Below are 138,876 nucleotides of genomic sequence, written 5' to 3' on the forward strand. Positions count from 1 at the left end.
ATCCTATTTTACAAGAAGAAAGAGTCTAAAAAGATTGTATAAAGAAATAATATGTATACCGACTTGATTACTTTGAATTTATTTCAAGGGTTATTATCACTTTACCCCCTTCAACTATATCACTACTAGCAGTTTACCCTCTAACGTTATCTTTTAGTCACTTCACCCCTGTAAGTAATTTAACTCAACATGTTAAAAAATTTTGGACAAAAATACCCTTTTATTCTATAGCATTACTACATTGTTATTACTACTTTATTCATTTAAATTATAGTGATATAATCACTTTGATTCCTAACATTATTTTCTAAGCATTTTACTTCATCGTTAATCTAACTAGTATGATTAAAATTTTTTAAATATATTTACCCTTATATATATAATTAAAAATAAAAAAGTTGGATGATTATTCTTCTTTTTTTCACTTTAAGAGATCCAAAAATATAAAAATAAAAGAGTTTTCTCAAATTTCTTTTTTCACACTTATTAATACTAAGAAAAGAAAAAGAGATAGGAAGAAGAAGACAGAAAATTAGATTTTGCAAAGAAAAAAATATAAAAAAAAGTGTAATATTATCGTATTAATTTAAGGTTGTTGGGATTAGGATTGAAATCTGGTGGTAAACAATAAAGTAAAATAATAAAAGTATTTAATTCTTTTTTATTTGTATTTTTTAAAAAAAAAAAAATTGAGCTCTCTCTCTATCTCTCCCTCTCCCTCTCCCTCCCCCTCCCGATGTTTCTATTTTTTTTTAATATTAATAAGATTGCCAAGAAGAAAGAGATAATACTTTGACTTTTTTTCTTGATAATAAAGAGGAGAAGAATCATTCTAAATTGTTTATCATTTTTATTATACAAAAAGGAGGGTACTTTCTTCTAAAATTTTTTAACATGCTAAATTGGTTTAATAGTGGGATAAATTGTTTAAAAAATAACTCTATAGGGTAAACTGATAATGAGGCTATAATTTATGGGGGTAAAATAATAATAACTTTAAGGGCTAAATTTATCTTTTTACTTTAATTAATAAACTCCGTTAAGTTTGACCATTAGTCTTGGAAGTAAAGTGACTAAAAAATAACATTAAGGGAGAAATTAATAATGACACCGAACGTTAAGGGGGTAAAGTGATAATAACCCTTTATTTCAATAATTACAAAAGTCAGTTGTCCATTCTACTAGCATTCAGTTACACGTTGTTTATTCCCATCCCACAAATTTGGAGTCAAACAAGTATACTGAAGAGCGTAACATCTTACATCATCGAACGACAGGATTTCCGTGTGGGGTCTGGATTTCCGAGTGGGAAGTCGCGCCGCAGCAGCCGCTTCCGTATTGGACGTGGGGCCGCCACGGCCCAAGTTTTTTTTCGCAATAATAATAACATTTATATAAGGGAAAATGTTTAAAACGTGCCTCATATTTTATAAAATAATTTTTTGCATTCCTTACTTTTAAAAATATACTTTTACATCCCTTACAAATTTACATTAATTAAATTTGATCCCTATCTAGATTTTTCACTAGTTTTTTATTGAAATTTACCACGTTCCTTGCACATGATCATTTTTTAAGGGTAAAATTGTCAAATTAAAATTTACATAATCTGATCCATAGTCTCTTACATTTCACAAAATGATTTTTTGTATCCCTCATATTTCAAAAATAAATTGTTTCGTCTCTCACATTTCACAAAATGAATTTTTTCATCCCTCATTGATCATGTGTATGAATAACATTTTTTTTAATTCATGTATATATTTTTTTGATTTCACCTGAATAACACGAATAGCATATAACATATTTCGATTTGATTTCGTCTGAACATACTGTTCAGGTGAAATTAAAAAAGATGTATGCGAGAGTTTAAAAAAATTTGTCAGTTTTCACTCATGTTAATTTCCTTTTACTCAAAAATTAAAAACAAAGAAGATATTTAATTTTAAACATTATCAAGTGTTTATATCAAATTAAATTTGGACATAAACATGACAAAAAGAAGTAAGTAATTGACACTTTCAAATTTTAACATAATCAGAAGGTAAGAAATTCAACTATTGGTTTTAAAGTTGGCGAATAAAAATTTCAAATTTAAATTACAATTTGTTAGCATGACTATAGAATTTAAGTTAGAACCGATTAATTAGATGGCCTTATTACACAGCTCAATAAATGAATTATTACCAAAATAGAAAAAGTTACAAATATTGAATAGATTCACATGGTGAAATCAAATAGATATATATATATGGATTTAAAACAAAATTGTTAAATTTAAACTCATGTATATATCTATTGAATAGCATATATACAACCACAATTAGTCTATTTAGGTGAAATTAAATAGAGATATATTACATGCTACTCGTACTATTCAAGTGAAATCAAATAGATGCATACATAAATTTAAAAAAAAAACTATTCGTACACATGGTCAATGAGGGATGGAAAAATTTATTTTGTGAAATGTGAGGGAAGAAACAATTTATTTTGTGAGATGTAAAGGGCTATAGATGGTTTATATAAATTTTGATTTGATAATTTTGCCCCTAAAAATGATCCTATGCAAGATACGTGGTGAATTTCGGTTAAAAACTAGTCAGAAACATAGATAGGGACCAAATTTGATCAATATAAATTTGTAAGAGACTAAAATTAGAGTAACCAATGGAAAAACCCCATTAAAAAAGCCACTGAAAGTGACAGTTACAATTAAATGGCAAGTATATGGTGGGAGGCAAGGGTTAAACCATTAACCTCTCACCCTCATCAAGACTTTAACCAAGCAAGCTGTTGTGAATGTAGAGACTAACTACCCATCTATATCTATATGTATTCAGGAAGGGCTTTTTAGCAGAAACCCTCTCAACGCCTTCTAAATTTGTCATACTTTTTTCTAGATTTTTGTATTTATTTTAATACATAAAAAAGTAGTGGGTTATAACCCACCTTATCACCAATCAATATTCCCACTATCTCACTCCCACTATCCCACTATCTTAACTCATATTTTTGCATTTATTTTAATACATAAAAAAGTAGTGGATTATAACCCACCTTATCACCAATCAATATTCTCACTATCCCACTATCACCTTATCACCAATCAATATTCTCACTATCTCACTCCCACTATCTCACTATCTTAACTCATCCTACAATTACTCCTACAAATTCTTTTTTTACTGATCGACTTAATTAACTTATCGAGTTAATTCCCTCACCCTCTCTCTCAGTTTCTTATTTGTTTTGGGTTCTCTATTGATTTTGTAAATGTATTGATTTTGTTTCTTTTGTGAACAGTAGTGGAAGATATTATGTGCAGAGACTCCAGCAGAAATCAACCTTCTTGCGGCCGGTTTAATTTTTCAGGTCAGTCCCCTCTGCCTTTTAAGTATGTTTTGCTTTTGCTTTGTTTTTTGTCATGAATGATATTGAATTGATTTTCTGATCATCCATTATTTCTGAAAATTTTTTACAAAATCTTATGAACAGTTGTTTGCTTATTGTTACACTGTAAAGCAAAGATAAAAAGGTATTGTTTGCTTATATAATTGCGGATGGTATAGGTTCATTATTGAGGGTTCTACTATTTTTAACATAAATTATATATTATAAAAATTTATTTGTTTGTATTACTGAAATTTTTTTAATTATTTTTTATTGCACATTTATCACATAAAATAGGTGTTACGATAGTTATTTTCATAATTTTATTCCAAAAATGATCGTGCATGAAATAAAAAAAAGATTTTTTGATAATTAAAAAAAATAATTAAAAATGATTTATAATTGGAGAAAAACAATTCAGATACTACTAATAACTAAGGCACTATACGCCCATTATTAAAATTGGATTAATTTTTAATTTCGTCAGAAATTCTTTTGGCAAAATTGCATTCTAGCATTTCTTTTCTTTATCAACAATGACAATTACAACTACGTGATTCATCTATCTAGCAACAGCACAATTCAACTCATGGAATAAATAGTTCATTGCTTAAACAAAATGTTAGAGCCAAGTCCTACTTAACACCTGCAAGTAATATATTACAATTAGAAAAAAAAAATGATTCAATAGGAGCAAAAAACTCACCAAACCCCTGACATATGTGCAATCGTCAAGGCACTTTTGAGCATTTAAAACTGCATTCCTTAGTTTAGGTAACCACTTCTCTGTAATTGTTTTCATTTGATTACAATGCAATTCTATTAAATTCTATTGATGCTATTTCTATATTAATTATTGTATTTTTTTGGTTAACAGTTCTCATACAATGTATCACTATTTACACATAAAATAAATACATAAACTATTGATTTTTAATTTAATATATATTTTATTTCTAGATCAAAGAAATGAAAAATCTAACTGTCCTCAAGATCGCCAGGCATCCACATCACCAATGATTTTGCGTGATCATGGTAAATATACAGTTTCTTATATCGTCATACTCATCTTACATACACACTTTTTGGCTGCACTATCTTGCTAAATCAACTATAGATACAATACAATACAATTATATTACAATTGTTCGATTACAATACAATTGTATTACATTCTATTGATGCTATTTATAGACAACTTAGCAATTTTATAGATTAGCAATTTATTTTATTTTATAGATTACCAATTACTACATGTACCAAAATATTTTTATATAGGGATTACTTCATTAACTATGGGTGCTAATAACAATTCAATTGGTGAGTATTTTTCATTTGATTACAACACAATCGTATTAAATTCTATTGATGCTATTCTATATTAACTATTGTATTTTTTGTTATCAATTCTCATATAATGATAAAAAAAATTCTCATACAACCGAAAAAAGACGGTTCTTGAATGATATATATATTCTATTATATTTCAAACTATTGTTAAACAGATATTATATTTTAATTTTATTGGTAAAATTTTTTCACCTTTATTTGTTCACCATTTTATTTTTTTTCCAATAATGTCAGCACCGTGCATAGCACGGGTATTCCCACTAGTTTGGATTGTATTTTTTTAGAGGATTTTTAGAGAAATATTACTGTAACACCTTTTCAAAGATGCAATGTATGTAAAATAAAAGAATGATTGAAAAATACATAGAAGAATTATTCATGGTATGGTAGATTTGATTAGAGTGTAAATGTTTTAATTGTTTTAGGCACATATATCATTCAACAAAATTTCTCCAAGAGAGAAAAAAAAAAGAAAATTACTTATCGTACTCTTTTTTTATGAGCCATATATATCATTCAACTAAATTTTTCCTATAGAAAAAGAAAAAAGATAAATTCTTATCGTACAAATTTACCTTATATTATCTCTTTTACTTATGATTTGATTAGTTTTGAAACTTTATCTATTTATCTTGCATCTCTTTAAAAAAAAAAAAAAAAAAAAAGAGCTTGCATCTCACACGGAAGCTGCTGTAAGAATAAGAGGTCTACAATGTGATATTTCTAAACTTCCTTCCGCAGAAAGTTAAAAATTTTAACTTAAAATACATGATTTTTGTTTATCCATTTCTCCAAAAAAAGGAATAAAAAAATTCGTTAGTTAGTTAACATCTGGATTATCTAGGTATATGTTTCAATAAATGCACCTTGTTGGGAATCATGGAGGTGCCCCCAGATCATGAGGGACAGTAACAACAAATCCCAAAACAAAAACTCAAAATATTCCTCTTAAATTTATATCTATATAAATTTGAGAAGGGATTTTGAGGAACAAGCCTTCACACACCTCCAAATTCGTAATTCCTTTTTTCTAGCATTTTACATTTAATTTAGCTTATAAAATATAGTCCTTTCAGCTCCCGCATCTACTATTCATATTTGAAATTGTTAGTTACTTTTTAAAATCACTAGTATTTTGACCCATATTTCAAATTAAAATAATATTTATATATTTATATATTGTGGTACAGAATAATATATATATATATATATATAGACTAAAAATTTTAAAGAAGTGTATGTTTAACATGTTGAAAAAATTTTAATTTATAATGATTTACATGATAGAGAAATTGTTAATGCATTTAAGGAGAGGGTTAGGTTGTGTGGTAAGGTGAGAAGAGTTTTCTTAAAAAAAAAATCAATTTATCAGTACCCAACAAAACATATTATGTTATACCCATATATCAAAACTTATAATATAAAAATAATAATTTATAACCAATTTATTTTCTTCCATTTTTTGAAAAAAAATCTTTCTCCTGTCTTGTACCGCTAAAATTGTTGACTGCATTTAGATTAGCATTTTTTTATAAACTTTAACGTATATTTCAAAAAAATCTCTGTAATATATATTTTTAGATTTCTCAAAATTATTAAAAATCACTATCATTTTCCTCTTCTTTTATCAGCCAACTAGTCATGAGATGCTTCCTACAACTTTCGTATCTTCTATCATGGTACCACTCTCTTTTTTTTTTTTTTTTATCATCCCTGTCATATCCCTATAATCCCCTTCCTTTTTCTCTCCCTACTCCGCCCATCCTTGTAACCCACATTTTTTCTTCAACCTTTCTCGCCACTTTTTAACTCCTCACCATTTTCTTCCCTCCCTTCTCCCCCCATACCCAACTTCTAAATTCATATCCATGCACCCAATATATTTAACTTTACCTATCATAATGAAAATATAAAATTGAAAATTGATTACAATGGTTGCAATTATTAGTATCTAAAAATGGAAATGAAAAACTGATAATATCTATAATATCCTCAAGTACTACAATCAATATATATATATATATTTAACATAGCAAATACATACTTACATATGAAGACGGCAATAAGAATACATAAAATAATTAATGATATCAAAAGTTATCCTTAATGTTTGGGTTTTATACTCTTATTCAAATCTAATCAGGGTCAAATTTGGACCAGATATATACAAATTAAGTAGTATTTTAGGGTCGAATGTTCTATATTTTTCTCTTAAGCTATAATGTTACTTTTTTTAAATTTTTGGTAGAATTGGTGTTGTTATTATCATATTTATCAAAAAAAAAAAAAATTCCACGTTAAAAGGCCAGTAGTACTTTGTTTTTTATTTAGTGATTTCATAATTTAGATTTCATGAATGGTACCATTCTTGATTTTTTAAATCCACGACATTATTTCCTTTTTGTTTTCTGTTTAATTTTGCTCTTTTACTTAGGATTACTAAGTAAAAAGATAAAATATTATCATTTACTTTTTTACTTTTACTAAGTTTGGCAATGTTTTCTCTTTATTTACCCTCCCACTAATAAACTTCAAACCAAATTATTATATAAGTGGAGCCACTACTTACTTATTTAAATTAGAAAGGCATGGAAACCATTTCTTACTTAGGAAAATGTTATTTGCACTTCATTTTTTATTTTTTGCAATTCCACCATTTGTTTTATCATATAATCTAATTAATGAAAACTATATGATCAAAATGATTATTGAAATGTGAATAACAAAAATAGAGGGTAAATAATCTTACTTATTTAAATTAATAAGAAAGCATGAAATGATGTTATATTTGTTATCTCTTGTTATGGTCTTATAGCAGTTTTAATTGGAGTAGAATCATAAATAACGCGAAGCAATCGGAAACGTGATAGGTTGAAATTCAAATAAGATAACATGCACATTAACCAACAATTTGAAATGAAATGATTTTAAAAAGTAACCAACAATTTCAAATATGAAGAGTAGACGTGGAAGTTAAGAGAAATATATTTTATAAATTAAATTAAATGTGAAATGCTAGAAAAATAGAATTGGTAGTGGGAAGATGTGTGAAGGCTTGTTGCTAAAAATCCCTTTTCAAATTTATATAGATATAGATTTTATTTCAAATTGTTAGTTGCTGTGCACGTGCAAGTTATTCTTTACAATTGAAACACGATGTTAACTCTTTAGTGTGCATGTTCCATACCATTTGATTTGACTAGTGTGCATGTTTTGCACTTATTATTTGAATTCACTGCAACGTTTCTGTATTTCAACTTCTTATTTCCTAACTAAAGGGACAAAATTATATAAAAAACAAAAAGGAAATAATATTTATTGGTTGTGGATTTTAAAAAATCAAGAATGGTATCATTCTTGAAACCTAAATTATAAAATTACTAAATAAAAAATAAATTACTACTGGCCTTTTAATGTGGAAATTTCTATTTGAGCTATTCATTTTTTATGAAAAATAATAACAACAACAACAATAATAATAACAACACTAGTTCTAACAAAAATTTTAAAAAAAGTAACATTACAATTTAAGAGAAAGATATAGAATATTCGACTCTAAACTATTCAGTTACTTAATTTTTATATATCTAATTCAAATTTGACCCTGATTACGTTTGAATAAGAGTGCAAAATCTAAACACTAAGGATAGCTTTGGGTATCATTGATTATTTTATGTATTCTTATTGCTATCTTTATATGTAAATATGTAAATACTATGTTATATATATATATATATATATATATATATATATATATATATATATATATATATATATATATATGACAAGTATCGAGCTATATAATAATAAATACAAAATAAAAAAAATATAATTTTTGTATATAGTGGTGAGCAGGATCGAATCCACAGGAATTGAAAAAATTTGTTTCCTCTTGAGTTCAAAGTATGGGGGAATTTTGGAGATACTAGGAATTAACCAACTAAATTCAGCAAAATCAAAATAACACAAATAAAATAAAATTGAATCAATAATAGCAAAACTTTAGCCAGAGGAATAACTGTCAGACAAAGTTCATAAACCAATCATAGATGCAAGGATGAATTCAATTACTTATTGATAAATTAGTTCTAGGATAAAAGCCAACTCTTCCTTATTTTGTCGATAGTCAAGGTACGACCGTTGACTATTTTTCTAATCAGGAAACAACCCTAAGTACGACCATAGAAATTTAATTTTTCAATTGCATGAATAATTAGAAGAGCCTAATTCTAACCAATCAACACGCTACGAGGGTCTCTTTAAGTTAGATTATTCGTTCCCCTAACACAAATATAATTATGCCAGTTGTTACTGGGATTAAAGCAATCTAATAATTATGGATTAAATCATTTTGATTAGCAATCGACTATCAATTCAATTCAAATATCAGGCCCTTTGATATTCGAATAACGTAATAATCATAAATATTAAAACCAAAGAATGAATAAATATCAACAAATGAAAGAAATAGTGTAATTGATTCGATCTCACAGTTTGTAGAACAAAGTATTCAAACTATCCTCAAGCTAGAAAAAGAATTTAGCTACGTATCCTCGAGGGAAATCCGCAAGACTATTGATAACAATTGCATATCGTTTTTTCCTCTAAAACTAACGAAAGACTAGTAGGAAGGAAAAAAGTGACGGATCGTGTCTGATACTTTAAAGAGTCCTCCCAAAATTGTTGCTAGCCAACTCCTAATCAAATCGGAATCCTGCTTTCCTAATTCCTCTTGTTTCCTACTTAACCTCAATTACTAATAATAAGACATGTTCCCCAAAATAGAAAAAGGAAACTACTAAAGATAATATTCCAAATTTCCTAATCCAATACTAAGATTAATAATGACAATTAAAGTTTTCAAAATCTTCCTCAAAAACTTGCCTTGAGTTCGACTTAGATTTGGAAACCGGTCCCGAACACGTCACCATTAAAGTAGCTCTTAGAATGTTGAAAAATTGCTTCTTTTAATCACATATAAGTAGAATCTATCAACTAAAATAATATTTGGTTAAAATCAAGGAAAAATAATTATAAATTGAATAACAATTTTGCACCCTATCAATTCCCCGTACACCTAAATCATATTTGTCCTCAAGCATGAAAAATAACAAATCAAGCAATCAAATTCAAATAGTAACTATTACTCAGGTCTTCTATTGCCAACACACATTTAAAACACACATCAAACATTAGTGGTTAAGTTTCAAGAAATATCTCTGTAGTTAGTTTTTAAAACCAAGAACTCTTCAAATTTCGGGCTAATCAATCTAAGGATATAAAATATTCAACCAACATTCATTCAACAAATGGTTCAACTATTAAGCAAAATCTCAACATTAAACTCATGGATCAACAAGCTAACACAATTATTCACACACTTGCATATTTTTCACTATTAACTCATCTTTTTTTTTCTCTTTTTTTTTAGGGGAAAAAACTTAGTCCTTAGTCATTCAAATTTTTTGACGCGAATTCGGACATCTGCCAAATGGAGGAGTCCGGTTACTCAATTTTTATTGCTAAAGAACCCCATGCTCATAGTTATCATCATTTTTTGATGCGAGTCGACATTTGTGGTGAAAATTCCCGATTACTAAGTAACGATACTGGCAAAGTATAGCTAAACATTATTAACAAACAAGTACCCAAAATAAAATTAAAAACCACACAAACCTACTTTATTTTTCAAATATGAAGAATTAAAATTAATAGCTGAACCAATTTATATGAAAAATGCCAAAAAAATATTTACAATACCTAGAAAAGTTAATCAAAAATTGCAAAAAAGTCACAAAATCTTAAATATTCACCAGAGAGACACCCTTAAATTTAACTATGTCATACTTAACCCATTAGCATATGAAATCTTAGTAATAGTCAAATTTGAGAATTTAGCCATTGTTGATCAAGAATAATCACAAAAATATATAAGAAGTGGCAAAAATTAGATAAAATTCGACAAAGTCGAACAAAAAATTTCAACAAAAATGCTTACACTTGCACTTTTCCAATATACTACCCGCCCACACCTAAATCTTTCATTGTCCCTAATGTAAGAAATAAAGAATAAAATACGAAATAAAAAGGACAACGAAACTTTCTTGATAATTGAGGGGGTCATGGACAGTTATGGGTGAGGGGCAAAAGACATGTGAAACTCGACATTGGCCCATCAAATATCCATTTGATGAACTTGGCCACACAGGTGAGATGCCTCGTTGAGTAGTTTCCCAAGTTGACCGATGAATTGCTGTAACTTGTAAAGTTAATCACGAGCAGTGAGCAACGCGTGATGATGGCTGGCCGGTGAAGAAGAAAAAGGAAATGAGAGAAGGAAAGAAGAGGAAGAAAAGAAGAGAGAAAAAGAAGAAGAAAAAAAGAAAGGAAAAAGAAAGAAAAAGATAGAGAAAAGGGAAGAAAAAAGGAAAGAAAGAAAGAAAAAAAATCTTTTTGTCTCTTTTTTTTTTTTAACTTCCCCCTTATTGGAATAAGACGTGGGCACGTCTTGTTGGTCTGGAGTTTTTTGGTGGCGAGATAATTTCAAGTTAGAACGTGCTCTTAAGACGTGGGCACGTCTTGTTGCTTAGTCATCTGTCAGAATTTTTTAAATCGAAACATGAGCTTTCCAGTCAATTAGACGTGGGTACGTCATGTTGAGCAGTAGTCTTCTGATGGTGGAATTGGGTATTTGTCTGTTACCACGTGTCCTCAAGGCACGGTCACATCTTGTCGGGAGGAAGTCTTCTGACCCTTGAAACATCAAAAATGAAAATTAAACATACCAAATATGAAAAACTTAAGATAACATAAGGAAACTAATTATAAAAATGAACTAAAAAGTAAATTGGATTGCCTCCCAATAAGCGCCTTTCTTTAATGTTTTTGGCTAGACATTAACATTGTTATTCACGGAGGATAAAATCTTGTAACTCGTTTCAGTGCTTCATCCTCTATGCAATCCTGATAACTCTTATAAATAGAATGATCTTTAAGCACACTGGTTGTTATCTTCCATTGACTAATAGATGGTGCCAAATAGTTAAACAGTGACTTTAATTTTTCACTTGCTCCTCCATCACGAGCACTTACCGGTTCATGATATTTGGCCATCACAACTCCTAATTCATTCCTGCCATGAGACTCAAAAACTTCTAGTATAATAAAATCAATCTCACTAATAGAAATCACAGAATAAGAGTCAGGGTAATGTTAGTTAGAAAATGGAGAAGGTGTCACCATATTTGGGAATTGTTCACTGAATTCTTTTACTTGAACGATTAGATATTGGGGTCTTATTTCTTCATTTTCAACTGCATCTTTAGATTCTTCTTCTTGAAACTCTTACAGTTTCTCGTCACTTGTCAGATTAATTGCATTATTATCTTATTTAAGGTTGAAAATAGTTTGTGAGGGCCATGCTTCACAAATTTGAGAAGTCAATTGCATTATTCTAGATGCCAATAGACATATTTGATCCGTCAGGTCACGAATGCTCACTGTAGATGCAAACAAATGCGTTTGATCCTCCATCTTTCTAATTCTTTGAAAATGATATATCATTTCTTGAAGAGACATATCTGATGTAGATAATGGTTGTTGACGTATTCCATCCTCCGTCTCTCTACTTCTCATTTGTGTCTCCTATTTAAATCGATATGTATTAGCAGTTAGTAATTCCATCATTTCTTCAAAAGACATACCTGATTTAGATAATGGTTGTTGATGCATTCCATCCTCAGTCCCTCTACCTCTCATTTGTGTCTCCTGTTCAAATCGATATGTATTAGCAGTTAGTAATTCCATCATTTTTTCAAGAGACATACTGGATATGGATGATGGTTCTTGAGACTCTTACTGTTGATATTGATGTTAAAAATCGATTGGCTTTGTTGCATAATTAAAGTTGGAGTTGTCCCACCATCCTTGATCATATCCATTTGAATAAGGGCTATACCACGTTTGAGATTAGGGTGAAAAATCTCCAAAAAGTATTGATTGGGCCACTCAGTTCATTTTGAAATACGGGGCATATGTCGGTTGAATGATCTGAGGCATAACAAATTTCACAAGTTGCAATAACCAATTGATCATTAGAAAAAACACGAGCCTCATTACCTCTTCTTGGAATAAAATCCAGTTTATCACAAAAATATGAAATGTCAGTAGCCATAAACTATAAAAAACGAATAAGAGAAAAATAAAAAATAAAAAAAAGATGAACTAAAAAAGAAACAAATTAATCAGGCACCAGTCCTCGGCAACAGCGCCAAAAATTGACAGGTGTCGAGCCTATACAATAATAAATACCTACTCAAGAAAAAATATAATTTTTGTATATAGCGGTGAATAGGGTCGAATTTATATGGATTGGGAAAATTCGTTTCCTCTTGAGTTTATGGGGGGATTTTGGAGATACTAGAAATTAACCAACTAAATTTAGCAAAATCAAATAACACAAATAAAAAAAATTGAATCAATAATAGCAAAACTCTAGCCAGAGGAATAATTGTCAGACAAAGTTCATAAAAAGATCATAGATATAAGGATGAATTCAATTATTTATTGATAAATTAGTTCTAGCATAAAAGCCAACTCTTCCTTATTTTGTCGATAGTCATGGTACGATCGTTGACTATTTCTCTAATCAAGAAACAACCCTAGGTACGACTATAGAAATTTAATTTTCCAATTGTATGAATAATTAGAAGACCCTAATTTTAACCAATGAACACGCTACGAGGGTCTCGTTAAGTTAGATTATTTGTTTTCCTAACACAAACCTAATTATGCCAGTTGCTACCAGGATTAAAGCACTCTAACAATTGCGGATTAAATCGTTTCAATTAGCAATCGACTATCAAGTCGATTTAAATACCGGGCCCTTTGATAGTTAAATAACATAATAATCATAAATATTAAAACCGAAGAACGAATAAATACCAACAAATAAAAGAAACAGTGTAATTGATTCGATCTCACAATTTGTAGAACAAAATCTTCAAGCTATCTTGAGAATAGAAAAAGAATTTAGTTACGCATCCTCAAGGGAAATCCGCAAGACTCCATCGATAACAATTGCGTATAGTTTTTCCCTCCAAAACTAACAAAAGACCAGCAGGGAGGAAAAAAGTGGCGGCTGTGTCTGATACTTCAAAGAGTCCTCCCGAAATTGTTGCTGGCCAACTCCAAATCAAACGGGAATCCGGCTTTCCTAATTCCTCTTGTTTGGTACTTAATCTCAACTATTAATAATAAGACATATTCCCTAAAATAGAAAAAAGAAACTACTAAAGATAATATTCCAAGTTTCCTAATTCAATACTAAGACTAATAATGAAAATTAAAATTTTCAAAATCTTCCTTTAAAAACTGCCTTGATTTCGACTTGAACTTGGAAACCGGCCCCGAACGCGTCACCATCAAAGTAACTCTTAGAATGTTAAAAAATTGCTTCTTTTAATCACATCTCACATAATTCCCTACAATTAGCACAATTAACCAAATATAAGTAGAATCTATCAATTAAAATAATATTTGGCTAAAATCAAGAAAAAATAATTATAAATTGAATAACAATTTTGCACCCTATCAATATATATAAATATATATTTGTATGTGTGTGTGTGTATTGTAGAACTTGGGGGTATTATAAGATATTATGAATTTTTCATTTGCATGTTTAGATGCCAATAATTGCAACCATTGTAATCAATTGTTTATTTTATATGATTTTCATATTGTGGTAGGTAAAGTTAAATATATTTAGTAGCAGGGATTGGAAGCTAGAGGTGAGGGGAAGGGGATGGTAAGAAGTTAAACAGTAGTAGAAAGGTTGAAGAAGAAATATGGGTTACAAGGGTGGGCGGAGAAAAAGAAGAAGAAGAAAGGGAATTGCAAGGGTATGATAGATATGACAAAAAAAAAAAAAATAGGGAAAGTGGCACCATGGTAGAAAATACAAAAGTTGTAGGAAGCAGTTAATAGCCAGCCGATAGGTAAGAAAGAGATGAAGGAAAGGATGGTGGTTTTAATAATTTGAAAACTCTAAAAACAAATATTACAAAGATTTTTTTTTAAATCTATGTTAAAGTTTATGAAAATTACTAATCTAAATGCAGTCATCAATTTTAGGGTCACAAGATAGGAGAAAGAAATTTTTTCAAAAAAATTGAAGAAAATAAATTGGTTATAATTTATATTTTTATATTATAAGTTTTGATATATGAGTATAACATAATATCATTCATCAGATATTCATAAATAGTTTTTTTTTTAGAAATCCTTTTCACCTTAGCACTCAACCTAACCTCTCCTTAAATGGGTTAACAATTCCTCTATCGTGTAAATCATTATAAATTAAAGTATTTTATTCAAATTGTCTTCAGCTATTGACTGACAATAAGCAAGTTTTGGCTTCAACTTATTTAGGATATTAAAATTATGAAAGTTCATTTTGTGCTCATAAAATAATTTTTTTTCAATATGTTAAGCATATACTTCTTTGAAATTTTTGGTCCTTTTATATATTTATTTTATCCTGTACCACAATATATAAATATATATAATATTATTTTGTTTTGAAATATTAACTCGTACATCGCACGGGTCAAAATGCTAGTTATTTTGAACATGTCAAGCTCCCTATTAGAGACCTTAAACTCATACTACTTCATAAATGGCTTAAAATCCTTTATAGGTTAGTTCACTCGCCAGGGGAAAAATAAGAAGAAAGAAAAATTTATTTGATGTATCCTACAGATCTGAATCTTACAGTCTGATGTATCCTTTTTTTTTGTTGACAAAACCAGTATTGTCTTGGAAAAAAAGAAACAAAAAGGAAAATTAAGTATAGAGATACTGCCTTTAAAAATTTTAGAAGGAAAAGTTAAACACAAAGGTTGGATTACATTGTGTAGGCCAATTGAGTGCCCAATCTATATCTATATGTATTGCGGCTTTTTATTACAAGCATCCATATGTCTCCACAATCCCAATTCCTTTTGCCTAGAATTTTAGATTTATTTTAATTCATAAATATTTGGTCTCCCAATTTTTGCTACGGTCAATTCATTTGAAATTGTTAGTTACTAGCCACGTAACTTCTCATGATCTCACGATTTTAATTACTATGCATGTTTAGGTGACATTTATCCTTTTTCACTATTTCAAATTTACGTGACTCTTATCCACTAACCTGCCAAAAATCCACAACTGACGATTACCTATCATGTCTTCTCACTTTGTTTCCTTACCAATTTTATTCTCATTCGTCGTCCACCCAAATAAGAAAAAAAGGGAGAAAAAAACACTGGATATCATAGCCTGACCACGAAGGAAACCCATCTAAATGTCAATCAATTTACTATTATGAAATTCCTTATCACATATGTCATATAGAAAGCTCTCAGGTCCAGATAATCATGCAAAAAGCTAGTTCAGGTTTCCGGAGCTGTGGGGGAGATGGTTTGGTTTGGAAATAATTCATTGTATAGGTACCCTTCTATTTGTTATTCATAGGTAGTTAAAGAATATTTTAAAATTTTAAGGCCACAATAGAAAATGTAAGAGAGAATATTTATGTAAAATATCCAAAATGACAGGCTGCAATCTGGTCACAAACCAAGTTTGAGTTGAGAGTAGAGGGAATAGGTTGTGTGGAAAAAAGGAAGGGGAAAGAGATGAGGGGTTGTCTCTATGGTTGATGAAGAAAAGGGCATTTTGAGTATTTTGGCGTGTTTTCTTATGAATAGTATTCGAATATTTTTTTTAGTGTTTTTGGGAGGGTACTATAGATATGTTTCATTCAAAAACAACTTTAAATTAATTAACCATCATGCTAAATGAAACCTTCATTTGCACAGAATGCAAATTATCATAATAGAATAAGAGCAGTACATTTTTGCAAAATCAGTCACTAATTGTTGCATTTGAATTAAATTTGATTTATTTTTAATATTCTAAACCTTATTCTTTGGGTTTGACTTAAATATCTTTCATCGGTTATCGATACACAGGTCCAGGATTGCTTTTGTATATATTTTTTATGGATCGAATTATTTTATGCATAATATTATTGGATATTACCTATAATAAATGAATAAAATTTGACTTGAAATTACCCATATAATTAAACCTACATAAATTTTTCTTATGACCCCATACTACCTTTTTATTTTGGGGGACTGGAACATGCAACCTATGGTTAAAAATTAACCTGATGTTGAAAATAATTAACACATTCTACTGAACTAGTTTTTATATCTTTTCTTGGTATAAACTTTTTAGATTTTAATTTCATGTAACAAAAATAAATTTTTGTTATCATTATAGTTTAAAATGTAAACCCGTGCATAACACATTAGCACGAGTCAGAATACTAATTATGCACCTAATTAAGGATGGCCGATGGCAACTAATTTCACTGTATCTTCCTCGTCTTGTCGCCGCACACTTCCCTCCTCCACGGGCCCAAAAAAAAACTGTAGCCCAAGACCATGCACGATCCTTCTACACGTTTGGTGGTAGCGGTGCCTTCCTCGTCTATTAGAGACCTTAAACTCATACTACTTCATTTGTAGCAGCCATCTCTGTCTTATGGGAATTAACCACCAAACAAAGCATGCGGGGTAATCCCGGTTCCTTACATATGCAGTTAAATCCAGAGTGTATCTACTGCTCTTCCTCAACAAAAATTGTTTTAAATGCCAAAAATTTTACATTTCAAGCTCTTCTAGCTCGTCAAAACTTCAATGAAAGGAAGCGTCTTGAAAATGTGTACATAACATTAGCAGTATTTGGAATTATGGCCACATCTCTACCATTCAATAAACCAAGTTGTTTAAGAGAGTGCCCATACATTAGCAGTTGCTACTACCTCCTTACTATATCTTACAAGAGTTTAAGCATTTCAAAGTTTGAAAAGAATTTTCAACAAAAATTACTTGAGTACTTATGTGAGTGTTTTTTTAGCACAATTGGCATCCAAACTTAGAGAGAAGGTTGTACTTTTCTTGCTAAGATGGGGAACGTGCAACTTTGCAACAAGTGATCAATTACTCATTTACTCTGCAATTTATTCATCTTCTTTTGATTTCTGGTGTCATGTGTTCACATCAGTTGTAATAATCTTTAACTAATATAATATTTTCTTGTTACAAAAATTAACAACGAATATCCTAAACAAAGATTCCAAACATTTCTCTCCATCATGGAAACGTTGGACAGACACATTGAATTGACATTATACATAATGTCCTATAATTTCCAGTTTCCAGCAAAAGGGATATGAGATCAACAAGCAAGACACTGAGGATTATTGCATTCAGAGGTTAATCAATCATTGGTTTCAAGAAATGGATAGTCAGTGTAGCCAACAACAGGATCAGATGTATAGAAAGTGTCTCTATGGTACTTGTTCAGAGAAGCATTTAACTCGAATCTTCTGGGCAAATCTGGATTGGCCAAGAACAAGCGTCCATATGCAACAAGATCAGCCCCATTTTCGGCCACAGCTCTGTCGCCATCTTCCCTATTATAACCACCAGCAGCAATGAAAGTACCGTTGAATGCCTTTCTCATCGGCACAAGACTATCTGCAGATTCTGATTTTTCTCCAAGAGTTTTCATCCTCGGCTCAACCATGTGGCAATAAAGAATTTTGGGCTTGTTCAAGGCTTCTGCCATATAAAGGCCTAGAGCTTTTGGATTTGAATCGCCTGCTTCATAGTAATTTGCAAAAGGGGAAAGCCTTAATCCGACTCTATGAGATCCTATTGCATCTGAAACAGCTTCAACTATTTCTAAAGCAAATCTGCAACGGTTCTCCAAGGAGCCTCCATATTCGTCTGTTCGATCATTGATTTGGTCTTTCAAGAACTGGTCTATTAGAAAACCATGAGCACCATGGATCTCTACCCCATCAAAACCTGCAAATTTTAACACAACACATATATATAGTTAGGGAAACGAACCAGCTTCCTTTCTCTATCCCCAATTGTCCCTTTCTTTCTTCAGATCGAAATTAGATGCCGTACCTGCTTTTTTCTCACTAAAACTATGTACATGACTAACTTTACTAGAACAAGAAACAAAAATGTGCAAAGTTCGCATGAAAAGCAATAACGCTGGAGACAGTACTAAAGCAAAATCAAGTTTACCTCAACCGGAAAGATGCTTGGCAGAGAAGAACAAGCGTTTCAGGTTTGGTGTTCTTTGTCTCAAATGCTTGGTAAATTTCTGAACATCAAACTATTGCTTCTTTTCCCCCCAAAAAAACAAACTTCTATTTTTTTGGTATTCTTTTATTTTTTCTTCTTTCCAATTCCCTTTGGAGTTTAAACTAATTAATCACAAGCATACATTGAATTTACAGCATATATGATTAACAATTTGACATGAGTTGAGTATTGGACGTCACTAAGAAAGACTCAAATGCTGTAGATTTCATGAAGTTCTTTCTATCCTAACAAAAAACCGTACCTGCTTCAATGGCATTAATAGCAGCAAGCCTGAAATCGTTGACAATCCCAGGAATTTCTTCTGTCTTCAAACGTCTTGGGGGTGAATATTTTGGGGCATCAAAACCTTCGGGAGTTAATGGTTTGTCTGTCGACGAGATTGGGGCTTGTCCATTGGGTTGAGAGCCTGTAAATGGGAGCTTTACAGTGACTAATTTCCAATTTAAACACAGGACTAGAAACCGAAGAAAATTTTTGCTTCGTGGTGCACGATGATTATCAAGAAAAGTCGCAGTTAAATTTATCAATATTTTTTTCTCTCTGTTTGATGATTTTCCCTTTTCTAATTCCAACATGCAATAACATGAAACTAATTAGCTTGAAAAAGAATGAGAGAAGAAGTTACCAGAAACCCTTCCCACATGAGCAATTTGGCAAAAGATAATACCGCCTTTTGCATGAACTGCATCTACTATGGGTTTCCAAGCCTCAACTTGTTCCTTTGTCCATATGCCAGGTGCAAATGGAAACCTTCAAGCATAACATAATATTTGGAAAAATTTTAAACCAAAAAAAAAAAAAAAAGAAATGTCAGAATTCGACAGTTCTGCTACCTGAACTTCTTTATTGAGCGCTTTGGTACCTAAAATTTTTCTGTCTTGCTACTCCATTATTAATTTATTGCTAAATATGTATTCTTGAATTTAAATAAGAGTTTAGCATGCAAAATAACATTAATCTTTTGTGGCATAGACGTTAAGAGCAGGATCTTGCATAAGAATTGCTGCTAAAATTACCCTATGAGCGATGTGTCAGAAACTCCTGTGGCTTCAGTTATGAGAAGACCACCTTTGGAGGTTCTCTGAGAGTAATATAATACTGCATGTGGTTGTGGTAAATTGCCATAACTTCTTTGCCGTGTCATTGGTGCCAAAACAATTCTGTATATAATTGACAAAGATAGTGGATAAATATCATAAATTAGCCGTCAAATGGTACTAATATTTTCCAATGAAATCAAACTTCCGTAGAAAGAAGAGATTACAAGGAAAATTAATGAGTCCTTTATGAATAAATCCGCCAACTGGGGCACCTACACTACAAAGTTGCAATCGGGACAAAGAAAAATAAAAAGGAAGGACCAAGGAATGAATGCAGAGAAGAGGATTTACCTATGAAATAGCTGAAAATTGCCCAGCTTATACGGGGTCAGTAAACGGATTGGTTGCTGAGATTGTTCCTTCTCTTGCCCATGTTCCACCTTCTTTACCATTTCTAGGTTTTTTAATCAATGCAACTAATGAACGAAAACTTTTTTTAACTTATGCTGAGAAGTTATAAGAACTAGTGATACAGAGAAGTTTAATGCAGTATCATCTGGTTTCAGTTATTTATATAGTTGAAGCAAAGATTTGTACAATACGTAGGTCATGAGTGATGCAAAGATTTGCATATGATAGCCGCTATGAATTCTAGTTTGACCATTCTTGCATTTTATAGAGTTCAATTTCCTTCCTCTTTCGTGTGTAATAGTAATATTGAAAACTTGAACAAGTATAAAGTAACAATACACTAAGCCGGAAAGGTTAAAAAAAAGGCTTTGCTGAATGAAATTTGCATTTTTTGTTTGGTACCATGGTACTAAAACCTGAAAATTTTGGTTTGTTTACTGGGCATTTGAAACTTCTATTTACTTGATGAGCGTGATATGTGATAGTAAATTATTCATATCTGCTCAATGATTTATTGAAATAAATACTTTTTTCATTTTTTGAGTATTGACATCTCATCTGTGTTTTTCTAATTTCTTTTTCAAAATTGCAGCACCAAAAACCAGACCAAGAAAAAAAAAAGAAAGAATGAAAGAAAGAAGGGGAAAAAATATTAAGTGATAAAATGACATGACCTGATCAGTGATTCCAAAAGTCTATAAAAGTTGTCCATTCTGCTAGTATTCAGCTACGCGTTGTTTATTCCCATCCCACAGATTTGGAGTCAAACAAAGCGTACCAAAGACCGTAACATCTTACATCATCGAACGACTGGCTGCGTGTGAGAAGTTGCGCCGCCGCAACAGCCTCCGTATTGGGTTTGGGGCCGCCACAGCCCAAAGGAGTTGTTGTGGCTGTAGGGACTAACTCCCAGTTTGTGTTGCAAGTATTTTTTTAGAGGATTTTTTGAAGGAGTATTGCTGTGACGTTTTTTTCAAGATTGATATACGTAAAATAAAAAAGAGATAAAAAATACGTAAAAATAATATTTATGGTAGAGTCGCTTAGAGTGTAAATGTTTTATTTTCTTTTAGTTACATATATCATTCAACAAAAATTTTTCAAGAGAAAAAGAATAAAGTTATTATACAAATTTACCATATATATATATATATATATGAGAAATCCTTTGGTTTAGAAGAGATGCACAAAAAATCAAAAAGGGCATAGAGCTTTCAAGAAATATGATGGCAAAGTAAATTCATTGTCGGAACCTAAGTAGCAATGGCTTATACTTGGATAAACGCAATTTTTAAAGATTTAATGATTTAAACTGTGCCATATAACTTGGTAAAATTGGTGTTCAGCAGCAAAAGTGGAAAATCATTGAACTCGCAATCGTTCAAATTTTGACTTCCATTTCTCTTTCATAGTTGCTTATTATCACGATGGAAAAGTCCAGGTTCATGCCATCCTTCCGGTCAAAACAACTTTGTAGGATTTTGGTCAAAACGCACTCATTCGTAGTTGCCAGTTGCAGTAAATAATTGGTCGAACAAATACTTTTACACATGTTAAACAGGATATGTTACTTTATAACCTATGTTGTTGTTAACCAAGCACATCTACGCATGAATATCTCGACCATAAAAGAAGTAAAATGTTCATGTTTTCCTTCTGTGTGCATATGTGGTTTTTATTTAATTTTGCAGTCATTCATTTCACAATTTTTTTTTTCGAATTCTAACCATCAATTCCTTCAAAAAAAAAAAAAAAAAAATTTGTAACCATCAATTCCTCATACCAATCATTGTCCTATCCACAATCCGTATTCCACATATCTTAATCCCTAATGATCTAATCCTACCCATAATCCTATTCTATAAATTTCACTTGCTAATTGGGTTTTAGTTTCTAGTTTCTATAGAACTAACTGAGCATTAAATAAGAGAACAAACAAGAATGCCAAGTCACGAAAAGAAAGGACCGCAACATATTGTTTTACTGCTGAATCAGCTAGCTGCTGCAAGAAATAAGAGGTCTACAATGTGATATTTCTAAACTTCCTTTCGCAGAAAGTTAAAATACATGATTTTTGTTTATCCTTTTCTCCCAAAAAAGAAGAAAAAAAATCGTAAGTTAGTTAACATCTGGATTATCTAAGTATATGTTTCAATTAGAGGTGGCAAAATGGACGGGATGAGCGGGATTTGCTTGGGTTTGTGATGGAACCGAGTCATATAGGTTTGGGTCCAACCTTACCCATATGTGTTTTGGGACTAATTTGGGCGGGATTACTTTGGGATGGGTTTAGATTGATCCCGCCCAATACCCAAATCTATTTTCTACATATTTTTTTTCCTTTAATTCATTTTTATTTTTTATATAATTTTAATATTTTTGATTTATTAAATTTTTTTTAGTTTTATTAAATAAACATGCAAGTGCTTTATACTCAGGATACCTATCAAAAATTGGATTAACAAATAAAGAAAAAAATAGATATACAGTCATATTCTAACATATATCAAGATGGCCAAGGTACTTAAGGTGTTGAATATTTATCCTTATCATTGTCCAAAGACGACAGGTCTAAATTGATTGAAATGTTGAAAATTCTTGTGGATAATGACTAGGAAAACTACTAGATTATATTCTCTAGTATAACTATAAAAATTGTTAAAGATAATTTTTGAATCTAAGACTCCGTTTGGATTGGCTATTTTTTCAAAAAATAAGTTTTTCAAATACAATGTTACAATAATATACAATAACTCAAAAAACATCCCATCCATATTACAAAGTTTGGATTACAATTTGTATATATGTATGTATTGCGGTTTTTTAGTACAAGCCTCCATATGCCTCCACTTTTGCCTAGAATTTTAGATTTATTTTAATTCATAAATATTTGGTTCCCCAATTTTTTGAAACAGTCAATTTATTTGAAATTGTCAGTTACTAGCCACGTAACTTCTCATGATCTCAACATTTTAATTGCTCTACACATTTCGGTGACCTTTATCCTTTTTCACTATTTCAAATTTAGGTGACTCTTAACCACTAACCTGCCAAAAATCCACAACTGATGATTACTTATCAAGTTTTTTCACTTTGTTCCCTTACCAGTTTTATTCTCAATCGTCATCCGCCCAAATCAAAAAAAAAAAAAAGAGAGAAAAAAAACACTGTGTATCAAAGCCTGACCATGAAGGAAATCCATGTAAATGTCAATCAATTTACTGTTATGAAATTCCTAATCACATATGTCATATAGAAAGCTCTCAAGTTCCCAGAGCAAAAAACCAGTTCAAGTTCCCAGAGCTGTGGCAAGATGGTTTGGTTTGGAAGCAATTCATTGCATAGGTACCGTTCTATTTGTTATTCATAGCTAGTTTAAGAATATTTTGAAATTTTAAGGTCACAATAGGAAATGTAAGAGAGGATATTTATATAAAATATCCAAAATGATTGAAAAAAATATCCAAAATGACAGACTGCAATCTGGTCGCAAACTAAATTTGGCTTGAGAGTAGAGGGAATAGGTTGTGTGGAAAAAAGGAAGGGGAAAGTGACGAAAGGTTGTGTGTATGGTTGATGAAGAAAAGAGTAGTGATCTGTTGGCATTTTGAGTACTTTGCTGTGTTTTCCTATGGATAGTATTTGCACAAAATGCAAATTATCATAATAGCATAAGAGTAGTACGTTTTTGCAAAATCAGTCACTAATTGTTGCATTTGAATTAAATTTGATTTTTTTTAATATTCTAAACTTTATGCTTCGGGTTTGACTTAAATATCTTTCATCGGTTATTAATACACGGGTCTAGGATTGCTTTTGTATATATTTTTTATGGATCGAATTATTTTTCTTACGACCCCGTAGTACCTTTTTATTTTGAGGGATTGGAACATGCAACCTATAGTTAAAAATTAACCTGATGTTGAAAATAATTAACACATTCTACTAAACCAAATTTTATATCTTTTCTTGGTATATAATTCATTTTCATAAATTTGGACAGAAAAAAATACTTCTTAAAAACTTTTTAGATTTTGATTTCATGTAACAAAAATAAATTTTTGTTATCATTATAGTTTAAAATGTAAACTCGTGCATAATATTAGTTGGGTACGTAATTAAGGACGGTTGATGGTAACTAATTTCACAATATATTCCTCGTCTTGTTGCCACTTCTGAAGTCACCTCCCTCCCCCATTAGCCCAAAGAAAAACTGTAGCCCAAGACACAGGTAACGGCTAGAAGTCCGAACCTAGGTTTTCAGGCCCAAACCATGTATCGACTCGGTCAAGCTCCGAGATCAAGAGTCAATGGGTTCGATCAGAGTCGAACTGATGATGTCAAAAATACAAATTACTTAAAAATTAAAATATTGTATGTAAAATATCTAAGAGCATGTTAATATCAATAAAGGTATATTTATATCTATTTGATATTTCAAATGTATTTAACAAGAAAATGTAAAGAAATTAGAACGATCAAGTAGCAATTTATATTATTCAATGAATATTAACAAATTTAGATTTACAATTATGGATTTGATTGAAAAATAAGACCAAATTTTAGGACAACATTTATAAAGTATGAAATATTTGAGATATATTAATAATTTTTAACAATTTAGGAGTCAAAACATAATATTGAAAATGCTTTGACCCCACATCACACTTTCCCATTTCTTCCTCTACTCCTGAATCCTGATGCATTCCATAGAGCACAACTACTCGATTTTCAACATTCTCTTCCTCCTAACGCATTCCATTCTGCAACTCCTGTCTTCTTCTTCTTCTCCTTCTTCTTTTTTAAATTTCATTTTCATTCTTATTTTGTTAGTTGTTTATTCTCAAACTCAAGAAATATCAAGTTTTCATCTGTTTTCTTCAAACTTTTCTCTTCTCCACTCCCTTTTTTGCATTTTTTGGGTATTTTCTTCTTTTGAATACGAGATCTAAGATTAGATTTTGTTTAAAGAAAGGTTAAAGCATTGATTTTTTATGGTAGAATTGAAATGAATGAGTGAAAATGGATTTGTAAAGGAGGGGAGAGCTCACAAGGATTTGGAGTTCGAGGAAAGGGAAAAAAATCAACAAAAAGGAAATATAAGAAAACCTAGTTTTTACCAATTCTTCCAGTTTCCGGTCAAATCCAATTTTTAACCAGATTTGACTGAGTTTTTATCAACCCAAGTTTTTAAGATAACTCAAATCGAACACTTGACCGGTTCTCGATTCGATCGGTGGACCGATGGATCCGGTACGAGTTTAAAAACATAGGTCCATGCACGATCCTTCTACACGTTTGGTGGTAGTGGTGGCTTATTTTTGGTCCAAGACCATTCATTTGTAGCAGCCATCTCGTCTTATGGGACTTAACCACCAAACAAAGCAAACGGTGTAATCTCGGTTCCTTGCACCTGCAGTTAAAATCCAAAGTGTATCTATACTTTTCTTGTTAAGATGGTGTACGTGCAACTTTGCAACTAGTGATGAATTACTCATTTACTCTGCAATTTATTCATCTTCTTTTGATTTCTGGTGTCATGTGCAACATCAGTTGTATTAATCCTTAACTAATAATGGGAGTGTTTGGATACCAAAATTATTTCAAATAATATTTCGTTTGCATCACAAACACATTTCCCAACATACCTTTTTATATTCCCAATCACCTTTTTATCTCACATACATCATATCACAAAAAGTGCTACAGTAATTATTCCAAATAATATTTCAAATAATACACTATCCAAAGAGGAGTATCATAATCAAAGATTCCAAACAATTCTCTGCATCATACAAACATTGGACCGATACATTGAATTGACATTATACATAATGTCCTATAATTTCCAGTTTCCAGCAAAAGGGATATAAGATCAACAAGCAAGACACTGAGGATTATTGCATTCAGAGGTTAATCAATCATTGGTTTCAAGAAATGGATAGTCAGTGTAGCCAACAACAGGATCAGATGTATAGAAAGTGTCTCTATGGTACTTGTTCAGAGAAGCATTTAACTCGAATCTTCTGGGCAAATCTGGATTGGCCAAGAACAAGCGTCCATATGCAACAAGATCAGCCTGATTTTCGGCCACAGCTCTGTCGCCATCTTCCCTATTATAACCGCCAGCAGCAATGAAAGTACCGTTGAATGCCTTTCTCATCGGCATAAGACTATCTGCAGTTTCCGATTTTTCTCCAAGAGTTTTCATCCTCGGCTCAACCATGTGGCAATAAAGAATTTTGTGCTTGTTCAAGGCTTCCGCCATGTAAAGGCCTAGAGCTTTTGCATTTGAATCGCCCGCTTCATTGTAATTTGCAAAAGGGGAAAGCCTTAATCCGACTCTATGAGATCCTATTGCATCTGAAACAGCTTCAACTATTTCTAAAGCAAATCTGCAACGGTTCTCCAAGGAACCTCCATATTCGTCTGTTCGATCATTGATTTGGTCTTTCAAGAACTGGTCTATTAGAAAACCATGAGCACCATGGATCTCTACCCCATCAAAACCTGCAAATTTTAACACAACACATGTAGTTAGGGAAATGAACCGGCTTCCTTTCTCTTTCTCCAATTGTCGCTTTCCTTCTTCAGATCGAAATCAAATGCTGTACCTGCTTTTTTCTCACTAGAACTATGTACTGATGTACATGACTAACTCTACTAGAACAAGAAACAAAAATATGCAAGTTCACATGAGAAGCAATAACGCTGGAGACAGTACTAAAGCAAAATCAAGTTTACCTCAACCGGAAAAATGCTTGGCAGAGAAGAACAAGTGTTTCGGGTTTGGTGTTCTTTGTCTCAACTCTCAAATGCTTGGTAAATTTCTGAACATCAAACTATTGCTTCTTTTCCCCCAAAGAAAACAAACTTTTATTTTTTCTTCTTTCCAACTCCCTTTAGAGTTTAAACTAATTAATCACAAGCATACATTGAATTTGCAGTGTATATGATTAACAATTTGACATGAGTTGAATATTGGACGTCACTAAGAAAGACTCAAATGCTGTAGATTTCATGAAGTTCTTTCTATCCTAACCAAAAACCGTACCTGCTTCAATGGCATTAATAGCAGCAAGCCTGAAATCGTTGACAATCCCAGGAATTTCTTCTGTCTTTAAACGTCTTGGGGGTGAATATTTTGGGGCATCAAAACCTTCGGGAGTTAATGGTTTGTCTGTCGACGAGATTGGAGCTTGTCCATTGGGCTGAGAGTCTGTAAATGGGAGCTTCACAGTGACTAGTTTCCAATTTTAAACAGTGGACAAGAAACCAAAGAAAATTTTTGTTTCCTGGTGCAGGATGATTATCAAGAAAGGTTGCAGTTAAACTTTTCTATATATATTTTTTCTCTCTGTTTGATGATTTTCCCTTTTATAATTCCAACATGCAATTACATGAAACTAATTAGCTTGAGAAAGAATGAGAGAAGAAGTTACCAGAACTAGAAACCCTTCCCACATGAAAAATTTGGCAAAAGATAATACCGCCTTTTGCATGAACTGCATCTACTATGGGTTTCCAAGCCTCAACTTGTTCCTTTGTCCATATGCCAGGTGAAAATGGAATCCTTCAAGCATAACATAATATTGGCAAAATTTTCAACCAAAAAAACAAAGAAATGTCAGAATTTGACAGTTTTGCTACCTGAACTTCTTTATTGAGCGCTTTGGTACCTAAAATTTTTCTTTCTTGCTACTCCATTATTAATTTATTGCTAAATATGTATTCTTGAATTTAAATAAGAGTTTAGGATGCAAAATAACATTAATCTTTTGTGGTATAGACGTTAAGAGCAGGGTCTTGCATAAGAATTGCTGCTAAAATTACCCTATGAGCGATGTGTCAGAAACTCCTGCGGCTTCAGTTATGATAAGACCACCTCTGGAGGTTCTCTGAGAGTAATATAATACTGCATGTGGTTGTGGTAAATTGCCATAACTTCTTTGCCTTGCCATTGGTGCCAAAACAATTCTGCATATAATTGACAAAGATAGTGGATAAATATCATAAATTAGCCTTCAAATTAGAAAATAGTACTAATACTTTCCAATGAAATCAAACTTGTATAAAAAAGAAGAGTTTACAAGGAAAATTAATGAGTACTTATGAATAAATCCGCCGAATGGGGCACCTACACTACAAAGTTTCAGTCGTGACAAAGAAAGATAAAAGGAAGGACCAAGGAATGAATGCGGAGAAGAGGATGTACCTATGAAATAGCTGAAAATTGCCCAGCTTATATGGGGTCAGTAAAGGGATTGGTTGCTGAGATTGTTCCTTCTCTTGCCCATCTTCCATCTTCTTTCCCATTTCTAGATTTGTTATTAATGCAACTAATGAACCAAAAAAATTTTTTCCCTTGTGCTCAAAAGTTAAAAGAACTAGTGATACAGAGATGTTTAACGCTGTATCATCTGGTTTCAGTTATTTATATAGTTGAAGCAAAGACTTGTACGATACATAGGTCATGAGTGATGCAAAGATTTGCATATGATAGCCAAAATGAAGTCTAGTTTGACCGTTCTTGCATTTTATAGAGTTCAATTTCCCTCCTCTTTTATGTGTAATAGTAAAATTGAAAAGGGCAAATTACACTTTACCCCCTTGTGGTTTAGTGTTTTATTACATATCCCCTCATATGGTTTCAAAAATTATACATAATCTCCTCATGATTTGGATTAAAGTATCAAAGTGACGGAATTTGCAATCATAACGGAGTCAACTAAAATATAAAAAAAATACTCCTATGTAAAGTTAAAAATTATTTATTAACCACAGGGGGGTTATGTATATATATTGAAAATCATAAAGGGGCTATTTGATAAAGTACTAAACCATAAAGGCATTATATGGTAAAATACAAAATCATACGGGATTAAAGTGTCATGCATATTATATTTATATATTTTGATTACTTAAGCCATTTTAGTTTATAAACAAGGATAATTTTGATATTTTTATAGGTTCCGTCATGGATGATCATTTCTAGGGATGGCAATGGGGGCGGGTGCCCGCGGGCAACCGCCCCGCGGGGGGCTCTCGGGGCGGGGGGTGGGGCGGGGGCGGGGGGGAATTTTTTCCCCCCGTTTAGAAACGGGGCGGGGGGCGGGGGAGTATACCCCTGCCCCATCCCCCGCCCCGCCACCCGCAAAAAAAAAAGTATATATATATAAATAAATATATATAATGTGTAATTTAATTAGTTATAAACTTATGATAATGATATTATTAGTTAGATGTATTATATAATGTATATTAGTGTATGTAATATAATTGATATTATCAATTATATGAATAATTAGACATGTCTACTAATAGAATTTATTAATTAGTTATACTAAATTTACTAATACATTTATACTAAATTTCTAATTACACTTAATAGAATAACACTTTTTTTTTAAAAAAAGCACAAACACAATAATGAATTAGTGATTAAAAAAAGCACAAACACAATAATGAATTAGTGATTGTATTTGTACCAAAAGTGAAAACTTGACTATTTTAGTTGTATTTATTTCATCATGTTGGATTGTATTCAAATAACTTTTGTTTGATTGTTTTTATGAGTTTCAATTGTAAAATTACAAAGAATAATAACTTGATGATGTGTTGATATTTTAGTACTTGATTATTTATTAAAATTTAACAATAATAAAATTTTATTAACCCCGCGAGGACAATTTTATTAACCCCGCGGGGGCACCCGCGGGGGAAGCGGGGCGGGGGGAGTGGGAGGCGGGGGACGGGGCGGGGGTCGGGGGGAATTAATAGGCAACGGGGCGGGGGGTGGGGGAGGGGTCCCCCGCCCCGTTGCCATCCCTAATCATTTCTGTCATTTTGACACTTTGATCCAAACTATTAGGGAGTTATATATAACTTTAAAACTAGATGGGAGTTATATGAAAATTAGCTATATCACAGGAGGATAACGTGTAATTTGCCCTATTGAAAACTTGAACAAGTATAAAGTTACAATACACTAAGCCAGAAAGGTTTTTAAAAAAATGGCTTTGCTTACTGAAATTTGCATTTTTGTTTGGTACTATGGTATTAAAACCTGAAAAAGGTGGGTCAATCCTCAACGTTGAATAATCATCTTCTGAAAACTTCTAAACATTACGAATGAGCAAGTGTAACAAAATTACTACAGCAGGATTAATTTTAATTAGTGTTATTCGATAAAATGTAATGTTGTTATACTCGGATTAGATAGCGATTCGGCTAAACTATTGGGTCAAAGATCAATTGGTTGGATTGGATGGACCATTCTCCAAAATTATATAAAAAGTGAATTCATGTCTAAAATATGTCAATTCTCCAAAATTACTTGAAAAACTAAATTAAAACAAATCATACTCAATTCGAGATCTTTTTGTTGAGAATATGGCTTTATAATGCAAGTTGGAATCATTGATGATAAATTGATAAGAGGATAGGGATGAAAACTTCTTGATTTATAGATTAATTAGCGAAGCGAGTGATTTTGATATTTACATCAAGTGGATGGTGTTTTTGTATTCCTATTAATAAATGAAAATTTTACAATTTAAATAACTTAAATTATGTTTCGAGAAAATAATAAAAAAAATTTGAGAATCGAGTTAAACAGTTGAATCAGGTTATTGATTTGACCCATTTTTTACGATTTTGACTGATTTTTACCAATATAATTTTGTGTTATTAACCAGTTAGGGAAGACGGTTGGTTTACAGTCCAACTGACCGATCCGATCCGGATGTAACAACACTGATAATAAGTGGATGTGTGATACTTGGTCAATGTTCAAAAATTATCTATGAGAAAGTAAAATAGCCCATTTCTATACGCCTTTTTGGACTCAAAACTTTAGAAAATCAAAAAAAGACACCACATGATACCCTGAATGTTTGACTTAATTTGATCTATAGAAAGTCAAAAAAAAAACCTCTTAATTTTTCTTTTTCCAAGAACTGAGGTGATAAATGACAAATCGATCTCGACGACCCAAAAACGACAAGCACTGACAGTTGATGCGTCATTGCTCTGCTCTGATTATTGGCGTTTTCAATTTGTGGGGACACACTAGTGCACCTGCCATTGACTGTATAATTCTGTATAGTTGACATTACAAGGCCGCTAACAAATACATCAATTGCAAATTTATACAAAGATTCAATATCGTGGCAATCATTCTAGCGGAAGTAATTAGAGAAGGATTTGTTTTTAAGTAGGAGGTTTAGAATCGAAATCTCTAACTCACACTCTCTTTCTATTCATATCGTTCAATCCAATCCTTTCATAGTAATTAAAGAAGGTTTAATTTCACTTTTTATCGTATGACAAGTTTATTCTTGAAAACAACGAAAAGGTCCTATAAAAAAATGAATTTCCCTTGTGGTAAAGGAACTCCATAGGGGTTGAAGAAAATGGAATAGAGGATTGGAACCGGCTATATTTGTGGTTGTATTTATAATTTGATAGAATTTTATCTTGTAATCAAATTTTTAATTTGATATGATTTTATCTTTTATAACATTTATTATGATGTAGAAACTTTTACATAAGCTCCGAGCAACGTAAATGAAAGTGGAACATAATGAGAAACAACATCCTTTCCAAAATTTAAGATAAATAGCAGTAACATCCCTTAACATTTGATCCCAAAACCACTTTGGTCCTAACCAAAAAAACTGCTGAAATTCTCCTCTGGCAACGAAGGAGGATCCGCAACCGGAATAAGTACTCCAAAAATTGCACAGCCTTAGAAGGATTGTTTCAGGCACGGATTTAAGGGGGGGCTGGTGGGGGCTTAAGCCCCCCCCAAGCCGCCGGAAAATCCCCTATATATAGGGGATTCCGGCGGCCAGCCCCCCCTTAAATCCGTGCCTGTCCATGTCCATGGCTCCATGCCTGATGCCTCCATGAATGCTGCAGAGGACCTCAAGAATAGCTGGGCCTGGAAAGCCGCTGCCAGCACTGCTGAGTCTGCTGACTGCTGAGGTCCGAGGAAGAAGATGACCCAATTTATGTTGAATTTTTTTTTTGCCCTCTAAATACAAAACGACGTCGTTTCACTTTTAGTGGAACGACGTCGTTTTGTATAATGAGGGAAAAAAAAAGCACGCCGCGTCGCCGCCAATGCCAAAGGCCAAAGGGCAAACAACTGAAACAAGACTCCAAGTCTCCAACTCCAAGAAGAAGACGCCACTCACGCCAGGCTCCAAGAACTCCAAGAAGCTTCAGTTGAGAACTTGAGATTCTACCATCCTGCTTCAAGCCTTCAATTCAAGGCTCCAAGACTCCAACTCTCCACCATTCCATTCACATAAATCTTTTAGGTTAGTTTTTTGGTTTAAATTACAATATTCATCTTTATATTTTTGTTAATTATATGTTTAAATTATTTTTGAATTTTGAGTATCTTGATATTAATTTGATTAAGATTAATTTTTATTTAGTTTATGTTAATGTAATTTAAGAATTTGAAAGATTACATTAAAAAATTTAATGATATTAAATTTAAATTAGAAATTAGTTTAGAAATTGTATAGATTTTAGGTTGTATTTAGTTTTTAAAATTTTGTTAGTTTTATATTTGAAATTTTAAGAATTAATTATGTGAATTAGAAATTTTGAATGTAAATATAAATTCAAAATTTTATGAGATTGAATTAGAAATTATATGGGTATTTAGATGTACCTTATTTTAACTTTTTGATAATTTTATATAATGAATTTTATAAATTGAGAAATATAAGTAATATGAATTTATTATTAAATTAAAGAATTATTTATATGAATTTTAAATTAATTGATTATTGAATTGCATAATTTTATTGAATTTAACCACAATTATTTAATTGTGACAGAAAATGGAGAGATTCTTTAAACCTAAACGAGTCCGTAGTGGTGAATCTTCAAATGAGCCTAATATTAGTGAACCAGTTCAAAATCAATCTTGTGTGGAATTGAATTTAAATGATATTGTTAGTGATCCGGGATTACGAAAATCAGTTGAGAAATTTGATATTTCTCTTCGAGACCATGTCCGAAGAGAGTATTTGACTAGGGGACCTTGCCAACCGATTGGCCATATGTATCCAAAAACATCATTTGGTCAACAACATAGAAGTTTCCAAGATATTTGGTATCAAAAGTTTGTATGGTTAGAGTATAGCATATCGAAAGATGCGGCGTTTTGCTTTTGGTGCTTTCTTTTCAAAACACAAAATAAGGGAGGTCGATATGCAGAGGATGCCTTTACAAAAACGGGATTCAATAATTGGAAAAAGGCAATGGAAAGATTTAATGAACATATTGGAGCTGTGAATAGTTGCCATAATGATGCTAGAATACAGTTTGAAAGTTTTCAAGATCAAAGGCATAGTGTGTCAAATGTGCTACGATCTTGTGGGCGCGAAATAGATATTGCATATCGCACCCGTTTAACTGCTGCTCTGGATGTGACCCGCTTTCTTTTGAAGCAAGGATTGGCTTTTCGTGGAAATGATGAGTCAACTAGTTCTTCAAATAGAGGCAATTTTCTTGAATTGTTTGATTGGTATAGCCAGCGAAATACTGAGATTTTTGAGGTTGTAAATCAAAATGCTCCTGCAAATAATCAACTAACTTCTCCAATGATTCAAAAAGATCTGGCACATGCTTGTGCCTCAGAGATCACAAGTGTTATAATCAATGATATTGGAGACAATTATTTTTCCCTAATAGTTGATGAGTCTCGAGACAGTTCAGTGAAAGAGCAAATGGGAGTTGTTTTGAGATATGTGAACAAAGAAGGGCGTGTGATTGAACGTTTCCTTGCAATTGTACATGTGTCTGACACCACATCTCTTTGTTTGAAAGATGCAATTGATTCTTTATTCGCGCAACACGGATTATCATTATCCAAATTGAGAGGTCAAGGATATGATGGAGCTTCAAATATGCGAGGTGAGTTCAATGGTTTGAAGGCCCTTATATTACAAGAAAATCCCTATGCGATGTATATTCACTGTTTTGCTCACCAACTCCAGTTAGTTATTGTTGCTGTTGCTAAGGGAAATATCATTATCAGTGAATTTTTTGTCTATGTCTCTATGATTGTCAATTTAACTGGAGTATCATGTAAAAGGAGAGATCAATTAAGACAAATAGAACATGATAAGATTGTTGCACTTTTAGACAGTGGAGATATTATTAGTGGAAAAGGCAAAAATCAAGAAACTAGTTTAGCAAGACCAGGGGATACTCGTTGGGGATCACACTATCTAACATTACTTCGTCTATCCTCTATGTGGGCTTCGGTGATTGGAATATTGGGAAATATACAAGATGATGCCTCCACTTCTGACAATAGAGGTATGGCCAGGGGTTTGATTGATAGAATGAATGATTATGAGTTTGTTTTTGCATTGCACCTGATGAAGTATTTATTGGGAATCACAAATGACTTGTCACTTGTTTTGCAACAAAGGGATCAAAATATTGTCCAAGCCATGAGTTTGATTGATACTATGAAATCTCAATTGCAAGACTTTAGGGAAGAGGGATGGCAAATAATTTTAGATGAAGTCAACAATTTTTGTGAGTTGAATATGATTCCCGTGATTGATATGGAAGACAGTATAGCAATCCGTGGCAATGCCAGGCGCAGTCGCAGAGGTCAAACCATCACTAATTTTCATCATTATCGCGTGGAAATTTTTTGTGAGGTATTATTTTTGAAATTATTATTTCATTACATTTGTTACTTGTTAGCAGATTTTCTTAGTTATTAATTTTATTATTGTTGTGATGTCAGGTTGTTGATTTAATTATACAAGAGATGAATAATCGTTTCTCGGAAGTTAGCACGGAATTGCTTAGTTGCATAGCATGTCTTGATCCAAAAAGTTCTTTCTCTCAATTCAATGTGCAGAAACTACTCCGTCTTGCTGATTTATATCCTGAAGACTTCTCAAGTAACGATTATTTATATCTTGAGTCTCAACTTCGAAATTATATTTATAATGTGCAACGCGATCCTCAATTTTCAGAAGTTGGAGATTTGGGAAGTCTTGCTCAACAAATGGTTAAAACTGGTAAAAATACAGTTTTTCCATTTGTTTATCGTCTGATCCAGTTGGCATTAGTTCTACCAGTTGCGACTGCTTCTGTTGAAAGAGTATTTTCTGCAATGAATATTGTCAAGACTGATTTGCGCAACAAAATGGGAGACGAGTGGATGAATGACTGTCTGGTTGTATAAATCGAGAAGGATATTTTTGCAACAATTGAAAATGAGCAAATATTGCAACGTTTTCAACGGATGAAAACTCGCAGAATGCAATTGCCTCCTCTTCGTTATTCGAGTGCAACAACTACCAATACTTCAAGTGTTAATCAATAACAAATTTTTGGGTATGTATAATTATATGTTTTTATTATTTTTATAATTATTGATTCTAAATTTTACTTATTAAATATATTTATTTCGTCACAAAAAAAATTTTTTAATACACTTCAGCCCCCCCAAAAATAAATTTCTGGCTCCGTCCCTGGATTGTTTTATGCATCACTAGAATCAAGAAATGGATAGTCTGTATAGCCAGCAACTGGATCAGGTGTGTAGAAAGTCTCTCTGCTATACTCGTTCAGAGGAACATTTAATTCAAATCTCTTGGGCAAATCTGGATTGGCCCAGAAAAAGCGCCCATACGCAATGAGATCAGCACGATTTTCAGCCACAGCTTCGTTACCATCTTCCCTATCATAACCTCCTCCAGCAATGAATGTACCCTTAAATGCCTTCCTCATTGGCAGAAGGCTTTCATCAGGGTAATCAGCTTTTTCCCAAAACCTTGGCTTTACCATGTGACAGTACAATATTCCATACTTATTCAAAGCTTCGGCCATATAAAGTCCCAGAGCATGGGGATTTGAGTCTCCTGATTCGTTGTAATCGTCGAAAGGGGAGAGTTTTATGCCAACTCTGTCAGGTCCTATTGCAGTGGAAACAGCTTCAACTATTTCCAGAGCAAACCTGCAGCGGTTCTCCAACTTGCCACCATATTCATCTGTTCTATCGTTGATTTGATCTTTCAAGAACTGGTCTATTATATAGCCATGTGCTCCATGTATCTCCACCCCATCAAAACCTGCATATTTAAGAAGACTAGGTCATCAAATCAACCTTTTTGTTCTGTTGGCTCCCTTTCCACTTGTTTCTCTCATCAAATATCCTCTCCATTATGCAATAATTAAAGGAAGAAAGATCTGATTTGGACTTCCTTAGCTGAAATTTAAATAGCAGAAGAAAAATTCGTATAAATATTAACATGCTCTTCCCTCTCTCACAAGATAGGTATTGCTGCCTAGTTAAGTTTAAGAGATTTATCAAGTCTTGACCAGACATGAAAAGCCTAACCAGCTTCAATAGCATTAATAGCAGCAAGCCTGAAATCGTCGACGATTTGAGGAATTTCTTCAATCTTTAACCGTCTGGGAGGTGAACATTCATGGACACTAACACCATCTGCTTGAATCTGGGAAGGTAACAGCTTGTCTGTGGATGAAATTGGAGCCTGTCCATTGGGCTGAAAATCTGTAAGTGGCAACAAACCAAAACTAGCTTTTAGAGTAAAATCAGAAAGGACCACTAACTAGGTCTAAATAAAGGAGAGACAATTTGAATTGTCTACAAGACAATAACACTGTTCAAACTTCTACACAGGCTTGGTAGCAATACAAAACTGGAAATCTGAAGGAGTGGTCTTGACAAGTGAATATTGGTTAGGATTTACATTCCAATTGTGCCTTTTGAATCTTCATGTAAAGCTGACATGAACCGAAAACCGAGCTTATGATATGTAATCAGAGGACAAATTACCATAATTTGATACCCTTCCTACATGCCAAATCTGGCAAAAGAATATACCACCTCTGGCATGAACCGCATCAACTATGGGTTTCCAGGCCTCAACTTGTTCCTTAGTCCATATTCCAGGTGTTGACTCATACCTTCATTCATCAGGAAATATTGAACTGAACACATGTAGCAATGACCACAAAAACTATAGAGTGAAATGTGTGCGCGCACTGATAATACATACTCTCCAATAAGAATTTGACAAAAAACTGATAGTAATATTACCCTCTTGCTGTTTCAGAAATAACTGTGGCTTCTGCTATTAGCAGACCACCTTTGGTCGTTCTCTGGGAGTAGTATAATTTAGCATGTGGCTGTGGAACATTGTCGTAAGATCTTTGCCTTGTCAGAGGTGCTAAAACAATTCTGCATGAATTGGCAAAAGAAGGTACCTAAATCAGCCTTGAATCATCTTGTGGGGTCTCACGTTAATCACCTCCAATGATGAAATTATTTGATGAGAAATGAAGATAGCTGGAAGGATCCACGAATAATATATTTCCAAATAGTTCAGACTGGGTGGATCACGAACATATAGGTTCAGAAAATTGTGTTATCATTTGAAAGATGAGAGCAGGTGAGATAGTAGCATTGAGATGGCAACCGATTTCTCTCATCTAAGTGCTCGTAAAAAGGCAGTAAGGAGTATGCAGACAAAGTTCGAAAAAATCTACTTGAACTCTGCGCAAAAGGCAGACAGCCATGAGCATACAGAAGGCAGAGCAAAGGATGAATCTGTTTCCAGTTTATGGGGAAAACTTGGGAGATTCTCTAGAAAAGTTATAGAAATCGTGTCATTATGGAACTTCCACTGAAGCAGATATGGTTCAAAACTTTTGATCAGAATAAAATGATACTGCTGTATATGGAAACAGCACAAAACAAAGCTATGAGCAGTAAGTCATTCAGATGACATATATCTATCAAAACTTCGGAACCAAGTGCCAGAGATTGCACTGCAATGTACAAATTTTCTTTTGATTACTTGAGAGATTCAAAATCAATCATCAGTCTTCCAAAGAGTTATAGAGTCTGTTTCACTTGAAAATTAGACCAAAACCTCTGAACTGAAGGAAAAGAAAATTTGAAAGTTCATGAGGTTGCTCATGAATAATCATTCAATCCTTTTTCTAAGCGAATAATCATTCAATTGGTTTATATGTTCTGTAAAATCGCAAGTTCTTTGAAGTTCTGATTTGCAAATTTATCAAACTAAAGATATAAAGAATTTCGACTGAATGCTGATGCTGAGTATATAAATTGTTATGCCAGTGGGCTAAAACTTTCATCAACAGCAACCGAAATTGTGTCAACTCCATCAGAACGCAGGACCATTTCCTCACTTAGATGTTCTGAACCTCAGCAGTGGACTGATACGTTATTTTATCCTCCAGCTGAGATACTATGGTGCAATCAACAGTTCCTGTAACAGACAGTATCCATGGAATCTCCCCCTTCATATTGGACTTTCAGGTGAAAAAATTTTACTCTCGTAGCCGAACCCGAAACGTTCAACCAAACATGGAAGCAAAGCTACATGATATACAAAGCCCAACTCGGCATCAAAAATAACTAAGAATCAATGCTGGTTAAGGGGACTGGATTAATGGGACTATGAAGCAACTTTTCATTAGCTTCTTCCATTTAGTTCCACATGAGACCAGACTCTACAGAGATTTCTGGCTCATTTATTCACCAAAGCATAGAAGCTTTCGCTATTTGACTTGGTTTGCTAACATACAGAATTTTAAATGGTAAAATTATTTGCCTCAACCAGCTGATTTATCCCGAAGTTACAAGAATTATAAAGTAGATACATGAGAGGTTTTCATAGAGAAACCACCCTAACAAAGAAAAATGACAAAAGATCTGCGTTTTCATCAAAAACTGATGAAGTTCCATTAAGAAGACACATAAGCAGCGTTTCTTGATTACAAATTACAGATACAGTACAGCATTTTCATTAGGAAACTAAAGGAAACAAATTGTAATAGTCAATAATCTGAGAGAGATGTACCTATGAGAGAGCTGGAAGTTTCCCAACTTATAAGGAGTTAGTAATGGGATTGGTTGCTGATGGTGGTACTGCGAATGTTGCTCCTCTTGCCCATATTCTAAAGCTTTTTCCATCTCTGGTTACTGTTACACCCAGCCTTCCGGCACTTTCCCAAAGCAATAATATACGATGAATCACATCACATAAAGAGGAGCAGTTACCCGGGCATGGACCACAATTAGCGTATATGATTTTTGCACCATCCCTGAGCAGTCCTCTCACAAAAGGAAATGAGAGGACTGCAACAAGCCACGTATAATGGAGGCAGCAACAAAGGAAACGACGCTGTTTTAGTAAGTGAGTAGAGAAAAAAATTAAAAAAAAAAAACATTTGAGAGGCTAACGGACTCCGTTAAAATACCTCAGCTGTCCGTTCCAAAAATTCCCGCTCAAATTAATGAGGCACGGCTCTTCATCTGAAATCTTTAAATGAAATAAAATTTTGGTCTCCCTCCAAAAACATATCTTGTAAACATTCATTCACAATTCCAGAGTATCAGCAAAATAATATCCCTACTCCAAATTGAAAATTTTCAAATGAGAGATTTTTGGAGAAAGTGTTGCAGAAATATAGTATCATCAATCAGTATACTGAGGGAACACAAGAAGTAACTATTGCAGGACAAAAATTTTTCATAAAGGCTGCAAAGAGGCAGAAGTTGGTGAGATCTGAAGCAGAAATAGACTCAATCGAATTGGACTAAACCCCAAAGGTAAGAATATTGCAAACTCATTGCACTATTTGGTTTGTTTTGCGACAGAAGGGGGATGAATTTACTTGCATGATTTTGTTCATACAACTTGTTTAAGACAATGTGACATGAGTAATGAAATTGGAACTCTAGTGAAAACTCCTAAGCAAGGAAATCATATGGGTAGCACAAATTAGATACATTGAGAGTCAACTTAAAGAACGTATGCACAGGGAACTTATGCATGCCAAGTGTTTGTAAATTTGACTCAATAGACGAATTAAATGACTTAGGATGCTTATAGATATATAAAATAACAGGGAGAGTGTGAAGGTAATTGTTCATTGCTTTTTTTTTTTATTCTTGTTGCAGGATAGCAGTGACACCATATAGTTTAAACTGTATTACCGACTGTGTATGAGCATTTACATCACAGTAGATTGACACATACAAAGATAAAAGATAAGTAAAGTGAGTTATTGTAAATTCCACGAATGAAATATAGAGTACAACACTGTAACGTCTGACTCACAATGCGTACATTTATGACTATAAACGGTAACTGTCATCTAACAACATGTATATTATCGGAAACCTATTGTGCACAACTGTGACACTATGCGACCATTACTCACATATATGATTTTGTCATAGGTTTTAGTATCCGAAAAGTCTACCTAAACAAGGATTAGGATGGCTTGACAACATCAAGAAGGTACACTTATTGAAAGGTATTCCATAACATGATTACAATGATATTTACCTACTCGTAATTGCTTTTAAAGTATGGTGTAACTTGTTGCAAGATATAAATTTTACTACTTGTAATTGCTTTTAAAGTATGTCGTAACTTTGAATAACTTGTAAGATTTTGTCTAGACAAGGTATGTGATGTACACCGTATTTATTGGAATGTATAGCATGTTAGTCATTAATAACATTTATATCAGATTTTTTACTAGATAGTTATTTGTTACAATCGTCTATGAAATTGACCATTAGTTCTTACGAGAGTGCATTAAATTAGATAAATAGTTTACTTCAATGAATGACAAGTACATATATACTTAGTGAATGTATAATCTGATTGAAATAATGTACACCGTGTAACCGACCAAATACAATGTGTACAAATTATTGAATATGCAGTTAGTTGTCCACATGCATATTGCAATTAGCTGTTGCAGTCACTTGTACTGATTTTTAGTAAATGTTTTTTACTTGTATCAGTAGTACTGACTTGTCTGTAAATACCTTATACAGTGTGATGTAAAAATACAATTAGTTTACTAAAATGTACGTCATTTTAGGTATTAGTTACTTGAATGTGCATATCTATAAAAGATAGTGTAATGGTATGCATACCTTTGAAAAAGTTATTGGTGCCTTGACCAACCTGGGCATCTCCTTACAAGCTGCAGTAGATGTGTAATATTACTTGTACGAGTAATACTAATTTGCCTATAAGCACCTTATACGGGGTGATTTATGAGGTACAATCAGTTTATAAAAATGTACATCATGTTAGGTATTAGTTACTTGACTGTCTATATCTGTAAAAGGTACTGCAATGGTATGTAACTTTGAAATGATTATTGACCTAGATAAGGTGTGTGATGTACACCATATTTATCAGAATGAACAATATGTTATTCATCAATACGATGCATAGAAATTGTTAAACATGCGGTTATTTACTCACATGCATATTGCAATTAGTGATCACAACAATATGCATAGTTTGCAATATGCATGGTGCAATGGCATGCATACATTTGGAATGATTATTGATGTTTTGGCCCACTTGTGCATCTCCTTGTAGGCTGCAGTGGGTTTATAATTTTATCTATATGAATAATACTAATTTATCTATAAGCATCTTACACGGAGTGATGTATGAGGTACAATTAGTTTATAAAAATATACATTATGTTAGATATTAGTTAGTTAACTGTGTATATCTATAAAAGATAGTATAATTGTACACATAAATTTGGAACAGTTATTTAGCCCTTTGATCAATTTATGCATCTCCCTATAGTAGATGTGTAATTTTACTTGTATGATCAGTCTTTGTTTGTCTGTGAGTATCTTACACAGGATGATCTATGAGGTACAATCAGTTTACAAAAATGTACATCATGTTAGCTGTTAGTTACTTGATATGTAAAAGAGAGATTAGATCATTGAACCCATCGTTACTTGACTATGTATATATGTTAGGTGTTAGTTACTTGAACGCTACATCGTTGAACCCCAGTTGTGAGTATGAAATTTGGATTGCATCTTGTAATGTGTTAAATTTTTTCAGCATCATATCTAAATTGGTATGACGAGCCAGTACACTATTACTGATATCTTATACTAGCCTATGTTATTGGTTGTAGGAAAAAATTTTAAAAATGAAAAAATTCGACAAGCAGTCTGATGCCAACTTATCTGCTAAGCTAAAAAAGCTATTCAAAATTCGCAATAACAATACAGGGGTTGACCCCGCGAATTGTGAGTGGGTATGCAATTAGCACCTTTAACTCAAGACTTTTTTATTAGATGTTGAATATCCAAAAATGTAGAATCAGGTTACATACCTTTTCCGTGTTATTTTTTTTAATACCTCATTCGTTTCAGATACTTGTTCCGGTATGCACAGAGGGGTATTGATTTGTTTACAGCTTTGATGTCTCACAGAGACAAATGTACCTGCTAGATCCTAATAGCGATCAAGCAAAGAGTAAAGACATAAGTGTACTTAATCGACTGATATGTTGGATTGTCACCTAAATGCATTACAAGAGAAGAGGACTATATTGTAGTGTTTCTAATCTGCTTGACAAAATCTTTGGTGCTATAGAAACGTGCCTTGGGGTTGATCGTGGCGACAAAGTTTGGTCTCGCTATTGACTTCTCCAGTTTCTCGTTTGCACTTGCCGATGTCTCTCATCACTCACCAAATAAAGTGTAAATAGTTTTACTTCTCACATGTTTAATTGTTACAACTGCAAATATTTTATTACAACATATAAACTCCAACCTCTCTAATGTGAAGTCAACATGAACAGTTGTGATAGTGGTATTTTCATCATGACATTCCTAGAGCATTGGAGCAGAAGATTAGTTGTTTGGCTTACAGAGGTATTATAATTTGCTTATATTTTTTTTCCTAATTTACATCTGGAATTGTGAAAAATAGTTGTTACCATGGACATGAAAAATTACTATTATGTTTAAATTGGATAGGAAAATGTTGGCAAGTATTGAGTGCTATACACAACTTGATTGTGTACCTCAGCAAAGAACTCTAAGCTTTTGGACAACTTTTCAAACCTGAAAGAAGCAAGACGGGCATGGTAGGATGTTGGTAATGCTTGAATTTTATTAAGTAAGATGTGACTGTAGTTTGACAAAATTGAATCTTCTCCCATTTGTACATTGTTATGTGTACCTTGTAGCTTTTGAATTGGTGTAGACTAGAATCAGGTCCGATGAGAAGGACTACGTTAACCTTGTTGTATGTTAATGGAACGTTTAAATTAACAGTTTTCATATGTACATAAGTGTACTTGTTGTTAAATTTGGACGACGAACACATCACAGTATGGGGTTCATACATTTCTCCCCAAAAATTGTGCTAAAGTTTGTAACTGATTTGCAACACGATGTAACATAAAACAAGACTCTTGGCACTACAAATTTCACGCTTTGTACATAAGTATTCTGATCCGACATGGTTCAGGCGCTGCATGTGACTCTATAGCTTCCACTTCCGTGATGTACTAGTTGGCCTTATATGCATTGGGGTCTGATATTTTACCATATTAAAAGGTATTACGGACTATAAAAGGCCTCCCTTGTAGGCGTATATCCCTTACACAGACTCCAGTTTGTTCGTCCCCCTTTCATTTTCGCCTGCATTGTTATTCAACTTCACACTTCCAATTTCTCTTTATATTAAAGCGGCAATGGACTCGTGTACTCGATTCATTTTTTTATTTTCAACCTCCCTATAACAGGGATTACAGTCTCATCAATACAGTGTTCAGTTTTAAATCAAGCTCTTGTGAGCCAATTAAAAGCATCTAGGTTTGCTTGATGTTTGGAAAAATCTCGCTATTTTAATGAGATACTCGAGAAGGTCTCGCTACATCAAATATTTTGGAGTTCGAAACGATCATCTCTGTATTCTCATTAGACACTTAATAAAGTGCCTAAGAAATTTAATGTATCGGAGGGAGGAATTATTGTTTGTGCCAATGGCAATTGCACAAGCAAGAGAAAAGGAAAGGTTCATCGGATATTAACTAGTTGTAGTATCACTAGTTGTAACATCGAGGAATATCACTAGTTGTATAATCACTAGTTATAATATCACTAGTTTTAACTAGAGAAGATGAAAAGCTGCCGATGGCAAATTCATTAGTTGTAATGAATTGTAACATACACCTAATTGGTTGTAACTCAATCTGTACATCTCGTTATGACTATTTGTTGCATTTTAAATATTAGTTATCCCACTTTCAAATTAGTTGTCCCAACGAAATATCATGTTCTTCTGTGAAACTGTTACTTGGCATGTGGTCGTGTGGAACCAATCCCAGATGCCAATTGTAACTTTCTTTTCGTACTAAAGGAGTGATACCTATTGAAGTTCTTATAATTCTATCTGTAATACTCATCATTAATACAATTGTAAATCACATATCTAAGTTTTAACATAAACGAACATGACAAGGTGTCTGTACAAGCACATCAAGAAGTTGTAACAGCTTATGAACTTCTTGTATTGTATATATGCGGCATTCCCTGGTAGGGACAACATGACTGCATAGTAAATGTTCATCCACAAACACCGTAAATCTGGTATTAGACATCTTCATGTCTGAAAAATCTGATGCTAGACATCTAATGTCTAAAAAATCTGGTACTAGACACCGCAAATCTGGTGCTAGACAATTAATGTCCGAAGTAATTTTAGAGTTACTATCAACAAGCACTAATTCATTGAGAGATTGTATATTAAAACAAGCTTACAATATGGAACCGATCGAAACTGAGCAATAGCTTCTCTGGACAAGTACAAACATTAGTAAATGAGGTGAACTTGGGAGACGGATATTTGGAACAACCAATTGTTTTGTATTCATAAAAATTGTAGGTACATATCGTTCATCAACCTGTAACTGAGGGGAGTTGATGTCAACAGTTAGTCGCAATCCCTAGGTGTTATTTCTTTCCTGAAACGCGTAACAATGGCAAATCAGTCAATACAGTTAATGGAACCTAATGATATATGCTGTCGAAGTATCCAATTAACAAGATACTATAAATATGTGATGTAATGATAAAAATTTATCACCTAAGATGATGGTGAAAATACATGATATGCATCCTTATCACAGTGTGTTGAAATTGCCGCACGCTCTACCTACATTGTATAATATAACTATTCAACTATCAACAACACACTAGCAATGCCTATACTACTCAGTTACAAAGTTAAATTGGACTAGACGTTATAATAAAAATGATATTTCAGATCATTAAGATATCTCTGACGGAGTTATACTTAAAAAATATAAAAAATTTGAGGTGCATCTATTCTGTAGGGACACTTCAATGAGGCCCCTGATCAGCCAATCGGTGGACTTTCGGATAATACAAAATAATATGCTATTAAAGCATTAAATGTTAACTACAAAATATGCATGCTTCGACAACATTCGGGTGCCCACCATTACAATTAAAAAAAAGTAGGTCTACAATACGAAAAAAGGACTTTATTTTATCTACTAAATGTATGCATATCATTGGACTTTCCTTGATTTCGAGAGCAACAGCGTTTGGAGAGCCATTTACTGACTGGCTCATTGAATGCATTTACGAGTTTTGTCTGGGCCAAATAATTGTATAAGACAGACAAAAAAGGTATATCAGGAGGGATGTCAGCCTTAACAAAATCATCACACAATATAACATCATCATAATTAATTGTGCTGTTAGAAACATCCAAATAAAAGTTAAAACCATACTCATTTTATACTAACCGAAACTAAGTCAGTTGATGAACTAATTTAATATCATTACATTAGTGAAATACTAATTTACAATACCATACCAGTTTTACTTCATGGTCACTATTTATTCAGATAAAATAATATTTCTCCAACATGATGTTAAGGAACATTGAATTGTAACCAATTTCTTTCATTAGGTAAGTCCAGCTAAACAATATGTACATAGCGTAACACATTTATCTACAATCTACACTCATATCAAATTTAAAAGAAATCCTCTTTAATTAATTCATTGCTATTGCATGAATAGGTACCAAATTTCTAACATAAGGTAGCAACTGACAATGTTTAATTAATAAAGTGTGCAGTTTCCTCCCCTTTTGTGTTCATTATTTCTTTTTTCATTTCTCGCTCCAATGTGATTCTTTACGTTTATAGATGCCAAATTATGTTAGAACCCACTTAATTAGAGATACATAAGAGTATTTCTTAACTACTAGTAGTTTATCTCAAAAAATATTTACTATCAAGAAGTATAATTAGCCACAATTACTCAGATATCTCATAATCCTAGAAGAATCCCTCTTTAGAGATCCATGAGTGTATTTCCCAATCATAAGTAGTTTATCTCAAAAAATATTTGTGATCAAGAAGTACCGCTAGCAACAATCACTCAGATACCTTGTAATCTCGAAGGAATCCCTCTTTGTTGTACTCCCTATTTCATTCGTGTAATTTACAATGATTCAATTTACTTATCTTTATCTTTGTATGTGTTAATCTACTATGATCAAGAAGTACAGCTAGCCACAATCACTCAGATACCTTGTAATCTTGAAAGAATCCCTCTTTATTGTACTTCCTATTTTATTTATGTAATTTACAATGACTCAATTTGGCTATCTTTATCTTTGTATGTGTCAGTCTACTGTGATTTGAGTACCCATACACAGTTGGTAATGCAGTCTAAATTGTACGGTGTCATTGCTATCTTGCAACAAGAAAAAAAAAAGCAACAATTACCTTCATATTCTCCCTATTATTTTATATATTTATAAACTTCCTAAGTCATTTAATTCGTCTGCTGAGTCAAATTTACAAACACTTGACGTGCATAAGTTTCCTCTGCATACCTCCCCCAAGTTGGCTCTTAGTGTATCTAACTTGTGTTATCCACAGTTTCCTCATTTAGGAGTTTCATCAGAATTTCAATTTCATTATTCATGTCACACCATCTTAAACAAGTTGTACAAAGAAAACCATACAAGTAAGTTTATTCTTCTTCAGTCACAAAACAAGCCAAATATTGTGATGAGTTTGCAATATTCTTACCTATGTGATTTAGTCCAATTTGATTGAGTGTATTTCTGTTTCAGATCTCACCAACTTTCACCATTTTGTAGCCTTTATGAAAAACTCTTGTCCTGCAGCAGTTATTTCTTGTGTTCTCTCAGTACATTGATTGATGACACTATATTTCTGCAACACTTCTTCCAAAAACCTCTTATCTGAAACCATTTTACAACACTATCACAATCTGAAACTATTGTTACTATTTATTCACATAAAATAATACTTCTCTAACATGATGTCAAGACACACTGAATCGCAACCAATTTCTTTTACAAGGTAAGTTTAGCAAAATAATATGTGCATAGTGTAACACATATATCGTACAATCTGCACTTATACTAACCAAGTTTAAAAGAAATTCTCTTTAATTAATTCACTACTATTGCACGAATAGATACCAAATTTCTAACATGAAGTAGCAACCAACAATGTTTAATTAATAAATTGTGCAGTTCCCTCCCCCTTGTACCCACTATTCTTTTTTTTTATTATTTTCCACTCAAATGCGATTCTCTATGTATATAGATGTCAAATCATATTAGAACCTACTTAATTAGAGACACAAGGGAGTATTTATTAACTATCGGATACGGGACAAGGACGGTTGCCAGTTTAATTGTTCTTGAACAATGTAACTTCTTTTGAATATTTTGTAGTTATATGTAAATTTCTTGCACATTCTTACAATAGAAGTGTGATATTGTGTTATTGTTCATGTGGATCTCATATATAATAATTCATCGCTGTTGTTAAATTTTACAAGTAGTTCATTTAAAGTTACACATTGTTCAAAAAATATTACATCATTCCGAACAGTTGTTACTCTCAACCGTCCAGACCCTGCATCCTTAACTATCAGCAGTTTATCTTAAAATATATTTGATATCAAGAAGTATAGTTAGCCATAATCACTCAAATATCTCATAATTTTGGAAGAGTCCTTCTTCAGAGATACATGAAAGTATTTCTCAACTATTAGTAATTTATCTAAAAAAAATGCTATTAAAAAGTATAACTAGCCACAATCACTTAGATACCTTGTAATCCTGGTAGAATTTTGTTGTACTCCTTATTTCATTCGTGTAATTTACAATGGCTCACTTTACTTACCTTTTATCTTTGTATGTGTCAGTTTACTATGATGTGAACGCCCATTCACAGTCAGTAATACATTCTAAACTGTATGGTATCACTACTATCCTACAACAAGAATGAAAAAAGCAAGTAATGATTACCTTCATACTCTTCTTATTATTTTATATGCTGATAAACTTCCCAAGTCATTTAATTCATCTACTAAGTCAAATTTACAAACACTTGGCACGCATAAGTTCCTTGTGCATACCTCCCCCAAGTTGGCTCTTACCTTAGGTGACAAATCATTAGATGTAGTTCAGGACATGGTTCAGTGACATTACCTTCGTCGAATTGGGGGATTATGTTTCACCAACGTCAGATGGCACAGTTGCTGTTACTTAGTTGTTCGACAAAAATGGAGACTGTTGTAAATGTATTTCCTCTATTCCCTTCTACTTTGCTGCCTGCGCTGGAAAGGATGCAGAGAAATTGTCCTAACAATTTTTAACCTCATTCAATTGTTGCATTTCCTCCCAGAGATGTCTACAAAGATAAATTGGTCCTTCCATCTTCACTCAAAGTGCCTCACGAGCTTGGCTTCCTCTTAATAGATTTGGCCTCCTTTCTTCTTCACATAAACATGCTCTAAATTTCTCCTCCCACTTCAATGTTTGTATTTTTATCTCTCAATTATTTTTGACAAATATCTGTAGAGATAGCAAGACTTATTTTGGTGTACAAAAGAATAAATCCATGCTTTCTCGACTTTTTCTTCTCATTTTATGCTGTTGATTCAAAATTTTGCATTTGATATTTGAATTTTGAATCAATCCGTTTGCCCCAAATGAATACCGTTAGGATTTCAATAAATTTTTTACTTTTTTATTCTGCCCACTTAATGAAACGATGTCATTTTTCTTTATTGCTGCCTCTATTATACGTGGCTTGTTGCAGTCCTCTCATTTCCTTTTATGAGAGGACTGCTCGGGGACGGTCGACCTGATGACCGTCCCTGCCCCGAATCCAATCCCCTGAGCTGTGTACAGAGTCTTGTCTCACTCACATGCTGAAATTGATCATGGGACCGGATCTGTTGGTAATTATTAGATTACAAAATCAGTCGAACTATCACGGAACACGATTAATGAATATGATGAATGATACTAATAGATTTGACTTTGTGATTTCTTCCAATTCCAGCCCCACCCCAATCCCCATCATTTTTTTGAATCAATCCCTATCATTCACTACCACCGAACTTATAAGAATCTAAATCACATAATGTCCTTTGTGTAAGATTGGACGATATAAGTCAAAGATGTTGCTTATACAATTGCAAGAAATGTAAAGCAAGCAATAGAATTTATAATATACATCTCTAGACAGCTAGGAGGAGACAGCTAGCAGGCGGTTTCTTGGCGATTCTCTCTTCTCTGTATGGATAGTTTGCTAGCCCAAAGATAAATCAACCATTATAAATGCACCTCTTTCCGAAGATTTTAATCTCTTGCCTGGTTGCGACAATTTTTTATTTTTGGTTTTGAATATCGTGGCCATGGATTTTGAACTAAATTGGCATTGTAAAACCGAAAATAATATCTCAATAATGAAATTTTTAATAAAAGGAAAATCAGTTGCCTTTAAAATATGGTTTCCAAACTATAAAGTGGAACACTTTAGTTTCTAAAATGGGCCTGTTTGGAAGCTAGTTTTTTGGACAAGTTTTTTACTTACAAGTTTTTTAACAACTTTTGCTACAAGAACCAAAAAAAATCTTTTCAAAATTTTTTACCTACACACTTCAAAATACGCAAAACACAAAAAAAAATTCCCTTCCCTTTTTTTCTTCTTCCACCCCAAAGCCAGTGTCGACCACTACCGCCGGGGAAAGGGCGGGGGGTTGCGCCTAGGTCGGGCTGGGGAAAGGGCTGGGGAAAGGGCGGGGAAGGACTGGGGAAAGGGCAGGGGATGGCAGGGGGGAAAGGGCAGAGGGTGGCGGGGAGAGGGGGTGGCGCTGGGGAAAGGGCGGGGCAGAGAGAGGTGGCGGGGGAGGGAGTGGGAGGGTAGAGGGGAGGAGAAGGGGAAAGGAAGGAGAGGGGTGGTGGGAGGTGAGTTGGTGCTGGGAGGTAACGGGGAGGAAAGAAAAAAAGAAGAAGAAGAAAAAGGAAGAAGAAGAGAAGAGAGAAAAGAAAAGAAAAAGGAAAGAAAGAAAAAGAAAAAGAAAAAGAACGAAAAAAAAGAAAAGGAAAAAAAAGTTTTTTACCTTACAAAAATTTCTACAAAATTTTTCACCTTACAAAAACTTCTACAAAAAATTTTTTCAAAAACTTTTACAGTTCACTACAGTAAAGTTTTAGACAAACTCTCAAAAAACTCAGGTTCCAAACAGATCTATCACACTTTAGTCTTCAAAGTTGAAAATCTATCCTACTTTAGTTCCTAAAGTATCAAATTTGTCCTATTTAAGTACAAATGTCAAACTTCTATCAATAGTTTTATTTAGGTGGGAAAGATTTATACTTTAGGGGCTCAAATATTTTATCTTAAAGTTTAGAATTAGAGTGATAATTTGATTATAGTTCAAGGATATAAAGTTGAATAAACCCTCAAAAATATAAAAAAAAAAAATAAAGGCTAACGTTAGTTTAAATTTCATACCGACATACATGTTAAATGACTTTCCCAATAACAAATAGGGATGCACTTCACAATTCAAATTTCATAAGTCCACTGAAAACACACTAATTTTTAGATGACCCCTATTCTTTGTTAATGTTTACATTGTCCCTCAAACTTTTATGTTGGATGCTTTACACCCCTAAAACTTATCCCAAGTAAATAAATAAATAAAGGTCTCAAATCACCTAAATTCTGAAAATGTTATTGAAAGTAGACAAATTGCTCGTAACAGCATATGCATTTTTTTTGGGGGTTAATTTCTTAAGTGTAATGCAATTTTCTACCTTTAAGAAGGAAGCACAAGATGGTGTGCAGTACATAAGTGTATTGTTCACTAACGTTATTTAAATGTATTGTAAATCCTCAAGATAAAAGTATGAGATCTACTGATATAAGACCAGAACTAGTGAAAACATTAAAGATGGATAATTGAGATAGTTTTGAGGTTCTCTTCTGAAGCATCTAAGAGAAGCAAAAAATAGACTTTACTTGAGACTTCCAAAAAGAGAATCACAAAAATGGCCAAGAAATTTAATATGCATGAAAATATCATACGTTAATAGGACTAGCTTTGAGCATCCTTGTACTATATAAGAATGAGTTGTGATCAAAGGAAGGTTTGAATTTCAACCGCAAGGATAGGGACTTTTTGAAAATGTGAAATACTATGTAGTTTTTTCAGAACTTTTGGCACAACTAAAGGTAGCATGTGTATAGATATATTTACCGAAATGCCCTCATTTGGTACATTTAAAGGTTTGATTTTATGAAGACATTTGGGTATTTCTAAAATATGGAATTATTTTGCAACCGTTTGTGCATCGAATACAACTCATATAAGCTTTTGTGCTGGTATAATTATTGAAATGGTGTTATAGACACATTTAATTGAAATGTGGCTTTTGTTGTGTAATTAACACAAAGACATATTAACATGTTGTGCAATTAACGCATTGCTGTAATTAGCCGTTGGAGGGTATTCTTTTGTCTGAAACAACTTATGTCTTCTCTTGGACAATTTTCAATTGACATCTATAAAGGCCTTTTGGGAATGGTAAAATTGTAAAAATATTGATAAAACAAAGTGTACAAGTGTGTGTTGCAATTAGGATGTACTATTATTAGCTTTGTTATATTTGATGACCATTTCTTTTCAAAATTAACTATTATTTGTTCAATAAAAAATCTTCTTTAATTACAGGCAACAAACACCAGCGCAATACGGCGGCTCTCTCTCCCTAGTAGTAACTATAGGAACAACATCAGACATGTTAAATATATGGCTAACATAAAGAAGGATATTATTCAAAGAATCCACCTTAGAAAGAGAGATTTTGAACATGCCAAAGGTCCAACCAGGCACGGATTTAAGGGGGGGCTGGTGGGGGCTTAAGCCCCCCCCAAGCCGCCGGAAAATCCCCTATATATAGGGGATTCCGGCGGCCAGCCCCCCCTTAAATCCGTGCCTGTCCATGTCCATGGCTCCATGCCTGATGCCTCCATGAATGCTGCAGAGGACCTCAAGAATAGCTGGGCCTGGAAAGCCGCTGCCAGCACTGCTGAGTCTGCTGACTGCTGAGGTCCGAGGAAGAAGATGACCCAATTTATGTTGAATTTTTTTTTTTGCCCTCTAAATACAAAACGACGTCGTTTCACTTTTAGTGGAACGACGTCGTTTTGTATAATGAGGGAAAAAAAAAGCACGCCGCGTCGCCGCCAATGCCAAAGGCCAAAGGGCAAACAACTGAAACAAGACTCCAAGTCTCCAACTCCAAGAAGAAGACGCCACTCACGCCAGGCTCCAAGAACTCCAAGAAGCTTCAGTTGAGAACTTGAGATTCTACCATCCTGCTTCAAGCCTTCAATTCAAGGCTCCAAGACTCCAACTCTCCACCATTCCATTCACATAAATCTTTTAGGTTAGTTTTTTGGTTTAAATTACAATATTCATCTTTATATTTTTGTTAATTATATGTTTAAATTATTTTTGAATTTTGAGTATCTTGATATTAATTTGATTAAGATTAATTTTTATTTAGTTTATGTCAATGTAATTTAAGAATTTGAAAGATTACATTAAAAAATTTAATGATATTAAATTTAAATTAGAAATTAGTTTAGAAATTGTATAGATTTTAGGTTGTATTTAGTTTTTAAAATTTTGTTAGTTTTATATTTGAAATTTTAAGAATTAATTATGTGAATTAGAAATTTTGAATGTAAATATAAATTCAAAATTTTATGAGATTGAATTAGAAATTATATGGGTATTTAGATGTACCTTATTTTAACTTTTTGATAATTTTATATAATGAATTTTATAAATTGAGAAATATAAGTAATATGAATTTATTATTAAATTAAAGAATTATTTATATGAATTTTAAATTAATTGATTATTGAATTGCATAATTTTATTGAATTTAACCACAATTATTTAATTGTGACAGAAAATGGAGAGATTCTTTAAACCTAAACGAGTCCGTAGTGGTGAATCTTCAAATGAGCCTAATATTAGTGAACCAGTTCAAAATCAATCTTGTGTGGAATTGAATTTAAATGATATTGTTAGTGATCCGGGATTACGAAAATCAGTTGAGAAATTTGATATTTCTCTTCGAGACCATGTCCGAAGAGAGTATTTGACTAGGGGACCTTGCCAACCGATTGGCCATATGTATCCAAAAACATCATTTGGTCAACAACATAGAAGTTTCCAAGATATTTGGTATCAAAAGTTTGTATGGTTAGAGTATAGCATATCGAAAGATGCGGCGTTTTGCTTTTGGTGCTTTCTTTTCAAAACACAAAATAAGGGAGGTCGATATGCAGAGGATGCCTTTACAAAAACGGGATTCAATAATTGGAAAAAGGCAATGGAAAGATTTAATGAACATATTGGAGCTGTGAATAGTTGCCATAATGATGCTAGAATACAGTTTGAAAGTTTTCAAGATCAAAGGCATAGTGTGTCAAATGTGCTACGATCTTGTGGGCGCGAAATAGATATTGCATATCGCACCCGTTTAACTGCTGCTCTGGATGTGACCCGCTTTCTTTTGAAGCAAGGATTGGCTTTTCGTGGAAATGATGAGTCAACTAGTTCTTCAAATAGAGGCAATTTTCTTGAATTGTTTGATTGGTATAGCCAGCGAAATACTGAGATTTTTGAGGTTGTAAATCAAAATGCTCCTGCAAATAATCAACTAACTTCTCCAATGATTCAAAAAGATCTGGCACATGCTTGTGCCTCAGAGATCACAAGTGTTATAATCAATGATATTGGAGACAATTATTTTTCCCTAATAGTTGATGAGTCTCGAGACAGTTCAGTGAAAGAGCAAATGGGAGTTGTTTTGAGATATGTGAACAAAGAAGGGCGTGTGATTGAACGTTTCCTTGCAATTGTACATGTGTCTGACACCACATCTCTTTGTTTGAAAGATGCAATTGATTCTTTATTCGCGCAACACGGATTATCATTATCCAAATTGAGAGGTCAAGGATATGATGGAGCTTCAAATATGCGAGGTGAGTTCAATGGTTTGAAGGCCCTTATATTACAAGAAAATCCCTATGCGATGTATATTCACTGTTTTGCTCACCAACTCCAGTTAGTTATTGTTGCTGTTGCTAAGGGAAATATCATTATCAGTGAATTTTTTGTCTATGTCTCTATGATTGTCAATTTAACTGGAGTATCATGTAAAAGGAGAGATCAATTAAGACAAATAGAACATGATAAGATTGTTGCACTTTTAGACAGTGGAGATATTATTAGTGGAAAAGGCAAAAATCAAGAAACTAGTTTAGCAAGACCAGGGGATACTCGTTGGGGATCACACTATCTAACATTACTTCGTCTATCCTCTATGTGGGCTTCGGTGATTGGAATATTGGGAAATATACAAGATGATGCCTCCACTTCTGACAATAGAGGTATGGCCAGGGGTTTGATTGATAGAATGAATGATTATGAGTTTGTTTTTGCATTGCACCTGATGAAGTATTTATTGGGAATCACAAATGACTTGTCACTTGTTTTGCAACAAAGGGATCAAAATATTGTCCAAGCCATGAGTTTGATTGATACTATGAAATCTCAATTGCAAGACTTTAGGGAAGAGGGATGGCAAATAATTTTAGATGAAGTCAACAATTTTTGTGAGTTGAATATGATTCCCGTGATTGATATGGAAGACAGTATAGCAATCCGTGGCAATGCCAGGCGCAGTCGCAGAGGTCAAACCATCACTAATTTTCATCATTATCGCGTGGAAATTTTTTGTGAGGTATTATTTTTGAAATTATTATTTCATTACATTTGTTACTTGTTAGCAGATTTTCTTAGTTATTAATTTTATTATTGTTGTGATGTCAGGTTGTTGATTTAATTATACAAGAGATGAATAATCGTTTCTCGGAAGTTAGCACGGAATTGCTTAGTTGCATAGCATGTCTTGATCCAAAAAGTTCTTTCTCTCAATTCAATGTGCAGAAACTACTCCGTCTTGCTGATTTATATCCTGAAGACTTCTCAAGTAACGATTATTTATATCTTGAGTCTCAACTTCGAAATTATATTTATAATGTGCAACGCGATCCTCAATTTTCAGAAGTTGGAGATTTGGGAAGTCTTGCTCAACAAATGGTTAAAACTGGTAAAAATACAGTTTTTCCATTTGTTTATCGTCTGATCCAGTTGGCATTAGTTCTACCAGTTGCGACTGCTTCTGTTGAAAGAGTATTTTCTGCAATGAATATTGTCAAGACTGATTTGCGCAACAAAATGGGAGACGAGTGGATGAATGACTGTCTGGTTGTATAAATCGAGAAGGATATTTTTGCAACAATTGAAAATGAGCAAATATTGCAACGTTTTCAACGGATGAAAACTCGCAGAATGCAATTGCCTCCTCTTCGTTATTCGAGTGCAACAACTACCAATACTTCAAGTGTTAATCAATAACAAATTTTTGGGTATGTATAATTATATGTTTTTATTATTTTTATAATTATTGATTCTAAATTTTACTTATTAAATATATTTATTTCGTCACAAAAAAAAATTTTTAATACACTTCAGCCCCCCCAAAAATAAATTTCTGGCTCCGTCCCTGGGTCCAACTATGCTATAAAGTCCAAGATGCGCAGTAAAAGTTGAAAAACTCGTAATCTTAGCTTATTGGGAACAAAATATTATACTCCACGAATATGTGTCGAATACGCATGCAAAGTAAAATTACAAGGAAACTTTTATTATTTGAAGCCATTAATGCAACATCCAAAATGGCCGTACATAGTCTGTATTACTGCTGACAAACCTCAAATTGGAGAACCCACATTCGGATTTGTCTTCAACTTAATCAGGGTGTAGTATAGAAATTACAACTGAGCAATAGTCCAAGAATACATCTGCAACTTGATTATGAAGATTGGAAACAGTAGTAATTGTATAGTAACTCTTAGGTGTATCCATCTCTGTAGGATCAGGCAGTCGTGGTCTCGAGAAATGGATAATCAGTGTAGCCAATAACAGGATCAGATATATAAAAAGTAGAGCTGTCATACTTGGTCAGAGGAGCATTTAACTCAAATCTTCTGGGCAAATCAGGATTGGACAAGAACCATCGTCCGTAAGCAATGAGATCAGCCCCATTTTCTGCTATAGCTTCATTGCCATCTTCCCTTAGATAACCACCAGCAGCCAAGAAAGTTCCCTTGAATGCCTTTCTCATCGGCAAAAGACTGCCATCATGGCGTTTAAAGTTTGGATTGAACCTGAGTTTTGGATCAACCATGTGCAAGTACAGAATCCCATATTTATTCAGGGCTTCAGCCATGTAAAGGCCTAAAGCATTTGGATTTGAATCGGCGCTATCATTGAAATATGTGAAGGGTGAAAGCCTTATCCCAACTCTAAGAGGTCCAATTGCATTGGAAACAGCTTCAACGATTTCCAGAGCAAATCTGCACCTGTTCTCCATGGAACCTCCGTATTCGTCCGTCCGATCATTTGCTTCGTCTTTCATGAATTGCTCTATTAGATAGCCATGCGCCCCATGGATCTCCACCCCATCAAATCCTGCAAATTAGAGCATTATAGTTGATATTGACTGCTTTGATCTTTTGCAAAAGGTTGAGTTGTTGCAGCAAAAATGCTTACCAGCTTCAATAGCATTAATTGCAGCGAGCCTAAAATCATTGACGATGTTAGGAATCTCTTCTTTCCTCAATCTTCGAGGAGGTGAATAATATTCTAAATCAAAACCAGTACTATTTGACTGAACGCGGGGAGTTAACGCTTTATCTGTAGATGAGATTGGAGCCTGTCCATTAGGCTGAGCATCTGCAAATGACAGTAAAATACACCAAGGCTCATTAATGAAGAGGCAAAGGATATTATGGGTTAAATACGTTAAATAAAGGTCGAAAGACTACCATATACTCAAGTTATAAACAAGATCCAGGTCAACTGGTAGAGACATCAACTAGATAATCATGCGGTTTAGTCACTACTGTAAAGCAGAAACTTTGAGCTGCTGAGGCTACTTCAAATTGAACAGTTTAAGATTGTAACACCGAGAGTAATTTATACACTAGGCTGTTTATCAAACAAGAAGACAAGGTAACAACATCAAGTTGTGGATATTGAGGTCCATCTTAGGAATTTTAACTCCTATGTACAGAAATTTCATGAATTTTGTGGCAAAGAAATGAAGCCAATACATAACAGGGGTCCCACAGGCTATCCTTTGGACTGTGGAACGACTAGAGAGGCAAAACATTTAAAGAGGTAATGTGTAGAAGAAGTTACCATAATTAGAAACTCTTCCCACATGCCAAAGCTGGCAAAAGATTATACCGCCTTTGGCATGGACAGCATCAACAATGGGTTTCCAGGCCTCAACATGTTCCTTCGTCCAGATACCAGGTGTATCTGTATACCTACAAACATTACAAAATTAATTGAGAGGTAAAGAAAGGGAACTACAGCATGAAACTTGTACTGGTATAATTTTTGCCATGTAAAAAATTACCCTTGGGCTGTATCAGAAACTCCTGTGGCTTCAGCTATCAGGAAACCGCCTTTGGTAGTTCTTTGAGAGTAGTACAATGCAGCATGGGGTTGTGGTACATTTCCATATGATCTTTGCCTTGTCAGAGGTGCCAAAACAACTCTGCAATGGGAGTTGCCAAAAACCCAAAAAGGGTAAACGAAATGCAGAAATTAGTCTCAGATTTGCTAATATTTTGTGAAACATTGGGTTTCGATTGCAGAAACAAGAATGTTAGTTAAAGAAATGTCAAGAAAGCTTAAACAATTCTTCTGAAACAGGGGAGGTCCAAATATAGTATTGCATTGCAGCTGCTATTTCCCAAATGGGATTTTAACAAGAAGGGCCGAAATCATTTTCTCATGAAAAATGTATAAAAAGAAGCTAGAGAAAGATGGTACCTATGAGAAAGCTGGAAAGGCCCCATTTTGTATGGAGTTAGTAAAGGAATTGGTTGCTCTTCTTCTCGACCATTATCAATCTTCTTCTCCATGATCTTTCTTGTTTGTACTATTTCTTCACTTTAATGACTTTCCCGTCTCAAAATTCAGAGAATAATGCAACTAAAGGTGCAAATGAAGCTAATGCATCCTCGTCCATTTATAGAGTTGAAAAGAAGGATCGCGATGCACTGATGGTGATAGGAAAACAGAACAAGGAACATTATTATTATTATTTTAAAAAGAGTCCTTTCCTGGTTAAAGCCGCCAGGGTAATAAAAAAAGGGGGCCGCCAGGGCCCACACTCCATAAAATCATTGTAGTCAAATATAATGTACCAAAAAATGACAAATTAAACTTAATCCCCTATAGTTTCTAGTATTATGATTTTACATCTCGATTTAGTTTCTAGACCTCTAAGGTCAAAACTCGAGAGTTCAAGTATTTTTTCTGCTTTCTCTTTCTTAAATTTCATCCTTTTTCTATTAAAAATTTAAAAAAACACTTTACTTTCTTTAAGTGTTTAATTGTACTTGTGCATGATTTAGGAAATTTACAAACAAAATTACCCCGGCAGGCCACCATTTTAGATTAGTTCTCATGTCATGTAAGCACCGTGTGCTCTTGGGATCTACCTTGACACATCCCACGTGGTAATGATTAGGGTCGAATCCAATAGAAGTTTTTTGCACTTAAAATTAAAAAACCAAAGCCCGCCTCTACTAAATCTAGAGCACTTCAAAAATGCCAACTCCATGATTTTGTCCAATCTATTAATCACGCCAATTCCACATTAATTAGCCAAGATCATCTAGACTAATTGCTACTGACCTTGGACTTCTCTGGCTATGCAAATTAATTTTGAAACGGAAGTTTAAGCTCATTAACACAGTTTATTTTTCATGATCCAAATATTTATATTGATTTCATAGAAATATGGAGTTGTAAAGTTTTATGATGACTTCTACTTCAAATGAACAAACATGACAAAATTCATGAGTATTATTACAAGGATAAAAAAAAAATTTTTGGCACTCTCAACATATACATGAGTGGATGTAGATACATGCCACATAATTCAGTTTCAAACTTTAAATTCACTATTTTATATATATGGCATACATCTATACTTGCTAGTATAAAAAATTCTCCACACTAACAATGCATAAAAACTTAATTCTTATTACAGTATTTATATAAAAAAAAAATTGGTATTATTATTGTAATAAGCATAAAACTATTGAATAATGTAGCATGACAAGGAAAACGATAGTTTGATCCCATTAATGTATATTTTAAGCCCTAGAACCTCCAAAGTTGTTTTAAACTACCATAAATTGTTAAATCACGTCAAAATCAATCGCTAGCCATTGGCATAAGAAGTAAATTTTGATTGAATTCAAAGTTTGATGAACCAAATTAAAAAAATCGCTATATTTCACACTAGATTTAAATTAAGTTCTTTGAAAAAGAATCGATGAAATCTTGGTCTAATGATTGAAGTTGAGCCTCTAGGATTTAAATGTCTTGGGTTCTAATCCTCTTTTCTTCTTTCCGCTTCTTAAATCCAACACCACCCCTATTAGAAAAAAGTTTTAAAAAAATATCTCTGCGGAAAAAAAAATATTTTTTTAACTTGGTCCTTTAAAATTTCAGGATTGTGTTAATTGATCCCCTAACAAAATACTTTGGCTATCTTATCATAAAATCACGTCAAACTTCCTTAGTATAAGCTATCCGTATAGGAACAGTAGCACTTAATTGCAGTTAAGGAGCTAAATCGAAAAGTTTGAAAACTTATAATCCAAGTCAAAAGTTATATATGTTTCAACTTCTACAGGTCAAAAGTTTCTTGTATTTAAGCTGGACCCGGTTTTGACCTTCGACTAATGAAGTATGGGCGTACGTCTGTGGATTTTTATTGACTAATACGCACTCGCTGACACATTTAAACGATACCTAACTACTCGCGTAAACACATACAATCCCAATTATTGCACTTTTGAAATTTAGACAATTTTTCAAATTAATTATATTTAAAAAAGAATAACATCTAATACCTCTTTAACATGATTATCCTTTAGGCATCCTTTAACCAAACTGCATGTTTATTACCAAAAAGAGAAGTATGACCATACGTTGCTATTAATTAATGTTTTTCCCACTTATTTAGGTTAGATTTATCAACTAAGGGACTGGAGGGTTTCGAACTTTCAGTTCATCTGAACAAAGAGTAAATTGTTTGTTCGATAATGTAAATTACTTTGAACAGTGTAAACCAAGAAATACTAGTGTAGTATTTTGCTTAATATTGATTACAATAATGTGTAATCTGTGTCTTATATTTTTGCGTTAAAAATTTTAGGGTTGTGTATTAATTGGTACCCCCAACAAGTTTTTTGGCTATTATAAAATCACGTCAAACGTTCTTAGCATACGGTAAAAGAAGAGTATCATTTAGTTGAATTTAAAGAACTAAACTGGGAGTGCCAACGGCTGAAAACATTTTAGGTTCTGCTTGCATTGCTAGTTTTTCAGGAGAATAATTTGAAATATTTTTTCAATATATTTTTCAATAATCTTTATATTTCATATATATATATATATATATATATATATATTACATCATTACAGTATATTTTTGTACAAAAACTCCCGAAAACTCCAATTCAAGCATGCTTTTAAAATGAAATTGAACCCATGATAAGGTTGGGGGTCAACTTGCACATTTCAACTTCTAGAGGTAAAAAGTAAAAACTTTCTTGTACTCAGACAGAATCCTATTTCGACACCTAGGAAGTCCTGTTTGGATTGCTAATTTTAGGACTTTTTATAAAAAAATATACTGTAATGATTTGATGTATATGAGGTAAAAAAGTGATTGAAAAATATATTCATGAAAATGTAAAAACTTTTCTTCAGAAAAATGCAACCCAAACAAGTTTACTACTCAAAATTATACTGATGCAATAGTTAAATGGTTATCCGTATATTTTGAGTCCTTAGTGGACTGATCATGGTACATTATTGCCCCCTCCATCCCACTGAAAGTATCCTACTTTTCACTTTGGAATGTTTCAAATTTTTGTCCTGTTAAAAAAGTCAAAACACATTTTAGTCGTTCTTTTTAATTAAACCATTCTCGCTAATCATATGCGTGTTATCATTTAAATTTAAAATTTGAATTTGTGAGACTAAAATTGAAAAGAGAAGTACAAACATCACAATCGATCCACTATCTTTAAAAAGTTTGATTTCCGAAATAGGACCAAATAATTATGACAGAGGAAGCATTTGATTCATCATTTATCTACATTTTGCTAGAGGGAGAGGAAAGAAGAAGACAGATTCAAACTTACCACGGATACCATGTTGTATGGGCATGCGTTTATTATCAAACTGGGAAAAAAAAATAGCATCATGCGTTGCTGCCGTTTTTGTCGCTTATCTAAGTCAAATTTATTGACTTAGGGCCTGGACGGTCTAATTTCATTGAACGAATTCTAAACTGTTTGTTTCATAATATAAATTATTTCGAGCACGATGTAAACTAAGGAACAAATAATGTTTGGATTAAATATTATTTAAAATAATTAGTATAGTATTATTTGTGATGTGATGTACATAAAATATAGAAATTATTAAAAATGTAATTGAGGTACAAATACAAATTTCAAATAATTACATATCCAACACCGTCTCACACAAAATGTTGAAATCAATTGCAATATTGTGTCATATGAGATTTTACACTTTTCAAAATTTGGTGGATTATAGCCGTGTGGCGGTTACAAGCACCGCCCCCCTCCTCTCTCCTCCTTCTCCCTCCCTTCCCCCTCTCTTTCTCCCCACGAAAAAACGTAACATCTTACGACAACGGCATTCCCACTCTTCTTCCTTGAGTAACGTAACATCTTGCGCCACCAAATTCATTTTGCCAAAAAGAAAAAGGTATTGAAAAATCATTTTCCCAAAAGGAAAAGGGAATAAAAATCCTGCACCACAAATCTTGCAGCCCATTAGCCAAATCAGTAAAAATCTGTGATGTATGTGAGATAAAAAGATGATTTGGAAAGACGAGTTTGACCGTGACTCCCTTTCATTATAATTACTCCCTCCGTCCCATTGTTATTGTCATAGTTCACCTTTTTTCATGTCCCAAAATTTGAGTCACACTACAATTTTTTTCTCTAACATTCCATTTGTAGCCTCAAAAGAGACATTGATAAAATAAAAAACAAGTATGATGGAACCCACAAAAGCAATAAATAGACATCCAAAAAAAAGGTGCGTGGACAGCACCAAAAATTTTGATGGCCATAAATAGGCACGTGCTTGGCAACAGCATGAAAAAGAGCTTACATTTTACATGGACCCACAAATTCTTTTCACATCACCATAGACAGCAATTAAGATTTGATATCGGTCAAAGGGGCACGATTGGAAAAAAATGTCTCACATTCAAATTGATTGAACTGTGCATAATAAGTTAGAATCCCCAAAAACGTCCCTTATTTTGGGACGGAGGGAGTAATAAACAAGTAGAAAGCTAGATTTCCCAGCTCAGGTACCTTCCCCAAGTTTAGATTTAATTTCCTATACACTTTTCTTATTTTAGCCAATTTTAAAAGGATTTATTCCATGTAGATTCCTTATATACATTGAAGGAGGTGGTTAATCAAAATGATAACATCAAGGAGCATTGTTATGATAAAATTTGGTTGTGCAAAAAAGCAATTGTGTGGAGGGAACAACATAGTAGTACTAAAGTACTGAAGATTAAAGGGGAAAAAAAAAACACTACTAATTTTGTCATATTTGGTTGCTTGGGAAGTCAACTTATCAAAATGACAAATTTAATCACCTACTTCGCAATCTTTACCCTTAGCATACAATTCAGATATTCAAAATTTTTTTTTTTCCTTCAGTGGGGTATCCAATTGCATTGGCAACCGACTAGTCCTCCACTGGGCCCAGATATTCAAAATTTCATCTTCAATTTTCTCATACAAAATAGTCGTGTGAGAATATAAGTGTTAAGTGAAAAAAGTGTGGTTTTACATTTTTTTTTTTTTAGAATGCTATACTACCCAATTGTCACCTTAGTAAAAAGCAAGAATTATTTTAGGCATTAATCTTCTAGATGCGTGCCAGTTAATTGCAATTTAAATTTAGGGTCTGTTTGATAACATAAAAAACATAAAAAAGTGCTGAATCTGAATTTTTTCAGACATTCAGATGTTTTGAGTGTTTGATAAATGAAAATCTATTTACTGAACTTGTTAAGCAGTGCTGAACCTGTGTGTATTTTTTTCAACACAAGAATCCTAACTGAATGGTTAATTCTGATAAGAATCAATAGAATTACTTCAACTACCTTGTCTTATCTACCAAATCTACCCTTGTTTGTTAATTATGTTCAAAATTCTTATCTAATTAAATAACATAATATTCTCTATCTAACAATTTTTAGTTTCTCTTTTCTCCCTTTTTAATGACTTTCACATCTTTTCCATACTTCTCATATAATATATTTCATCTTTTATATTAATTTAATTCAAAAATAAATATTGTCATTTTCATACCTAACAATTTTAAACTAATTAAATCATAGATTCTATTTCTTTTTTGAATGAAAGGATATAAGGGCAAAATTGTCAAATTAAATTTATTAAGCATTCAGTTATAAATATTTATCAAACAGTATAAATAGATTTAGCATTAAAATTCAGACATTCATATATTTTTTTCAGTGCTTAAAATTTAGCAAATTAATTGTTTCGGTATTCAGATTTCAGAATTCAGATTCAGTTTTATCAAACGGAACCTTAAACTTTATTTTTGATGCATGTAACATACATCTAGAGTTACTAGAGTATCTAACGGTACTCAGCATATACATGATTAATCTTTATTTTAAAATGCAAAATGCTATTCGTTTGGATTAGCTATTTTTTAGGATATTTTTGAAATATTTTACTGTAGCAATGTAGGTGAAAAACTTTTACTGTAAATGAGGTTATTTTTGAAGTTATTTTTGGTATTTTAAGGTTGTTTTTTTTGTGTTTTTTGTTTTTGTTATTTTTGTGATGATTTTTGTTTATATAGTATTATAACATTGTAAATAAAAATCTTATCTTTAAAAAAAGACCGATCCAAACGCAAATCGTCTCAAGAAGTCAAGGTATACTTTTCTTTTCTTTTTGTCGACGGAGTGGGTGTCCGGGTCAAGTCCGTAAAGACGGCCCGACTAATCCCACTCTGGCCCGATCCAGCGCCCCAACCAGACCTAGCACGGTATGTGCACGGAGAAGTCGATGTTGCTGCGGAGGTTCGACCTCAGGACCTGACGGTCCCGAGGAAGAGGCGCCAACCACCAGCCCATTCACGTGGGGCAAGAAGTCAAGGTATACAATCGTCTCCCTCTTTTCCTCTTTCTCGATAATCGCACAACAACATTACCAATGACGCTTTGTCCATCGAATAGTCAAATGTTGTACAGGGTTTTGATTATTTTACTTTCATTTTCAATTTTAGGTAGGTTAGTTATTTCAAATGAACCCCCGTAATACAAACTTGAGTTTTTTATCATGTAATGATGATAGAGTAATCCAAATATCTCCTTTTATTTAATGCCGTCTTTTCCTTTTTTCTTTTTTTTTCGACAGTCGGTAATAGTCTATTCTACACTACTCCTACTTCTACTCTAACCTATTTAGAAGGGGATTCAACTAGACCTATAAAAGGGCCGACGGGAACTGAGCCACAATCGGACCAAGCGGATGTACTACACACCCGTCTAAATTTGAAAAGCCACATACTGTGACAATTTGTGGGAAGCAAACTTTGACCTCACCAAGCCTTAATCGCTTGATGGTGGCCATCAACCCAAAGGCGGGTGATTTTTTCCTGTTTTCTTTTTCCCTTCAGCAAAATGTGGACAATTGATCAATGCTTACGTTGCATCATCAGCCCATCAAAGGGTCAAAAGGTATGAAAATCATTTGGCTCTTGCATTGGTATAATTTTCAGTAGTGAACTACTTCACCTTTCAGAGTTTCAGTTTCAGATCACCCATTAAACTAGGCCACAGTCCTTGGGGATTAGCTGGTTGAAGCCCTTCCATCCACCATCCCAATTAAGCTCTTCCTTCATCCAAGACGAATATATGGGGACCAAAATTCTCCAATGGCTCTCAAACTATTACGAAATTTAACTTTTGATCCTCAAATTATTAATTGATAAATTTTATTCCTTCAACTAATTAAAGCATATAATTTTAGCCCTTCCATCAATTTGAGTGTTATGTTTTTTTTTTTTAAAAAAAAATAGCACAACGTGAGTAGCAATGGCCCTCAAACTATTATAAAATTTAACTTTTGGCCCTCCAACTATTAATTAATAAAATTTACCCCTCCAACTAATTAAAATATATAATCCTAACATTTCCATCAATTTGAGTGGTTATGTCAAATAGAAACATCACCACGTGCGCGGTAAGGACATAACCAAGGGGCATTTTCATTTTCACAGGATATGTGCTAGGGTAAAATTATTTTTACTCCCATTTGTCTCTTAAACTAATTTACCAAATCTCCGATTGCTGAAATTGACCAAAATCAATTGAAAGCCCATAATCTAAAATCCTGAATAGAGAAATTTCAGCAAGGACAGGTTACTTGAAGAAATTGAGTTGTTTTCATTTGGAATTTAACTCATTTTTTCAGTGTTGTTTTAGATTCATTGGGTTCACGTGCTTCTCTTAATGACATTAACCTGGCATATAATACATTTTTTGGGAATATTCCAACAATTGTTGGTTCCGTTCCAAACTTAAACTTTCTCAAACTCTCAAATAATCAATTTTCTAGTGAAATTCCTCAGAACCTACATTTTTGCCTTCTTGATTTGTTAAACAATAGGTTGGTTGGGCACATCTCAGATTCTTTGTCAATTGATGTTTTTATTCGACATAATGACTCAAGTTGATGAAAGGACTAAGTTTATACATTTTAATTAGTTGGAGGATTAAAACTTATCAATTAATAGTTAGAGGGCCAAAAGTTGAACCATTTTGACCATCTCATGAATTCTGAAACTCTGTTAGACATAATGGTTGAAGTTTATGGAAGGGCTAGAATTATCTGTTTTAATTAGTTGGAGGACTAAAACTTTTTAATTAATAGTTGGAGGGCCCAAAATTAAATTTTGTACCAGTTTGAGAGCTACAAGGGCATTTTGCCCTTATATGGGCATAATACGAATGGCTGGAGTTGGGGGAAGGGCGGATCGGATTGGATTAGATGATAAAGGGGGAGAGATTGCAAGTAAGAGATTATGAGTTCAAAACTTCTTACTTACCAAAAGAAAAAAAAGTAGGGATAATTTCAGAAACCTCCCCTGAGGTTTCTGACAGTCTCAAGGACCTCCCCTGAAGTTCCGAAAATCCCTTATACCTCCCCTAAAACTAAGTAGATAGTTTCAGGTCCAACCCAATTGAGGTGGACAATGAATATAAAATGTGTTTCAGGAGAGAGAAAATAATCAAATTCCACCTCTGCCCTCAAGATTGTCATTAGTGAGGATGTTTATGTTAGGGGCTGCTTGGTTAAAGGGTTTGGGAATCACAAAATGGAATAAATCCCTTATTTGTTGCTTGGGTTAAGCCTATTGGAATGCTATTTTTGGAATCATTCCCGAGTAAATTGGGAGGTTTTGGACAAAACCCTCAACTCATTCCCTCAGACAATATTTATCAAACCAGAGTCTTCTTCTTCATCAGTTTTTCAATCTCTTCTTCTTCAATCAATCGCCACCCATCACCTTCATCGGACATCTTCTTTCTCATTTCAAAGTCCCAAATTCAGGTTCACAAATAGTAGCAATAGCTTTCCAAGATCTGAAAGTCTAAACGAGAAATTAGATCATGTAGTAGATGATTTGCTTGAAAAGGTTGAAGCTTCCAAGGTGGAAATTGGAGAAGAGAAGATTTTATTGATTGGGCAAAACATTCCTTAGAACCAAACAATGTCATGAGTGGTGAAGTTCTGGTGAAATTTTTTGATTGTGTTCTGGTAAATCTGAAGGATCTGCTTAAGTTTGAAAACAATTTGATTCTGTCTTTGAAGGAACAAATCTCAACCCTTGAAGTGAATTTACTATTCTTGAAAAACTTTGTCATCTTCACAAATAGGCTATGCAATGGGTATGCGAATATCGGACTGTTTTTTACTTCTATTGAAGATGCTGCAAATAATGGTATTTCGTTCTGGTGTTGGTTGGGATGGAAGAAATAGGGAGTCAAAAGTTGATAGTAATAGAGACAACGACATTTTAACCCTTCATTCTAAAGCCATAAAGAGCTGGTGTTTTATGGGAAAATAGGTACTCTGTTCTTATAAAGTAGGAAAGTCATAAAGAGCTGGTCTTTTATGAAAAAATATGACTATTGTGAAAGTGACCGCGATTTGGTTTATGAAATTATCCCAAAAAAATAGCAGAATGAATTTGTTTGTTTTGAAAGTTGTATAACGGTCGTTAAACTTCAAATATTCCTTCCTTAAACTTCAAAATCTACAAAATCTCATATTTTGAACCCATTGAATGCCGAAATTAAAATAAAATAAAATAAATTTATTGAATTAAAATAAAAATTTTTTCGGAAAAATCATGCCAAAATATGGAAGCATCATACGAAACAATGATGGGAAACTGAGGTACATGACCTTGCATTTGTTAAATGCAAGGTACATGATCTCGCATTGAAGGAAAATGGGTACTCTGTAAGTATAATAAACGAAAGCCATAAAGAGCTGGTCTTTTATTTAACAATGGGTTTAAATTTATTTTATCCGATAAATAAATTTCTAGAAAATTTTCTAGGCAATTTTCTAGGAATTCGTATTTATCGGATGCAAGATACAGTCCAACCAAAAAGCTTGCTAGTTTGATGCAATTTTTGGCGCCTTTTCTCTTAGCCCAAATTAGCAATTCATTTTATTATCAAATTCCAGTTAAGTTACTTAATCCTTTCTATTACTCATTTCACTAATTAATTCATGTTATTATCAGAATATATTACTTCAACAGCAGGGATATTTGTGTCAATTCAACGTTTTTCAAGTCATTTTGGGACCCAACAATCTGACAGGGGAGGTATAAGGGATTTTCGAAACTTCAGGGGAGGTCCTTGAGACTGTCAGAAACCTCAGGGGAGGTTTCTGAAATTATCCCAAAAAAGTAAATTGTCAAAAAGGGATCGTTAACCTCACGTATTTCGCTCCATTTCAAACTAAAGCCGCAAATTCAGTTCACAAGGGCTAGACGGATTGCTGGTGGCAGCCTTGGGTTGAGCGTTTGCCAAGAAAAAGAGCAGTGAAAAAGTTGGAGAAGATGGGAGTAGCGGGAGGGCTGGAGATGTTGGAGAAGCAGCAGTAGCGAAGGATGGAGCAACAAAGATAATCATTCTTTGCAGGATTGTCTCAGAGCAGTGAAAAAGTTGGCGGAGATGAGAGCATTGGAAGGGTTGGAGATGTTGCCAACCAGCAGTAGCGAAGGATAGAGCAAGAAAGATATTCATTCTTCGCAGGATGGTCTCGTCCGTTCTGTAGTATATTTCATGGTAATGCTATTCCTTTACACTACCAAGAGGCCCAAAAGGTACCAACCATGCCCTTAGAGCTAAATTTCCAATTTCATACCAGAAGACAATGGAGCAACAGCAAAGTTAATGACAAACTAATCCTCCACGAAGAAAGAAAGCAGCCAAATATATACGTTGGAGGCAGCATCACGAGACAAAGTAATTCATCCACCGCAAAGTGCGTTGATTCTGATGGACAGAATCAGTAATTGCGTTGATTGGATTTCTGTGAATCACAAAAAATCGAGAAAAGCAACATGCTAGTGTGAATCAACTTTAAAAACCACAAGAACCAGGCAACATACTTGCTAGTGTGAACCAACTTCAAAAACCACAGGAACCGGTTAAACTATCCTTTATAACTCACACATTAGCATTCAACCTTGAGTCTTATAAGACAAATTGCCAAAACATAATCTAGAAGCAGCACTACAATGAGACTGAGTTCTCTAAGGAGAATGATACTTGTTCTAGAAATGGAAGCAAAATAACTTAGGAATTGGGAGGCAAAAACGAAGGTAGACTATACGTCAAGATACAGTACTCGTTCCAAAAAACATTGAAATTTTATTTGAAGCACTTCGCATCCAACAGAGGCTCTCCCTCGAAAGGCTCATAATCTTCAATCATCTGGTTGACACGCTCTTTTTCGGCTTCATCACTGATGTCTACCTCCTTCTAGTTATGCAGCTCCATATCATAAATCTCATCCAGGACAAATTTGGGGATTTGTTTACTGCGGAAAAGCCACAACCCCTTGACCTTGGATGCGGGCTCTAAACCAATGGCCAACATTTTCCCAAATGCATACTTGCGTGCAAGATCCATTCTTGGCAGAAATCCACCAACCTTGTTCAAAGTAACAAAAGAAACTATGTTTTCATCATTGTACTTGTCATCGCAAAACCAGAGTGAGTATCCTTCAGGATCATACATGTCCCAAAATATTATAGTCCACGAATATGCATCGAGTATGCATGCAAAGCAAAATTACAAGGAAACTTTATTATTTGAAGCCAATGCAACATCCAAAATTGCCGTACATAGTCTTTATTACTACTGACGAAACTCGAATTGGAGAATCCACATTTGAGTTTCTCTTCTACTTAAACAGGGTGTAGTGTAGAAATTACAACTGAGCAATAGCCCAAGAATACATCTGCAACTTGATTATGAAGATTGGAAACACTAGTATTTGTATAGTAACTCCTAGGTATATCCATCTCTGGAGGATCAGGCAGTCGTGGTCTCCAGAAATGGATAATCAGTGTAGCCAATAACAGGATCGGATATATAAAAAGTAGCTCTGTCATACTTGGTCAGAGGAGCATTTAACTCAAACCTTTTGGGCAAATCAGGATTGGACAAGAACCAACGTCCGTAAACAATGAGATCGGCCCGATTTTCTGCTATAGCTTCATTGCCATCTTCCCTTAGATAACCACCAGCAGCCAAGAAAGTTCCTTTGAACGCCTTTCTCATGGGCAAAAGACTATCATCATGACGTTTAGAGTTTTCATTGACCCTGATTCTAGGCTCAACCATGTGCAAGTACAGAATCCCATATTTATTCAAGGCTTCAGCCATGTAAAGGCCTAAAGCTTTTGGATTTGAATCAGCACAATCCATGAAATCTGTGAAGGGTGACAGCCTTATCCCAACTCTATGAGGCCCTATTGCATTGGAAACAGCTTCAACTATTTCCAGAGCAAATCTGCACCTGTTCTCTATAGAAACTCCATATTCGTCCGTTCTGTCATTCGCTTTGTCTTTCAAGAATTGCTCTATTAGATAGCCATGAGCCCCATGGATCTCCACCCCATCAAAACCTGCAAATTAGAAAGTTATATACGATACTGACTGTTTAATCTTGCAGAAACTTCGAGTTGTTTTTGAAAGTAGACTGTAACATTATTAGAACATTTACCAAGGCGTTCATTTATTTAAGTTTCTTATAAATTTTGATTGCTGCAAAAAAGCTTACCAGCTTCAATAGCATTAAGTGCAGCAAGCCTAAAATTGTTGACAATATCAGGAATCTCTTCTTTCCTCAACCTTCGAGGAGGTGAAAATTTTATATCGTAACCAGTAGTACTTGTTGGAAGGTGGGGAGTTATTTCCTTTTCTGTAGATGAGATTGGAGCCTGTCCATTAGGCTGAGCACCTGCGAATGACAGTAAAATACAACAAGGCTCATTAATTAAGAGGCAAAGGATATTATGGGTTAAACTATGCTAAATAAGGTCGAAAGGCTGCTATATAAATGATGAACAAGATGCTCATGAGGTTTAGTCACTACTGTAAACCAGAAAATTTGAACTACTGAGGCTACTTGGCAATGAACAGTTTAAGATTGTAATACCTCAAGTATTTTATACACTAGGCTGTTTATCAAACAAGAAGTCAAAGGTAACAATGTAATAGGGCCTTATCAAATTGTGGATATTGAGGTCCATTTTAGGAATTTTAATTCCTATGTGCTCAGATTTTGTGAATTTTGAAGCAAAGAACAAATAAACGGACAAGAAGTTACCATAATTAGAAACTCTTCCCACATGCCAAAGCTGGCAAAAGATTATACCGCCTTTGGCATGGACCGCATCAACAATGGGTTTCCAGGCCTCAACTTGTTCCTTCGTCCAGATACCAGGTGTATCTGGATACCTACAAACATTAAAATCTTAATTGACATATAAAGAAAGTAAACTATAGCATGAAACTTGTACTGGTATAATTTTTGCCATGTAAAAATTACCCTTGGGCTGTGTCAGAAACTCCTGTGGCTTCAGTTATCAGGAAACCGCCTTCGGTAGTTCTTTGAGAGTAGTACAATGCAGCATGGGGCTGTGGTACATTTCCATATGATCGTTGCCTTGTCAGAGGTGCCAAAACAACTCTGCAATGGAAGTTGCCAAAAACCCAAGAACGGCAAAAGAAAATGCAGAAATCAGTCTTTTGATTTGCTAATATTTTCTGAAACAGGGGATTTAGGTAGCAGAACCAAGGATATTAGCAAAAGAAATGTCAAGAACGTTTAAAAAGTTTTTCTAAAACAGGGCAAGTCCAAGTACAGTATTGCATTGCAGCTGCTATTTCCCAAATGGGATTTTAACAAGAAGGGCCAAAATCATTTTCTCATGAAAACTACATTGTATTTAAAAAAAAAAAAAAAAAAAAAAGCGCTAGAGAAGAGCAGAAAGATGGTACCTATGAGAAAGCTGGAAAGGTCCCATTTTATATGGAGTTAGTAAAGGAATTGTTTGCTCTTCCTGCCCATTATCAATCTTCTTCACCATGATCTTTCTGGTTTATACTATTTCTTCACTTTAATGACTTTCCTGTCTCAAAAATCAGAGAATAATGCAACTAAAGGTACAAACGAAGCTAATGGAGCCTCTTTTATTTATAGAGTTGAAAAGAAGGATCTCCTTGCACTGGTTGTGACAGGGTAACAGAACAATAAACGTTACTACTAGAAGAGATTTGGGGAGGGGGGGGGTAGGGAGGGGGAGTGATCCTGCCTTGGTCATGGTTCAAAATTGTGGTCGCAGTTGTGGCCCAGATCGTTCCACATCAGTTTCAACATATTAGTCGCGGTTTTGATAAAACGTAAATTTTGAAACATTTAATATTCTAAAAATTGTGAATAATATAAAAAAAATATATGATAAACAAAAGTTATAATAATATTAGCAAAAATAATAAAAATTGAGTTGATTTAGGATGATTCGGAACGACTTGACTAGGGATGTAATCGAGCCAAGTCAAGCTCGAGTATTGCTATACTCGAGCTCGACTCGACTCATATATACCTAGGCTCGAGCTCGACTCGAGCTTGACCGAGTACAAAAAATCGATACTCGAAACTTGACTCGAGAAACTCGCTTTAAACTCGAGACTCGACTCGATCTTTAGTCAAGCCTTATCAAATCGAGCCTAATCAAGTTTTTTGACTCGACTCGACTCGACTGGACCAATCTCCCCTTTTTTAGACATTTTTTCTTTTTAGGTCTTTTTACAATTATGTTATTACTTTTTTGCCATTATGAAATTTTATTATAAAGAAGAGTTTATTGTAAATTCCGTAAAACTTATACCCATAATGGTCATTTTATAATTATAATACATATATATTATTTAAATTATAAATATATTATTTAAATACCCCTGACTCGACGAGTAGCTCGACAAGTCTCGAGCCTTAAAATATTGGCTTGAAACTCGACTCGAATGACAATCGAGTAGCTTGAGACTCGGCTCGAACTCGGGTTGCCCGAGTTCAAGCCAAACCATTGACCGAGCTACTCGATTATGACTCGACTCACTTATATCCCTAGACTTGACTGTTTCTATTCGTCTTAGAGACGTTTTGACCGAATTCTTAGTGACTCGATCGAATGCTCGATGATTCATTATCTTGAAATTATTTCATCCCAATATTATGCCAGAGAATTTCGTTCCGGTGACGACTCGGTAGAGTTTTTGAAACATGGTCTTGGTTGAAGCCGCCAGGGTTGGGGGATTGATCCTGCCTTGGTTGAAGCCGCCAGGGTCCACACTCCACAATGCACCCAATGACAATCAAATGAATGTAGTAGTCAGCAATGACGTACCAAAAAACACGGCAAATTACATTAAATCCCTCTACTTTTTGGTATCACGACGCACTTGCAGAGGAGGCTTTAGTTTAGTCTACTGATCAAGATTGAAAAAATTTTAAATTCAAATTCTTGTTCTCTCTTTGCTTGTTAAATTTCACTCTTCTCTTTAAGAAAAATAAAAATTTTATGTTGTTCAAGTCTTTTCTTATACATGATTTAGGAGATTTATGAACAACATTATCCCCGCATAACTTGTGCATCATTTAGAAAATTCACAAATAAAATTATCCCCGTGTTCTAAATTATTTCCATAGTCATGTAACGAAAATTTTTCCATAGGAAAGTTGTGCTCCTGGAGTCTACCCTAGTACACGGTGGTGGTGATCGGAGACGAATCCAACAAAACTTTTTCACACTAGAAAAAATTTTACCCTCGAAGCCTGCCTCTACCAGATCTAGGGTACTCCAAAATTGCCACTGTTCCTTAGCTAACTATACTCTTAACCTCATGATTTTGGCCAGCCTATTAAAAAATAAACAAACAAATAAATAAAAAGCTAATCCCACATTAACACACCAAGATCTTCTCTGGACTTCTCCACTCTCCTCCAGTTAATTTGTAGATGGAATCTCAAATTCATTAACACATCTTTTTTTCATGATTTAAATATTTAAGTTGATTTTACTGAAATATGGAGTTGCAAGTTTTATAATGACTTCTAGTTCTAATGAACAAACAAACACCACAAATTTGATGGGTCTTTTTTTTAAATAAAAAAAAAAAAAAGTTGAGTATTACTGCAGTAATATGTATAAAAACTACTGAATAATGTAGCATTACAAGGAAAACGGTGTTTTGATCCCGTAAAACAATCGTGTATATAGTTCGAGCCCTTGAACCTCCAAAGTTGTTTTAGACTAACATAAATTGCTAAATCACGTCAAAATCAATCCTCAGCCATTGGCATAAGAAATAAAATTTGATTCGATTTCAAAGTTTGAAGAACCAAATATATTTAAAAGGTCAATTTTTTAGCACCCAATTGAAATTGAGCTCTTTGGAAAAAATTTTTTTTTTCTTTGAACTTGGTCCTTTGAAATTTCAGGACTGCGTTAAACGCTTCCCCAACAATTATTTTGGCCACTCTATCATGAATTTGGTCAAACTTCTAAGTATAAGCTATCGGTGTCAGAACAGCAGCATTTAGTTGAAATTAAGGAGCCCAATCAAAAAGTTTGAAAACCTAAATGACAGTTCGGCGGTCAACTTATATGTTTCAACTTTTACAGCTTAAAATTTTGTCGTATTTAAGACATCCTGTTCCGCCTAATGAACTATGGGCATTAGCTTGTGGACTTTTTAAACCGGTGGACGCCTGTTAGTACACTTAAATTATATCTAACTTACTCCCTCTGTCCCATTTTGATAATTCTAATTTTTTTTTCACACAGTTTAAAAAAAATAGTTAATTTTATTGAAAAAACAAATTTAAATTGCTATTTTTCTAAAATACCCTTACATTAAATAAAGTTGGCTTTTCATACATCAATATGTTTTGGAAAATCGAAATGTATTAAATGGGGTAGGTTATATTCAATACTAACAATCTATATTAAATAAGGTAGTTTATAGTAATAACAACTTACATTAAATAAGGGTATTTTAGAGAAATTAAAAGATAACTACGCCCTCAGGGGCTTGGTCTGGTGGTTGAGGTTGCTGAAGATGGGGCTTCAGGTCCCTGGTTCGAACCTTGCTGCCAGCAAGTTGTTGAGGGTGGTGAATAGTCTGCGGGGTCCACTCCCTGCGGGACACACCTTAAAAAAAAAAAAAAAAAAAAAAAAAAAAAAAAGATAACTACATTTTTTAATTGGAAAGTGGACTACAGTTTGGGACAAACGAAAAAGAAAAACAGTACTATCAAAGTGGGACGGAGGAAGTATTATGTAAACACATATCACAGTCATCGCACCCCTACATTTAGATTCTTTTTTTCTATAAAACTAACACTTGATATCTCCTCTTATTGAATATCAGCTCTATTAGGCATCAGTTAGTCAAACCGTACATTCATTACAAAAAGAGAAGTATGGCCATACACTGCAAACGTTATGCTCACTTAGGTTAAATTTATCGACCAAGGGACCGGAGGGTTTCAGTTCATTTGAATGAATTGTAAACTGTTTGTTCTACAATGTAAATTACTTTGAACAATGTGAATCAAGAAACACTACTATTTTGCAGGTCTCACACAAATCATAAAATTGATTTCAACGTGTAATCTGAATCTTATATTTTTAGCCCAAAAAAAAATCTTGGATTGCGTATTGATTGGTACCCACAACAAGTTTTTTGGCTATTATTATAAGATCACGTAAAACATCCTTAGTAAACGGTGTAAGAAGAGTATCATTTAGTTGAATTTAAGGAGCCAAATCAGAAAATGCCATTGTTACGAAAAACTTAGGATTGCAAGTTTTTCAAGAAAAAAATTTGAAATATTTTTTTGATGTATATTTTAATTATATTTTTTACATTACATATATCACATTGTTACGGTATATTTTTATATAAAATCCAAACGGGCTATTGAAATGAAATCGAGACTGTGATAAGCTTGGCGGTCAACCTGCACATTTTCAACTTCCAGAGGTCAAAAGTTTCCTGTACTTGGACAGTTTACTAGTCAAAATTAAACTAATGCAATAGTTAAATGGTTATCCGTATATTTTGAGGCCTAGGTCGGCTAATCATGGTACATAAGCATTTGATTCATCAATTGACTAAGGGCAGGACGGTTTAAGTTCATTGAACAAATTCTGAACTGTTTGTCTAATAATGTCAATTATTTTAGGAATAATTTCAGAAACCTCCCCTGAGGTTCCTTATAGTTTCACTTTGGTCCCCTAAAGTTTCAAAAATTACACCTTCCTCCGTTGTCCATTTAAAATGACAATACTAACCTTAATATTTTTAATAAAACTGTCTTGTTGCCATGTTTAGGCAAAGGATGGATTTTATATTTTTTTTACCATTTTCCTTTTTATTCATTTCTCTTATATTTCATTAGAAGTATAAAAGAACTATCAATGTTGTTCCTAATATCTATTCAAATTACGTTAAACTAGTAATATTTTTTTGATAACTTTTAACATTCTCCAATTTTTTTGGTAGTTCTCTTTTTTAGTATCAAAATCAAGGATAAGTCAATAATAATTAAAAATAAATGGTCCAAAATCACTACCAAATTATGATAGTTCCACCATTAAACTAGTCCATAAATTTTCATTTTAAAAAAATAGTCCATAAACTTTAAAAGAAACAAAATAGCACTCTCTATCTTAAAAAGAATTTATATTCCCAATAAAACACTATGAAATATACCCTATTATAACAAAAGATTTATTGTTATGGTTGATTATTAAATAACAAATATTAGCATGAAAACTTGACACTCTTTTTGTTTAGAAGAACAAATTAAACTTTTGTAAGATAAGAGCATTTTAGGGTATTCATTAAATTTTTTACTCTATTTTAAAGTTTAGTTACCAAAGTGTCAAATCAAGGGAAGTAAGTGTAATTTTTAAAACATCATGATAACTAAGTGAAATAATAAGAAACCTCAAGGGAGGTTTCTGAAATTATCCCATTATATTATACACAGTGTTTCTCTTATGCAAGGGTTTATTTGATGAAATTGAAATCTAAAGAATAAATTTGAATCTATTAAGTTATTAAATTGTTAAATATTAAAATCTTTAAAAATTTAAAAAACATAAAGAAATCTTAACATTTGTGCGTATTATGTATTAACTGATTGGTGAATAACTTTTCACTTATCTTTTTCGAGTAAGTTGTGTCAATATAATTCGCATTCACTTCATTAATTAAATTGTTCTATTTTTTATTATCAAATATATCTAATCGTGTTAAAATTTGAATTTATTAAATTTAAGTATTGAATTAATTGATCAAATAGGCCCAATTCTCACGCAAACGTTGAAATCTATTACGTCACCAGCATATGAGTTTTACATCTTTTAAAATTTGGTGGATTATTGCGGGGGGCCCTTCGGCCATTCCCAAATCTAGTGCTTTGAGTGGTAACGTAACATCTTACGTCACCATCATAAATTCATTTTGCCAAAGGAAGAAAAGGATTAAAAAATTCATTTCTCCAAATGGAAAGGAGAATAGAGATCCTACCACTACAAACCTTGCAGCCCATTAGCCAAATCAGCAAAAATTATTCATCATTCTCTCACAAAAGTTGTTTGTTTAAATTCTATTTCTAATGTGAGAGTTGTATTCGTGGACGATTTGTAAGAACCCTTGTAAATGACCTTCTGTTGCCAATATAAATGTTATATTGATGGGCGATCAATAAGAACTCTTGTAAGTGACTTCCTGCTATCGATATGAGAGTTATATTGATGGGTGATTTGTAATAATTATTACAAGTGACGTGTGATTCCGAGGACATGTTATGTACCATAGTTGTAATTGGAGTTAAATCTATCCAAAAAAATTTTTACCAAAAAATCAATAAATAAATAAATAAAGTAAAAATTATTGTAATTAGAAAGACGAGTTTGACAATGATTCCCTTTCATTAATTAATACACAAGTACAAAGTTTTTTGCCTTATTAAAAGCAAAGAGTATAAAGCTAGATTTCCCAACTTAGGCAGCTTCCTCAAGTTTATATCTAATTGAAAAAGTCTTGATGGCCCTTGAACTTTGATTGATAATTTTCTGCAAGTATACAGGACCGATCGTAGTAATAGGATCACTTGAAGTATTCCAGGGTCGAACCCAAGAGATGAGTTAATTTCCTTCTTTAATTACTATGATAAAAAAAAATTGAAAGAGTGGAGAAATTAGAGAGTAACTTTGATGTAATGCGATAACAAAACAAATTAATTGAAAGGGAGAAAATCAACAAGTACGTGTATCCCATAATCCTGAATTAATTTCCCTAATTATTTTCTTACCAAGTTAGGAACGCATCACACGAATATATTTTAGACTACCTCTCGATGCATCTAAAGTATGTTTAATTAAATCTTACGCCTCTCTTGATGGTCATAATAGTTCAATTAAATCCATTAAAATTCTCAATGATTTAGGTGCGTCATACATACCCTTATCTACTCTCATAATTAGTCTATGTGTATTTATCTATCTAGTACACGGTTGTATCTCATTTCTCAATTTGACACAAACGTAACATTCATGTTCATGGTGATCAAGCATAAACAGTCATCAAGAACAAGATAAATAAATCGTAGCATAAGATAAGAATTTAACTGGAGGAATCAATCAAAATCCTTTCGTAAACCCTAACCCTAGAAAATATTTTGATTAAAAGCACAAATCCAAAGAGTTAATACAAAAGAGAGAATAGGAGCTAGGGAACTTCTCAATTGTTGCTCTGATTCACCGCTTGTACGCTCCTTGGTTTGATCTCCTACGCTTGACTTCTCTAAAGAATAAAAGTGTTTTTAGGCTAAGAGCTACGGTTGCTACCCCCCTCCCCCACCCCACAAAAAATGACCTAAAAAATCCCTATTTATATTTATCACCAATTGCCTTCGAATCCCCTTCAGAATAGGTTTCTTATCGTAGACGAAATACGCGCGTGAGACCAGTCTAATGAAGACCGGAGTGAAGTCCGGCACCGGTCTTCATACTGCAACTCGCAGTATTCAACTTCTGGTGATGCCCGGCATAAAGTTCGGGAACTTCTATTGATGTTTGACGTGAAGTCAGGCGCGCCGGTCTTTGAGCAATTTCCCAAATTTTGTTTTTTGGCCCTTGAATTTTGAATCTTTCATGCCTTTTCCACCTAATTTCTTCAATTCGCTCAATTATGTCCTTGTGATACCAAAATAACTTTGAATAAGCAGCTTTCTGTCCAATTTAAGCACATAAAGCATAAATATAACTCAAGAATACCTACAAGAAAATCTTATAATCTACTCCCTATCAAAATTTTAGCTGCGTAAAGTTTTAATTCTTGAATAATTATTAAAGAAATTTTAACCTCCTGATCTATCAAAAGTGCAAACCATTAATCATTTTATCAATTTCAACTTTTTTCTTTGACCGAAACACCATCACATGCGATGAACCAGGAAAAATCAAGGGTAATCTAGTCTGTCCAAAAGTACTTATTGACTAAAATCAAGGTCAATCTAGTCCTCTCTCTCTCTGAGTTGAATCTTGGAATGGAACCTAGCAATTGTTGCAAGACTATCCGAGGTATAGAAGAGAGGGGGAGGAAGTAGAGGAGGTGTAGGAAATTTTTGACAGAAACAGAATAAGTTAGCCCACTTGGGCTTCCATGTCCAGCCCATCCAAACGCCAACCAAGACTGCAATCCAAAGAGAAGCAAGAAACATCATCAGCCCCGTTATGGCATCCCAAATAGAGGAGACCCTTGATATATTTCCAACAAAACCGATGCATGCCAAAAGCGTCCTATAATGCTTTAATGATACCATAAATAATTCACCCCTTAAATCAGGAACTAAAGAATTCTTTTAGAAATGTCTAAATTAAAAGACCTTATACCTGAAAAGAAATAAGCCCTAGATTCAATAGCAGAAGGTGCAGCTTTTAAGCACAGCAACGAGTTCAAAGTTTTTCAAAAAAAGAAAGACAAAAAAGAAGATAAAAATTATCAAAAAGTTTAGAGAATAAGGGAAGAAAAAAAGATATGGGAAGAGGAGTGAGAAAGAGAGCTTAGGACAAAAAATCTCAATGACCCTTCATTTTTTGTTGTTATGTCGCACCTGATGGTGTTTCCGTCAAACATGACGACTCAAATTAAGAGAATGATCAATGATTTTCACTTTTGATGGATTGAGGGTCAAAAGTTTTTTAATAATGGCTCGAGAACTAAAACTTTACGCGAATAAAAACCCGAAAGCTAGCGAAACTTTCTACCATATTTAATTACTTATACACTTTTCCTAATTTAGACAATTTTAAACGGACTTATTCCATGGAGATTCCTTATGCTTCATCAAAATGATAACATCAAGGAGCATTGTTACGGTAAAATTCGGTTCTGCAAAACTCGTATTGTGAGAAGGGAACGACATACTAAGCTACGGAAGAGTGAAGAGTTTATCATATTTATTCACTTGGGAATTCAACCTTACCAAAATGACAAATTTAGTCACCTACTTCCCAATCTTTACCCTCAATATACAATTCAGATTTTCAAAATTTCATCTTCAACTTTCTCAAACAAAATAGTCATGTGAGGGTTAAGTGAAAAACGTGTTTTGCATTTTCATAATGCTATGCTACCCAATGCTACTTTAGTGAAAGTCAAGAATTATTTTAGGAATTATTCTTATACACACTGACAGTATACACACGAATACCTATAGATGTATGCCACTTAATTTCATTTTAAATTTAAACTTTATTTTTGACGCCTGTAGCATACATCTAAAGTTGCTGGTGTATATTCTATGAGTATATACAAGATTAATGTTTGATGCTAAACATTTTAAATGGTCTCATGAAGTCAAGGTATACAAGTGTCTTTCTCAATAATTGCTCAACGACATCATCAATTACGCTTTGTCTCACAGTCAAATGTTGCACATGGGTTTGATTATTTTACTTTCATTGTCAATGTTAGATAGGTTAATTATTCCAAATGAACCCCAGCAAAACAAACCGTCATTACTGTTTTGAGTCTTTTTCATGTAATGATGATAAGAGTAATCCAAATTATCTCCATTAATGCTGTCATTTCCTGTTTTCTTTTTCCATTCAGCAAAATTGAAGACAATTAATCAATCGAATGCTTACGTTACATGACCTGCCCATTGAAGGGTCAAAAAGGATGAACAATCATTTAGCTCTTGCATTAGTATAACACAAATGGATCGTTAACCTCACATATATATATATATATATCAGTTCACAGGCTGGCGGTGTGGTGGGCTGAGCGTTTGCCAAGAAAAAGAGCAGCGAAAAAGCCGGGGAGTACAGAGGAGAGTAAAAGATGCTGGAGCAGCAGCAGCAGCAGGTAAAGGATGGAGCAACAAAGGCGATCATTCTTTGCGGATTGTCTCGTCTGTTCTGCTGCGTATTTCATGGTAGTTACGTTCCGCTAGTCCACCAAGAGGTCAAAAGGCACCAACCAAGCATTTAAAGATAAATTACCAATTTCAAACCAGAAGAAAATGGAGCAACCGCAGAGTCAATGACAGATTAATCGTCCACCAAGAAAGAAAACAGCCAAATATGCATATACTGGAGGCAGCATCACGAGACAATGCAATTCATCCGCGACAAAGAATTTAACATCCCACAGGACAAAGTGCTGTAATCTGCTAGACAGAATCAGTAATTGCAGTAATCGGACCTCCACGAATCACAAAATATCCAGAAAAACAACATGCTAACGTGAATCAACTTTAGAAACCACAAGAACCGGTTAAACGATCCATTATAACTCATACATTAGCACTCAACCTTGAGTCTTCAAGTTTAACCCAAACTATAAGACACACAGCTAAAACATAATCTGGATGTAGCACTACAATAACACCGAGTTCTCTGAGAATGATACTTGTTCTAGAAATGGAAGCAAAATGACTTAGAAATTGGGAGGCAAAAATGATGGTAGACTATACGTCAAAATACAGTACCCTTTCCAAAAAACATTGAAATTTTATTTGAAACACTTTGCATCCAGCAGAGGCTCTCCCTCAAAAGGCTCATAATCTTCAATCATCTGGCTGACACGCTCTTTTTGGGCTTCATCACTGATGTCTACCTCCTTCCAGTCATACAGCTCCATATCATAAACCTCATCCAGGATAAATTTGGGGATTTCTTTACCGCGGAAAAGCCACAACCCCTTCACCTTGAATGGGGACTCTGAACCAATGACCAACATTTTCCCAAATGCATACTTGCGTGCAAGATCCATTCTTTGCAGAAATCCGCCAACCTTGTTCAAAGTAACAAAGGAAACTGTGTTTTCATCATTGTACTTGTAGTCGCAAAACCAGAGTGAGTATCCTTCAGGATCATACATTTCCCAAAATCCTGCAATACATGAATCACATGAATTATTATGGACATGGTAAGTACTAAGCCCAGCATTTGCCCTCTAGCTTGCCAAGATAAAGAACAAAACAAGTAAAATCCACATCAAATAGAAACTCAAACAACAAAAACACAATTGATCTAATAACCCAATCCAATTAACCCTTGTAGAGCACAATCAGCCTTCCACAAGAAAATTACGAGATACAAAGGCTTGTAAATGAAAATACAAAAAAATCATTGCAGCAAGACGACAAATTTCTAGCATGAAAACCATAGCATATCTATTCATAAAGGTAAGCTACTGCATGAACAATCTTCAAGCAATACAACAAAAACCGATTAAATGGCATCATGGCAGCATCAGTGACAGCAAAATCATGACCATTACTGCAGCAAATCATAACATGATTGGACTACACAGTCAGCAAACCCAGCAATAAAAGCAAATGATGTCACAGGAAGCACCATTAATCACATAACTACTATTAGAATAGCAATATCTGAATAAGAAATAACACGCCAGCAACTGCATAAATATTTCCAATTTTTATCCTAGTATCTCTTCCCAAAATTCTTCCATTTCACTAACAAAACTCCAATTTTGCAAAATTTACAAGTAACAAAACTAACAGGAATCAAATTGCTAGCAATATTTCCAATTTCTATCCTTGTAATCTCTTCCCAAAATTCTCCCATGAAACTACCCAAAAAGGATAACAAGCATCAGAAGCAAATGAAAGGACAAATTTTCTTTTGCCTCCCTACAACCTGAAAATACATATAGATAAACCCTCCCCAAAATAAACCCCAAAAACCAAAAACAACAATAAAATGTCAAATATTCTATCAAGATCATAAGACTGCAGCTTGAAGATTCAGTTTGTGGATTCTAATACTAAAAATCAACTACTGCTTGCCAAAATCTGACAGCTTGAAGATTCAGTTTGTGGATTCTAATACTAAAAATCAACTACTGCTTGCCAAAATCTGATCACTCACTAGCAAGTTTATATAGAAACATTTATGTGCTAATAACTGTTGCTTCATGCTGGCAAAAGACTAAGCCATCCAGAAAAAAATACATCACCTGCGCTATAAAGATTCAAACATAAATCAACTTTGGAAGCAGCCAACTATAAATGACTCAAACATGAATTAACTTTCAAAGTAGCCAATACGTAGAAGATCAGACCAGACACCTTCTTTACAAAAATATAAGACACCAATAACAAGATAGTTTTCATCCTCAAGTAAAGGAGCTATCGAAGTACAAGTTTAACAACGAAATGATATTTACAATTTGTAACAAAGTGTGACCACAAAAATAAAACTATACAGAATTAATACAAGCGTCAAGGACCATACTTGTTGGATATGATGCTCATTCTATACTTTCCAAAATTAAATACATCAATCATCATCATTCAATATTTAGATTAGTTCTAATTTATTATCCTCAATTCTGATGCAATAATAATTATTTGGGGTACCACATAGCTGTCAATCTACCTCCTGAGTGTAAACACTTTTATAGGAACATACTTCCTTCTGCAGAAGGATAGAACGCCTATCTATCACACAGTGTATAGTTCTCTTCAACATTTTCCATCACCGTATTCAAACAATCCATGTAAATGGAGAAAGAGTGGAGAAAGTTACCCTTAATTGCGACTTCACGGAAGTTAGTCTTGGTGTTTGAATAAAGCCTCTTCCATTCATCTAGTATCATCTTGCTAGGTGGCAAAAGATCTAGAGGATTTTTTGGTTTTGGCTTGGGTGCTTCTTCTTCATCAAGATCATCCTCTTTAGGCTTGGGGGCTTCTTTCTTTGCCTCTTTCTTGGCCTCCTTGGGTTCTTCCTTTGCCTTTGGTTTTGGTTCTTTTGGCTGTGCAGGTTTTTTGGATGGAACAGGTGGAACGGAATCTGTTTGATTCACGTCGCCCAAAATCTTGTGAAACTTTGGCTGATTCACCAAGGTCCAGAAGTATCTCTCAACATGGGGAAATTCTGAGGTAAAGCTCTTCGTCATGACAGTTTTATATCCCAGATACAGGTTGCATATTGTAATTATGTCTGCCAGAGTGACAAAATCTCCAACCAAGTAAGTGTTAGAGGCAAGATGAGCATTCAATGGTCCAAGAGCTCTCTTCAGAGAAGCAATTGCAGCTTCCTCAGCCTTCATTCCCAAAAAGTTTAACATGGAAAGTTACCACTCAAATATTCTAGAACCATTTTACAGATAGAAAATATATGCAGAGGTCTAAATGGAAAAAGTGAGAAAAAAAGAGACGAAGAGATAGATTAGAGATACCGGAGGGAGGTGAACCATAAAACCCAGTCGTGGGTACAACCAACGACCCAAATGGACATCAATCTCAGTGGTAGCAAAGTCGATCCATTGCTCAATGCGGGCCTAAGAACACAACTCAATTACGTAAAACACACAAAAGAAGCTTAATTTCAGATAGAGCACAAGGGATACATGATTGCTATTTTAAGACAATGTTGCTTACATATTCAATCAAAGATGAGCCAAAGAGTGGATTATTAGCCTTCAACTTTGTAACTGCCACAAGTAGGCGGGAGGATAAATGTTAAGTCAAATTCTCAGTGCAGTACGTCAAGATGAAAAACCAAAATTAAGTGAAGAAACCTACCATAACGGGCAATGGCATTACTCTCAAATAAAGGACCATCAGGAGTTTCAAGCACAGGAACCTGTTCAACAAACACATCCTTAGCTAAAACCACCCAGATAACAGAGCAACATGTAAAACACTAGACAGTTGCAAATTTCTTCCTCTGACACGCTGAAATAGGTTACCTTTCCAATTGGGTTCATCTTGAGGAACTCGGGAGTCTTATTGGATACTCCCATCTGAAAATCCTTAGTTAGTTCCACTTTAACATCACTGTATTCTGCCGCAATTAGTGCCTTGAGAGCATTCTTATTATTGCTCGTCGCATGCAGGATCTGAAAATCACAAATCAAGCAATAAATCAAGTCTTTTTTGCTAAACTGAAAATACATACCAAATCCAATGTTTAAAATCCACATAATAGAAAATAATGAAAACCCTATCAATCATCCCAAGCATCAAAGCCAACCAGAGATTCCACAAGGCAAAGAAATAAAAGAATAATTTGTTACTGAACTGAAAACCCAAAAGTCCCCACATGCACAATCCCAAATTGATCCTAGTTTATCAGCTTTCTTGACGCAATCATCACAAAGATATGGGCATGCATTGCTTAGACAGAACAATTAGAAAATTACACAGTAAAATTCACAAAAATTGACGAATCCATATTCAAAAGAAAATCAAAATTTTAACAGCGAGAATCCAGATCCATAACGAAACAGAAATTATAGAAAGAAAAAAAATGAGATCGGATCTCAACTTACCAGAGCCATGGCTGCACAAATGAATATACTTCTCCTTCAATACTTCAGAGAAGAAATGAAAAAAAAAAAAATCAAAACCCAATATTTTAAGAGAATTCCATGAAAAAGAAAAGTATAGTATCCACACCCAAGAATTTAAAAAGAAAGAGAAATTACATGGAGCGGAGAAATGGCCGTGAGCTCCGATCGGGAGACGCGTAGAAAAGAGCGAATATGCTTCTGGAGAGGTTTAGGGTTTCTTTTCTTTGCAAATTTATACAGTAGAGTAAAGTCAGAGCGGATATGTTTTCCTGAAATGAAGACATTGGGCTGGGCTGAAAGTGTCATGGGCTTCTTTTGTTGATTGGTGAAGCTTAGTCTAGACGGATGAAAGTTAGTTGATGGATCGGGCTTGGTAGATTCAACATGAGGCACACGAATATTTTCTTTTTTTTTTTTTCCCAAACGACGACAGACTTCATTGCAACGTAAGGATTACACTGTTGGAGCAACTGCTCCTACATCATTTTTGGCTAAACTAGTAAGCCAGATTGGAAAAGACTCCTTCCAACTAATTTCCTCAGACAAGCTAATGGCAATTTTTGCCAGCTTATGAGACACACTATTACCACCTCTTTTAACAAAAAGAGAAGTAACATTCACTAAAACCTTGACATAAAGTCATTACATCATTCAAGATGGTCCCTGCGACTGGATCATCCACATTCCTATCCTTGAGCTTATCCACCATTTGTTTGGAATCAGATTGTATTTCTACTTTGTGCCATCTGTACTGTCTAGCCTTGATGATAGCTTTCCTGATAGCTAAGGCCTCCTCTACTGCTGGGATTCCATTCCTTCTTTCACCTCCTGCCCAAGCTCCTACAACCCTGCCATCCTCTCTTCTGGCTACAACGCCCCAGCCTATTCTGCCATCTTTTACCTCCAAAGCTACATCAGTATTCAGTTTGATAAAACCCTGTGGGGGTGGAACCCATTTACTACTCTCAGCCACCTGTGTTTTCCCCTGCTCTGCAACTTTAACTTCCCCATATCTCACTTCTTGATACTCTGACAACTCATTCACAGCTTTACTTGCTGTTCTTCCTGGACAGTTCCTCACCTCATTAAACTGCACTTGGTTCCTGGATTTCCAAATCTGCCATAATATATTCACTGTCAAAGCAATGTGGCTCCTCCCTTCCTTCCTATTCTGTACCTTCATCATGCTATTCCGCCAGTGCCAGAAACTGTACCTATACTTCTTTAATCCATCCCAATCAATTGAAGTTGTATTCCATATAAACTCTGCATGACTACAAAAGAGGAACATGTGCTTCAATGTTTCTGTCATCTCCCCACAACACCTGCATCTATCCTCTCCTTTACCTATTCTCCTTCTGATCACCTCATTGACTGGTAGGACACCATGCAAGCACTTCCAGAGAAAGTGTTTCAATTTATGTTTTATTTCTAAGTTCCATAACACCTTCCAGACTTTAGAATAAGGTATATTCCTGCTATTGCTGGCTTCTTGCTATTCCTTGCTCCTCCATTTCCCTCTCATATCTCTAGCCAGCATGTAACCACTCTTAACTGAATACTGTCCAGTTTTAGTGAATGGCCACACCAGCTTATCTTTTCCTGCACATAGACTGATAGGGATTCCTTCTATCTTCCTGCAATCCTCCTTACTAAGAATAGTTTCCATCACTGCTGTGTTCCACTCTTCATTTTGGATCAGTTCATAAACTCTCTGGACAGAACAATTTGCTGGCTTTTGAGTGGCCACCATACCTGACCCTCCATCTGATAACCACCTATCCTTCCAGATATGAACTGTTCGACCATCCCCTACCTTCTTTCTAGCTCCTCTCTCCAGCACCTCTCTTGCACTCAAAAGACTCTTCCATATCCAAGAGTCTCATGCCCTCATCTGTGTCTGCCAAATGGACTCCCTTTTAAAGTATTTTTCCCTCAACACCTTGCTCATCAGCAGGTTTGGCTGTGTCAGAACCCTCCATAACATCTTAGCCAGCATGGCACTGTTGAAATCCTGCAAATCTCTAAAATCTAAGCCCCCTTTCCCTTTTACTGCAGCCAACTTCCCTCATTCCATCCAGTGAGTCTTTCTCCTCCCTTCACTCTTCCCCCACCAAAACCTTGCCATTTCACTACATATTTCCTGATATAAGCTCTTGGGTAACCTACAGCAATTCATAGCATATGCAGGCATAGCTACTATCACAGACTTCAACAGTACCTCCTTTCCAGTTTGGCTCAACAATTTTTCTTTCCAGCCTTTGAGCTTCTCCAACACCCTGACCTTGATATAGTTGAATACTTATCTTTTGGATTTGCCAATAACCATAGGTAACCCCAGATACCTACTATGATCCACTTATTTCATCCCTTCCAGTATTCTCAGAATTTATGCCTTTTTACACTCTTCTGTATTCTTACTAAAGAAAACAGAAGATTTATCAGTGTTGATCTTCTGTCCAGAAACTGCTTCATAAGTCTCCAAGATTCTCATCACCTGTCTAGCCTCTTCTAAACTGGCTCTACAAAATAGGAGAGTGTCATCTGCAAAAAACAGGTGTGAAATAGCAGGGCTAGCTTTAGCAATCTTTAAACCTGACAAGCAGTGGTTGTTGACTGCCTGTTTTAACAGGCAAGATAGCCCTTCAGAAACAAGCACAAAGAGGTATGGGGATAGTGGATTCCCTTGCCTTATCCCTCTAGATGGCCTAGCCAGACCATTTTTTTCACTATTTACATTAAAAGAGTACACAACATATGACATGTATTTGAAAATCCAATTTATCCAAAGCTGACAAAATCCTATTTTTTCTAGTATTTTGACCACAAAAGGCCACTCTACCCTTTAGCCATATTTAGTTTTAGAACCATAAACTCATTAGATCCTGTTCTTCTTTGATTTAAACAATGAATACTTTCATGAGCAACCACAATATTATCAATAATTTGCCTGTCAGGAATGAAAGCTGACTGATTACTACTGATGCAGTGCTTAAGAAAAGACTTTAACCTATTCACAAGAACCTTAGAAATAATCCTATAAACAACATTGTATAGGCTAATAGGTCTATATTGGGACACAGAAATGGGAGATCCAACTTTAGGAATCAGAGTGATGATAGTCTCATTAATAGCTTTCAATAAATGACCAGAATAGAAGAAGTTAGAAATAGCTGCTATAAGATCAGTTTTAATGATATCCCAGAAATGCTGAAAAAAAGAAAGGTGTCATACCATCAAGTCCAGGAGCTTTATTGGGATGCAAAAATAACACTGATTTCCTGACTTCCATCTCAGATACTGGTTTGGTGAGCTTGTTATTCATCTGTCCTGTGATCATCCGAGGAATACCACTGAGTATTGCATCAAACTGCCTTGGATTATTAGAAGTGAAGACTTTCCTGAAATACTCATTAATCTCCCCTTCAACCTCCCCCTCAGACTTACACCAAGTACCATCCCCTCTTTGTAGGATAGATATATTGTTCCTTCTCCTTTTCTCTTCTATCATAGCATGAAAATACTTAGTGTTCCTATCCTCCTCCTTCAACCATTGTACTTTAGTGTTTTGCCCCCAATAAGTTTCTTCCTTCTTGTAAGCCTCAGTCAGTTGTCTCTCAAGAGCACTCAATCTCCCTTTTTTATCAGCCTGCTGTCCCATATGAACCTTTGCTATTTCCTTCTTTATCCTACTAATCTGTGTTTTAGCATTGGCTTTACATTGCTTGTTCTACTGTAACAGGGCCATCCTACACTCTTTAATTCTCTGTTTTAACCTGAACCCCCTAGACCCCATCTGTTGTTTCTCCCAAGCTGTTGAGATAATATCCTTAACCTCCTTATGCTGCACCCAATTCTTATCAAAGTAGAATCTCTTTTTTCATTTCTTGTCTTTGGCTCAGTATCCAACAACAGCATACAGTGGTCAGAGGCCTCATTATGAATGTGCACACACTTAGCTTTACCATGATCTCTGCTCCAGTCCCTACTACACAGAATCCTATCAAGTCTTTCCTTAACCTCCCCCTCTTCATCCCAATTATTACACCAAGTTCAGGGAATCTCTTCAAAACCAATATCTATCAGTTGATTATCATTGACGAAGTTCCTAAAGACTTTAAAGCTTCTATCACTCCTCAGCTTCCCCCCCCCATTTTTCCCCACTGGACAGCAGATCATTCATGTCACCTGCCAAGATCCAATTCCTACCCCATATAGCAGTTCTATGTTCTATGGTTTTTCACTGTTGCTCTCTTATTTGATCATTACTACTAGCATATACCCCAACAAACCACCAATCTTTCTCAGTACCCTTTCTTTCCACATTCAATTCTATTGTAAACTCAGTGGAAAGAACCCTTTTAACTACCAAATCCTTTCTCCATACTACAGCCAGACCACCAGCTCTACCTATAGGGTCAACAACAAAAAGATTATCATATCTAAGTCTCATCCTAATCTTATTCATAACATATTTTTTATTTTTAGTTTCAGCCAAGAAAACTAACTCAGGGGAGTGGAGTCTCACAACCTCCTCAAGTTGGGAAACTGTCAAGGGGCTCCCAGCATCTCGAAAGTTCCACACCACAGCTCTCATTGAGGGCTGGGAGCCCCATTAAGGTTGGGCTCCACCACCTTCAGAAAACGCTCTCTGTTTCCCCCCTTCCATCCCCTTCAATTTTTTCTGATCTCCTTCCTCTGACTCCCCATAGTTCTCTTTTCCATGAGTATTCCCCTACTTCCTCTTCCCAGACTCCTCTACCTCTATTCTAGAATTTTTATCTTTCAATGGTACTCTTCTTCCCACTTCCTGAACCAACCTCTTCAGCCCCCTACTGCCCTTATATTTCCCAGACTGCTTATTCTTACCCAAGTTTCCAGCTTCCTGACCTTTCCCTATCCCTCTCCCCCTGCCCCTACTAATCTTTTCCTCAACTAGGCCCTCATCAATCCACATATTATCATCTTCCACTTTTCCAGTCTAATCTAGCCTCCCATCCCCATAATTCTGTTCCCCTTTCCCTTCTAAGTTGGATCCAGACTTCTCCCGAACCAGGTTCAGTTAGGCATCAGACCCCTTAACCTTCTCAACCATTCCTTCTTCCTCTATACTACCACTAGCCCTATGTCCCACATCTCTCCCTTTGGGAATGATTCCACTAGTTATTATATTACCAGCATTTCCTTTCCCCTTCTACCCATTCCAGCTGTTTTCATTTCTCCCCATGTCAAGAATAGGTTATTACCCTCATTCTCCTTTCCATTGTTCCTCTGTGCCTCCCCAGCTCTCTCATCATAATTCGAGTAAGTTTTATTCTGTTTTTTTGGGCTCCTAGAGGTACTAGCTCTCATCCAAGCTCCAAATTGTGTATCCTTGTCTAGATAGTTCCTTTTATTCTTACAGTTCTCTCATTATGCCCCAATAACCCAAAAAGTAGCATAAATCAAGACATTTCTCGTACCTAAACTCAATCCATTTCGTATTACCATTCATCCTGACCTTAGTCCCCCTCAATAGTGGTTTCTCAATATCCACTTCCACTAGGATCTTAATGTGTTTTCCTTCTTTCTCCCCACCATTAGGAATTATAACCTCCTTAACTGAGTCAAAGACTCCTCCAATCTTACGACCAATCTCTTTAGTTATCCAATGGATTGGGAGGTTCCAGATCTGCACCCAAATCCATGTTTTGTTAAAAGCCATACCATCCATCTCTATTCCTTCCCTTCAAGGAATGACAACCAAAGGTGAGTTATCATAAACCTATGGCCTCCCACTCAATACTCTATCCATATCATGTTGGTTCATGAAAATAAACTGAAACAGATTCACACCAATTTCTACAACCTTTACATTCTTAGCAAAAATCCAAATATTACTAGTAAAACTCTTAATACCTGTGATATTTGCCACCTTCTCACCAATCACTTTGCCAATAATGCTCATTTTGCATTCCGCCACTCCCTGGAAAATATCGTCCCCCGCAATTTGAATTCCAGCCTCCTCTTTTTCCGATAAGTCAAATTTCCTCATCACTTCCTCAAGCTCCTCAGCCATTGCTGCAATACTCAGGAACTCCTTGTCGACGACCACAGGATAATGAGCTTCAGCACACCAGCTCTGAGATGAAATCTGGAGAGCACAAGTGAGACAGTTAACAGACAAATTCTAGCAAAGATGCAAAAAGGAACCTACCACGAGATTCTAAAATCGAAGACAACAACAAGGAATATAGCTGGAATAGCTACGAACGAAGAAAAGAAGCTAAGAAGTAAACTACGAAGCTAGATCTAACACCAGCTTTATTAAGATTGGGCAGCTAGATCTATTCATCCGTCAAAAGGATCCAGCTGACCAATTCTTCAAAAAGAAAGGTACTTGAAAACTGTAAACCAAATCCAGATTCAATGTGTTAGCTCCAGAAATGCATTCATTGTTTATCAAAACTAGACGATCACTTGATTATATGGCTCATTATGCGAAGAAAATGAGATGAAAAAGTACGGAAAATTTGAATTTGGAGGCTTAATCTGTTTAAACCACCCACTAGGGGGAAAGGTCTCTACTAGAGAGAGAAAGGACCTCTCATAGAAAGAGACGCACACGAATATTTTCTTACGGACGGGTTAATTGCAACTCATCGCCTTAAAGTCTCGCTTTGTGTTGCACACGATCGCAAACTATGGGTGTAATTGGGTTTAAAGGTGCGTTTGATAAAATTAAAATTTAAAATTATTAAATTATTGAATTGTAAATATTAAACTCCTAACAGTTGAGCGCATTCTAAAAAGAGTGTGAAGCGTAGTTTATATAATTTCCTTCCAAGATCATACAGTTTCGTTTTAGGGCTTATCATGCAAATACTATCAAATCTATTTCTATGTGAGACAAAGCTAGCTTTTAGGAGTTAGAACACTCGTAGCCGTTAATGAAAATTAATATTGAGTGGGACAGTTTAAGGCATTGTTATTAAACCCAACTCGACGGTTCAATCGAACAATCCGGTGAACTGGCTATTGAGCTGGATTGGATCGTTGATTAGATCGTTTATGCAATTAAATTGTTGACTTGTTAACGAACCAGTGGTTCAACTGGTTAACTTGGTGAACCGTCCAATTTTGTAAGGAACCCGGGTTTACATGTTGTTGTGGAAAAAAATTTAAGAAGATGCTAAAGCAATGGTTCGAACTTGGGATCTCATGTGTATAAGTAAGTGCAATCACTACTGGACCAACAATTTAGTCTTTCTTATATTATTTATTAGACTTTTATTCTTATTTTATTTCTCCAAAACAAAATTTATTTGGAATCTTTTAATAAAATAAATTTTGTTATTCCCCAAACTCTATAAATTATGAAATGGATTTAAAAAATAACCTATCACACAATTCATTTTAAAGGCAAATATCGTTTCTAATAAGTTTTTGTACTTAAAATTCATAAATAAACTAGGTAATTATACATAGATAAAATTTTATACTTGAAATTTGGTGGATTACTAATTAAATTTAGGTTTTGATAATTCTTATAAGAATTAATGATTCTATAATATATTAGACTAATTGAGCATTTACTATGGCATAATTTATTGTAGTTTTAACTATATCAAAAATTATGAAACGTAATATTTAAATGTATTTAGTGACCCACCAGTTGGACCACTCACCCACTGGTTGAACCAGTGATCCATTGATCCACATCTTTCACTGAGTTCCTTCCTGGACCGAGTTTAATAACTATAGTTTAAGGAGTTACGCCTTTGTCACTTGAAAAGCTTGACTTAGGAAATTCCCTCTAAATATCCTCACCTCTCTTTTTATTTTTTGTGAGATAAATTAATGAAGTTATCATGAATTGCAATTCTCATCCTATTATTTTCTATCAAAACTATCAGCCTTTTTGTTTTGGTGGTACTTTCAATGCAAAATTTAACCGTCATTCTATCGTCAATACAATGGAAAAAAATGTTTATTTGAAGAGCATAATCTGATTATAGTCCAAATTCCACATAGATTTCAAATCCCTTGCATCTAATCATTATGAAAATAAAATAAAAAAAGAACAAAAGAGGGAAAATTTTCCTTTTTATAGAAATTTTATGTGGGAATAAAGGAACACATAACTGTGAACAAATAGTAGGTTAAAATGAATAGAAAATTTATCTCCAAAATATGGGATAGAGTGTTTTTTGTTTGAGGCACCAAAAAATTGGGATACACGACATAAACTTTAGCTTAAAATACTTAAACTTTTTTGAAAAGTCAAAATTTACAAGTAAATCACTCAAGAATAAAGCAATAATACCTAACAAATTTAACATCATCCATTTCACTCACAATCTCGCAAAACAAGCAAGAAAATTAATCAAATTCTGTTCTTCACTTTTCGTATCTAAACCATATTTTATTTCTGGGCTTCTTTTTTCTCTTAAACTCCTGGACTGACCTTTGGCTACCCTTTGTGAGGGGAAGGCAATTAACCCATTTTAAAAATATCAAGTGCTAAATATGAATTAGCTCCACAAGAAGTTAGAAGGATTAAATTGAAAGATGACAAAAGTAATATGGGTCTCAAGAAGAACAGGAGAATAATTAATGACTAATTTCGTAAATTTCCCGCATTAAAGAGCATGAAAAACGCTACTGCGACAGATGTTTGAAAAAAAACAAAAAAAGATAAAGAGGCACCGATGAAAGGACAAGAAGCAGCAGAGCAGAGTTGCAGTGAAATGGGTCTCCGGAGCTTTCTTCAGTTTTTCTTTATCTTATTTTTCTACCATTTACTTCAACTTCTTCCAGGTCTGTTTCTCTCATCTTTCTGCTTAAATTTTTATGATAGAATGATTGGTGAATTTTTTTCTTCTTCTTCTTTTTTTTTTTTGTGCTTTGACTTTTTACTTCTTGTTCTGTTGTGGGTTTTATGTTCTTGAGTTATAGAAGCATCTATTCAAGCAATTTTTTGTACAAATTCTTGAATGGGTTTTTGTTTGTACCATTATTGATCGGATTTGTTTCTTTACTCAAAGCCTCAGTAGTTGTATATGCCTTCAGCTAAAGAATTTGTTGATCATCTCTCTTTGAGCTTTTTCTTTTATGTAAATAAATATGAAATTCTCCTTAGAGAAGGGTGAAGAAGCGCTATTGGCAGACTTAATTTCAGAAAGGGTTGAAAAGTTGCAAACTTTTCTCGCTTTAGAATAGAAGATAATTACAGAGTAACCTTAGAGGTAACTAGAAATGATTATTGCTTAGCTAGTCTGGATTTATTTGAGTTGATGATTTCTAGTTGTGCTTTGTGGGTTGAAATTGACAAGTAAGAGATGCCTTTCTCGTTAGGGGAATAAGAGATAAACCTTTGTTAGTTTTTGTGTTGAATCACCAAGTACAGAAGTTAGCAAATTAATGCATGTTTTCGACTGTATGGAACCAGGATAGGTTAGTAAGATGTGTTGACTTTGATTTTTTGGTTCAATTTGTTCATATTTTCAGATAGGTTTTCTGGAGGTCAGATAACTGTTTTGAACAGGTTGCTAGAAAGAAAGACTGATTTGGTTATGAATTATGGTTTATTACTTGTGAAGTTAATACATGATTTGTTTCTTTTATGTGATAAATTTTAATCTGGCGTGCTGTTTACTGCAGCTGTGGCGGATGATTCATCATCATTAACTTTGAACAGTGATACAAATGCTGCAAATCACAAGTCATCCAAACACTCTGGGGGGCTAATAGTGCTCCTCTTGATCCTTGGGCTGCTGTCTGTTGCTGGATTTTCTGTGTTTCTGTTCAAGATATGGCAAAAGAAGAAGAGGGATGCGCAGCAAGCCCGTCTTCTAAAGCTCTTTGAGAATGATGAAGATCTTGAGGTTGAACTTGGTATTCAGGATTGATATGCATATTATTACTGAAGCGTGATTCCATTGGAGGTGCGCCCTAATAGCACACTCTTCTTTAGAGCGTTGAAGTTAGTTCATTGAAGGAGTTTCTAATGAACATAAATATCCTCTGAATTGAAGTGTGATATATGGAGCATGATTTGTATATTATGCAGTGTAGCCTTTGAAGTTGACAAATGGGCATTAGTATTTTCAATTTGATCTTGTGTTTTTACATGTTCTAACTTATTTTCTTTCCCTTTTCCTTGTCATTGTTGTGACTTCTGATATTTAGGATGAGGGTACTTGTGTAAAAGAATTTTTGTGACAGCAGCAACTTCTGTAATGTAGAATTGTCTTTAAAAAAAAAAGTTTTAAGCTTAGACTCAGTGCCCTCGTACTTTGTTATCAAGTTTATTGCTTACAGATGATTTATGTCGTCTTGGATTGTGGAATCCATTCTAAATAACTGCAGTGCCTGTCAAAATGTAACTTTAGTATCCACTGCAAGTGTTTTCATGCAATAATTGATCCTCTGTGTCATTTGGCCTTTGGCATCATTTAATGGAAGCTTATGTCCTCTGTGGATCTCTTTGACCAGTAAAATTGTCAAGGTGAAACTTTTGATGTAACAATATACAAATAAAAAAAGTGTTTCTAGTTTATTTGAACATGGTTCAAGGACTTTAGGAAGAACTGAGCCAATTTATGAATAATCATATGTCCAAGTCTGTGTTGTGGTTGCTGCACCATCTATATCTAATGTAGGAAATCTTGGAATTGATATTTATATAATTTGGTTCCATTAGCATCTAAAGAATTGCAGGGTTTGAAGAATACCCTGTTCCTGGTTCAACTCTCAAGTACTCCCTCCCCCAAAACTTTTACTGCTTAGAGTCTTCATTCCATTAGATTTTGAAATTCCACTTGACAAAATTAATGTGATTGAATTGTTACTTATCCTTTTCCTAGCATGGTATTGTGAATGTTGTGATCATGTTGTCAACCATATTGGCTGCTCTTTTGCAGAAAGCTTGATTGTCCTTTTCTAGCTTATATGTGGTAACATGCGGCCAGTTTACTTCAATATGTGAAAATCTTTGAGTGTATCTTGTGATTTGATCTGCAAAAGTGCATGTATGATCCATTTTTTATTAGTACAGTCATTGCTTGTTACAGCTATTGGCATTTCAGCCAGTCATTTTCATTTGTGTTGTTTTCCCTATGGAGGCATACATCTGGTATTGGTGAAACTTTTACATATTTCTTTGTCTGAAGTTCATTCAAATCTGTTGAACACAAATATTGGACTGAGTGTGTTTGATGCGAAGTAAAATGACGATTTGTTTAGGACAGGTTTCCTTACTGCTAATATAAGATGATAACGCAATGTCGAAATTTAACAGTGATACAATGATAATAATTTACATCTGGCAATTCGAGTAAGTGAGTTTTCCTATTCCAAGGGGATCAACTACGACTACTGCTATTGCAGAGGTTCTTCAGCTTATTCATTTTGTCTGGTTAATTGTTGCTCATCTGTGGAGGCAGGGAGATGAGAGTAGACCACTTCACACCATGAAACTGGTGATGAATATTTTTGTTTTGCTTATATGCTGATAATTCACATGGACCATGAAGGATTTAGGAAGAAAACTGTCAATATAAGATGATCCTTTAGAGTATTCTGTACAGTTGAAGGACCTCTTTGACAGCATGCCTGGACCAAGAAGATGGCCAATTCTAGGAAACATGACCAGTTCCATGCCCTATCAAACCACATGAGTTCATGCTTCATGATCTGGAAGAAGTGGTTTTAAGTTGCACTAAAGCTTTTTCGAGGGAATGTTCCTTGCTTTGTCACACTCTTTTTTTCCTTTTTATTTCAGAACAAGGAGCTAAAGGCTCAATATTTTGGAAGGAAAGGAAGCATTTTTAGCGAAACCAAAATTTTAATCCAAACATGATCTAGCAGATGGTCAGATGGTGTTGTAGCATGCGAGTAATGAGCTGTTGAATCTCATAGTGAATCATCATGTACATAGTCAAGATTATCTAAGCTCAATTTCTTTTAGGTGGTGGAGATTTATACACTTATTTCATTTTTTATCCTCAAATATATCAAAACATCGAATTGACTGAGCTTCAAAAATACAACCCCCTCAATTGAATTAATGGTTTGGAACAGCCTTCAGACAAATTATTTCAGCTTGGCATCCACTGACTCTGATTGAAGACACCCCAAAACAAGTGTATGGGCATCAAAGACACTTAGTAGTAGATATTGAGACAGACTTGACTCGTTTTTCTTCGAGTCAAGAAGATACTAATATTCAACATGGTGATTGATTTTGAACTTAAAGACAATATATCAACTGTCTCCACGAAATTATTATATTTCTATCAAGCGCTTGCTTTTCATTGAATGAAGTGAGCTGCAAAACTTCCTTGCAGGTACAAAACCGGAAGGTGGTCCTTATAACTTGAAATGCAAGTTCCATCTTTGACATGCACGCTTTAGAAAGCTGCTTGAGGCATGGCTGCCTAGCAAGACAAAGGCCAGCGTATATAAACTAGAAAAAAAGGGCTTCGAAAAGTTACAAATCTTGGAGTACCAATTCAAGAATCAGCCTATGACTTTGATCTTTCTAACTAATTCAAGTTTTTACAAAACAACTATCATTTCAAATGAGTAAGATAGTGACATAAACGCTTTTCTAGAATACTACTACTATAAGTTAAATGCATGTACCGCCTGCATGTCCTATAAAATTATAGGCCTTATTAAAGACATGCACATAAATGAAATAGTACTAAAATTTCACATCACTAGAAAAATCAGTGGCTTAAGACACCACATGAAGAGTATGAATGAACACAGCAACTGCCATTTGGTTGTTATTAGATCTTTTCGTGTTAGTTTCCTCCTTTAATGTCTAAATAACTTCAACAAGAACGTAAGCTGAATGTTTGAGTAAGTAGACAGACTTACAATTATTCGTGATGAGACTGGGAATGATACAGGGGGAAATGATAGGTTGGCTGGCACGAGAGGAAAATTGTAAGTGAGAGGTTCTGGATTCGATATTTTCCACTTATACTAAAAAAATTGTTAAAAAAAAGAGGCTGGGAATGCTACATTTTGAAGTTGGGTAGAACATTTCAAATGTAACACCAGCTATCCTCTTATTTTGAAGAATTATTTTCACTCAAAAGTCTAGAGGAAACCAAGTAGTAACAAACAGTCCTTCCCGGTCAGAAGGCATGTCAACAGGACCAATTTCCCGGCCAATTCTCCCCTCTCTTCTCATCCTCCTCCTCCTCCTTTATCTTCTCTCATTATCCACCTCAGATGATCTTCAAACTCTCCTAACCATAAAAAATCCTTAAAAAACTCAAAACATTTCTGTTTTTGATTCCTGGGGTGCCAAGGTTAATAATCCTATATGTAACTTCACAGGAATCACTTGTGACCATGCCACGAATCTTGTTAAAGAAATTGAACTCTCTGATCGGAGTCTCAGTGGCCAAGTTCCTTTCAATGCAGTATGCCTTCTGAAATCCTTGGAAAAGGTTTCTTTGGGGTTCAACTTTTTGTCTGGACCAGTCACAGAGGACTTGAACGAGTGTGCTAACTTGAGATTATACAAATCCTCTACAATTTACACCACGGAAATTATACAGATTGGGTCTATAGTGGGTCGTCTCACACAATTTTGGGCTACTCGTGAGCAGGCAATGAAGGGCACGAATTTTGTATGACCTCAATTCATCATGAATTTGCATATATGCATATACATTTGTAATAAACTTTTGGAGGGTGAACTCTAATTTTTACAAGGATATGGTTGGAATTTTTAAACTTTTTAACAGGAAATATAACAATTTCTAGATTTTTGTATGTATAATAAGGCAGAATCTTTTTTCCTTTTAATTTTTTTTTCTTCCTAGTACCCCAATCTACTCTGGAGGTGTACCAAGAATGGCCATATTCATAGTGAATGATTGGGACGGACGATCCGCCACATGGGTCATTGGTGATTTAGAACCCCACTGTTCCGAAGTTGAAACTTGAAAGCAACTTATACACACAAATCCATATATCTTTTTCCACTTTTCCTGTTTTTGGTAGTATGATTGCGCATGAATCACATCAATTAAAGTTCATTTGCCTACTGGCTACTACTTCATATGTTAAACAGTTTCTCCACAATGATGCATGAAAAGACCCTCTTTTCCTTCAACAATCAAAAGAAACTTTCCAAGTATTTTTCATCTTTATTCCATCTATATATAGTCAAAAGAACCCTAACCCCAGCGTTTTGCATTTTCTATGAGTAGTGTTCTACGATCTTGATTTTCTTTCACGAGATTGATGCAGGTGTGATTGAGGTTGGTGCGGTTATATATAGTTTTTGTATTATTTTCTTTTTCAAAATTTAGGGCCCATTTGAGGTTGCCATAGTTTTTTAGAAAGTACTTCTCTAATAGAGTTTTTAATCTAAAAGTACTTTGAAATACTTTTAGTATCTAGAAGTGCTTTTTTATTAAAAGGACGCAATTCCAAATGGGGCCTTAATGTACATTTATATGCATGATTGTATGCATTTACTAACTCGGTAGAAATAAATATAATTGATATGTACAACAAAGCTATATGAACATACAACAAATCATATAAGAAATAAAATAACAGTACAACCACAAAAAAAAAAAAAAATCAAAACTACACACGTCTCAAACCCATCTTTCACATTCCCAAAAAAATTCGCAATTCAGCTAACCTTGGCTTGGACCACAAGTTTTACCAACAATCAGAAAATACCAAAAAATAATTTTTTTCTGGGGTTCTGTTAAAGATCCATCCACAAGTTCTCGATGAGAAGAACAAAGTATTATTAGCACTTAGCAATAATGCAGGCCACGTCTCAGTTTTATCAGTCACATGCATTAGATTGTGGATTTGTTAGTGTTGCCTTTTTTTCTTTTAGAATGCATAACTTGTTACTGTTGCCAGGGGCAATGTGATGAGTTGAGTAGATTAATTCACTGTTATTACTATTTGTTTTGGGTGAATCATTATGTTACTCGATTGCTAGTAAGTTTTTTTTTTTTTTTTGTTGTAAAAAAAGACCATATTTCTATGTTGCTAGTATGAAGAAAATTTGAAGGTGATGTTAGATTATCAGCAGTCATTGATTCCAAAGCCAAAGAATGGCCTGCATCATTGACCCTATAATGGATTTATAGCTTAGCAGTTTGGCATTCCCCTAATGGGAAACTATTGGCGCCTTCTCCACAACGGGTTTTTCACTTAAAAGAAAGGTATCTCAATCTCATTTCTTCAACTGAATCATGTGGTCCGACTCTCTTCTGCAAGAGGTTGGTATAGATTGCAAGGGAAAGAAGCTTGCCATGTGCTTTGATTAATTGAATCTCTGGACGTAAATGTTGATTGGTAACCGCGTGGTTTAGTCAAGTGTTGAATGCTGGTCTGCCTATACAAAATTTGTAGTAATTTCTAGCTAGATATTTAAAATATAGTGTAAAGGCATGTATGTATACCGGGAGATTCTATGGTCCTTTTGAGGTATCATACCCTTGAAATCAATTAACTATTCGGTCATTGGATGGTGAAATAAGTATTTTAAAATTTTAAATTATAATGATATCAAATATTTTGAATACAAATCAATATCGTTTTCCTTTGAAAAAAAATCAGTGCCATTATTTAAAGATATACATTAAGGGAATGATTCCTTGAAGAGATCACATAATATTCCATCTCTATATACATGAACAAATGTATATAATGTATTGATGGTAGCTGGTACAAGATTATTGATCCGACTATTGTAGATTAGTTGTAAAAGCCTATTCGTTATTATTGACGTAAACATGTCTATTAAGCCATTTACATTAGGAAGAGTAAAGAGTTTCACCCTTAAACCATGCTTAAATCGATATAATTCGGCTTGGCTTTTAAGAAAGAAGAAACTAATTAAGTTCTTGATTTCATGTTCCTCTAATTTGTCTAGCACGTATTTGATTTAATTGCCGAAGGCCTGCATGCCTTTGATTAATTTGATTATTCTTTAGCAAAGTGTCAAAAAGATTAGTTCAGCAGCTGCAGGCTGATAGAATTTATGAATGCTAGCCTGGTTTAGCAATGGGGGATATTAATCTAACTTTCTAAGCTTCCCTGGAAATTGAGATTCCAAGATGGGAAGAAGACCGGTGGAAGATGCACGGAAAACAATCTTCAATTACTTCTTCTGTTGAGTTTGTTTTTGTATCCATATCGGGAGTTTTACAAAAAACTCTTCTCTTGGTGGTTATAACTTATAAGTACAAAGGCCTTTGGCCTGTTACGTATTTTGTACTATTTAAATTCTTTTATATTTTCAATTTTAGGTACCTTTGGGCATAGGAATTATTTCTTGGGATTTTGTACACTTTTTCTGTTATAGTAAATATGCTACAAATATGCTACCTCTTTGCCAGTGGATGTAGGTTAATTTGACCAAACCACGTAAAAATTAGTGTTTCTCTGTTTGTTATTGTTTTTATTAAGTTGTCAAGAACCCTATTATTCTCATTAGTCAATTTTTTGGAACAAGACCTAACAAACTGGTATCAGAACTTCAAGCTCTGGGTTCTTGATGACGACAACAAATTATTAATATCAATTCCAGGACATGATAACAAACTATTATTAATATCAATATAAAGAGCCAGTCTCGAAGTTGGCTATTATTAATATAAAGAGTCAGTTGAAGTTGGGTTTTTCATGAAAGAGAGCTATTTTGCCTGTTGGAGCTCGTTGAGGGTTTTGAGAAGCAAGTGGAACTAAATTACTATATTCGTGTTTTTAACCCGTTGGAATTTGTTGAACCTTTTGTAAATTTTGCCTTGTTGGGATCCATTGAATCTTTTGCATCTTAGTCTGTTGGTGGCTTGTTGGGATTCGTTGGGATCCATTGGAACTTTTATAGAGAAAGTGGAGCATGTTTGTTATTTATTTGCTATTTATCGATGTTTCGATGTTGGATACACGTCAAAATGGAGATTTGTTGAGTTTGTTTTTGTATCCCATGTCGGGAGTTTTACAAAGAAATTTTTCCTCTTGGTGATTATAAATACAGTGGACTTACTTAAGTTTAAGTGGGCTAAAAGCACTCATGCCCTTGTCTAAAAGAGGTTTTAATTAGGTATCAAATCAAAAGAGTAAGTTAGTGGGCCTTTAGGCCATCAAGTATTTTGTGTTTTGTAAATATGTTATTTCTTCATTTGTGGATGTAGGTCAATTTGACCAAACCACGTAAAATTTGGTGTTTCGTTGTTTATTTTTATTTGTTTGTTATTGTTTTTATTAAGTTGCCAATAACTGTATTATTCTCGTTAGTCAATTTCTTGGAACCAAACCTAAATCTTCAATCATCTTAAACTAATCAATTGTTTATTTCCCAGTTTATGCATCTCGTTTATATGTTGATTTTTATTCCTGTAGATTTGTAGGAGTGAGTTCTAAAATCACCAGTTGTAATGTTGTACAAGAAGTTCAAGTCAATATTTAATTTGGTAACAACTTAAATAATTAGCAAAAGCTGATGATTTCTTGTTCCGCTTTTGGTTTTTCCAGAAATTAATACCTAATTTATGAACAAAGAAAGAATATAAAATTTGCTAAAGTCCTTCAAACTTCTTTGGAAATTTTTGAAACTGCCAAATAAAAGCTAATCACCTGAAAAAGAAAAAAGTTGACTTGAGATTTAGAAACCATGTAGAGAAAGCATCGCGTTAGTCAACAAACTTAAAGGTATTAATTCTTCTTTCCGTGGTCGTTGCCATAATTACCAAAGCCCGTATTCTTTCTCGGATGGTGGAGACTTATCTACTTATGCACTTACCTTAATTTATCTATAAACCGATTTGTAGTTTGATTTGACTAACTCAAAAAAGAGTACCAGTTCAGCTATTGGAATTGAGAATGCGTTGTGAAGATTTTACACTCCCACTATTTTTTCATTTTACAATTGTTTGGTATAATCATCAGGCAAATTGTTCTAGCTAACTAGGCACCCACTGACCCTAACACAGATTAGCCCACGAAACCATAACCAATTTATGAGAATAAAATTTTTTTTTAGCTAGTATAAATTGGCTTAATTGATAAGAATGATCATTTGCTCATAAAAAATTATGTGTTCGAATCTTGTTAATATGAGAGCTATATTGATGGACAATCTGTAAGAATTCTTCTGCTATTAATATGAGGACTGTATTGATGAATAATCTATAAGAACTTCTATAATGCCCTAATCCGTAATGATAACAAGAGTCGAACTCATTCAAACCTTTTCTTATCAAAAGAAGAAAATAAATAAACTTTGTAGGGGATATGTGCTCGATGCTAATTGAATTAACTACATGTATGACGTATCTATCATCTTAATTAAGACTCTCTCTTTAACAAGAAAGAAAATGAAAATTTGTTTCATTTTTGTGGTGGTGCCATCGCACTAGTAAGCGGGGAGCATTGACGTAAAAAGTCCAACAAACACCTTGTGCATCTCCATTATAGTGCGGCTCAAAACCTCTGGGGAAACAACTCAAAACAACAGATGTCCTTTTTCATTTTTCTTTCTTTTGGGTGTGTGGATCTTCGAGGGATTTATGGAAATCAACTTCAGCTACTGACAGCTGAGCAGACATAGAAACATAAATGAACAAGACAGATTAAAGCAAAATTAAGAAAACTTTCCAATCTCATGATCGATGCCATACATAATATGCCACCAGGGTGCTTGAGAGACAATATGGAAGTTCCATAGTCCCATTTTTATTCAATAACAAATGTTTCAGGGCGTGAAAGACAGTTTGGAGTAGCTAGGTAGTGAGATTTACTAGGTTTTATTTTCGGCAATCAAAAAACAGAATCAAAAGATGTTGTTTACCGTTGATCCAGACCAAAGTTGCTCAAGTTTTAGCTTTTCATTTACAATTTTGTGCATCTTTTATAATGAGCTTCTGTGTATTGATAAAAAAAAAAGGGTTTAAGGCATTTAAGCTGTGATATATTTCAAATTCAACAGTCATTCTACTAGTTAGGAAACTTGATCTTTCTTAATGAGTTGGTTTGTTCTGAAATTGAGCACGATTATTGGCCTAGGTTTATAGGAGAACTTACATCCCCATCGACTCTAGTTAATTAACTTTGCTGAAACAAATTGTGCTTTTTTTTTTTTTTCTAATTATGATTCTCAACTGAAAACTATATTGTATATTTAGGAGGCATATAATAAAAATTGTATTTGATGAAGTAAGAAAAGTGATGGTAAATGATATATTCATTCTTGTATACTTAGTCTACCTAAATATATGCGTTTTCAACTATTCCAACAAAACGTGTAACATTAATGCAGACACTGATTTTAGGTTCAATTATTTGTGCAAACAAGGAAACATAAATTTTAAGAGCACGAGCTGGGAACATGCCTGTTCTCTTAGCCACCAAAATTTACTTCCTACTGGCTACGTACTACAAGATGTGTAGAGGTGGTCCATCATATGGCTTCATGATGGTAACTTGAAAGCATTTAGTTTTTGAAAAAAGCTGAGAAATTAAAACTTGAAAGCCTTTACACCCTTCTCCAACCGTAGGTTTGATGCTTTAGTAAAGTAAATTGTAGCCACTAAGGAAGATGAAAGCCAGCTCCTCAAATTAGCAAATTGGCCTTCACTGCTTCACAAGGATGCAAATTAGCCATTCCCAGAAACAGAAATAAGAACAATGATTCAAGAACCAGATTGTGCCCATCTTATAATGTTTTACAAAATGGAATTCTATACTGTAACATATGCTTTCATGGATGTGAGAAGTAAAAAATCTTTGCATAGATATAAGAATGAAATGATACTTAAAGACTTGACTTCTATGAAATGTCTTGATGCTTTTTATATTTGACATTCGATGAGTTCAATAGTACTAATCCATGTTTAAAGTCGTCTAGATAAAACATCAGTGGTATGTTATATATAGTTTGGATTAATTTTCTATATACTAATAGTGTATACATTTTCATTATTGAATATCTGACGTATAATTTGAATTTGAATCTGAAATTTAAATTTTACATATATATCATATATTTAATCATGTTAGTATATACCTTGTTTATATATATAAGATTAACTCTTATACTTTAGGCTTCCCATGAAAATGTAATGTTGCAAGGCCGCTTAAACATGCAAGAATTCTTATAAAAGATGCAGGTTTTACAAAAAATTCCGTTTCCAGATAATGTTATGTGCACGTACATGTGGAAGTAAAAAGGGTAAGAGTAAAAAGGATAGCCTTAACTGTAACGCCACTGCTGCAATAGAATTATCTCCAACGATTCACCATGGTAAAGATTTTATAGCTGGTTACATCTCTACATAAACTTATTAGCATTTCCCATTCATGTGCAACATTGATTTTTAAGATATTATAATTCCTACTAACACTATATTTCCTACTCTTAGAGAAATCTACAGTGTGTGTGTGCGTATCTATAGATCCGAGAGATATATAGAATCTGAATCAAATGCAAGGATTTTTCAGATAACTGCTTCTTGCAATAACTTGGATCCTCTTCCATTTGGTTTTTCCAATTTTACGTGTTTGAATTCAGCTTGGCTGCACATTAGGAGAGGAGAATAGAAATACCAATTATGCAGTGATGGAATATGGTTCCAGCACTAATAAAATTAAAATACAATAAAAACTTCTTCTACTTTTAAGGAAGAGTAAATTTTTTTATACACTGTCAATGTACAATTTTTTTTACACTAGTAGATTTAGATCATGATACATAATATGAATTCAAATTATGTACATACAGTATACATTTATAGTTGTCAGTGTAAAAAAATTACTACGCTATCAGTGTCTAAAAAATTAATCCAACACTGAAAGGGGACAAAAAGAGAGAGTTGGAGAGGCATAGCTAACGAATTAATAACCTACAAGCTAAGTTGGGTTTCATGGATAGGTATAATAATGTTAAAGATAATCTTTCGATGTATGCATCAAAATATCCAAATCCTCTAAGCATGAGAACTGATAAGTGACTAATTTACGTAATAATTGTATGATATTTTATATTATTTTTAGTCACTTTGGATATATTATTGGAAGAAAATGATTCATTTTGGCTATAATTGGTATAAAATGCTTTTAAGTGGTTAAATGAGGTTTTTATCACTTTTTACTTGGATTTTGTGTATTTTGACAGTTTTGACACATTTTCGTATTTCGGCTATAACTTGAGTTACAATGATCGGATTGGGATGATTCTTGAACCCATTTGAAGATAAGAGATAGATCTACAACTTTGGTGAAGACATCCGAATCCAGGTTGAAGGTTTTCAAAATCAAAAAGCCGAATTACATTAGCTAATTTCTGTTGGTCGAAGCTGAAACAGGGCAATGAGCAGACAAGGGTATTTCAGTCATATCTCAGCCTACACAAATCCAAATGAGGTGATTCTTGATGCATTGGAAAGATAACTCAAAAGGCTACAACTTTCGTGTTTTACACATGAGCTGGTTCAGCCTCTAACATCAAGAAAAGATCGGTTGAAGTTGGGCCAAAAACAGAGCAAGTGATCCACACTCGGATCCACTATTCATCCGAACCCTCGGCTGTTTCTGGGTTAGTGGATCCGAGCTCGGATCCATACGGATCCGAGGCACTGTAGCAGCTCGGATCACTGGTCAGAAAAGGCTGCTTTATACGCGTAAAACTCAATTTCACCTCCACCAACTCACATGTGATGCTAGACATGTGAGAAACATTCCCAGCTGTAAAAGGGAGTTGAAAACATCATTTCTTGACCAACCTTTCATCATTAAATAGCCAAATTCATTGCAAAAGGAAAGGGAGAGAGCAAAAGGAGATAGAGAGAGATACGGGAGAAACTTGGTCTGCAACAATGTAGTTCTTTCATCTTCTTAGTAGTAGGTTAGTTTAGTTTAGCTAGTAGTTCATCCTTTCTTGTTATTAGCTAGATTAAGAAGAAGATGGAGGATGAAGAAGGCAAGGAAGAAAGCTCATGTGACAAGGGTTGTATTCCTTCCAAACTCTTTATCTTTTGTACTTGATTCCAAGTTTAGTTAATATACAAGTTCTGGATTTTGTGTTTAATATGTGTTTTTAAAGTTTATACCTTGGGTTTGGTTGAACTTTCTATGATTGTTAGTGTTATTTATTTGGTTATTTGATTGCTATGATTTGAGCAAGTTATTTAGCACTTTGACTCTTTAAATCATGATTAATCTGGTACCATTGATTGTGATTATTTAAGGTGTTGTTTCTGCAATGGAAATTGAGATTTAACACTAGTTCAAGAAGTGCTAAACATAGGGAGTACACTCACGAAAGTAGAGGTGCACTTATGTGGTTTTTAGTGATTCATTTCATGTAATTTCATTGAAGAAATGAACTTGTAGCTAATTTCATAACCATGAAAATAGGTATGGATTAGTTATGAGTATAGTTGATTCACTACGAAAGTAGGTTTCACATGTTTAAGGAAATTACACCATAACTAGCCTAGATGTAGTATTCAATGATCCAAATATAGCACTTGCATGAGTAGTTAGGGATACCACAACCTAAGGAGCTTTCATTTGCTATTTTCTTGAATAATTTTAGTAGGTTTTAATTTGTTATAATTCATTGATAGTCTAAATAATAGAGAAACTTTAGTAATACCGGTAATTGTTCACTCTTCCCTGTGGGATCGACCCGATATATACCCTAAACTACTAGTTGATCTGTATACTTGCAGTGAACGGGTGTAATTCGGTATTTTTTAACTTGCATGTATGTAAAATACCCGTCAAGTTTTTGGCGCCGTTGCCGGGGAAGATTTGGCAATATCGGTGTGAAGAGTAACTTTATTAGTTTAGACATATTATTAGTTATACTGTGAATGTTATTTTCTGTTATTTTAGCGTTTTATATGTGTATGTGTTTTATCACCTATTCTTCTTACTAATTTTGCTCTTAAGTTGTTTAAAAACAATTTTAGGTAATGAGAAGGGTAGGTCAATTTGGAGGACAATGCTTGAGAAGTGGAAGATTGGAAATGGATGGTTACCAAGTGCAAAGCTCCTTCAATAGAGGTAACCAAGAATTTACTGAATGTATGTCTTTTGAAGATGGTTTAAGGTGCTTAAAGGCAAAATTTGATGTAATTAAGTTACAAGTTCAAATGGACACCATGATGCATGAAATTGAGCAGAGGAGGAATGTTAATGTTTTTAATTCTTATCATGTGATTTGTGACTTGTGTGGAGGTTATCATGCTACTAATACATGTATGCAAGCACAAAATGTGGATCATTATGATGAATTAGAGCATTACAATCCTTGTTTTGATCAATATAGTGCTAATTGGAGCAATTCTCCTGCTTATGGTTGGAATAATCAATGTACTTATAGTGATAATTCATGTTTTTATGATTACCAACCTGAAAGTGTCCAATATGAATCAAAACCATCTTGGGAGTTGGCAATAGAAAGGCTAGCTAATGCATTTTTGCCTTGGGAGTTAGAAAGTGAACCATTAGCTAATGATTCTAATGCATCTTGGGAGCTAGCTGTAGAAAATTTTTCTAATCAATTTGATTTAGCATTAGAAAAGCTAGCAAATGCAACTTTCGACCGTTTTGATAGGATTGAGGAAAGAATAGATGAATTAGCTTCTCACTTTGGTCAAATACATGAGCAATTGAGTGCATTGTGTGAAGTTATTTCCTCTAATAATGTGCAAAATGATCCTAGCATGAATGGTGGGAATGTTGTATGTGAAAATGGGTTGCATTTTGATGAAAATGATGAATCTCAAGAGTGTTTTAATGAGCAAATATCCATTTCACATGATAATATCTTTGGAACTAACTTTGAACCTCAAGAGGTGAGTTTTAATGACTCATTTTTCACCCCTCTTGAGGAGTGCATTGAAAGTATAGGTTCTAAAGGTATTCCTGCTCAAGATACTCTCATGACATTTCCTTTGGTAAGTTCTCAAGTGGTGCATATTCAAGGTAATATCTATGAAACACTTGGAATAGGTAAGCTACTTCCATTTCTCACATCATTAGATCTTGTGGCTTTTGCTATAAAGTCACCTTTTAATGATCCACCACGACCTAAAATGGTGGATTATTCGTTAACTAAACCTCCTTGAAAAATGAGGTGATATAGTCAAGCTAATGACTATAAAGAAGCGCTTGTTGGGAGGCAACCCAACGATTTCTTGTTTTTAGTAAGTTTTGGTTGTTTGATTAATGTTTTTGTGTGTTTTGTAGGTAGCAATGACAAGGAATCATGCGAATTATTTCAAGTGCAAAGGAGTTTATAAGGAGTGGAGACTAATGCGAAAAAGGGAAGCTTAACCTTTATTTTTTGAGTTTTACAATGCTTAATTTTATGTTATGAGGTTAAGTTAGTCATTTGAATGAAGTTGAAGTGCATTCAAGTGTTTAAATGTGTTCATGACCTATTTGCACTCTTTTGAACCATTTGAGCACCATCATGTGCTTTGGAAGTGTCGAGGGGACTATTTGATCCAAGAACTTCAACCCTCAATTTGGATTCTACATGTTTTTGATTTGATTTGAGGTGTTGAGATTCATGTTTAAGTCACTTTCCATGTGTGTAAAGTGTTGAATTGTTCAAAATTTCATTGTAGAGCACGAATTAGAGAGTGTGTTTCAAGTTGGGGCCAAACTAAAAATTGCAGAAATTTCTGCAATAAATGCAGAATCCACGGATCCGAGCTCGGATCCATATGGATCCGAGGCCTCGGATCCACTTCTGCAATCAGAAATTTTTTTTTTCCCTCTCTTCTTCAACTTACACACGCACTCACACCTAAAACATACACTACTCACTAAACTCACTCTTTTCACCATCCAATCTTCAAACCAACTATACCAAAACACTCCCCTTTTACTTGAGAGATAATTTCATAGCTAAAAATTCTTCAAAAACAAGTCTAAATTCGGATTTTAGCTTAGCAAGAACAAGGGTTTCAAATTTTTGAACTCTTCATTTGAGGCCGAATTGGAGTGAAATTTTTGGGGGTTTCATCACCATTGGCATCCATAATCATCAACCAACAAGTTTGAGGTAACAAATCTTCACCAAATGTTGTCATTTGAATTTTGCCAATTTTTATTTTTTTTTATTTTTTGGGGCAATTTCGAATTTTTTTCATTTTGTGAAGTTTGGTGCTTTACATTGTGCTTATTGAACTTATTGATGATTATTGGTGATGTTTAACTCATGAGTTTGTAATTATTTGGTGAATTTTTGCTAAATTTATGCCTAATTTGGCTTGGTGACAAAGTTGCATATTAAGTGGCCAATGTAGCATTTTAATTAGCTTTGTGGGAGTTTATGATATTCATGTGAGTAATTTAGATTACCTAATGAATGAAAAGGGGCTTGGTTGAATAATTTCTTGAATTCTTAGGTAATTCTAAAAGAAAAGGTGAATTGAAGATGACCTTAATTGATGAAATTCATAAATGCGCTTATAATCCTTGTGGTTCAATGGTTTCTAGTATTTCATGAATTCTCAAGAAGGTCATTTATATTTTGGCTTGGTGTGTTCGCCTCCATTTTGAGATTGCTTTTGTACTTGCGGGGATTTGATCATTGATGACAAAATGTATAAATGGAACTTATTTTGTTCATGATTGTAGATTTTTTGTGTGAAATTAGCTTCCCTTTGCTTTGGATACTAATGCATATATTTGATTAGCAAAGATTAGCTCATTTCATGTTTTTATCCCTTGAACATTGTATGGTTCCACATGCTTGATCATTTTTCCTTTTTCCTTAAATTGAATGATTTTGTTGATTGCAACCTTTTATTTTTAAGAAATTTATTTGTTTTTATTTTGTCTTTTTCAGGGTGCAATAAGTGAACTCTCCACTCTTTCTTAAATACAGTTGGAAATTCATCACTTGGACATGGATTCGGATTGCGCAAGTTCAATTGAGCAGTATTTTCTTTTACTCTTTATTTATTTTCCTTTTCTCACATTGAGGACAATGTGAAGTTTAAGTGTGGGGGAGGAAAATATTTGAACTTGCATTTTAAGCCTATGTGATGATATTTTGTGGATTTAAATGCTTAGAAATGTTGGAATTGTGTTTGAAATGTTTGCCATGTGGATAATTTGCTTGAAATTGGGTTTGTTGGCAGGGAGTTTTCATCCATTTATAAGGAGAAACTCTGTGAAATTTTTTCTAAAATCTTTTCCAATATTTCACTATGGCCCAAAAGTTCTTCAAATTCTTGCATTTTCATTCAAAAAGGGCTAATTGTTCCAACCTTATTCTTCCAATTGTTGAAATGTTATATGTATTTTGGAAGGTTTAGTCCTCATTTAACTTGGAAATAGTATTATGCAATTAGAATTTTTACATTTTAGAAAGTATATTTGGTAAAGTAAGGAAAATTATGCCTATAATTTTACATGTTTAATGAGATTTCTTCTCTTTACTTAATTTTGCAAGTAAGTGATTGATATAGTCGATAAAGGTTATACTCCTCCTTTGATTATTTCTATAAATATTTTTTTTTCTATGAGGGAAAAATAAAGAAAAAAAAAAGAGAAAAAAGAGAAAGTAAATAAAAATTGTTCTACTCCAATGATTCATGTACCGAGTTACCGGGAGTTGGCATCAACAAATGTTGACATTCGCGTAAAAAGGTACTTGAATTAAGAGTATGCATAGCAACTTGAATAAGTGAAATGTTGAGTAACCGGGGATCTTCACCTAAAAGTGTCGATTTTCGCGTAAAAAGGCATTCTCACTATTTAAGTAAAATTTGTGTGAATAAATCCCTCTTAGTTATAGAATTTTGAGAAAAAGATGATTATAGGAGGAGGAAAGCTATAAATTGACTATGTGATTCGCTTATTTGTAAAATTAAGTTAGGGTAAGAGATTAAGTTTAACTTGTTGAATTTAGGGTATAATTATCTTTCCTTTACTTGATATTATGAGTATTTAGTGTAAATTGAATAATTGTATAATGATTATTTTCCAAGTCTTGAGGAATTAAATTGGACAAAGTGCATATATTGTTTCACCTCTTGAATCATTGCATTTGATTATGTGTGAATTGCTTAAGGACAAGCAATGATTTAAGTGTGGGGGAGTTTGATAAGTGACTAATTTACGTAATAATTGTATGATATTTTATATTATTTTTAGTCACTTTGGATATATTATTGGAAGAAAATGATTCATTTTGGCTATAATTGGTATAAAATGCTTTTAAGTGGTTAAATGAGGTTTTTATCACTTTTTACTTGGATTTTGTGTATTTTGACAGTTTTGACACATTTTCGTATTTCGGCTATAACTTGAGTTACAATGATCGGATTGGGATGATTCTTGAACCCATTTGAAGATAAGAGATAGATCTACAACTTTGGTGAAGACATCCGAATCCAGGTTGAAGGTTTTCAAAATCAAAAAGCCGAATTACATTAGCTAATTTCTGTTGGTCGAAGCTGAAACAGGGCAATGAGCAGACAAGGGTATTTCAGTCATATCTCAGCCTACACAAATCCAAATGAGGTGATTCTTGATGCATTGGAAAGATAACTCAAAAGGCTACAACTTTCGTGTTTTACACATGAGCTGGTTCAGCCTCTAACATCAAGAAAAGATCGGTTGAAGTTGGGCCAAAAACAGAGCAAGTGATCCACACTCGGATCCACTATTCATCCGAACCCTCGGCTGTTTCTGGGTTAGTGGATCCGAGCTCGGATCCATACGGATCCGAGGCACTGTAGCAGCTCGGATCACTGGTCAGAAAAGGCTGCTTTATACGCGTAAAACTCAATTTCACCTCCACCAACTCACATGTGATGCTAGACATGTGAGAAACATTCCCAGCTGTAAAAGGGAGTTGAAAACATCATTTCTTGACCAACCTTTCATCATTAAATAGCCAAATTCATTGCAAAAGGAAAGGGAGAGAGCAAAAGGAGATAGAGAGAGATACGGGAGAAACTTGGTCTGCAACAATGTAGTTCTTTCATCTTCTTAGTAGTAGGTTAGTTTAGTTTAGCTAGTAGTTCATCCTTTCTTGTTATTAGCTAGATTAAGAAGAAGATGGAGGATGAAGAAGGCAAGGAAGAAAGCTCATGTGACAAGGGTTGTATTCCTTCCAAACTCTTTATCTTTTGTACTTGATTCCAAGTTTAGTTAATATACAAGTTCTGGATTTTGTGTTTAATATGTGTTTTTAAAGTTTATACCTTGGGTTTGGTTGAACTTTCTATGATTGTTAGTGTTATTTATTTGGTTATTTGATTGCTATGATTTGAGCAAGTTATTTAGCACTTTGACTCTTTAAATCATGATTAATCTGGTACCATTGATTGTGATTATTTAAGGTGTTGTTTCTGCAATGGAAATTGAGATTTAACACTAGTTCAAGAAGTGCTAAACATAGGGAGTACACTCACGAAAGTAGAGGTGCACTTATGTGGTTTTTAGTGATTCATTTCATGTAATTTCATTGAAGAAATGAACTTGTAGCTAATTTCATAACCATGAAAATAGGTATGGATTAGTTATGAGTATAGTTGATTCACTACGAAAGTAGGTTTCACATGTTTAAGGAAATTACACCATAACTAGCCTAGATGTAGTATTCAATGATCCAAATATAGCACTTGCATGAGTAGTTAGGGATACCACAACCTAAGGAGCTTTCATTTGCTATTTTCTTGAATAATTTTAGTAGGTTTTAATTTGTTATAATTCATTGATAGTCTAAATAATAGAGAAACTTTAGTAATACCGGTAATTGTTCACTCTTCCCTGTGGGATCGACCCGATATATACCCTAAACTACTAGTTGATCTGTATACTTGCAGTGAACGGGTGTAATTCGGTATTTTTTAACTTGCATGTATGTAAAATACCCGTCAAGAACTTCAACTGCTTTCGTGCCAATAGATCATAACCAAATTAAGTGGATGCCTAAAATTGTGGTGCCCTCCTATCTAGGCTTTGAGCAACTCTCAGGACCATTTGCATCACTATCAAAGGAGACAGCCATGGCGTTATAGGAAGAGCCAGGCCGAACACGTACCATGTTTATAAGAAAATGAATCGGCACTTCACACAAACTTGGGGGCTCTAGAAGTCAGGTAGCATCAACATCATTGCGCAAGATGGAAAAAAGAGATGGTTACACCTTTAGATAGAAGAAATCTTCGCAAGAAATATTATTATCTACTGGAAAGGGCACTAGGCAGTCACTGAAGAATTATCCTCCTAAGAAAAAAGCAATAAATTAAAGCAGGAGTTTTTTCTACTTGCTCGGACAGATTGCTCTCATGCAACATTTTTGTGAACAATTATTAAGATTGAATTTAGGCGTTAGTTTTTTTTGTTTAAAAAACAAAATTTAAAAAATTAATGTCTTACTCCAAAAGAGGATAATAATTATAAATATGTGCATTTACATGTTAGGTTGTTTGTAATTTAGGTATCCTAATAGCACCAGTAGAAAAACCCTATTGTTATTGGTTTCCTAATCTATCGAGTAATGCTGAGCTCTAACTTGTCTATACCCAGAACTTATTTGATATTCTATGCCTATAGATAGCTAGATCTGCTTCAAATGCTAGCTTTAATAAGTAGTCCTGAACCGTTGCTAATTAATCTCCGTAATTAGGACGAACTACTCCAATAATAGTATTATATCAAGAAATCCTCAAATGATAGACTAAGCAATGTTGTCTACGCACTATCACTTTATTATACAAGTATTGCTTGAGTCCAGAATGTAGCTTGAAAATTTCAAGACAAATTAGATTTCTGTAAAGATTACTTTAGTTTGTGATTAATTTGTAAAGGGAGCTGAAGAAAAGCTGCATTATGGTAAAATAGAAGCTAAGGTATAGTTAAATTTGGACATCATTACTTTTCAATCATCTTCAAGCGTAACTAGAGGTGAAAATATAGTATTTGTTTTTCAAACTTCTCTTTAAGTATCAACAAGAAAGCGTTTGAAAAGAGTTTTTTCATGAAATTATCCTTTTTTATTTTTCTTCAATAAATCCAGGATGCAAGTAGATGATAAAAGAAAACTCATGCAAACTGTATTTTCTATTCTAGCAGTAAAAAACAAAAGGGTTAATTCCACTTTGTCCCCCCAAACTTTGGACGATTACCCACTTTAGTCCATAAACTTTAAAATGGGACACTTAAATCGCTAAACTTATAAATACCTCCCAATTAAGGAAAATTGTTAACAAAATCCTGAACGTCGTGGTGGTCGAAGTGTCCCATTTTATAAGGGTTTAGAGATTTAAGTGTTCGATTTTATAAGTTTAGGGACTTAAGTGTCCCAATTTATAAGTTTTAGTGACTTAAGTGTCCCATTTTGAAGTTTAGGGACTAAAGTGGGTAATTGTCCAAAGTTTGGGGGGACAAAGTGGAATTAACCCAAAACGGAATATTGATGTTGATGGCTGAAGATTCGGAAAGATTTCATTAGAGCGTAACAAAATGTTATTGGTGTCATCATTATCCAAAACCAAGTTCTTTTCTCTCCTTCCTGGCAGTCAATATCATATTAACATTAGGATGATCTTTGTTGACGTTTTTGGGTCAATTTGGTGTTTATTCATGCATTCTTACATTTTTGTTGTGTGTGTATGCAATCTCTGGAAGATCCGATCTAGATCCCAAGAATTAGAGAACTCGGATTCAGATATCCTTATATTTTTTTCATTTTTTAAATTTCATCTTTCTCCTACTGAAAAAAAATTTTAAAAAAATCTCTGTGAGATGCATCTAGGATTCAATCAATGCAGAATTGACAACCTCACCCTAGCCCAAGAAAAAAAAATGAAAAAGAGAAAAAGGGAATTTCTGTCACATGAAAAATCATTTACCCCTTTTTACTAGGGTTTTAGCTGAGGAGGATTACTTTTAATGGCAGATGTACATGTTAGCCAATCGGGACACGCGCCCCACTGGTTAGAAGAAAATGTCTACAATAGACTTGCAATCTTTGAAGAATTACAATGTGTGTCTCTACTGGATTGTGAAATAAATTTTTTTTGTGTGAAGTAAATCTTATCATCATGGCTAATATAGTAATTTGATTAAAAAAATAATATAACAACAAAACTCAAGTTCTATCTTAAATTTGGAAATTGACTAAATATGGCCCCAATATTATCTGTTCATTGTATACCTTCATTAATAGTTATTTCTTTTGAAGGATTAAAAAATTTTCTTATTAATTTTTGCTCCCACTAAAAATATATTTCTGCCTCCGCCAGTGATTTATGTCATAGAATGTATGCAAAGAAAAGATTTCTGCCAAGTTCAAGTGGCTGTAACTGGGAAATTTTTGGTTCACTTAGCTTTCACATTTTGGTCTAGGATTATTATGTGCTGCACTTCCTACCTAAAATCTGCAGATTTGGAATAACTCCATTTACGACCCCAAAATAAGTATACTTTTGATATATGTTGGATATTTTAATAAAAATAATGTCACATGTCTAATTTTTTGAATTCAAACACTATAAGTTACAAAATTTTAAATGAATTTTCAAGTACAATTCAACCATTTAAAGTGTAACTTATACCTTTAAAGCAAGTAACAGTTAATAAAACGAGTAACTTATACTTTTAAAGTCTGATTGTCAATAATTGTGTAGCCTATGTAACAATTAGTTTTATGGATTGACTTAGTAGGTTTTTAATCTAAACTATTTCAAATTGAAGATGAAAAAATGAGGTATTTATTCTACTTGATATTGGCATTTATAACTCCTATTTTCTCAAACTATAAATAGAGGTTTCTATTAATCAAGTATTTCAGGTTGTTAGGGTATCAGACCAACAATTTAATAGAAAACAATATCTTGCATGAACAATGAGCAACACACAAGAATTAACGTGGTTCGGCTTAATCACCAAGCCTACGTCCACGGAGAGAAAAACTTGTTCTTACTATGAGAGAAAAACACCAAAAGATTACAACTTGATTCCCAAGCCCCAACTATTGTATAACCCTCTCACCCACTAAGAACTCTCTCACTCCTTTCTTGTGTCTTTGTAGTATGCCAATCTACCTATTTATAGAGAACATTACTTGGCCAAAAAATCAAATAACAATTGAAAACCAATACTAATTCCTAAACTCATACAGAGTAGGAAATAACATCTAATTCTAAACCAAATAGGACTTTACTTGACTACTACTTCAAGTAACTAAAATCTAAGTAGGAAACTAGTTACTTTCCACACCAAATAAGGATATTGACTAAAAGAAATTAAGCCAATTTCCTAACAAATCTCCACTTTGGCGAATATTTCTTTTAGCAAACACAGCAAACCATCCAAAAAAAAACTCCATTTGCCTTTTCCCACCAAGTACTTTGGTGCCTAACTACACACCCGAATCAAGATAGTCTTGTTTTCAACTGATTCAATCGGCAAATAAACGTGTGTAGCTAACCGAGTCCAATATCTAGTTGACTCGTGAGAGGGGCCTCAATTCACCCTCTTCCACAGCAGGACTTTTCCTCTCACCACCATTTGTAATTTGAGAGCATTCCTGGATCCCCTTCCGCTCCCAATCCATTGAGGTATTAAAATGGTACAAATTACCATACTTTTTCCCATCAACAAGACCGTCTCGCCATGTGTGATTTTCAAGACTCCACCTGCAGCGGAAAAATGGTAGCTCTCGGAGTCTAACTGGCTCAAAGAAATTAGATTTCTTCGTAACTTTGGGACATAAGCCACACCACCCAAAGAACGAATCTCTCCATTCAACATTCTGATTTTCACCACTCCAACACCTTTGACTTGACAAGTAGATCTATCACCCAAGGACATAAAACCTGCCTTCTTTCTTTGGAGAGTATCAAAATAGTCTAACCTAGAGCAAACATGTGAAACACATCCAAAATCTAAAATCCAACCATCACGAGAAGAAGTATTATCACCTTTGGAGATTGTGAGAATATCTCCACCCGATATATATCCAGCAACACCATCATAGTCATTCTCATCATTTTTCTTTTGATGAGGGCAATATCTTTTGATATAGCCAAACTCATGACAACCAAAACACTGGACTCCATCCTTTCTCTTGGCCTTTGAACCACTTGCCTTAGATTCACCAACAAATTATTTTTCTCTTTTATTCTCACATCGAGCAATTAACGCAGCTTCTTGTATCACATCCTGGTTTGTCTTCCTTTGTTTTTCATGATCCAACAAAGAAGACTGCACATTCTCGAACTCTAAAGTGCCCTTCCCATACAACAGGGTCGTCACAACACTTTCGTAAGAATCAAAGACTGAGGTAAGAAGTAAAAGGGCCTTATCTTCTTCCTCAATATCTACGCCAACTTTTTAGAGTTGATCCAAAATTTCGTTGAACGTATTCATGTGATCCATGAGACTGCCACCTCCACCATCTTTAGTGCATAAAGTTGCCGCTTTAGATGCAACTTATTGGATAAGCTTTTAGCCAGATAAAGCTTTTCCAAATTTTTCCAGAGGTTTGCTGTAGAATCTTCCTCATCTATCACATTATTTATGATGTTGTCCGCCACATAGAGCCGAATCGTGCTCGCACACCTTGCGTCCAACTCCTCAAACTCATTATCCTTCATGCTCTCTGGCTTCTTGTTCTTTCCATTCAATGCTTTTGCCAAACCTTGTTGAACTAGAACATCCTTCACTCTTCTTTGCCAAAGAGTGAAACTTGTAGTTCCATTAAACGGTTGAATTGGAAACTGTATAGTTCCAAACCCCATGGTATACTACCACCCACTCAATTCAAATAAGTAACCAAAAACCCCAACGGAACTCTGATACCACTTGTTAGGGTATCAAGCCAATTATTTGAAAAGAAAAAGACCAACAATTTAATAGAAAACAATATCTCGCATGAACAATGAGCAACGCACAAGAATTAACGTGGTTCGGCTTAATCACCAAACCTACGTCCACGGAGAGAAAAACTTGTTCTTACTATGAGAGAAAAACACCACAAGATTGCAACTTGATTCCCAAGCCCCAACTCTTGTATAACCCTCTCACCCACTAAGAACTCTTTCACTCATTTCTTATGTCTTTGTAGTATGCCAATTTACCTATTTATAGAGAGCATTACTTGGTCAAAAAATCAAATAACAATTGGAAACCAATACTAATTCCTAAACTCATATAGACCAGGAAATAATATCTAATTCTAAACCAAATAGGACTTTACTTGACTACTACTTCAAGTAACTAAAATCAAAGTAGGAAACTAGTTACATTCCACAGCAAATAAGGATCTTGACTAAAAGAAATTAAACCAATTTCCTAACACATACTTTAGCCATCTCTAACTATCTTCTACTTCTCTTTCTCCTACTACTATATTGAGCATTATTAAGGCATTTTTAAAACTTTAGCTTCCCTAGATTGTGTAGGTTTAATAGAAGCAACAATGAAGGTTGAGCTGTTGTATTTTAGAGACAATGTGCCATCCAACTTCTACATTGGGCATTATCCCAAAAAGCGGCCGAATTATCTTAAGAGAGCGATATAGTTCGTGCCTCACCTAACCAAAGTGCTTTACTTATTTCTTTCTTTAACCTTTATTTTGTAGGTTAATCGTGTAGCTTAAGTTCTCAAGGAACAATAATATATGTATAACAATCTCTAATTTAAAATTTGTCCTTAGATTTTATCGACATTTAGTCTTGTTTGAAGATATTAATGAACTTGGAGGAAGGTTTGAACTCTTCTCCATATTTTGAGAAAAGATGGGAATTTGGTGTATGACCATCTCACCTGGTAATTCAGTACAATTCCTGCATTGAGAGTGAAGTGATTTGTTTAAACCTAATCCAGTCAATGTGAATGCTGGTATAGCATTGGGGGCAAATTACCAGAAATTACAACTTAGACTGAAACGTAACACATTATAGAAAGCAGAAACCCGTCAAATAAGTAATTCTAATTTAAGTTTTTTGACATAAATATCAGCAGTCAAGTCATTTTTTATTTTCCTTGAACGTCCATATTCAGTATATTCGCTTCATTCAAGAAAAGTTCTCTGCAGTTAAAAAATGATTCCAGAAAAGATAATCATATTTAGAGGTGAATTTTGCAGAGAAAAGATAACGAATTTTTGAAATCTTAGTTCATAAACCCCTGTCAGTCCTAAAATTACTCTTTTACCGGGTTATATTCAATCACATACAAGTTATACGAAACAAATTCGTCCAAAAGTATGACTAGTATTGCTAATTAATGTACATGTGCTACACTAAATCTCGCTATTAGAATTTGAATGTGGTGTGGCTTTGGATGAAAGGTAGAAGAGGCAGACAATATATATATCAAATGTGCACCGTTTAAATATAGTCGACCATTAATTAAAATTTTAACTATGCATGAATTGTTACAAAAAAAAAAAAGGAAACACATAATTTGAGTTTTGGACTTTTGGGTCATAATAGGCAACATGCATGCATATTTTAACCGGACTGGCATTTTGGGTTTGAATTGGAACTAGACTAGTAGTTTGTTGAATCAGAACTGAAACTGAAATTTGAAAATCAGAACTAGAATCATAACTGCAAATAAAGGTTCATGTTCAAATTCATCAAAACTTGAACTAAAATTGGAACCGGCAGTTTAGGATGGATTTAAACCGTTTAATAAAAAGACACTTGCTACCTAGACTATTCGGTTAATTTAGAATTCAATATCAATAATTAGCACGCAACAACAGCAGGCCCAAGTCTATCCAACAATCCATTGTCTCATCTCATTGGTAAGTCTAGACCCCACAGCTATCATAAATTCAAGACCAATCTAATGTTATCAATAGAGTTTTTTTAAAAAATAAAATTTGCATTATTTATCCTTTTTCCTTGTGCATGATAATACAATAAAGTTCTTATTTTTTTCTATATTTATTGTCATATTTTCTTAGAATTAATTTTATAACAATAAGTGTTTAAGCATAACTAAAAGAATCAGAACCGTAAGAGGAATAAAACTGGAACCAAGAGCTGTAATTGTAAGGGCTAGTTTAGGTTCTAAATTTCAGAAAAATTGGAACCATTATTTTTTAAACTAGAACTGGCGATTCTGGAATCGTGGTTAATAAGACTAATTTTGTGAATATTTTAAAGATGTTTCATAGTATTTTTGAGATAATTTGTGAAGTTAAATGGCATAAGTTGCTTATTTTGGTCTCTAATTTGCATGTTGAGTTGATAGATGAATTGACGTGATTTTATCATTTTACTCGCAAAATTTCTTTGATTTTGTAGGGAAAAATGATCAAGCACAATTGCAAGTGAAACGGTGGAGTAACAGTGGCCATGTCTAGTTGGCAACTTGGAAACTGCCACATTTAGCTACAACAAAAGCAAAGTTCTATCAGGTATTCGAGATTAACGATTAATGCTACTATAAACTTTTCACGTCTTTTAAGTGGGATTAAATATGAAAAAGTCTTATACTAAGCGAAGTGGAATTTAAATATGAAAAACGCTTATACTAAGCGATAATATGATTTAATGACTGAAATAAATTAAAGATGATCCATTTTTTTGATTTTAAGGATTCCATATTTGTGTCTATCATTTAAAAATATCGTAATTTTCAATCCCGATCCGTTTTTGAGATGAACTCTTAAATATGACCCATAAATTTTCTCGACTCGCAATAGGGGTGACAAGAACTTTGGATGCTATGTACATGATGCTGAAGTTTATTAGTTGCGTCAGAAGGCAAATTATATGCATATTCTACTTGATAAATCTCATACTTTCCATTTTCTATTAAAGTAAGACACCCCTTCTAGGGCAGTTTAAGTTTTTATACATTATCCATATCCGCACAGGAATTCTTACTTTTCTCGTTTGTCCCATAAAAACCACAATTTTTTTATATGAAGAATTTAAACCAAACATATTTCCTCTATTTCAGTGCTTTATTTTTTTATTTAAACTTTTAAAAGGTTATGGCTCATTACTTCCTCATTGTCTTTCTAAATTTTGACTAAAGTTCTGTTAAGTAAAGCTCGTAACTAACAACAACGTGTCGGAGAAGAAGTGATGAGAATCCATTCCCATCAAATTGCTTTCCACCTTGTCAAATCAGATCATCGGTTTTTCCATCTGGTCGACAATCTAATTCTGTGAAAGTTGCCCCTCAAATTTAACTTTTAGAATGATAATTTTACATTGGAAACTCATAAAAGAAAGACAGAATGGAGAAATTTGGGAATGAGTACTTGTACAATGGGTGCAAATTGAGATCATCTGACTGGCATAAACTAGAACAATACATGATTTCTAGCTAATTAAGTCTACTATCAGCTAAAAAATATTTTGAGAGCTGTTATGCTACTTATTATCACTACCATCAATAATCTAAGGGTTTGTTAAGAGAAGTCTCACATATTAATATTTTTAAAAGTAATGTTATGTTGAGAAAGTATGTAAAAGAAAGGGGGCAGTAAATTTGAATGTATATATTGAAATATTGTTTTAGAATCTATTTAATATTTCTACATAACGAATGAAATAGGTGACATACTCCCGAAAAGATTGACCTCAAAAGGCTTTCCCCACTCCCTCAAATCTCCCCTCAGCTCCTGTATGCTCGGCTACCCCCAATCCTCTCACTGCTAGAACTAAAGAAGGAAAAGAATATATTTTTTTTAAAAGAGGATGAGTTGGAGGAAAAAAAAAAAAATTAGGAAACCCAAAAGTTACACGTTTTGCCAAAATATGAGGGCTTTGTATGCACTCCTAAAGCAAACACTTTCCCAGATGCTTTGCTAAGAATAACTCAAGTGGCAAGCTTATCATAGTTTTATGCACAAAGGGTTTAGTGGTCTGGCCACAAAAAGATCATCATTTGACATATACAATTCTTTTATGATCTGGGTTTTACATATATATATATATATATATATATATATATATATATATATATATACATATATATAGTGTGTGTGTGTATGTAATCACTTAGTTTGTAATTACGTACCTTGCCAGCTAAAGGTGGACATGAAAAAATCCTTCATCATTAAGAACTAGAGATATAAGTAGGGCAATACATTTCCAAGCCTAAATATTTAAGTGTTTTTCTAATGGGTGTCCTAAGGGTACTCGTTAACAATGTTTAGTAACCTAATGTACCATATATATACGCATACTAATAATTATTATCCTCTCTTGCATTTATATATTTTTCTTATTTAATTTTGCCTACCTACCTTATATTTATTTACTTTCTCTAATTAATATTATATTTTTAAAAATATAACACATGAAATATATCCCATGAGGACTCGGTAATCGGTAGACAAATCGAATATTTAATTGGAAAATCAATCGAACAATGCATACCGCCAAAAATGGGTTCTACAGTTCCTTTTGATTGATCAATTCATTCGTATGTTTTCAGTTTTTGCGTTCACAAGAGGTGAAGAAGTACTATGGTGGACTAATAAATTAAGAAGACAATAAGAAAAGGACATGGCGAAGAATGAGGAAACAGTGAAATAACACTTTGCCATGGACAATAATCATTGTACGATTCCTTAACAGACGTTTTTCTTACAGTCTTTTTTGTCGATTTTACCAACGTACACCATACACAATATTATCAGTGCTTTACCAAAATGAGTTACTAGCTTTGGGAACTGGCTTTCAGTAAATTACACAATTGATGTGCACAAGTTGAATGAAAAGGTGATTGAATGATCTGCATAATTTTGTGAGGCATATGCAAATCAATGTGTTTGAGCAATTACTACTAGACTTGATCGACACTTTCATTTATAGACCATGCAGTAATTTGTAAGCCATATGAGTTTACCTGCATCCATTATACATCAATCATCGCGTTATTTATTTATTTTAATATCATGTATCAATATGACTGCGCAACTCTTGAATATATTACATGATCCACAAATGAGTTCATAAATTTGATTTACCCAAGTATTTTTGTAAAATTTTTGTGGTAACTATTTTTTTCGCAATGGATCTTCTATCTCAATACATGTGTCACTCTCTGTCCAACTTTTTAATAAATTGCTATTTCTCTTTCATAAATATCATATTTTGATTCTCTTTTATTTTCTTAAAATTCAATAACTATTAATTGAGTAAAAAAATATAAATACAATAGTTTCAAAAAAGTAATATATAATAGAAAATTAAAAATATAGCCAAAAATTCATAAAAAATCTCATTTTTTTAATGTATTTTCATTTTTGAGTTTGTTAAAATCTGTGTATTACTTAATTAATAATCGTTAAATTTTAAGACAATAAAAAAGAATCAAAATATGATGTTTATCAAAGAGAAATATCAATATAATAAGAAGTAAAATAGAGAGTGGCACGGAAAGTGAGATAAAAGATCCGTTGCGATTTTTTTTTTGCAACTCCCCATTGGCATTACAACCTAATTAGGCCAATGCTTATATTTGTTTGGAGGTTCTTGATCGTTACTCTACCAATGTGAGCGAAATATCTTCTTGTTCTAGAGCTCGTGGAATATCCATTTTTTTTTCGAGCTCGTAGCATACCTTGGATTCAAGTGCATGCATTAATGTAAATTCCCGTTGAGTCTTGTAGCCATGCAATTTGGTCGTAAGCTAGATCAGTTGTGCAAATTCGGACGCTTCAAGCCCATCAATTGAATCAGTGCCAGCCATTTCGAGCAACCATCTTTCGTGGCTTCTACGTGGAGTGCACCAAACCCTAACGTGTTAAATAAGTAAATTTCGTAAAATTTCATTCCCTTACCACCTACAGCAACATTAGATACTTTATTAGATCGTATATTATGTATTTTATCCACATTTGGACCTTCACTGATAGAGCCACCAAAGACATATGTGACCAATTGATGGTGAGAATTAAAGTAAAATTGAGAGAGAGAGAGAGAGAGAGAGAGAGAGAGAGAGAGAGAGAGAGAGAGTTATCAATGCCAATAACTAATTCTTGTTGTCAAAACATTTTTTTTTTATAAATAAAAATTTGGGTGGGTAGGTGCCGGAATCATAGGTCACTTACAAGAATTTTTATAAATCGCCTACTAATACATTCCTTATATCGACAATAGTATTCAAATATGCAATGGTTTGTGAAAAAGTGACTCGTTTTTATCAATTGAGTCAACTTGTATTGGTTGATATACATGCTATGTTTTAATAGGGAGGGATGAAATTTAAAAAGTGGAGCGAAGAAGGAGGGAGGATTGAAAGCCAAGATCTTTAAATCCTAAAGCCTCAACAATTTTTGATATATGTCCTCATTATTACAAAATGCATAGCATATTCTTTGTTGTACAACAGACATTAACTAATGAAACTCTGCTTATCTATGAATTGGCTGAGGCTCTTTTCGTGGATAAGTATATCTTCACATAAATTGTAGATCAACCTTCAAAAGAACATGTACAAATATTCTTGAAGGCAAGCAACACATTCTAAACGAGTAAAATTGAGGGTGGTTAGTGATAGGAGAAGCTAGAGAGGGTAATTAATAGCATTTTAGTATTGTCAAAACTGAATTCTTATTTCAAGACAAGGAACAACATCCAGCAAATTTCCAATTTGCACCAAGATGCACTCCCAACATGCATCATTATTAGTGATTCCACGTTAATTAATTGGGGGTCAACACGTTTTAGAGTTGAAAACATCCAACGATCAGACTAACATTTAAATGGCTAAGATTTCAACTATTGTTGAAACTTTTGATTTGTATTTATAAAGCATTCTTTGATAAATGAAAATGTACAGCAAAATAGTTCTCATACACTAGAAGGGCATATTCGTCCAGTTACAAAAGACAATCTCATTGCAGTTTTTGGTGGGAATTTGGTCTGCAAAGCTAATAATTCAAACCATCCCACAACATCACGTATTGCATAAATTTGGAAAAAAAAGCCATTTTAGGGTCTTTCTCTTCACCCTCTCTCTCCCCTTCTCTCTCTCTCGCTCTTTCTCTCACATAACACACAACCATAGCTTGAGCTAGGCATAGACAAAGAAAGAAAGAGATATAAATAAATGAAGGGGTTATGGCATATGATTTATGAAACTGAGATGCTGAGTAGTGGTAGTCTATGAAGCCAAACCACCTCACCTAGAAGGGATTCTTTGGAACTCGTGTAAGCTTTCGGAAAAAGTTTTGAAGTCGCCGGAAAATAGTAACCTGATCAGGTTTGCGAACTACTACTAGGATGGTGCTTTATTGTCATCTGAAATTCTTTCAAGAAAAAGAAAACAACCCTTTTCTTAATTTCTATTCCTCCATGCATTTGGCACAGTTTCAAACGTTTTCCCTTTCTCTTTATTTGTAAGTAATATTATGATGTCAAAAAATATGCAAGTTCCGTCTGGAACTCATCAGAGTCAAGCTTTGGGATAGAGGGATAGATCTGCTTCTGCTGCTTCCACTACTGATCATCAAATCTTATTCTTCTCAGAAGAGAGATTTGTTTTCCTTTGTTTTCTCATCTTTTTGTCAGCTGGGCTTTTTCCCAAAATATGGCTTACATCATGATCTATATATTCTTTCTCTACACTTCACAAGTTTTGGAGAAAATCTTGGATATTTTTCTTCAGACAATATACTTTTTTCCTTGCTTCAAAGTTGGCTTTTTCTACCAACGTAATCTGTGCAAACCCTGGTGCCATCTTTTATGGTTTTCATTGAAAATATTGTAAAATTTTCTTGTGCAGCCAAAGGGTTTTCTGGTTTCATTTTTAAATTCCATTTTCAGTTCTATTTGGAGCTGTTGCATCCATCAATTTTTATTTTGCAGCCTTTGAAGTTGTATCAACATGGAGGTAGTATTTTTCTCCAAATTTCCAGTTTGTATTTAATCCTTAGAAATTCATCATATGTAATTTGAGTGTAGGATCCTGCATTCAAATCAACTTACTTGATGTTCTTGAAAATCTAAATTAATACGATCATTGTATTATGCAATATGTCTTATTCATACCTGAGAACACATTTGATTGTTAATCTTACTTCTTCGGTCTTGAAGGCCATTTCCATTTCTATTCCATTTATTCACACAACGTTCAAAAGATCCTTCTTTTGGTTTTATCAGAGAGTATATGCATCTAAGTGTCTAATTCATCTCTTACAAATTTCTCATCTTTTTCTTCAAAACTTCGTCTTCTCTCTTTAGTCTTCCGCTCCATTCCGGTGGATGTGTTCTGTGTACAAGAAGCAAAAAATTCCCTTTTTTGGGTACATTATCCACTATCAAAGTTCTGATCTTTTTTATACTGTAACTTGATTAGAGGTGTTCTACTCCTTTTTTCGATGTCCAGACTCTAAAATCAAGGGTTACTAGACCTTTTCATCTTTTCTTTTCCTTAAGGAGGAGAATTTAAAAAAAAGGAAGAATATGGTAGCAATTTTTATCTTTATGGATCTGATTAGGCTTAGTAATTTTGTTAAAATTTGTCAAAAATCAAAAGGGTTCATTGGAAAAATGTTTTTGTCTGCAGACTCGAAAAATGGGAAGAGGAAAGATTGAGATCAAGAGGATTGAGAACAACACTAATAGGCAGGTGACCTTCTGCAAGAGAAGAAATGGACTTCTCAAGAAAGCCTATGAACTTTCGGTTCTCTGTGATGCTGAAGTTGCACTCATTGTTTTCTCTAGTCGCGGCCGCGTCTATGAGTATGCCAACAACAAGTAATTTTCACTACTCAGCTAAGCATTTCAAAGAACACCACTTTTTCAGCTGAAATGTTGCAACTTTTCGAATTTCTTAACTCCATCAGGTTATGTCTAGGTAATAATGTACTTAATGTGCTTGAAGAATTGCATGTGGGTGACAAAGATCTTGCCTTTTTTTTTCTTCTTTTTCTTTTTTTCTGTTGTTAATTTATTGGTCAAGTTGTGATAAATATGCAAAGATGTATTATAATTGTCAGAAAGAGGCAGTTAGGTTGTCAGACAAGCATGCAAAAAGCAGATTTATAATCAGCAGATGAAAATCTTTAGTCATTGATGAAGCCTGATCAGAGATTTCCTGTGTACTTTAGGTCATTGGCTGTCTAATGAGAATAATAGGAATTCAGTATAAGATGGGGAAGAAATAAGACCACAGAAATAGAGGCTGACGCATACCGGAAGTTTGCAGGAGAGACCTTCAAGAGAAAAAAATGAAAAAGAAATTTTCAGGAGAGACCAAAAACGAAAAAAAAAAAGAGGCTAAGGGTAGATATTTAAGATCAGAAGTTTTTCATTGGAACCCTTGTTACTTCACTTGACATTTTTACAACCCTCTAATTATTGTGAAAAAAGCGGGAATAAACTCACTTATTTTTCTATTCTTTTATCAATTGAGAAAGGAAAAAGCCTCAAATAAGTTCATTACTTAATTTGGAGAAGAAGATAAAAATCTTAAAACTCTTATTTAGATAAATCATTTGAAGTGCAGAGGAAAATTGACAAAATAAAAGTGAAGAGACACAATTACTCAATAGCTAGTTAAGTAACTCACTGAGACATGTTATCAATTAAGCTGCAATGGTTGATGTGCAAAGTGAAGAGAATTGTCAAAATGATTTTTTTTTTTTTTTTGGGTTTTAATGGCTACTCCATTGTTTTTTCCTTTATTGGAAGACCCAACCAAAAAATCCCTCCTGAAAGATGTCCGGCTGCTATATCTCCTTCTATCTCTTGCTTCCACAAGTACACTTCTTTATTATACATAAGCATCAAATTCTTTTTTTTTTTTTTTTTTTTGCTATGTTATTCTTTTGTCACAACTTGTTTTGAGAAATTTATATGAAGTGCAAAATATGTTAATTTTTTACTATGGCTAGTTTCTTAAAGAAATATGCAATAGTGCAAGGTTGCCAGGAATGATGTCAGCAGTGGATGAGTAATTTTATCACAATGTCTGACTCAGTGATAAGTGGTTGAAGTCTTCTATCTAATCTCAACATTATCTTCACTAGCATGTGGATTAATGTTTCAGCAATATGCATGATAAGTTATAAATGAACTTCATGATTTGATAGCTTTACAGCAACCAAATTCATTTTTAGCTCTGTCCGCCATGGATCCTAAATGTGGGCAAAATGCTAAAATAGGGCCAAAATTTACACAGGATATCACTTTTTGGGGTTAATTTCACTTTGCACCCTTTAACTACACCTAAATTTCCACTTTAGTCCTTAAACTTAAAAATAGGGCACTTTAATCCCTAAATTATAAAATTTATCCGACTTAAGTAACATCATCAAGGAAGTGAGACAGATTTTATGCCTAAGTGGGTATACTTTAGCGACTAAATTGGAACAAATTTTATACTTTAGGAACTAAAATGGATAAATTATATATTTTAGGGATTTAAGTACAATGAATTTTATAATTTATGAACTAAAGTGTCCCATTTTGAAGTTTAATGACCAAAATGAGAACTTGGATATAGTTAAAGGGTACAAAGTGAAATTTGTCCCTAAACTTCAACATGACTTGATTTGCTCTTCAAACTTTAAATAAGTACAATAAATGGGCCCCTAATTATATATCTAGGTTTTAAAATTTTTTTTTTTTTCAAAAGTACATGCAGCTGTGAACAACTTTGTGAGCTATAAATTAGATCACAAACCATCAATCTTCATCCTTGAGTTGCCAAGTAAAATGCTTAATCAGGTTAACATTTCTTTTTCCAATTTGTAGCAACAAATTGCTTAGTGTTTTGGATTCCCTCTTGATGCAATAAAAGTTGGACTATAAAATTTTTTTTGTACCAATTTCAATTAACAAAAATTTTACATTTCTAATTTGTCATCTTTTACCAAGATCTCCATTCCCATAGAATTAGCAAAGATAATATTGAAATTATTTTCCATGACATTTGCATCTTTTGTTGTTTGTAATAGCCAAAATAGTTATGGTTCGCCAATTTGTGCCCTTGTGAATGAATTTCCATGAAAAGTAGTACAATGAAACACGTGAACAATTTCCTTTTCATCTTGGTTTATTATTTACGTATTCCCTATATGTTCCATTTTCGCATTTACTTATCAATATACAAAAGAAAAAACCAAAATTTCTAAACTGGAAATTTTAAAAAATGTACTATACCTTGCCAAAAGGAATCATGGTTAAACTTCCTGGGAGGTGAAATATATGATTCAATAAATATTTGGCTTCTGACTAAGCATGAAAAAATAGATCTTCAACACACTATTTGAATACATAAAAATGGGATGATTGGGCAGCTGTTTTTACTATGGTGGCAGTACATAGTACTCAGTACTCACCTGTCACCCTCCACCCCTGCCATATTCTTGAAATGCCGCGCTTTATCAGAACAACCAAGAAAACATAATACTATTTATAGTACCACATGATATCCAAGCACCAAACGAGTAAGGGAACTTACAGTTTACCACTCAAGTTAATTTGTTTTGTTGCCTATTTCCATCTTTGGGGGCCTTCAATTTGCCTGCCTCTTTCATGTCCTACTCTTCTTCTTTTCTGTGAAAAGTGTACTCCCTGGCTGTCCTGTCCCCTTCCTTCTCTTTCTCTCTCTTTCCTCTCCCCTCTCCCATCTCCCGAGTCCCTGATTACCACAACCCTGCAAAAGTTTGTCCATAATTCCTAACCTGAAATTAGTACTAACGAAACCTCAAAAGTTTTGCTTTTCCTATGTCTGTTTTCCATTCTACCATGAGTTAAGTGAAGCATTAATGAATGAAATACTCATGAAGGAGGGGAACTTCAAGATAGACGAATGTGCAGTGCCAATCTCTTCAAACTGAAAGATATATGAATAAAGAAAAGGAAAAAAATATGAAGTATATAAAGCATATATGGAGTATATAAGTTGAAGGTTATGGGTTTGAGTCATCAAGGAGTGTAAGTAGGGAACCACTGCTGATCATCTTTGAAAAATAAAAAAAAAAACGTTAGTTGAAGGTTGATGAGATGTAGAGGTAGTGACTTTATAACTTTGTAGCAAGTACTTGTTCTAGAGCTGAGGTTCTTGAATGATAATATGGAAAAAATAAAGCATACATGAAGTATATAAGTTTAAGGTTGATGAACTGTGGAGGCAGTGGCTTTACAACTTTGTAGCAAGTACTTGCTCTACAGTTGAGATTCTTGAATGACAATATGGCTACTGCTTCTTATCTACTTCCCATTTTCCATCAACTAATGAGGGTTTGTCGCTAAACCGCTCTGTCAAATGCCACTTACTGATTCCTAGTTTTGAGTGTTTCATGACTTATTTGGTCAGACTTGACTCTTCACTTTAGTTTAGTCCAGCTTATCCCATCATCACTATCCTTCGCAATTACTGAAAATGATAAGCTTATGATTGGTCTTAGTGATTCCCATAAAAGCATAATTAACCCAATGCTTTAATTATCTTAACTGAGCACACATGTGATTAGCGGCTTTTGGAGAAAAATGGATCATTTTTGAACATGTCTCAAAAGATGTGATAACACTCACCACAACAATTTATAGTAAGCATGATCGCCCTAGAATTTTTGTTTCTTTTCTTTTTCTTTTTTATTAACTGTAACGGCATGTAACAAATACTATCAAAATTTTTTAAAAAAAGTAGTATCAAAATTACCCATTTTGGTGGTCAAATAATAGAAGAAGATTAAGCATGAAAGGCATTGTAAATGTTTTATTGATTCATGATATGGTGATTGGTGAGGCTGATGAACATCAGTATGATATCTCTCAATCAAAATGGATAATGGGTTGATGTCATTGTTCTAAGATTCCACCACTTCTTGAAGACAGTCATGCTTGGATGTTGAACTTAAACTCATATGTGGCTAAGGTTGGCTTGCTTCATTGTCGTGTGCATTCTTGCTTGGCTACTCAGAAATGTCTCTTGCACCAGAAAAACACCCACTTACCAAGCATTCTTTCCACTCCTCTGTCTTCCACTCCTATGTTAGATCATGTCATCTGTCGTGAAGAAACATCTATTTAGTGTTCTCAGCTCAACACTATTCAAGCAGGGAGATCTTACATCACCTCCACATTCACATCCTTTTTTTTTTTTCCTTTTAATATATTCTCTGGTCGTAACACTTCTCTCGCTTCATTTCTAAATTCCATTTTTAGCTTTCAGTATCTTCTACTGCTTCTGTTCTCTATTCAATATGGATTCACCAACATTTACTCCTTACTCACCCTGAAGGTTGCATCTTTGGATTTTACTCACCCTAAAGAGTTTTTGAACCTTTTCATTTGTTTTTTGGCTTTTTCTATCTTATTTACTGTTTACATGAAGACCTCAACAAGTTTTGCAACTTTCTGTCAAGCCTTTGAAGGAGGATCATGGACCTCTTTCAGGGTACATCAGGAGACTGGAGAATGGGAAATTTGCTCAGACTTGAAAAAGCTACTAGTAATAAGGCGCTGAGTTGACCAAGTACATATTCCGCTAAGTTTGGTTGACCTTGTCAGTTCGAAACTTCAGATACCTCTCTCTTTTCTCTGAGTCTGTGGGGCCACAGGAGTTTCATTACTTTCCTCATCAGAGTCAAAACTTCACGTAGCCACGTTAGTGCCAGTGCGTGTCTGCCTTCTTTTGTATACACTTTGGGATTCTGTGTTTTGTGAGTAGTTCTTCCCCAAGCCTCCAGAAAACAAAAGGGGATGTAATTTTCCCTTCTTGGAATCATTCGACAGAGGTTTCTGCCTCTGAGCTCTCTTATATCGCATCTTTAATAAATCTATAGCATTTCCACAATTGTCTATCTCAGCTGAATTTTCCTCATTCCTACGCCATAATATGTTATGTCAGTTTGAATTTGTGTCTTATGGTTGTAATTAGTAAATAATTAGAGTCCATTGGGATTGCATTTTTTTGAAATTCTTGAAAGTTTTTGTCAAAAAGAAAAAATACCTTAGTACTTCTTTCTTTTAAATGTGACGTATTTGAGGTAACGAAATGATTGAAAAATATGTGACGCGAATATTTTCCAAAAACTCCAAATAACTTTTCCACGATAAATGGCAATGCAAATAAGGCTTTAGACTTATTTGTTGTAGGTTGAATTAGTATTGTACCAATAGTAGTATTTTTGTTTAACTTGTCACAAGAATTTTCCAAATATTTTCTTGTTACTGAAACAACTGATTGTCGAACAATTTGTAGCAGCATAAAGAGTACTATAGACCGGTACAGGAAGGCAACCACAGATGCTTCAAACAGTTGCTCCACTCAGGAGATCAATGCTCAAGTAAAATGCTTACTTTCTTAGCACTTCAGACAAATCGTGTATAATATTCTATGCATGTAGCAACAGAAACTTAGCTGTTTTCTAAAATATGCTGTAGACTTTAACCCCTTGCTTTGTGTTTAGTTCTACCAGCAAGAATCCAAGAAACTGCGCCAGCAAATACAGATGATCCAGAATTCCAACAGGTGATTATTATTATTTTTTGTTTTAAATTTACCATTGCCAACAATTTCTACACAGAAGCATGCATGAGATTGTAACATCTGAGAAGCTAATTGAAGAGTCAGTTTGGGATATGATACTCTTAATTTAATGTTGGTTTATTGATTTAATACCTATGATATGTATAAGATTAACTTTATTCTAACTTAGATCAGCAATGGGAAAAGACCATCATAGATTCTATTCGTTCAACGCCCCTATTTAGTCAATGTTCTATATCCTTGCCAAAATTGAGAAAGTGGAGTCTTTTTTCACTTCTGTTGTTACTAACAACTAAAGGGCATCAATCATTCGACATTTGCATCTACTGATAAATTTTAGAGTGAACACACTTTCCTTCAAATAAGATAAAAATGGCCCAAAATATGTTCAGGCTGAAATGTTATGTCATAGGACTCTTAAAAACAGAGTCCAATTTGTTTAAGTGGCAATTATAGGAAGAATCAGATCGTCAGTCGGGTTATATAAATTCGAGCTTCTGAAATCTTTTCTTGCAGGCATCTCATGGGAGAAGGTTTAAGCTCCCTGAATGTGAAGGAGCTGAAGCAGTTGGAGAACAGGCTTGAACGAGGCATCTCAAGAATCAGGTCAAAAAAGGTATTATTGTTCCGAAAATTGAACCAAATAGGTCATCCTATAGGACGACTAAGTTTAATCATAGTATCAGTTCTGCCTATAAGACCTTAACCACTAAAAAGGAGACAACAATCAATAGTTTGTGTTTGGTTCCTTGTTTTACACTAAATTATAGTATTTCATAGAAATTTTACTTAAGTTTGACAGAAAACAACTCCAATCCAATTTTAATCGTTAAAACGAAATAGGTACAGGCATGGGCGGAACTAGGGGTGGCAGGGAGGGCCTCCACCCCCAAGTTTTGGAAAAATAAGTTTTTCTTACTTAAAAATTTTAAAATTTTTAAAAACAATTTTGTGTAAATTTAAACTCTTGCCCCACAAAAAATTAGAAAATATTTCAGGATATATACTAAAGTTTTGCCCCAGAATTAGATTTCACCTCATAAAAGGAATACAGCCTATCATTCATGGACACATTCACCGGCTGACAAAACTGATAGGCTTTCATTATTTTCTTTCTATTGTGGACATGAATTTATCGCCCTCTCAATAATTAATATATAGCCATTTGGTTCATCCTTGCATTATTCAAAACTTCATATAGATATTTTTTTTCCCAAGAAAAGTATGAAAATTAATACTGATGATTCAAACTATTGGCCAACTACATTTAATTTTCCTATGTTCTCATTGTCATTTTCATGTTTGTCTTCATCTTAAACAGCATGAAATGATACTTGCAGAGACTGATACCCTGCAAAAGAGGGTAAGGTTTTTAAGTTCTACGGTGCCATGCTTTATAATTGCATTTATGTTTATACACTGTATCCGAAAGTTTTTATTAATTTTTCTGTTTTCTTGTTAATAGGAAATTCAGCTGGAACAGGAAAATGCTTGTCTTAGAGCTAAGGTAAGATTCAGTACAGGAGATGCTAAATTACTATGCTTTTAACACATTCCAAGAATACAGAAATTCACAATAAAGGGAAGATGCTAAAGAGCAGAGTTGTGTATATATGTTGCCTAGTAGAGAATAGAGATACAACCATTAGTGGTATGGAGTGAACCAAATCTTAAGAGCCATGTGTTACAGATATCTATATCTTAAAAATATGAAAACTAAAAGATAAATATGGAATGGGGATTACATTCAGATTGTCTGATATAGTTGAGCAAATGTATAGAAATTTTGTTTGTATAGCTAAGTATTTTAGAATGTGTATAATGATTGATTAGATCACTAGAGATGATTGTGATGTAGTAGGGTGACTGAGATTCCCTTTCTAAACCTGATTTTCACATGATTAATAAAAGTTCAATTTTGCTAAAAAAAAGAGATAAATATCGAGCTTAAACATAGATCTATATGGAGATCTACACTTAAAGTTAACAAAAGAAAAAAAAGAGTTATATTTTACAAAAATAAAATGTTCTATATTCTTTGTTTCAGATAGCAGAAAATGAAAGGCTTCAGCAACTGAGCATTGTGCCACCTGGGCAAGAATACAACGAAATGCAGGCTTATCTGGCTAGGAATTTGCTTCAACTCAACATGATGGAGGGTGTGCCTGTTTTTCAAGTCCCTGACAAGAAATCTCTTCAACTCGGGTAAGCATATCCTACATATTGCCTTCTCAGCTTGTGCACTATCAAGAAAAAGTTCGTGATCAATATGTTTGCATACTGCGAAAACTATCTCTTGAGATACATGAGATTCTACCGTTTTATGCAAACATATAAAATTCTTATTGGGCAAACACGCTGTAATGTAGAATGCTGTTAGCTTAAGGTCCACATTTTGCGTTTCAGGTTGGATCTAGTAGGTTAATAGCTAGCTAGGTACCAGTTTTCTGTTCCAAGTTAATCTTGGTAATGTTCTCTTACATTTGTGATTGATTAGCCCTTCAATTTTTCAAGATTATCTTTTGGGGTAAATTATTCCAATCTTATAACATTTTCACTATTGATGCAGGTAGACTCTACCTGAGAAGGTACCTCTTGGAGTTCATATATTCGAAATAATTCGCATTGACTTGCTTGTAATATTATTATTGCGACTACAACGAGACAAAGCAGATTGACAATTTAAAATGGAACTAATAGTTTGTGCAACTCGTGTGTGTTGAGTTGACCATATCAATCGTTTTCTCTTTTGTTAATGTTACTACTAGCTAGTAATTATCCATACATCTATGAATTACTCTCTCTCTTTCTCGTATTCAAATGGTGGAAAGATGCTGTTTCTTGTTTCTTACAGGTGGATAACTTATTTATGCTTGATAAAAAGTTGGCAAAATGTTTTGAAAAAAATTAAATAAAGAAAAACCATTAGAATATCTGGAATTCCATCATAAAATTGCACACCACCCGCTTTCAGATTGCCTTTTGAGCTCTTTCTTGATTTCGTGTGATCCTCCTGGGCAATTACCTTCTGCTTTCAAGCGAGTTTCTTGCTCTTGTCAATTTCTGTTCAAATAATAGATGTGGTCTCTAATTTTTGTTCTTGACCTGTTGATTAATGTAAAGGAAGAGTTAATGGTTCCAAGAATCAATTGAATTCATGTCCTCAAGAGATGCTGTTTTAAATATTTCTTTGGACAAGATTTCAAGAAAGAAATATGTTGTATGATTCTATGATGCAAAAACAAGAGATTTATCTGTTGAGTTTGTCTTTGTATCTCACATCGGGAGTTTTACAAAAAAATCTCTCCTTTTGGTGGTTATAAATATAATAGATATAAGTGAATTTAAATGTGCTAAGGGCACTAGTTCAAGTGCCGTATGCACTAGTTCAAGAGAGTTTAGGGAGCTCACGCCCCAATTTGAGAGGAGTTTTGGTCCATATTTTTAAACTCGGACCGGAAAGTGAATCGGAAAACCTTCCGGTTCATGGTTCCCGGTTCAAAAGTTTAATAATTTTTTTATTCATTTAAGTATTAAGAATTTTGAATAAAACTAAAATATTTGTCGCACCCATTTTTGAAAATAAATAATAAAATTTATGGCGTTAAAAAAATGTATTTATTGATTTTAAAATAGAATAAACAAAGAAAAAGGACCTAAAATAGTATTTAAAAAGTGCGACGATTTGGGCCCAAAATAATAGTTTAAAAAGGATTTTTAAGAAAAAATAGGAGTTGTTACTTAGTATTGAGTTAAGGTGTACCAAATCACCCAAAATATATTTTTAAATAAAAAATAAACAAACTCTTTTTTGATAACTCCAGGTCTTCGAAGAACAAGAGAAAAGAGTTCGGGAGTCACGGTTGAAGAAAGGGAAGGCAAAAATTTGATCTAAGCCACCCTTTCAACTTAGCCAAGGCTAGTTGCGTGATTTAGTAAAAAATGTTCTTAGTCTAGCCTATAAAACTTATCACATTT

At 33.9% G+C, this 138,876-nt stretch overlaps 12 protein-coding genes across 18 annotated transcripts; 4 read left to right on the forward strand and 8 right to left on the reverse strand.

The window, feature by feature from the left end:
* Nucleotides 1-17,868: 17,868 nt before the first annotated feature.
* LOC113712036 (putative 12-oxophytodienoate reductase 11) lies at nucleotides 17,869-20,543 on the reverse strand. The gene is made up of 5 exons (XM_027235310.2): nucleotides 20,375-20,543; nucleotides 20,000-20,143; nucleotides 19,609-19,733; nucleotides 19,225-19,389; nucleotides 17,869-18,671 (listed from the first exon to the last, which is right to left on the reverse strand). The coding sequence occupies exons 1-5, from the start codon at nucleotides 20,473-20,475 to the stop codon at nucleotides 18,079-18,081; spliced, it is 1,128 nt and encodes a 375-aa protein (XP_027091111.1). The 5' UTR covers nucleotides 20,476-20,543; the 3' UTR covers nucleotides 17,869-18,078.
* A 5,703-nt stretch (nucleotides 20,544-26,246) lies between these two features.
* Nucleotides 26,247-28,816, reverse strand: LOC113712938 (putative 12-oxophytodienoate reductase 11). Its single transcript, XM_027236582.2, has 5 exons — nucleotides 28,650-28,816; nucleotides 28,268-28,411; nucleotides 27,877-28,007; nucleotides 27,489-27,653; nucleotides 26,247-26,944 (listed from the first exon to the last, which is right to left on the reverse strand). Exons 1-5 carry the CDS (start codon nucleotides 28,748-28,750, stop codon nucleotides 26,352-26,354), a joined length of 1,134 nt encoding a protein of 377 aa, XP_027092383.2. The 5' UTR covers nucleotides 28,751-28,816; the 3' UTR covers nucleotides 26,247-26,351.
* A 3,727-nt stretch (nucleotides 28,817-32,543) lies between these two features.
* On the forward strand, nucleotides 32,544-35,917 carry LOC113712915 (uncharacterized). 2 transcript variants are annotated; one of them, XM_072067921.1, is made up of 4 exons: nucleotides 32,544-32,760; nucleotides 33,292-34,372; nucleotides 34,955-35,133; nucleotides 35,223-35,917. In XM_072067921.1, exons 2-4 carry the CDS (start codon nucleotides 33,295-33,297, stop codon nucleotides 35,667-35,669), a joined length of 1,704 nt encoding a protein of 567 aa, XP_071924022.1. In that variant the 5' UTR covers nucleotides 32,544-32,760; nucleotides 33,292-33,294; the 3' UTR covers nucleotides 35,670-35,917. The 2 variants fall into 2 exon arrangements, with proteins under 2 accessions (XP_071924022.1, XP_027092352.1); XM_027236551.2 differs by having other exon boundaries at nucleotides 33,292-35,133.
* On the reverse strand, nucleotides 35,871-39,532 carry LOC113712916 (putative 12-oxophytodienoate reductase 11). Of its 2 annotated transcripts, none has more exons than XM_027236553.2 (5): nucleotides 39,346-39,532; nucleotides 37,554-37,694; nucleotides 37,341-37,420; nucleotides 36,828-37,004; nucleotides 35,871-36,558 (listed from the first exon to the last, which is right to left on the reverse strand). In XM_027236553.2, the coding sequence occupies exons 1-5, from the start codon at nucleotides 39,456-39,458 to the stop codon at nucleotides 35,969-35,971; spliced, it is 1,101 nt and encodes a 366-aa protein (XP_027092354.1). In that variant the 5' UTR covers nucleotides 39,459-39,532; the 3' UTR covers nucleotides 35,871-35,968. The 2 variants fall into 2 exon arrangements, with proteins under 2 accessions (XP_027092354.1, XP_027092353.1); XM_027236552.2 differs by having other exon boundaries at nucleotides 37,290-37,420; nucleotides 39,346-39,530.
* Nucleotides 39,533-52,898: 13,366 nt separating this feature from the next.
* LOC113737170 (uncharacterized) lies at nucleotides 52,899-56,319 on the forward strand. 2 transcript variants are annotated; one of them, XM_072068192.1, is made up of 4 exons: nucleotides 52,899-53,115; nucleotides 53,647-54,727; nucleotides 55,310-55,488; nucleotides 55,578-56,319. In XM_072068192.1, exons 2-4 carry the CDS (start codon nucleotides 53,650-53,652, stop codon nucleotides 56,022-56,024), a joined length of 1,704 nt encoding a protein of 567 aa, XP_071924293.1. In that variant the 5' UTR covers nucleotides 52,899-53,115; nucleotides 53,647-53,649; the 3' UTR covers nucleotides 56,025-56,319. The 2 variants fall into 2 exon arrangements, with proteins under 2 accessions (XP_071924293.1, XP_027120234.2); XM_027264433.2 differs by having other exon boundaries at nucleotides 53,647-55,488.
* A 114-nt stretch (nucleotides 56,320-56,433) lies between these two features.
* LOC113711907 (12-oxophytodienoate reductase 1-like) lies at nucleotides 56,434-58,808 on the reverse strand. The gene is made up of 5 exons (XM_027235144.2): nucleotides 58,656-58,808; nucleotides 58,237-58,377; nucleotides 58,014-58,144; nucleotides 57,363-57,545; nucleotides 56,434-57,281 (listed from the first exon to the last, which is right to left on the reverse strand). Exons 1-5 carry the CDS (start codon nucleotides 58,745-58,747, stop codon nucleotides 56,686-56,688), a joined length of 1,143 nt encoding a protein of 380 aa, XP_027090945.1. The 5' UTR covers nucleotides 58,748-58,808; the 3' UTR covers nucleotides 56,434-56,685.
* An 11,322-nt stretch (nucleotides 58,809-70,130) lies between these two features.
* LOC113711671 (12-oxophytodienoate reductase 1-like) lies at nucleotides 70,131-72,696 on the reverse strand. The gene is made up of 5 exons (XM_027234844.2): nucleotides 72,544-72,696; nucleotides 72,092-72,232; nucleotides 71,870-72,000; nucleotides 71,321-71,500; nucleotides 70,131-71,165 (listed from the first exon to the last, which is right to left on the reverse strand). Exons 1-5 carry the CDS (start codon nucleotides 72,630-72,632, stop codon nucleotides 70,570-70,572), a joined length of 1,137 nt encoding a protein of 378 aa, XP_027090645.2. The 5' UTR covers nucleotides 72,633-72,696; the 3' UTR covers nucleotides 70,131-70,569.
* Nucleotides 72,697-82,401: 9,705 nt separating this feature from the next.
* Nucleotides 82,402-86,701, reverse strand: LOC113711804 (elongation factor 1-gamma 2-like). Its single transcript, XM_027235012.2, has 8 exons — nucleotides 86,584-86,701; nucleotides 86,428-86,469; nucleotides 85,846-85,995; nucleotides 85,679-85,739; nucleotides 85,535-85,587; nucleotides 85,333-85,434; nucleotides 84,681-85,197; nucleotides 82,402-83,018 (listed from the first exon to the last, which is right to left on the reverse strand). Exons 2-8 carry the CDS (start codon nucleotides 86,434-86,436, stop codon nucleotides 82,639-82,641), a joined length of 1,272 nt encoding a protein of 423 aa, XP_027090813.2. The 5' UTR covers nucleotides 86,437-86,469; nucleotides 86,584-86,701; the 3' UTR covers nucleotides 82,402-82,638.
* Nucleotides 86,702-87,043: 342 nt separating this feature from the next.
* Nucleotides 87,044-87,760, reverse strand: LOC113711239 (uncharacterized). Its single transcript, XM_027234411.1, has one exon. It carries the CDS (start codon nucleotides 87,758-87,760, stop codon nucleotides 87,044-87,046), a length of 717 nt encoding a protein of 238 aa, XP_027090212.1.
* A 183-nt stretch (nucleotides 87,761-87,943) lies between these two features.
* Nucleotides 87,944-91,045, reverse strand: LOC140015081 (uncharacterized). The gene is made up of 8 exons (XM_072066960.1): nucleotides 90,731-91,045; nucleotides 90,414-90,527; nucleotides 89,683-90,145; nucleotides 89,364-89,582; nucleotides 88,844-88,992; nucleotides 88,670-88,754; nucleotides 88,502-88,613; nucleotides 87,944-88,295 (listed from the first exon to the last, which is right to left on the reverse strand). The coding sequence occupies exons 1-8, from the start codon at nucleotides 91,043-91,045 to the stop codon at nucleotides 87,944-87,946; spliced, it is 1,809 nt and encodes a 602-aa protein (XP_071923061.1).
* Nucleotides 91,046-95,087: 4,042 nt separating this feature from the next.
* LOC113711749 (uncharacterized) lies at nucleotides 95,088-96,560 on the forward strand. The gene is made up of 2 exons (XM_027234940.2): nucleotides 95,088-95,247; nucleotides 96,091-96,560. Exons 1-2 carry the CDS (start codon nucleotides 95,139-95,141, stop codon nucleotides 96,336-96,338), a joined length of 357 nt encoding a protein of 118 aa, XP_027090741.1. The 5' UTR covers nucleotides 95,088-95,138; the 3' UTR covers nucleotides 96,339-96,560.
* Nucleotides 96,561-127,419: 30,859 nt separating this feature from the next.
* Nucleotides 127,420-137,713, forward strand: LOC113712072 (agamous-like MADS-box protein AGL11). Of its 4 annotated transcripts, none has more exons than XM_027235360.2 (10): nucleotides 127,420-127,656; nucleotides 128,962-129,152; nucleotides 134,614-134,695; nucleotides 134,819-134,880; nucleotides 135,415-135,514; nucleotides 136,220-136,261; nucleotides 136,364-136,405; nucleotides 136,946-137,103; nucleotides 137,305-137,364; nucleotides 137,468-137,713. In XM_027235360.2, exons 2-9 carry the CDS (start codon nucleotides 128,971-128,973, stop codon nucleotides 137,321-137,323), a joined length of 687 nt encoding a protein of 228 aa, XP_027091161.1. In that variant the 5' UTR covers nucleotides 127,420-127,656; nucleotides 128,962-128,970; the 3' UTR covers nucleotides 137,324-137,364; nucleotides 137,468-137,713. The 4 variants fall into 4 exon arrangements, with proteins under 4 accessions (XP_027091161.1, XP_027091159.1, XP_071924124.1 ...); XM_027235358.2 differs by having other exon boundaries at nucleotides 127,518-127,656; nucleotides 134,611-134,695; XM_072068023.1 differs by having other exon boundaries at nucleotides 127,518-127,656; nucleotides 134,611-134,695; nucleotides 137,472-137,607.
* Nucleotides 137,714-138,876: the final 1,163 nt, after the last annotated feature.

The sequence above is a fragment of the Coffea arabica genome, chromosome 10e (genome assembly GCF_036785885.1).
Source record: "Coffea arabica cultivar ET-39 chromosome 10e, Coffea Arabica ET-39 HiFi, whole genome shotgun sequence".
Taxonomy (NCBI): domain Eukaryota; kingdom Viridiplantae; phylum Streptophyta; class Magnoliopsida; order Gentianales; family Rubiaceae; genus Coffea; species Coffea arabica.

Coding starts and splice junctions, on each gene's coding strand:
- LOC113712915 (XM_027236551.2), top strand. CDS start 33,295: ATGGAGAGATTCTTTAAACCTAAACGAGTCCGTAGTGGTGAATCTTCA. Junction 35,134..35,222: donor GCGTGGAAATTTTTTGTGAG/GTATTATTTTTG, acceptor TTGTGATGTCAG/GTTGTTGATTTAATTATACA.
- LOC140015081 (XM_072066960.1), bottom strand. CDS start 91,045: ATGAGAGCTGTGGTGTGGAACTTTCGAGATGCTGGGAGCCCCTTGACA. Junction 90,146..90,413: donor GGACTGGAGCAGAGATCATG/GTAAAGCTAAGT, acceptor GCTAAAACACAG/ATTAGTAGGATAAAGAAGGA. Junction 89,583..89,682: donor TAAAGCTCCTGGACTTGATG/GTATGACACCTT, acceptor ATTTATTGAAAG/CTATTAATGAGACTATCATC.
- LOC113712916 (XM_027236552.2), bottom strand. CDS start 39,458: ATGGAAAAAGCTTTAGAATATGGGCAAGAGGAGCAACATTCGCAGTAC. Junction 37,005..37,289: donor AGGAAGGGTATCAAATTATG/GTAATTTGTCCT, acceptor TGCCACTTACAG/ATTTTCAGCCCAATGGACAG. Junction 36,559..36,827: donor TATTAATGCTATTGAAGCTG/GTTAGGCTTTTC, acceptor TTAAATATGCAG/GTTTTGATGGGGTGGAGATA.
- LOC113712036 (XM_027235310.2), bottom strand. CDS start 20,475: ATGGTAAAGAAGGTGGAACATGGGCAAGAGAAGGAACAATCTCAGCAA. Junction 20,144..20,374: donor AATTTTCAGCTATTTCATAG/GTAAATCCTCTT, acceptor AATTATATACAG/AATTGTTTTGGCACCAATGA. Junction 19,390..19,608: donor TCATGTGGGAAGGGTTTCTG/GTAACTTCTTCT, acceptor TCCCATTTACAG/GCTCTCAACCCAATGGACAA.
- LOC113711804 (XM_027235012.2), bottom strand. Junction 85,435..85,534: donor GCTCATCTTTGATTGAATAT/GTAAGCAACATT, acceptor TTGTGTTCTTAG/GCCCGCATTGAGCAATGGAT. Junction 85,198..85,332: donor TTATGGTTCACCTCCCTCCG/GTATCTCTAATC, acceptor TTGGGAATGAAG/GCTGAGGAAGCTGCAATTGC.
- LOC113711239 (XM_027234411.1), bottom strand. CDS start 87,760: ATGACAGAAACATTGAAGCACATGTTCCTCTTTTGTAGTCATGCAGAG.
- LOC113712072 (XM_027235358.2), top strand. CDS start 128,971: ATGGGAAGAGGAAAGATTGAGATCAAGAGGATTGAGAACAACACTAAT. Junction 134,696..134,818: donor CTCAGGAGATCAATGCTCAA/GTAAAATGCTTA, acceptor CTTTGTGTTTAG/TTCTACCAGCAAGAATCCAA. Junction 134,881..135,414: donor ATGATCCAGAATTCCAACAG/GTGATTATTATT, acceptor CTTTTCTTGCAG/GCATCTCATGGGAGAAGGTT.
- LOC113712938 (XM_027236582.2), bottom strand. CDS start 28,750: ATGGGAAAGAAGATGGAAGATGGGCAAGAGAAGGAACAATCTCAGCAA. Junction 28,412..28,649: donor AATTTTCAGCTATTTCATAG/GTACATCCTCTT, acceptor AATTATATGCAG/AATTGTTTTGGCACCAATGG. Junction 28,008..28,267: donor TCTGACACATCGCTCATAGG/GTAATTTTAGCA, acceptor TTATGCTTGAAG/GATTCCATTTTCACCTGGCA.
- LOC113737170 (XM_027264433.2), top strand. CDS start 53,650: ATGGAGAGATTCTTTAAACCTAAACGAGTCCGTAGTGGTGAATCTTCA. Junction 55,489..55,577: donor GCGTGGAAATTTTTTGTGAG/GTATTATTTTTG, acceptor TTGTGATGTCAG/GTTGTTGATTTAATTATACA.
- LOC113711671 (XM_027234844.2), bottom strand. CDS start 72,632: ATGGTGAAGAAGATTGATAATGGGCAGGAAGAGCAAACAATTCCTTTA. Junction 72,001..72,091: donor GTTTCTGACACAGCCCAAGG/GTAATTTTTACA, acceptor TAATGTTTGTAG/GTATCCAGATACACCTGGTA. Junction 71,166..71,320: donor ACTTAATGCTATTGAAGCTG/GTAAGCTTTTTT, acceptor TCTAATTTGCAG/GTTTTGATGGGGTGGAGATC.
- LOC113711749 (XM_027234940.2), top strand. CDS start 95,139: ATGAAAGGACAAGAAGCAGCAGAGCAGAGTTGCAGTGAAATGGGTCTC. Junction 95,248..96,090: donor TTTACTTCAACTTCTTCCAG/GTCTGTTTCTCT, acceptor TGTTTACTGCAG/CTGTGGCGGATGATTCATCA.
- LOC113711907 (XM_027235144.2), bottom strand. CDS start 58,747: ATGGAGAAGAAGATTGATAATGGTCGAGAAGAAGAGCAACCAATTCCT. Junction 57,546..58,013: donor GGGAAGAGTTTCTAATTATG/GTAACTTCTTCT, acceptor TGTCATTTGCAG/ATGCTCAGCCTAATGGACAG. Junction 57,282..57,362: donor AATTAATGCTATTGAAGCTG/GTAAGCATTTTT, acceptor TCTAATTTGCAG/GATTTGATGGGGTGGAGATC.